The sequence below is a fragment of the Saccostrea echinata genome, unplaced genomic scaffold, assembly GCF_033153115.1.
Source record: "Saccostrea echinata isolate AGI-Se365-2 ecotype Australia unplaced genomic scaffold, CSIRO_AGI_Sech_v1 ptg000040l, whole genome shotgun sequence".
Classification (NCBI taxonomy): domain Eukaryota; kingdom Metazoa; phylum Mollusca; class Bivalvia; order Ostreida; family Ostreidae; genus Saccostrea; species Saccostrea echinata.
Genome location: NW_026889789.1, coordinates 5,120,671 through 5,264,849, shown reverse-complemented (window position 1 = coordinate 5,264,849; position 144,179 = coordinate 5,120,671). Strand labels below are relative to the sequence as shown.

General features: G+C 32.7%; 2 long non-coding RNA genes and 1 other non-coding gene across 4 annotated transcripts; 2 read left to right on the top strand and 1 right to left on the bottom strand.

The window, feature by feature from the left end:
• Positions 1-73,013: 73,013 nt before the first annotated feature.
• LOC133200574 (uncharacterized) lies at positions 73,014-117,106 on the top strand. The gene is made up of 3 exons (XR_009722960.1): positions 73,014-73,214; positions 111,747-111,811; positions 117,072-117,106. It is a non-coding gene; the product is annotated as an uncharacterized LOC133200574 (long non-coding RNA).
• On the bottom strand, positions 74,299-74,372 carry Trnat-ugu (transfer RNA threonine (anticodon UGU)). Its single transcript has one exon. It is a non-coding gene; the product is annotated as a tRNA-Thr (tRNA).
• LOC133200572 (uncharacterized) lies at positions 117,106-127,613 on the top strand. 2 transcript variants are annotated; one of them, XR_009722959.1, is made up of 5 exons: positions 117,106-117,136; positions 118,804-118,874; positions 120,535-120,592; positions 126,668-126,730; positions 127,355-127,613. It is a non-coding gene; the product is annotated as an uncharacterized LOC133200572 (long non-coding RNA). The 2 variants fall into 2 exon arrangements; XR_009722958.1 differs by lacking the exon at positions 117,106-117,136 and having other exon boundaries at positions 118,726-118,874.
• The last annotated feature ends 16,566 nt before the right edge of the window (positions 127,614-144,179 follow it).

Below are 144,179 nucleotides of genomic sequence, written 5' to 3'. Positions count from 1 at the left end.
AAAAATGACATAATTTTCTGGCTAGCCTATGCATTAAGACGTCATGAAATGCGTCATTTTCCTCGTATCCTGAAAATTTCTACAAAAGAGCCAATTTTTAAAAAGCTATTTTTCGATATTTAATATAGGACGTTACCTCTGATCTTAAATATGTAACTATTAAATGATAGAACTATTTCTGAGGATTACAAAACCTGTTTCATTTTTTAGATCAGAGGAGGCGCTCATATTATTTCTCTTCTTTCTTTTTTAAACTAAAACTTGCATCACTTTATTGCATCTCTTTCGCTGTTTTGAAATATGTTAGATTCCACCGGAAATAAAACGTCAACTTCCGGTCTATTGCTCGGCAACAGTAAACGACTGAAGTATAAACTTTCAGGACTGATAGTCAGTCATCAGTTTATTTGAATCGTGACAAAATCTTGTATCGCCGTAACTTCCGGCTGTGACAGGAAGTGATGCAAAAAAAAAAGAATGGTTAATGGTTAGCACGTTGGATTTTCAGGCTCACGACCAGGGTTAAATCTCCAGAGTGTCTGAATTTCTTTTATCACTTTTTCAGCTCGAGTTTTCTTTTTTTCAGAATCGGACGGAAGACCTCTCATTGCTCGCAATGAGTTTCTAGTTATTATTCTTTTTTTTGACCAAAATTTTGTGCACGCGATTTCTCGAAAACTATTCAGTAGTTTTCAATGAAACTTTCACAAAAAATGAGTCATCATATGAACTTTGTTCATCACAAGGAAAATTTGGAAAATTCGCTTCCGGTTCCAAATTATTGGCAAATTCCTGATTTTTAAAAAGAATTTTGTCCGCGGCATATCTAGAGAACGACTAAAGGTATGGACTGGAGACTTATTAGAGATTATAGAACATGTCTTCTAGATTACCAGAATTGCCTTTTCGTGCGTCGTCACTACTTCCGGTCGCTACCGGAAGCGAATTTAAAAAGTCGAATTTTTCAACTTTTTTGTTTTTCAGTATATTTTGATGATATTAGTAGGGTTAATAGAGACTCTGTTCAGAATGCATAATATATAATTTGTTTGAAAATTGATAATAAATATTATAATTATTATTAATATTTTTAGACAAATATTATGCACGCAATATCTCGAGAACTATTCAGACGTTTTTCGTCAAACTTTCAGGGATAATGCGCTTTAAAAACCCGTTATTACATTTGAAAGAATTTTGGAAAAGTTCCTTCTGGTTCCAAGTTATGGGCAATTTCCTGAATTTAAAATGAAATGGTGTCCGCAAATTTTCTCAAGAGTGGCTGAAGAGAGGAACTGGAGACTTGTCAAAGATAAAAGAGCATGAGTTGTAGATTTGTGAAACGATTTTTTTTATGAGTTGTCAGTTCTTCCGGTCGTCACCGGAAGTGATCAAAGAAATCGAAAATTTCAACTTTCCTTTTTTAAATCATATCTTGCATCGCATTATTGCAACTCTTTCGCAGTTTCGAAATATGTTGGTCCCACCGGAAACAAAAACGACAACTTCCGGTTATAAGAGAAAAACTACATAATTCGGGTATTTTACTTTCCCTTAAATATCTTTTATAGATAAAGTACTTGAAATGATTTTTAGATATGTTATTCAGACTACAAATGTCTAGATAACCTCAAATATCTTTGGAAAATTCACTTCTGGTCGCGTGTTTTTCTGCCCTCAAAATGAGAAAATATCTGAGCGAGATCTTAGACACGGTAAGAGATTAACACACCAAACTTATAGGAGTAATAGAGCTTGAAGAATAGGCAAATCCATTTGGGCTAAACTGTCAGCCGTCACTTCCGGTCGTCACAGGAAGTGATCAAAGAAATCAAAAATTTTAACTTTTCTTTTTTAAATTAAAACTTGCATAACCTTATTGCATCTCTTTCGCTGTTTTGAAATATGTTACACTCCACTGGAAACAAAAATGTCAACTTCCGGTTTTAGAAGATAAAATACGTTATTTCGATATTTAACTTTTTCATAAATATCGCTTATAGAAAAAAGTATTGAAATGTTTTTAATACATGTTGTAGATACTGCAAATGTCTAGAGATACGTCAGAGATTATTTTTTACAAACTTCACTTCCTGTCGCGTGTTTTCCTGACCTCAAAATTAGAATTTGTTCTCACAATTGCTCGGCAACGATAAACGACTGAATTCTGAAACTTTCAGGACTGATAGTCCGTCATGAGTTTATTTGCATCGTTGATGCAAAAAGTGAATGGTTAATGGTTAGCACGTTGGATTTTCACGCTGAGGACAAGGTTTGAATCTCCAGAGTGTCTGAATTTCTTTTATCATTTTTTTTCAGCTTGAAGTTTTGTTTTTATTTTCAGAATTGGACGGAAGACCTCTCATTGCTCGCAATGAGTTTCTAGTTATTATTATTATTGTTTTTTTTCTTACCGATTTTGTGCACGCTATTTCTCGAAAACGGCTCAATGGATTTCCGTGAAACTTTCAGGACTTATGTATCATCACTTGAACCTTATGCGTTTTTTTCTGTTTTGATGACGTCACTTCCGGTCCGGAGATGTTGTCGATTTAATGATTTTTGAAGGGTCGGGTTGTCCGAAAATTTTCTCATGAATGGCTCTAGATAGAATCATGAAACTTTCAGGTATGATAGACCTATGTTTGCAGATATGCATAAGGTATTTCATTTTTACCGGAAATGCTGCACGTCGGCGCTCGCTATGGTCCAAAAAAGGCATATCGAAAATTTTAAAATTTTCAATGCTTTTTCTACAATAGCTTTTTACCTGTAAAAAATTGTTGAAACATGTAGAACAAAATTTGTGCAAAACTACAAGATCTTTCATCCAATATCAACAAAAAGGGGCTGGCCCCTAAAATAAGGGATCTAGAGGGGCTGAAAGTTATTTCTCAGTATATCAAAACAAGCGAAAATTTGTGATACATTATTGAAGCAAAGTTGTTCAAAATAACAAGTGGCAGCTGGTGGGATCATCAAAAGTCGTCTAATAACGTCACTTCCGGTAAAACAGGAAGTAGTCAGAAAATGCATATTTTTGAAGTTTTGGACGCGTAATTGTGTGTTTTGAGTCATCGGAAGCGTCCAAACTCATTTTTGGTCGATCGACGTCACTTCCGGTCAAACCGGAAGTAGTCACAAAAGGCTTATTTTTGTAGGTATTGGCAGAAAATTGAATGGTTAAAGTCATTGGAGACGTCCGACTTTATTTTTTTTTTGTCGATCGACGTCACTTCTGGTCTAACCGGAAGTAGAAACCAGCGACCTCTTTTTACAAATATCTCCTTGTAATTGAATGATAAAAGTTCCTGAAGACGTCTCACATCATTATAAGTCGAATGCTCTTCACAACTGTTCTTTTTTTACATACTAATTTGTATTTCTGTCCTATATTTTATTCGCTGAATTGGACGGAAGACCTGCTTGTTCCTGAAGCAACGAGCTTTGCTCTAGATTTTACAGCTATTATAGATAGTTGAAGATGACACCCTGTTCCTTTAAAGAAGCCACTGGAGGAAATATATCTTGATCAGAACCATTATTAAAGTTTAATCTTGTTTTACCATGTTCCAGATCAGTTATCTGTCTAATAACCACGCACCGGTAATCCCCAGAACTGAATCTGAAGGAATGGAGGATTGTATGTGTTATGTATTTTTTTGGATGATATAGACAGTTAATATATGCATGTGCCCAAATCACAGGCAAAACTTGGGACTTGTTTGGACTTTTTTAAAATTGTTTTTGAGCCTCATGTTTGTATAAACTAAATATTAAAGGATCTAATATAGTGACTTGAAAATTCTTTTTGTATTTTTGAGCTATTAGGAAATGGGACTTGCAAGAATAAGTAGCCACTAAAATTCTATTTTTGGTTCTTAAGATTTTCCAAGTTAAAATTGGGGACTTTGAAGAACATTCTGATTTTATTTATTTTCTAAAGGAGTAGTTGTCAAAAGTTGAAACATTATTCATGCACTTTAAAGAAACCTCCTCCTTAAAAAGAAAATTGAAGATTTTACAAAAGGGTCAAATTATATTTTTTTCATTTAATTTATTTAAAAAAAAAACAGGGGGGGGGGTTAGGCTGAACTCTAAGGATGTTTTTAATGAATGTGATCAAATTAATTTTTGTTGAATCATTTTTAGTCTAAATAAACATTGACTTTAGTTCAATCTGATGTGAAAGGTTGAATGATATAAGCAGAGGGGGAAAATAAAATAGATTTTTCATGGGATTTCTCCTATAATTGCTTTCAGTAGTGTATTTATGGAACTACTGAAGGAGACATTTTTAAAGGGGCATTAACCATAGCTGTACTTAATGGGCTTTTCTGTTAAAAAAATTGTGTTGTTGTTTTCATCATCTTAAACACTTCTGCATTTTCATCTTTAAATTTACTGAAAATACCATTGGACCATTCTTGACATCAAATATCCTTCAGTAAAGGGGCATATTTCAAGTTCGTTCAAATAAATGGCCGAGCTCCTTCCCAAGAGGAGATAATCAGGGAAAGCCAAAAGTAGGGGGGGGGGGTCATTTATATTTGCATAAATCTGAAGTAAAAGATGATGTGAAAGCTTCCTGATATATCAAATAATGGCCATTAGGTTTAGGGTGAAACCACAACAGGGAATCAAAGTATACAGGCAAAAATAAAAACAGCGAAGCCAGGATCTGTTTATTCAAGGAATTCTCGGGTATTGCAGATGCCATTGTGTACTAAGATGAGGCTAAAATGGAGACTAAATGAGAATACATGTACATGTACACATTTTCAGATATTCTTTTCAAGAACAGCAAGACCCAACTAAATCATATCAATTAATTTGCAAAGATTCCCAAATTATTTGGATTTTAGTTTTTTCCCTCAGATTGTCAACCTCTAGGTATGGATGGGGCTAAAATTTTACATAGTGCAGGGGAAGAAAATTTTTAGGGAATATCAAGGTCATTTTAATCATTATTGATGTTGATGCATCATTATTTAGTGTTGACTAAAGGTTGTTCATGATACATGTTTCAAATACATGTATTTCAAGAACAGTTCATAACAGATAAATTTTTTAACTTTGACCTCAATTAATTAACTGACCTTGCCATTGGGGTCAAGGTCAACAGTAGAGCATGGCTTTATCTTCTTGAATTGTCTAACAGTATACACTGTGCATCAATGTATGAAATATTTTGAGCAAGGTTCAACATATCAAGAACCAAGTAGATTTAGCTAAGAAATTATTAGACATAGAATATATAATACAGAATAATTTGACCTTGGGGTCAAAGGTAAAAGTGAGGAGAAGGTCATAGTATTGCATGACTCATTTTCTGTTACAACTGCACCCATGTGGAATAAGGATATCTTGTTTCTGAAAGGACAAATTACTTCTAGTAATCTGAATTGTTACAGGAAATCATCTAAAAATGCCCAAATTTGCATGTTTTTGAATCTCCATGGCAACAATGTTTTTGAAAGTCTACCCAATTTTATTTTTTAATTTTTTTGTAAACTCAAACAGTTACAAAATTTCATTATAGAGTTTATAAGCAGTTGTACGGATTTTTGTCAAATGCCTTTTGAAAATGTCTTAAATTCAGCTATTTTTTCAATGCTAAACTTGTCGCTTTTTCCCATTGCCATAGCAACGTAACGAAAGAACTTAATCCAATTTAATCAGGCAAAGTAGAACTATCATTAAGTCCTCTTTATAAAATGGGTAGTTTTAAACCATCTTTTGAGAATATTTGCGTGAAAAATACATTTAATTATGTCAGTATTTGCCCGTTTTGAATGTGAAAAATTGTTCTGGTAACTAAAGAAATGTTTCTCCTTGGATACGACTCAGTGAGTATGGTTGAAATCATTAATTTTGTATTTTTCTTGTTTTTTGTGACAGAAAGAATCCAAACACACTATTTTTTTTTTAAAAATTAGATTTTTGACTTTCCATAGAAAGCTCAATGCTTACTGACATGCTCTCTTAAAACATGATACACAAGTTCCTATTAACAGCACAAAATAGCTGCCTATATAAAACAAGCGTTTAGAAGAAAATTGCGAAAAACCCGTAAAAATTGAAAAGGCTGTAATTCCGTCAAAAATCAATGAAGCGGAACGAAATGCAAACTTGATCTGTAACTCTTTAAGATACACTCACATACCAAAAATCAGCTCAATATCTGCAAGCGTTTAGGAAAGAAATGCGGAAAACCAAGTGGGACAGACTGACAGACAGAGAGAGAGAGAGACAGACAGACAGACGGACAGACTCAGAGGAAACCTATAGTCCCCTCCGGTTTCACCGGTAGGGGACTAATAATCCATCACAAACACCACAAGCAAATCAAAGTGCATGGTAAAACTAGTACCACTGCTGTAATTCGGACAGAGTGCTTCACTGCTTGTAACTTCGGGGAGTTGGGAAAATGCCATCTAGAAATTTTCCAAAGAGACCTAGTCGAGGCAAATATGACAGGAAAATAAGTGAATTTGAAGTGTGTATTTGGTTAAAGTCAATGTGGGTTACTTGGGTGGTTTTAGAAAGCAAGCCCCCCCCCCCCCCCAAATTATAAACTTTTTAAAAAAAAAATGTCATTTTGGCATCTAAAATTTTCAATTTTATCAAAATTATCACGCACTTAAAAGTATTATTTCCTGTTTTGCAACATGAACAGGTTCATGAACTTCCAAAAATAAAATGATTTTTTGAAACAAATATACATTCCAAAAAATCTTTCTTTAAGAGAAATCTAAATTACAGACAGGTACATTTAATGAATTCATTATTGAAATACTAACACAAATGGCCTATTGGCTCACCAGTGCATTTTGTGCTCAATTTAATACATAAATATATTTTATTAAGGTTATAGAATATATAACTATTATGGGTTATTCATTACCCAAGTAGAGGGGAGGGTTTAGAGGCAAACACTTATGTGCGGGTATTACTGTTATCTGAAATCTAGTTTTAGTATACATTAGAAAAAATAAAACAATTAACTCTGCCTATACATGCACGTTCATGTACTTAAATCAGAAAAAAAACCTGTGAACATAAGATTTATTATGTAGTTTATAATTTATATATAAAGTGTGTAAATTTGAAGTATATTTGATTAATGTCTTAATTGGCCCATGAAAATAAATGTCTTAATTTTACTTTATATATAAAGGTTGACTGTGCGCAGCTATACCCGTGAAGTATATCTGTGACTTAAACTTTTATCAAAACGCAATAATTATTACTTTTGAACTATAACATCACGAAGTTCACCCTATCAAGCCATTTTAACATTTTAAAATATAAAATTGTTATTTACAGACAATTTTCATTCCAGATAATATTGAGCGCAGACTTGATCAAACTTTATATTTTCACCAAAGATGTACCCATCCACGACTATTTAAGGGCAGAAAAAAATGCTTGTTCAAAGCTGTGCTCTATGTTTCCTATAGGAAAAACATACAGAAAAATGCACATTTTTGTCATTGTTTGATTTGATTGCAAATGTAAATAAATAAGAAACATGCAACATAAACTCTTTTACAAAATAAAACAACAATTTAACATATCTTAATCACTTTTTAAAATGTTGATTTGTCGGGGCCAAAATTGACTCTTATCATATATAGTCCTTCTACGCCTTGACATCTGTTTTCTACATTGCCTTAATGTTATAAATTTATTGAGTGTTTGATAGATAAGCAGTGACCATTATGTAAATGCATCTACATGTATAATCATCCATGTGATGAGTTATTTGGGGTGCAAAGAACAGTGAATATTCCGTCCTGTTCTTAACCTACATTAGGTTAAAGGGTGTATCTCGTTACCATGGTCACGGTGTACCTAAGTATGACTTTAATTACATTCGAACCTTCCATATCATCCCCCATCCCCCCCCCTTCAATTTTTTAAGTTACCTGTTACCTGGTATGGATTTGATTCTTTGAAAATATGAAATTTAATACATGATTATGAGAAGCAGTAAAAAACACATTCATGACATAACCAGGCTTAATATTTCATGATTCAATATCGTTACTCTGTTGTATAACAACCTTGTTGATGAAGTCCCACGGTGCCTTTATAGCAGTATTCCACTATGGCTGTTTTCTTAAAATTAGGAACACAGAGATATTGACTATTCCCAAATTTGTCGACACCACATCCCAGTCTGGAAGCTGCTTTATTCCGTTCCGCTAGGTTTACTGGACAGGATTCACGACATATCCAAAGCCATGGTAGTCCATTCTTGGGAGTGAATAAAATAAACGATATATAGGTTACAAACATGTATATATTCTGGACCAGTAGTTGCGATGGACATATCTTTTATTTTTTTGATCATACTCAGAATATAAAATGAATCATTTGCATGCATATTGGTGGCAGTATAATTAGATACGTGTACAAATGCAAGTTTAATGAAAGAAACTTGAAATGGAATTGTTTACAAGGGATGTGATTTGAAGTGCCTAAAGCTCTTCGAGCATATTTTTAGCCATAAAAATAACACCTTTTCATATTGAATAAAACTATAAACACAAATCTAAAAAAAAAATATTTTAGTGATTAATAGAATTTGTTTTTATAAAGCTCTTCGAACATATCATTGAGCCATATGAATAACTTCTTTTTTTATTATTATTTTGAATAAAAATAAGGACAAATCAAAAACAAACAAACAAAACAAAACAAAACAAAACGAACAAACAAAAATAAAACAAAACAAAACATTATCTTAGTAATTACTAGAATTTGATTTTTTTAAATTTTATTTTTAATTTTTATTTATTTATTTATTTATTTATTTATTTATTTATTTATTTATTTATTTTATCTACTTAAAATTCGAAATTTATTTTCTTTTTAATGTCTTTACTGGATATCTGCCATAGTCATTCAGTGAAGGGATTGCAATTTAATTTAAATGGCAAAGTATAAAAGTAAATATGAGCCTTGCCAAAGATGCCATATTGCGAAGGTGTGCGGATCAGTAGACAGTTTTATTATAGGTTGTATATTTGTCGCAGACATAGACGTAAACATAAATTATATGACCGAATTTTCGTGAGTAAAGATACCGTTTTACAAAGGATCGTATCAACACCAATAAATGTAGACAGCACGTAAACTCTCTTTAAACGTACGATAGGAACTCTTCATAAAAGTGAATTCATGCATGCGAATGATATAAGATCATGACTCGTCTACAAGATGAAGAAAAAAGCACGTCGTGATTATTTGACAGAAAATACTTCATTTAGATAAAACACGTTAACTTATGTGCCTATATTCACATCTTTTTACATTCGTATTTATATTTACTGTGATTATAAAGCCTTCTCAAATTAAGACTAAACGTAATTGCCAATTGCTGGCGGAAGGGTGGTGGTAGAAGGACGGAATTCTTTTAATTTCTATTTTGCAGTATTCAAAATTTCTTTTCAGATTGCTCAGTATTGTTAACTCTTCTTCGCTGATTGAATTTTTATAAATTCTATGTTCAAGGACAGTTTTTAAAGCCTCTCCCCCAAAAGATATTCATTAATGAAGTAATTATAATGTCCTTTTCCAAGGACGAATATCCATTTGTATAACACTGACGTTAAAACTATTCCATATTCAAAAAAAAGGATCATAGTATAATTATTCTAAAATATCAAAAGAACAAAATATATATGTGATCTAAATAGAAGGTTTTATCATTATACACAAAATCTACTACCTGTTAGAGCCCTTCAGTCCGTGTTTGCAGTTAGGGACACATTGTGATCATCGTTACTCCACCTGGTTTTATTATTTGAATGCCTACATAATATGTATTTTTTATCCACTGTGTAAATAATTTAAAGGGCATACTAAGACAATAAATGCTCCGAAGAGTGCAGATTTAAATATACCCACAAGATCCACGTTTGTTTCAAGATGTCTTAATAAAGGTAAAGGATTTAAATCTAACTCCTAAATGAGACATATTATCATAGCTAAATAAAGACAAAAACTTACAGTCATACAAATTGTCATTTGACATTAAACCAGTAATTTTTATGGTCTGGCTAAAGTATATAAAAGCCAGACAAATAAACCATAGATGCAAAATTTCTTGATCAATATATATTAGTGTTGCAAGTCCAGATAATCTTACATGTACAATTAGACCCATAGTTGCGGGACCAACATGTGAAACTCACAGGATAAGTAATCTATTGGATATACAGTTATTAACCGTAGATTTTCTTAGAACAATGCCCGAGAAAATCAAACCTGATTCCATTTAGTTTCATTTTACGTCACCAACCTTTATTCTAACATTCCGCATGATCTAGGACTGGACCCCATAGAACATTAGATAGACAGATTTCCTCTGCCATCTTTTGAATGACAAACAAAGATACACAGCGGGATCCAGTAAATATTCCACCAAGTTTATTTCCTTACAACTCTCTAAAATATTAACAGCAGTGAAGGAGAAACGTCAAAAGTTTTTCATCTATCCAGATATGAAAACGTAAAAAATGCAACTTTTAGAAAATTTTAAATCACAAAATTGTACCTAATCAATGATATCAAAACGTACGACTTTTCAAGACAATATACCACCATTCCCCACGATAGATTAAAGTCCAATCATTTTGACATTGACATTTGCTTTTTCAATAAAAATGGAACTCGTAAATATACTCATCTTGTCATTGCAAATTATTTTGTTAAAAAAAAACACATTCTGATTGAATACACAGATACTCTGAAGTTGATATTATAGAGATGCTAATTGACAATATCTGTGTAGTTTTTGGAAATCATGTCATCCAACAATCTGACAATCTGTTGGAATTCCCATGGGTACCAATTGCGCCTCCTTATTAGCAGACCAATTTTTGTATTCATATGAAAGAAAATTTAATTCAAAAACTTGTACATGTATGTTAAGAAGAAAACACTTGCTGTGGCCTTTAGCCCGACATTTAGATATATCGACGACGTATAATCAATTAACAATAGTTACTTCCATTCATACGTCGACTCGAAATATCCCAGTGAGCTTGAAATAAAAGAAACCACAGAGTATGAAATATGTTTCATATCTGGATATTTTACTTGAAAAAGACTTTAATGGTAACCTTACAACGAAACTTTATGATAAACGTGATTACTTCATTTTTTTCAATCATCAACTTCCCTTAGCAATATACCCTTTTCAACTGCATATGGTGTTTTTGTCTCCGACATGATTCGATACGCAAGAGCATGCTCTACATATGAACAATTTCTTAAAGAACGCAAGCTATTGACAAACAAGTTGATCAAACAAGCATATCATCAGTCATTTTTGATTCTCAGACTCATCATTTCACAAATTTTATGGTCAATATGGTGACTTTGTCAGTAAATACAACCTGTCATTAAGTTTTTCATACTAATCGTTAGGACATTATTTACACACTGAATTGTCGACGGATTTTTCCGTTTTTCCCGATCATGACAAGGAGCACACGGCAGGTGTGACCGGTCGGCAGGGGATGCTCACTCCTCCATGGCATCTGATCCCGCCTCTGATGTTTTTAGATGTCCGTGTTTGCTCTGCTTCCGATTTGTATCGTTTAAATGGACTTTGAGCTTGAATAGTCTTCGTTATCTTCATATTGCATATATAATATGTAAAAATATTTTTTAATTTGAATAATTTTTTTTCCTTAGAATTCAATCAAAAAGCTAAAAAAAAAAACAAAACTTTGATAAGATAGCGTTTTAACATATCTATTTAAGCCGATATGAAAACAATTACTAGTAACTGAGATTTTCATCGCTAATGTTATTATTTAATTTTTAAAAGTGCTTTGTACTGTTTATACAATTTCATTAGCAATTCAATTCCATATTTCTTAAATGATATTCATTAAATCACCATTGATCGAGTACTGTGACTAGTTATAATGTGTATCTTAGCCCTTTAATTACTGTTTATCTATTAAATAACTAGTATATTATTAAACAGACATTGTAAATTAAGTGATAGTTCAGACTTGGTTCTGATTATGGTGACAATGCAAAATAAAGTTATATGACATCTGGTCTAAAAACTCTCAATTCCTCTGATATCCCAGACATCTTGTTTTTTTTTTTTTTTTTTTTTTTTTTTTTTTTTTTTTTAGTTGTTTATTTAATGATTGGATGTAGATTTACGTCCAATTTGAGATTTTTTCACTCATATAGAGACGTCAACGTATGCCCGTAAATGGCCTCAAATAAAGAGATTACAACAACATTGAAGTCACCTGCGTGGCGCAGTGGTAAGAGCGTCTGCTCTAGAGTCGCGGAGTAAGGAGTTGTTCCTTACGTCACGGGTTCGAATCCCACTGTGGGACGTGGAGATCGGTCCTTCGGATGAGACCGTATAAACCGAGGTCCCGTGTCGCAGTAGGTGCTTGCACGAAAAAGGTCCCTCACTGCTCAAAAGCCCTAAGTGCCGAGCATAGGTTAAAATTTGCAGCTCTCCACCGGCAAGTGGTGGAGTCTCCATATGAGTGAAAAATTCTCGAGAGAGACGCTAAACAACAAAAAAATCAATCAATCAATCACAGCATTGTACATGTACTAAGAAAGGGTGTTTCCACTTATGCTGAATACCCTGGCTCCTTTTTCGGATCCCCCTAACATCATCTTATTAATTCAAAACATTTTTTACACTTATTCCACATTTAGTTGTCAGTGTGGTAAACTTCTTGCGAAAACTTACACCCAAAACTATGCTATAGTTTTGTTAAAATTAATTAAATATGTTCACTTTGTTCAAATTATTAATACAAGTAATTGCTTTTCAAAAAGCTAAATCAATCAATATCTATGGAACTTATATGTATAAGCAAGAGAAGTGCTAAACGTTTCCGTCATCAAGGAGCGACGTAGTTGCGATGTTTGATTAATATTACACAATATGTACAATTGACTTTCTCAAATGTCATAACCAAATAGACTAACGAATGTCTAAGGCATGCCACTGTTTGGTAATTTATTAGTTAGCCCATGGGCTGACTAGTTACGTTGGGAGGAAACTGCAAGTATGCTTGTGTAGATCGGAATTCTGGGAAAAAAAATAGGGAATTCTGGGAAAAATAGACGAAATTCATATTCTCTTACCAGAGGGCACGCTTCTTCATGCACACTCTCTGGTCAGTGAAAGATTGATGAGACGGAGTCTATTTTTAGACTGGTGTGTTCTCCGTCGTTCCCGACGACGAAGTGAATTGTAAACATTTTTAACTAGGAAAGTTGTCTTGAAGTGTTTGAGACAAAAATGCTTCAATGCTGTTCTACGCTGCAAAGTAAATGGCCTGTACACTTTATAGCTAGAGCTAAACAAAATACTAATAATCCCCCACTCCCAAACGAAATTCACTTGCGATGATGGTCTCACCATTGATTATGAGTTTAAAATACATCTTCTTGTACAGTTTTAAAATCGTCTACAGTATAAATATTCAATCGATTTCATTACCTTTCTCGTTTCTTCTATAGTAACGTGTTTTTTTAATATATTCGATCAGTGCTTATTATCTATTCAAGATATATTACTAAAGTCAGGTACTCTTCACACAATTGCTCCGAAGAAAATAGTACCATTCATGATCAGTAGATAAAACATTACAACAAATATTAAGAATAATCATGTATATTTAATACGTTAAAGAAAACAAAATTAACGTTAAAAGATTTTAAGAAAATCACTTTTTCCCCAGAAAAGCAAATTAAAAGGTTTTCATATTCCTACGCTCGCTGCCTCCTCAGTCTTTTTCACGAAAATATATAGGTCACACTTCGATTGATAATGATAAATCTTTTCACCAATTATATTACTGTCAGGATTATTGTTTGTTAATTGCCGTGTATTTTCTTTTGAGTTAGAATGTTAATCATTAACTGTGTGTTTTTTCTCTCTTTTTTTAAATAACAGAATGGTTATTATGGTTAAACACTTCTCGGCAAAGCAACGTGATTTTCCGAGCTCGGAAAGATCTTCGCACGTGTGTAGACCTAGGCTATTTGGTCTTGCAAGAACAGGTGTGTGCACCGTTCCCTAGTGACGCTTAGATCAGTAGACTGGGTATCAGTACTTGCTACGGACATAAAGAAGTTTAGAACTATACACCAGTTTCATAACAAGTGCAGGTTTTTTACTCAAGGTGAAGCCGTAGACTGGGCTAGAGGGGCTGAGTTATGGTCATCGATCTAACACGAAAATGTACTATTTTTGTAAATAAAAACATTTCTAGAAACAAAAATGAAGTTTATCTTCAAAACGTCTGTATATTCAAAATCAGTATATGGTGGAGGAATATTCAGTGATTCTCCATAGCCGCAACCGATCTCGCGCTTTCCTTTGCGTTTAACAACGGCCGTCAATGCATCACTGGAGTTCATTGATTACTCTAAAAGGTGACAGGTTGGACTATCTTTAACATCTGCCTATACTTTGAGTGATAGTACTTTAATAGCACAAAATTAAAAAATAAATTAAAATCTATCCTTGATAGATCTACAGTTTTGCTATTTATGAAAATGGGCTATCTTTGATAATCCATAACGGCTTGGACTTGTTTTGAATTTTTTTTTTTACAGAAGATTCTATCATTGGAAAGTTAGATGGTACACATGTAGCACAGGCCCATAGTACGCGGGAATTTTTTGGGAGTCCCCCCCCCCTTTCACTTTGAAAACGTTGCTATAGGCCTGTAACATGCTATTTGGATTAAATATTCCTGAAAATTAGTGAGGCGTTAACTACATTTTTAAAATTATACGATTAATTATATTTAGTTTATGTTCAATGTGAAATAAAAACTATTTTTATGCATGTGCAACTTTGTTATAAAGTCACTACATGCATGTAACGTTATATATGTACATGCAGTTTGTTTCCTACTATGTGCATATTTTATTCAACAAAAGATGTTGAAACTCAGTAGCCTAAATATTACGTCATTTTAGGATATTTACATGTATGTATATGGCACTTTTATAGTTGACTTTCTACAGCTTGAGTATCTCTGACGCTTTGTCAGTAAATACTTGTTTTTTTTTATTAGAAATCATCTGAACACAATGAAAATTCGAATAAATTAAAAGTCGAATATCTTGGATATGGGGTAACCCATATCTATTCTTGTTATGAAATGAAAACCAGTATAGATCATGATGTCTTCTTCATTTTGCCGATTCTTTACTTAGAAACTTACGGGAGTGAAGCCTATTCATCTACGAATACTGATCTACACTCTTGTCATTATATCAAAAGGAAAACCTTGTTCATCATAAAGCATGGAATGATATACTACTGGATGACTTTCTAAGCTTTTTAAAAAGCTAACCTTGTAACGTATATCATTTTGTAATATTGAAAACAAAGGTGGAAAGCAGACTTAATCAAGAAGGGATGTCCCATTTATAAGGTGGAGGGAGTTCGTTTATCATTGGACTAGTCCACTTATGAGATAACCAGGAAACAAAAAGTAAGAATAATTAACTAATCCATTGCTATAGTGCTGCCTGTCCATATACAATGTGCTTTTAAGAAATGAGGTAAATTTTGCAGTTACTAAACATATGAAGCTTAAAAATCAGGTTAAAAGAACAATCTTTATTTCCATAGAAGTTATCACACTCATTCAATAGGACAATCCAATAAAAAGGCGCGAAGATAATTTACTTGTGACATTAGGTGCGAAATGATTGTCACCCCTTTCGTAGAACACAGATTGACTTATCCAGTAGTTTAGAAGCGCAGAAAACATGTTACACGGACATGTCCGTATATGATTGATTGATTGTATATTGTTTTACATCCCATTCGAGAATTTTTCACTCATATAGAGACGTCACCATATACCGCGGAAGGGCTTCAAATTTTGACCTTTACTCGGCACTCAGGGCCATTGAGCAGTGAGGGATCTTTATTGTGCCAACGCCTGCCGTGACACGGGGCCTCGGTTTTTAAGGTCTCATCCGAAGGACCCGCAACTTTCACTTCAAAGTGCCGAGCGCATGGCGAAGGAACAGTTGCTGCCTATTTTTTATCGACTTAGGTCTGTCGCGGCCGAGATTCGAACTCACGACCTTCCGATCACGGAGCGAGCGTCATGTCCGTATAAAGAATCGCAAAAAATAAACAGGTGTCTGCAAAAAATGTTAAGGAAGTAAACACATTATTATTTTGTATCAGTTATATGATTCTTTCTTCCGCAAATTGCATTTCTTAAAATGCAGGTAACAAATTCCGATGTAAATCAGCGTGCACAAAATCTAGTTGACTATGTATGATCGCTTAGTTTCGGATCATGGAAAAATTGATCCTTATACTGCCTATATAATCATATTGGTAGGTTCTGTTATAATCCTAAAAGTCACAAAATTAAATTATTAAATTTTAGCAGATTTGCTAAAAGCCGATTTGAATATTAAAAAAGGTAATTCCCTAGTCATTCATACGGAGAAAAAAAAGACCCCTCTTACAAAGTACGGCAATGTTCTACATTATTACTGAATTTTGATTCTTGTTATTTCAGAGAGTTGCGATTAATACTTAGTTTGAAGAATTGTTAAATAAATCTTAAAGGGTTATTTTCAAAACTTTATTTTTTTCACAGTTTACGGGGGTCCACCTTTTGTACAATAGGTGTAATCATTATGCTGTGCGGTTAATTTAAATACAATGAAAATACATGTACTTCGCGAAAGGTATACGAAAGGATAGTTGTAGACTGACAATTGTTTAAAAGACAGAATGTAATTTTCTGGAAGATAGTTAAATTGATATAAGAAATCAAAGTCATTTATTTATTCATTTTTTCTCTGTGTTTAGGAATGATCATAATTCTTTTGATTGTCAGATTTTTGATGATACTATTCTGTCTAACTATCTGTGAGTTGTGTTTCGTTATTTTTCTTTGTGGATAAACTCCCTAGTGTATCGCAAGTAGCAAATAAATATCTGACAATCTTTAGATTTATATTAACCTTTAATTCTTCTTTAAAGCGCGCGCCTCGCGCGTATTTTGGAACACTATAGTTTTAGTATTGCTTATTTTGTATGTATGCGAATATAGAGCTGCTTTACGTTCCATGGAACGCGTGTGTACTTTGAAGTAAAAATAAAGGGTTGTCATCTATTATTTTTTAAATATTATGCTAGGATGAATTAGTGAAGGCAAAGAGAAGTCAACAACTAGGAAGACAGACAAATGAATATCAAAGAGGAAACAGTCATTATGATTTCAAGTTCAAATGAATAATCAAATTGATTTAAAAAAAAAAAATAATAATAATAATCTATTCAACAATTCCCAAGATTTGCGAGCCCAGGACATCTATTCACAAAATATCTTACGATCAGTCGTAGTCGTAAGATTGTCGTAAGTTTTTTCTTAAGATTTTGGTTATTCACAAAAAATCGTACGTTTGACGTTACGTCAAAAACAGTCGTAAGTTTACGTCTAGTCTTAAGTTGACGTAAGTCTATAAATTCTATAGATGGTATCAACTCTAAAAATAAAAATAGCCACCACGTTATCTTTATCGTAAAAAAAAATAATCAAAACGGAGCAGGAAAAAATATTTCGGGTCGGCACAAATCTGTTTGAATCACTGACCGACGACGAAATGGTACCGTTTACCAAGAGAGGAAGTCAAAAGGGAGTGTCACCCCCCGTAAAGATATATTGACAATGCAAAAAATAAAGAAAGAAAGAAAGAAAGAAAAGAAAAAGAAAACAAAATGCCTGCAAAAAATTGACATGAATAAAAATTTATAAAATTTTTTAAGGGGAATGGGAGGGGGATTATATTCTCTTTTCAACAAAATAATTTTTTGAAACTAAAGTTGAGAGAGTAATTTGCCAAAACTAAATTTTACAAAAGTAGGGGTTAATCGTTGGCGTTCAATGAAAAAGACAATTCTCTAAAAAAAAAAAAAGGGGGGGGAGGCTGGTACTACGCATTAACGCAACCTGTCCTGGGACCAATTTTCATGAATTCCAGTGTGAAAAAGGGGTATGATATTCATATTTTTATTGTTTTACTTAAAAAGAAGTTTATCAACCCGTCACTATGTTTTTCAAGAATATTTTTATTAAAAAAAATATAGGATGCTGGCAAATATTCGCTACTAGGAAAACAATGTGCTTATTTTTAAACGTCAAGAAAAAAAAAACTTTTGTACCATAGGATAAACTTTGCCGCGACAAGCTTTATATAGTCAATATCGTTTGTAAAATTATTTCAATTTTGTTTCAAATTGAACCAAAAATTTTTTTTTATTCGAACTACATTAATTTTAATCACAGGTATTTTCTTTCGTTTCTCAGCAAATTTGAACAATATACATTAGAATTTTATTTTCATTTTTGTTTTATTCAACTTTTTATTTTATTATCCTTTCAATAATTTCTGGTGGTTAACTGACTTTGAATACAGTTATCTTAATTATTTTTTCAATCGGCTGCACCCTCTGTGCCTATCAAATTTTTCGTCCCGGGTGGATACAATCAAGTTTGACGCCGGTCTCCCCGGCTACCTCAGATCGTCCAGATTCAAGTATTCTACATTTGTGTCATGGTGCGGTACTTTTTCTTTTGATGTTAGCCATACTTTAAGGTAAGGTTTGCGACACCCTCGAAATTTTATTTTTTTAAAATTGTATATATGTCATACATCAATTTGTTTGGGAAGAATAGTTTCATCAATTAACATGATTTTAAAAGATATTGCCCGTCCCGTTTTTTGAGTAAAAGACGCCAAATTTGAGGTATTTGACGCTTTACATGTTTAATTATTTTCAATGAAAAAAATTGATTTATTTTATATATTATCATATTAAAATAATCAAAATGGCATGATTTAATATATTTTATGCTTAATTTATCTTAAATTTATATTTCTGTTATTTAAAATGTAAAAATTTGGGTAAAAAAAGAGTTTTTTTTTCAATTTTCCATAATAAAGTGAAACCGTTGCCATGGCAACAAACAAGTAAAATCACCACTATCCATATCTACCGATTCCACGAAAATCCAAGAAATTGTTAACTGGATCATTTTCATTACAATGAACTAAAAAAATATGTATGTCCCCAATACCGTTTCCATGGAAACAGAGGCTATATAACGGGTTTTGTACATAAAATCAGACTTTTTCTGCATTTTAAAGTAAACATTGATACGATTTGAGAAAGTGTACTCATCATACTAGATTTTATATGAAATTTTTTTTTGGCAGAAAATTGACCACAATAACACCCCTTCTATGCTACTAAATAATCAGTTCATGGAAAGACTCTTGGTATACATATCCTACTTAAAGCACCTTTACAATATTATTGATGAAATAGTCAATGGAATTATGTTTCAACACCTTTTAGAAATACATGTATTTATAACATACTTGAAGTGTATACATGTAAATGTATTTGTTCATCATGGTTTCTTAGTATGCTGCTGTTGGAAAACAAGTTTAAGTACAAACCAATAAAAGCTTTTTGACCTCATGTTGATTTAATCATTCCAAAAGATTTTATCTACATGTATTAATTTCTAAACATCCTTAGCTAATGTCTACTCATCTATGACTGGTGAGGCTTTACATCCTATCATCTGAGTGAAATGTTGCACTCATTGTATCTAGGTAGCTGCTATCTTAACAGCAGTAACATATATCTACATATCAATCATTTTATAAGTTTGTTCATTTGTTTGTTTAACACTTTTTCACTCATATTGAGACGCCACCACTTGCCAGTGGAGGACTGCAAATTTAGACAGTACTCGACACTTATGGCCTTTAATCAGTGAGGGATCTTTTCCGTGTCAGCAAATACTGCAATACGGGACTTTGGTTTATATGGTCTCATCCGAAGGACCAGTCTCCAAGTCCCGCAGTGGGATTCGAACCTGCAATGCAAGGATCAACTCCTTCCTCTGTGATTCTAGAGCAGACCCACTAACCTCTGCACCATGAGGGCGACTTTGATCAGTCTCAGATTCTGGATAAATGCAGCTGTATGTAATAAAACAGTAACATTGGATTTCAAGTTACAAATTCATATTTTAATGAGTTTTCAATGCAAGTACTTCCAATATTAGTCAAATTGTAAAATTCTGCAAAGTTATTACACTGTCATGAATACTGGATAAGAACAGGAGAATAATAACAATGCCATAATGACACAGATACATATTCTGTCCATTATCTATGGATATTTTGCTACAACAATTTACATGAAATTTTACAAACACTTTTTGAATGCTACATAGAAACTTGTTAAGCAGACATATGCCACCTTCAACTAATACATCTGATGCACACATTCATTTTACTGAATACAACTTACAAGTTCAAAGACGGAGAAGCAATGTACTGTAATCATCTCAGACTTATTTTTTTTAATATAAGGAAAACACTAGATAGAATGTTGTTGTGGAATCATTGTTTCCATGGATAACATTTATTGGGTAACTAGTCTCCTCCAAATCCTGGGCCACTGGTATTGGCATATCTGGTTCCGCTGTCCTCGACCAACTTTCTTGAACATTCATGAGCTGGAATATAATGGTCTTTACTATGATAGATGGCACAGATCTTCTAAGCAAGAATTGAGGTACTTTTTTGTGAATCTTTTCCAATTAATGATCCATTATCTGAAATTGTGTGTTCATTTTCATATATTGAAAGGAATGATAAAAAAGATGAAATGAATTAATTTCCAACATACTCACTTTATAACTAATAATGGCACAACTGTTATAAAAATAAATGTATACATTTCTACAGATTGAATTAGATGAATGCAATCATATAAGCTTGATGAGTGAATTTTCTAAAACACACCCTTAGATTATTCATAAATAGTCATGCATAATCCGGATTTCTTTTTATTTAAAAAATTAGATACTAATAAAAATTGAACTTCATTCACAGAAAGTATTCCCAAGCCCTCACTAAAACCATTCAATCTAAATCAAAACTATCCATATGGCCGTAGGAACCGATGGGGGCTGGGAGGGGGGGGGCATGCCCCTGCCCCCAATAATTTTGCCGATATATAGAATACTATAGAAAACATAGCTACTGTATGCTTGTGCCCCCTTAATAATAACGTCCGATGACCTTTTGGGGTTTCGTTGTACCCCCCCCCACACCCCCCAAGCTTGGTGAGGAAAAAATAAATATAAACTGTACTTTAGAAAGCTCACTGTATTATGTCATAATTCCAACCTGTGTTTTGACTAAAAGAGTTAGAGCATTTTAATATTTGTTTACTGCATTCAAGATTGATATTTTTTTTTATGGATTTGGGCTCTGGACTTTTTTTTTTTTCAATGAGAACTAATTTTCAGTGAAAAAAAAACGTGTCAATCAATAATTCAAACAATTTCATTAAAAAAATGATGAAAATGCTTTCCTTTTCTATTAAAAAATTGAGAGAGAGAGAGATTTAAAAAAAAAAAGTGGGATGCATTTTGGGATTTTAGTCACATGCACCTAATCCGAGATTCGCTGCACATGTTACAATATACATGTAAACTGATAAAAGCAGGGTTTAGAGTCAGAGGAATCTCGGATTAACATGCACCCTGATCTGTTCATTCATAACTGTTTATGTCCGTTTAGGTCATTGACAACTTTCCGTAATTCGTAGTTGTAATACGCGATTATGAACCTCGAATACTTATTTTAAAATTAACAGTTAAATAATTACCTGTCTGATGCAACTATATCAAACTGTCAAATGCTCCGTGACTTCTCTTCCCTGTTCGGAGTGCATACTGCATGCACCATGCAGAGTGTAACAGGATGCTCCCACATCTATTCTTTCTTTCGTTCGTGATGTCATTTAACATGTTTAAATGAAGCGGTGAAGTGCATGATTTACAATCCATCTGATTCTTTGCTCCTGCTGACTCGAATAACCGTGCAACTTGCGCAGTTCAGAAAATAAACTTACTAGTCCTCTTTTATTGCGTCATCAATTGTGCATCACGCTAAAGTCTTACATTTGTCCGCTAAATTCTTCTGAGATTCCTGCACTTTAAATTGTTATACGATTTTCTACTTGACAGACGAAATTCATTAGCGCTTGAATGCTTAGTATCGCTGGTTTAAATTTCGCTGGTTTCAAACGCTTAAGTGATTCATAAGAGTTATCTCCCTGTGATCGCAAACCTTACCTTAAATCAGATAGAAAACCTTTGGCTGAATTCCAGCGTACTATAACTTCTAGGGGGCGGAGCTTAGCCGTACAATAACTTCCAATATACTGTACAATAACTTCCAAAGGAACTCAATACTTTTGAATTTTTTTTCCTTCAATTTCTGTAAGTATATATATATACAACCTATCCAGAGAAAAAATGAGAAACCTCACAAAATTCACCCCCCCCCCCCTCCTTTCGATCTGAAAATACATACGTGAAAACCATTTTCATGAGGATTACATGTAAACTCATTAGTTAACTAATTTAAACAAATATCTTAAAAATACACAGACTTTCCTGAAATACATGTATTCAAATTAAAACAGATAACTGAAATCTAACAAATATTGAAAATGCGCAGTTCGATGATTCCCTTAAAAGCAACTGTTTTCTGAGTTCTTTGAGTTACATGCAAACTGATACATGTTCGTATATACTTGTATCTGGACTATTTCACACTACATTCCATAATTTTGATACCTGTGGCTACAGTACTTGACTCGGATTTCCTCGGGACATGCAAGCGTATCCCTAGTAACAGTAATGTAGCGGGTCATAGTGCGGGCGGATCCAGGTTTCCAGTATTGTGCCTGTATTTGTTATGGTTTTTGAAATACTCATACTGCTTAAATTAATCCATCAAATACAATTTCACGCTTGTTTAACATTGCTTGATTTTTCAATGCAACCATCTCATTCGTACTTTCTGCTTTGTTTGAACACCGGGCCTGTTCACTTACGATAGACCTAGGCCTATGACGTAATGTCGCGTGCAGTTTGGTGCTGAAGGAGTGACTATGCAAATGACCATGACACAAGCCATTTACAGACATTTTCGTCGCTATAAGGATCTCCAGCATCCTTTTAATATCAACTTCAGAGTACTTATGTGTAGAATGAGAGTGATTTTTAACGAAGATGATCAATCACATGGTGTGAACAATTCCGAGTTCGTTTTTATTGAAAAAGCAGTTGTCTATACCAACAAGCTTAGTTTTTAATTAATAGTGAGGGAAAGGTGTATAAAGTATAGAAAAGCCGTACGTGTTGATGTTATAAACTTGGCTAATTTTAAGTTTTCTACAGTTCTTTAGAGTTTTTGATTCACTCATATGATTTACACCACTTCTAAAATGTGCTGTAGCACAATACGCCTGAAGGTTCTCCTTAACAGCAGATAATAATTTTATAACAAGTAAGGATAGGGGCTTGGTAGAGCATTTGCTGGACCCGGCAATGTATCTTTCTTTGTAAGGGTTTTCATGGAGTTTAGGAATCCAGTATAGGTAGGGTAGATCGAACTCACCTTAGTTGAATAGAATGTTAAAATTTGAAACACTTAAATGTGATTTTGAAGAATTTTATCCTTGGCAAGTGAACTGCGAGTATTTGTAGAATATCCAGATTTGGAATTAAAACCAAGTTTTCCTGTAATAATGAGCCTTACAAACAAAAGCGATATTGTTACTTTCGCAACATCATACATGCTTTTCCCTCGAGACACAACATCTGCCTGTTCTCTCAAGTCGAGAAAATTTAATTAAAAAAAAAAAAAAAAAAAAAAAAAAAAAACATGGTATTTTCTGTTAAGTCGAGTTCATCACTCGGTCTTTTCCACCAAGTCAAGGAAAACCGAGGTTTTATCTTGTAGGGAAGAGGGCGAGTGATTTCCGATTGTTACAGAATGCATTTATATTTCAGTTTGTGTGTTTAAAGTCATTATAATTAATACATCTGAAGTTAACAAAGCCATACTTCTCAAATTCATGACATACGTGTAACAACTTTTTTTTAAATAGGCCAAAGGTCAAGGTCAGGGGGACTGTATCACTGATATTTTTCAACATGTGATATGAAAAGCAGTGTCCTACCAAATTGTACAACTTTACATAAAAAAGTCCTAGAATACGTGATATTGACACCAAGGTTTTATTTTAAAAAGTAGGTTCAAAGTCAACTACAAAGATCCCGAGATCAGTGCTCCTGGTATTTTACAGAAGCCATTCTTCAAAGCAATATATGAGCCAAATATCAAATTCCTACCATCTGACAGACAGAATCGGAATGACAGAAAGACAGAAGCTGGTCAAAATAATTTCTTAGTGATGTTCTGTTCTCCATTCAACACAAAAATACGTCAAAAATGTGTTCGTTAATACGGATAACTGGTTAATCGGTCGGAACGCCTTGCGGTCAACGGCTTGGCAATTCTGTATTCAATTGCCATCTCAACTATATATACCTGCTTATGAAATAATAGGTCCCTTTACAGCGACATGACTTTACTTAAGCAAAGTAATATATACTTAATTGAAATTAAATCAAGCTTGATACAAAGCTATGGGACGGCAAATTAAATTAATTTTCAGTTTCTCATGGCGTGTATGCGAACATGCCAAGAATGAAAATAACTTTTTCTAGACGTTGGCCAATCTAAATTAGGAAATTAAGTAATTGTAAAGTCTGTACGCTAGCATCACCCCCCCCCCCCCAAAGAAAAATGCTGGTATAAAGAAATCAATAAGGGATCAGCTATCACACTTAGGTGTGGCACTTTCAAAAAAGTTAAAAGTTCCCTTTCTTTAAGCGGACTCAAAGGTCTAAGAAAGAATAATTTCGAACGCGATATACAAATTAGAAAAAGAAAAGTAAAGCTAAAATACTATAAATTAGTTTGAATCGACATTTAGATATATCGACGACGCACTATCAATCAACAATATTCATTTTCATTCCTACATTTACTCGATAACTATTGAACTCAACATAAAAGACACCATAGAGTTTCACACATCTGTTTCAAATTTATGTATTTTAGATATTTTACTAGAAAGTCTACGGACTTTTCCGTTCATCCGATCATGACAAGAGCACACGGCGGGTATGAAGGGTCGACAGGGGAAACACACTCCTTTATAATACCTCATCCAGCTCTGTTTTCAGAGGTCCTTGTTTGCTCTGCTCACTGTTTGTAAAATGTTTGATTGGACTTTGAGAATGATAACTGTCGTTATCTCCATATTTCTTCTGATTAAATTTATATTTCTGTGATTACCATGCAAATAAAATGTCAGAATAGCTAAAAAAAAATTTAATTCAGCAAAGTAGCAAGGGAAAATTATCATAATGTAAAATCACATTTTTTTAGGCATTTAAGCATTTTAAGGCATTTTAGTTCCTTTAGAGAAGTACAAACTAACGCACTCAATCACTAACACACCACTCGAAAGCTCATCACTATAACCCCTTTAACCTCCTTGCAAGTGGATAGCATCACAAACTTCATCCAAAGGAGCCTTATGAACCTGTTGGAATTTTATTCTGTCATAGGCCCCTTAAATTTAATGAAAGGCCCAATATTTCTCCAATAGACACTTCTGACACATTTTATTCCAGCAACTTCCGAAATGATCTCAGATTAAGATCACGACACACCTCTGCATGTAGGTCTTAAGCAATTTTTGTGTAAGATGTGGAGTTCTTTCTCAATTCCATTAGAGAAGTAGGTATCAGAAACAAATAAGTCTTCTTTCCTGTCAATGACCATGAACCTATTTTATTGATCTTGCTGGATTGGATTAAGATAATTACACACCTCAGGTCATAAGCAATATTTATGCTGAATATGAGATTTCAGTGCCTCACATGGATTCAGCTAAAACCGATCACAAAAACAATAAATACTCAATTATTTATTTAGGAAGGACTTTACTCTCTTTTTCTACCAGTTTTGGGGTTAGCTTCGATCTATCATAATTTATTCAATTTGAGACAAGTCGCGACGGACTACATGTGCTTTCCTAACTATGCACTTAACAGCTTCAATCTATCATAACCTGTTAAGGAATAAAATGTCTCTGAGATTCGACGTTTATTATTTACCTTTTGAGTAGACCAACGTTTTCTTCATATTCACAATAATTAATTCATAAGTTTATTCAATTATTAGGTAATTGACTGTTTTGTACATTCGGTGTCTTTGCGTAGGCCACACATTACACTTCCTGGCCTCTTCCTTTAAAAGGAATACCTATACGTTCGAATAAACTTCAATTTAACGTAGGTCGCGGGTACATCTTAGGAAAGAGAGTCTGGACAAACCAGAGAGAATCAAATTTCTTAATCTGCCAAGTTCGAAACCTACTTTGACGCAGCCTTATCAACAATAAGTATCCATGTTCACAACTGGGAGTCCTAAATGGGCTTTGAGTCGATCTTCTGAAAAATTATACAACCTATTACTTCTATTTGAAGCTTCTAAGTATCCTGCATATTTAGATAAAGCCTTGGAATTCCGAAAGTAGGTCATCATGACTTACATTTCTTTCATTTAAAACACTCTGAAAACCAAACATGCATCAACTGACAACGTCTGATGATTCGTAGCCCCTTATTATCTTAAATATTCAGATATAGCCATGAGATTTTAAAAGTAGGTCAAAGGGACATATTTTTTCGTAAACTTACTCCGAGACCCCCACAGTCACCGACAGAGTCTGAGGACTCAAAATACATCAACTGACAAAGTTTGATGATTCAAAGCCAATTAGTATCTCAAATATTTAAGTATATTCGGTAACATTTCAAAAGTAGGTCGTGGTACCTAGTACCAAAGATGCATCAAATGACAAAGTCTGATGATTCTAAGTCAATTAGTACTTGAAATATCAAAATATCAGCGTAAAATTCCAAAAGAAGGTCACGTGTCCTATTTTCAGTTGACGACTCCGAGGACCCAAGATGCATCAACTGACAAGGTTTGATGAATCTAAGCCAATTAGTAACTGAAACATCTAAATATAGCCATAAAATTTTAAAAGTAAGTCATGGTAACTTACTTTCAGTGTCATACTTTGAGGACTGAAGATGCATCAACTGACAAAATTTGATAATTCTAAGCCAATAAATTCTTGAAAATTTATATATAGCCATAAATTTCAAAATGAAGTTAAGGTAACACCTACTTTTCAGTTGACATACTTCGAGAACCCAAGATTCATCAACTGCCAAATAAACAAATACACTATCTGAAATAATGACCTTAAAGGTTTGGAAAAAGATTAGCCAAAAAATTCAAAAAGTAGGTCATGGTGACCTACGTTTTAGTTCATGTACTCTGAGGTCCCAAGATACATGAACAGACGCATTGTAGCCACTATTAGTTGTCATGGAAGTGCTCATAATCTGCTTTTTCTATAAGTCCAGGACACTTCAACATCTATAGCATGAAAATTTAATTGAGTGAAAAGAGGTTTTGTGTCTTTGTGGTCCCGGAAATGTGCTCCAATAAGAATGAAGAAAGAAAAACTGAGTAAGCAAGGGGCCGGTAACATACTATGTTTGATTTTACGTAATCCCTAAATATATAAAAACAATGTAGTGATTACATAAAATTAAACATATTACCGGCCCCTGTGAGTTTAGGTCCCTGAAGTATATCCTATATTTCTTTAATAAGGAAGGGTCTGAAGTTCCTCTCTGTTTCCAAACCATATTAAATAATATATTATTGCATCAAAATTCAAAATTACATTAAAAAAACGGGATGGGTATTTTTTTCATGTTAGTAACCAAAACGTTGGATGGGGGAGGGGGAGAGGAATAGAGGGGCATTGCTGAAAATTGTCTTTAACTCTTTAGTTGAATGTGGATTTGATATCCTCAGAATCTTCCGGGAAATGTTTCACGTCTTCAGAACCCTTTTTTCTTTTTCTTTTTTTTTTAAAGAAAAACCCGTGTTTAAAAGGAGTTGATACCCAGTCTTTTGTAACATAAATTGGACATTCATTTACTTTGAGTAGAGTTTATCCTTGAATAAAATTACTTGCCTTACTCCAGCCTGTATAATCTGAGAATTCACCACACCCAGCAAAATGTAACTTTCTTACATTCCACCAGTTCATCATAAACTTCAACTTTTAAAAGACGGCTCCGGAGAGAGTGTGGCAAATTTTGTTTCTTAGATGTGATAGGGCTAGTCAGACATAGTTTCCGGATACATGTACTTCTGATTGTACTTTCATTTTCATATCTCCCCAGCGTTTTAATAAAATTTCTAGCGGTGGCTTTTGAGGACTATTTTCAATAGCGCATTCTGCCATTTTGTGCTAGTTTCTGGCAAATTATTACCATACTGGTCCCATTTTCTTTTTCTTGTGCAGTAGAAGTAGAGTAAACTTTTTTAACTTCTTTATTACACATACATGTGATCCTGGCTTCTTCATTTAATTTGTAAAGGATTAGATAATCAGAGAATTTGTTGGAGTTATCTAAGTGATTAAATCTTTTTATGCAGTTTAAAATAGACTTCTTCTAAACTCTCTGGGTACTATCTGGAAAATGAAGCAATTACACGACAACACAAAACCTTGAATTTCTTGTGAGCTTTAATAGAAGTTGTAGCTATTAATAATCGAATTTAAATTCAGACCTCCACACCTTATTTCTCATCAATCAAAGCCAGAACAGAAAAGATCTGATACCTTTCCACATAAAAAAGAAAGAAAGAAAGATAAGACGGTCTTCCCAAGTACTAATCGTGTCTTACATTAGTCCAATACATGGTTTATTATCACCAACCATCCTCCCCTCCAATAATATTTTCATGCTTGTCATTGCAATTTCAAAATAAGCATGTACAATGACTACTTATAATAAATAATCCCCAGAATAGGCATTTATCTCCATTTTGTCTCAGACACATAACATCGTTTTCAAAAACGTGAAAGAGGTTCCATAAAAAAGAAAAAAAAAAAAAAGAAACGAAACCTATTATGTGTGGGATGACAAAAAATCGATGGGACAAACAACTCCCTTACTAAATAAACACCAAAAGACTATTCTCGGGACAAAAAAGACCCCCGCCCTCCCTGCAATATTACGTCTGCATCTGTTTGAGTCCAGTTTGGTTCACGCTCTCGATCATGTTCTCTGCTCAGGGTACATGACTGCATCTTTTCAATTGCTATATATTTGGGGCTGTAATATCAGTGCAGGCTTGTGCAAAGCAATTCCATTTAATGATATTTTTAGGGGACACACCGTCTTATATTAGCTGTAATCTATTGTAAAGTATGTGTACTAGAAAAAAATGATGAGGTGGCACATGCATCGCTTTTTTTTCTAGTGAAACACTGGTGTCTCTCTTTATAGCGCATCGTCAAAAAAAAATGGCCAGACCGTGGCTTGAGCCGATGAACTTGTATATTTAGATAATTATTTTTTAGTTAATAGGTGACACATTAAACTTACACTTGTATGCATATACCACAATATAAAGGAGTTCATGTCTGTATACTGGCAAATTAAGGGGGATCCTCTGTCCATTTCATCATGGTTTACACAGAGAACAAGTTTCCTGCAACTCAGTGTCGGCATCGCTGTCTGTGTTTGATGTCAATTTCTTAATTCAAAGTCGCGGTAGAAATGTCGGAATTTGAATAGCTACCCGATCTTACTTCCATACTGTGTACAACCATGGTAACAGAAATTTAAGGGAAATTATTCCAATGCAAGCATTGTAATTTATTTCTATTTAAAATCTTTTTATCTTTTTATTTACATGTTCAAACACACTAAAACTTCATTTTTTTTTTGTATTTGAAGACACAGTTATTGTTCCATTTCTATGCAATTTGTGCAGGAAACAAAACATCTATCGCCACGAAAATGTTACATTTTTACCTATGATTCTCAAGGGTAAGAAAGCTTTCAATATTTTTCTTTTTTTTTTGACAGTCTTTCGTATGGTAAACATTAAGAATAAAAAGCTTGCTACGTTATCTTTTGAGACGCTTTCAATAAATGCACTTTGTTTTCAAAGTAAAATACTTGCATAGGCAAAATAAATGACAGATAAAAGAAAATTTACTATAGATGTATTTCTTTCATTCATTTTTAATAAATTCTAAGATTTGGGAAAATGATGTCGGTAATGTTGAATTGTTTGATGTATTATTCCTTCTAAATTTCTCAGGTAGCACACAAAATTCGACAGGGATTTACGATACAATAGGTGCGCACTATCGGGGCGTTAGGCCAAAAAGTAAAGATAAACTCTTTCTCAAAGCTGTGGAAAATTCCATTTATTTTATGTTAATGGCTTAAAATATGTCGTGTATTTTTTTCTTCTTTACAAATAATTAGGGATGTCAAAATATTTATTTTCTTTAGTCGAAAGTTCGATTGCATTATTCGAACGATAGACTTTTTTAAGAATCTAAAATTTTATTTCAAACTTCACTGGTACATGACACATTTAACCCTAAATCCCCTTTTTGACTGACGCCACGTGCGTCAGGCAGTATAAGGATTAATATTTTCAAGATCCGAAACTAAGCGATCATTCTTAATGAACTAGATTTTCTGGAAGCTGATTTACACTGGAATTTGTTACCTGCATTTAAACAAATACAGTTTGCTGAAGAAATAATCGTATTACTGATGCAAAATAATGATGTGTTTAATTCCTTCACTTTTTTGGCATGCACATGTTTATTCTTTGCGATTCTTTGTACGGGCATGTCCGTGTAACATTTTTTCTGCGTTTCTAAACTACTGAATCAGTCCATTTGCCTTCTGTAAAAGGGGTGACACAATCATTTCGCGCCAAATGTCACATGTAAATTATCTTCGCGCCTTTTTCTTGGATTGTTCTATTGAATGGGTGTGGTAACTTCTATGGAAATAAATAACGTTTATTCTTTTCATAGCATGCCCGCTGATTCTTAAGCTTCAGATTTTTTATTAACAGTAAATTTTATCTCATTTTTAAAAGAACACATTGTATACGGGCAGGCAACACTTTAAAGCAATGGATTTGCTGATTATTCTTACAATTTATCCCATAAGTGAACTAGTCCAATCATAAGCAAACTCCCTCAACCTAGTAAATGCATGGGACATCCCTTCTTGATTCAGTCTGTTTCCCACCTTTACTTTCAATATTACATTTATCAATAAAAAGCTTAGAAAGTCAGCCAGTAGCATATAATTTCATGCTTTGTGATGAACAAGGATAGTGATAATAGTTGGTCAGTACCCATAGAAGAATGGGCTTAACTCCCGTAAAGTTCTAAGCAAAGAATCAGCAAAATAGAGAAGACATCATGATCTCTACTAGTTTTCATTTCATATAAAAGCACGTTATTATAATTATGAGAAAGGTCCTGAAATCGATTGAAAAGAAAAACTAAACAATTTTAAAACTGCACATAGAAGATGTATTTTTAAACTCATTTATAATACATATATATGGTAAGACCATCAGCGCGTGAGTTTCGTCCGGGGGGGGGGGGGGTTGAGGGGGGGGGGGGGAGGTGTTATTAGTACATGTATCTTGTTTTGCTCTAGCTATAAAGTAGACAGTCCATTTACTTTGAGTTCTAGAGCAGCATTGAAACATTTTTGTCTCAAACACTTCAAGAAAAGGCAGTTAAAACTGTTCATAATTTACTTCGACGTCGAGAACGACGGAAAACAGACCAGTCTATAAAAAGAGGCCGTCTCATCAATCTATCACTGACCAGAGAAGTGCGGCCTCTAGTAAGAGAGTACATGTAATATGAATTTCTTTAGAATCATCTAACTATTTTCCCCAAAATTATAATCTACGCTATCGCACTTAAAGTTAGAGTTTCATCCCAATGTAACTTGTCAGCCCCTTGGCTAACTAATAAATGATTGAATAGTGGCATGTCTTTGATATTCGTTAATCTGCAGTATTTGGTTATGAGATTTGAGAAAGTCAATTGTACATTTTGTGTAATGAAGTATCGCAACTATGTCGATCCTTGATGACGGAAACGTTTAGCACCTCTCTTGCTTATAAGTTCCATAGATATTGATTGATTAGTCAGGCAAGCTTTTTGAAAAGCTATTACTTGTCTTAACTAATGTTACACACAGATGTTCACATAGACCTAAAATGTGGATAGCGTGTTTATATTTACTAAATATAGACCGCTAATTTCTCCGAAATGTATGATTTCCCCGTCAATCATGTTCATTCATCGGTCTGTAAAGTCAGTTTTTAGGAAGCATTAAAAAATGACAGTACAATATATTTTTTAAAGCTTATTAAAATGGGGGGGGGGGGGGGGGGGCACACACGGTAAATCTGTGATAATGTTAAATATTTGAATATACTTTTTGTACCAACTATCAAAATGTTTTTATAATATATAAAAGAATACTAATTTTATAATAATTATCGTAGTGTCCAAACATGTCACTGCTATAGCCTAATGGGTACATGGTATGAGATCAAGTCCAATTAATAATTTTACAAAGAAAGCGCAGTATAGCGAGATAATTTTATTACAAATTAAGAGAACACATTAATTGACAAATAATTCTCGCGGAAGTAAAGCATTTCTAATTACCGTACTTTCTACACGTAAAGTCAGCAGTTTTTAATGAGGAATATTATCGACTGTGTCTGAGGAAAGACGGTTTCTCATTTTAGGATGAGAATTCCATCTCTTTATCACTCTTTTATTGAAATTTATTTATTCGAATGTCGTTTCGTTATTCGATCGTCGGTCCATTCGACTGATAGTCGAATAGTCGACTATTCGATGACATCCCTACAAATAATTCATTATTTTAATTAACTTGTGCCACATAAAAAAAAAAATCAGTTTGTTTTTAATTGCGCTCATACACGAGTACATCGTACATGTAAAACATCAAATGACATCATGGTGCATTTAGGTTTTTTTTTTTTTTTTTTTTTTTTTTTTTTTTTTTTTTTACGCGTAAAGGTTCCATTATTCAAGAACAAATGTCTCTGTAACAGTCGCACACACCTTGAAATGACCATAATAGAAAAAAATGAAGCGAAAATTTCGAGATTATATAATATTTTATAAAATAATAAGGCAGACAGAAGATAGCACAAAATCAGGCAGTTAAGCATAATTTTATTGACTTCCTGCAAGGATATGCAATATCCACTTTGTTTAAGTTAATGTTTTAACATCGCACAGAAAAAAAAAACTTGAGTAGAAAAAAATGTTTAGTTTTTCTCTAGTTTCAAACTTTAAACTTGACCTTAACTTTTGAACAATTGGTGCTAGGGCTTTCATACTTCACATTTCTAATTTCTGTGACAAGACCTTCCTTTGGATAACAACAATTTTGACCTTTTGACCTTGACCTTGGAGTTTGACCTACATTTGAAAAACTTTAACCTTCGCCATATCTTTTGAACGGTTGGTGCTAGGGCTTTCCTACTTCACATATTTAATTCTTGTGACAAGACCTTCCCTTGGATACCAACAACTTTGACCCTTTGACCTTGACCTTGGAGTTTGACCTACTTTTGAAAAACTTAAATTTTTTTCCATATCTAATCAAAGGTTGCTGCTAGGGCTTTCATATTTCACAGGTATTTTTTCTCGAGATAAGACCTTACTTTGGGTATCAACATTTTTAATTTGCATTTAAAAATTTTGGTTAGGTTTCATTCGAAAGTGTGGAATATTTATATGTCTGACAGGAAAGTAAGATTTAGCAGCACCTTTTATCGCCCAGAGAAGTTTTAACAGAATTATTTTTACAAACAGGAATAAATTATCTGCGATGTAGAGTTGAACTTTACACTTTTCATTAGGGAGATTTTTATTCTATTTATAGAGGTCACATGATGACGTAGTTTGTTTGTTTGTTTGACCTCCCATTCGAAAATTTTCACTCATATTGAGATACCACCAGTTGTCGTTGGTGGGCTGCAAATTTAGACTTATACTCAGCACTCAAGTCATTGAGCAGTGAGGGATTTTTTCATGCCACCATCTGCTGGGACACGAGACCTCTGTTGATACGGTTTCATCCGACGTACCGGTCTCAACCTCACACAGTGGGATTCCAACCCGCGACGTAAGGATCAACTCCTTACTCCGCGACTCTAGATCGAACGCTCTAACCACTGCGCCACGCGGGCGACTGATGCCATTGGAGTGCTTCTATCAGCCCAAGACTCAATTCAATCTACACAATGGATGATAATTATAGTAAATGTTTTATTCGTGGCTTTCCGGATTTATCAATGTCAATCTACTATAAAAAGTGTGAATTTGCCGAATAATGATCTGGGTGCTGTCTTAACATACCGGCATTATCTTGTCGTGACTACTTAATGCCATGGCAATCTATAGAAATCAATTTTATGTTTGTTTATCTAATTGCAATAATCGTTCATTAGAAGAAAGAAAAATCTTATCATTAATTTAATTTTGAACAAATTTTCAAAAGGAACACCCTGCAGACATCATACTGACTGATTAATCACTCTTTTTTAAGGTCAGGCATCCCTCCCCCTTAATTTTTAATTAATTTTAATTAGTACAAACATAATGAACATAACACAAAGATGGAAATTTATTACACCAAAAAGTGTAAGCAAGGTTTTCATTTTTTGTGAAATGTTATGCTTCAGTTAACATTGTAGTTATTTATCAATAAAGCAATTTAAATGCCTCATTTTTATCTAAGCAACATGCATGTATTAGTATATCAAAAACATCATAAACAACTTTGAAAAGTAAAATAATAATTTTCTTTGATGGTGTGTTAGCAATTTTGTTTCGTGTTTACATGTAAATACATGCCTGTATCAAAATTCATTTCTTAAATTTTGTTTAATCTATCAGTCACTGACAGACTTTTTCTTCTTAAATTCGTCTGAATTGACTTACATTATATAAGGATTACAACCTATTATCTGAACAAAGGTTCAGGTGATTCCTGTATTTCTCTTCAAAAGACAATATGATAGTAAACAGATGAGTTATTCAATTTATGTAGTTTTTATTGATTGTATGTCATAGTACTAGTTGAAATACAATGAAAATAATAATAAAAAAAATATAGATTTCTAACATGCACTAGTTTCCAGTTATTGACTTTGTACGAAGATTTGATCCTAAAAAGGATATGTTGTTTAAAGCCGCTGGTTGAGGGAAACAAATCCGTTAAAGCGTCAACAATACAGCTATTGTACTGGGGTCTCGTCTATAACCGTTTTGTAAAACATTTTCATTTTTAAGCTTTATTGACTACCGTTTTGTGCTAAATGTAAAGCTATTGAGGTGATCTGTTGTTGACGTCATATATGCGGAGAAGCACACTTGAAAATCACAAAACAGTCGTAGCCAATGAGAATTGGGCAATTGCTCAACAAATCAATCGCGGGCAACAGAGCGAAGACATTACAGTTAACAGATCAAGAGCGAAAAATATTCAGTACGTCTTTAGATTAAAAGTTAGAATTTGAATTGTTTATATATGAGAAAAAATGAAGGATTATAACAAATACCAAATAACACAACATATCTCCAATAACACTACATTTCATCGATGATTGGGCGATACAGGGAATATTTTGAGAAAAAGTCCTGAGGCATTTAAACATACAAGTAAAGATAAAATACTGATTGAATGACAGTTGTGTGACACATTCATATTGTAAGGAATACAGTGAAACATGCCCATAACAAACTGCTAGGGACGGACGGTTTTGCTTCGTTTTAAACGAAATTCGTTCTATCCGTTAAGTTCACAGTATATTCTAAAGCAAACGTGAATGAAATCACTTAAGGAATCACTGTCTAGTTAGTAGAGTATACCACGGCATCAACGATAGTTGGAAATGTGGGATAATTTGCATTCCACCCTTATGCATAAATTATCCCACGTATCCAACTATCGTTGACGTCCCTGGCATATTCTACTAACTAGACAGTGATTTCTTATATTTCCATTGCATTATGAAATAAAACTGTATAATTAGATTTTAAAAATGTAGACTAATAGATTTAAATTACACGAGGTCCCCCATGTTAATTTAATAGTCCCCCGCCCAGTGACGTCAAACACAAAGACAACCGCACGAGATTTACATGCATATTAGGCCTTGTAGTAACCGCTAATGATAAAACGCCGCTTAATGATAGGAATATCATTAAGCGTTGCAATGCAACGCTTAATGTCATAAATTGTTTCATTTATAGTTGACATTCTCAACCGCTTAATGATATAATTTGTTCATTAAGCGGCGATTTAGTATTAGCGGTTAAGAATGTCATTTATTAATGCAATAATTAATGGCATTTAGCGTTGCAATGCAACGCTTAATGATTTTTCTATCATTAAGCGGTGTTTTATCATTAGCGGTTGCTACAAGGCCTACTTAGCGTCAGACGCTAAGACACACGCACGAGATTTACATGCATATTAGGCCTCCTTAGCTCCTAGCTTATCGCTTGGCGAAATTTGCATTCCGGTAGAATAATCAAAGAATCAAGTCAACTAACTTTCAAAGAGTTATCACAGAGAAAATAAATAGGAAAGGAAATATTTCGCTGTAAGCTTCAAATCATTATAAGCGTGTTTGCTATAACCGTGTTTTACTGAATTTAAATTCGTTGAGGCCAATTTCCTTGACTTTTTTTTATAATTAATATTTTGGGACATGATTTTATCTATTCAATCGCATGGTAACTAAAAGGAAAGTTAACTCTATAAACTTTGTATATGTTTTTAATGAGCACTTTATACACACATACACACATCCACATGCATTTGTTTTTATCACAAAAAACGCATTAATTTTGTACTCTCTTACTTGCATGTTATTAACCTTAATTATTAAAACGTTTGAATAAAATAGAATCCGAAGTTTATCAACTCTTTGAAGATGTAGATTCATGGATGAAGGGTACCTGGGAACTCTACGAATCTAGAGCCAACACATAACTTAATGATTCCTCAGTACCACCTATCTCAAAGCAGAATGCATCTAAGTTTCCAACTGGTTTAAAGCAAAGCTACATGTACATGTTTAATACATTACATATTACATAACAAAAAGTATTTCATTTATACTGTGCATTTACAAGTTATTTTTTATTTTTAGTCGAGTTTTTAGAAATAAATATATCTTTATGATAATTGTTTCCATTTAGTATACGATATATTGCATACTACTTTGGTAATGGGAGATTGGTGTGGATACAGAAAAGTTACGAATACCAGCATATCTGGTACAAATACTGGTACAAATTTATTTAAGTCAGATAATTTTTTTTACGATGTCCAAGGACATTTTGGGAGATATAATTTAGAAAAATTACAGGTACAGATAATTGCTTTCTCTTCTATTGAAATCTATCGTGTTCAAAACTTCGAAATGCTAAGTAATACATATCAATTCTATATATATCATAAAATCAACAACTTTACACAACACCATATACAATTACAGTTATAACTTCATATCATATATTGTGGTATTTCTAAAATTTCCAATATTTCTTTAATTCATATGCGTTGATTTCATGACAGTCTTCTATTCGATGCAGAGGACAGATTTGATCTTCATTTTCTTTCAATTCTTTATTCGTATCTTCTAAAAAATATCCTTGTATTTCCATTGCAAATGGCTTCTCTTTGTCTACCTGACATCTCAAGCCTCGAACATACATTAGTTTCTTGTGAAACGTTCCTATAATATCATCAAGTAGTTTCTCTACGGTACTTTGAACCTGGATTGTTTTATCCTCATTCAATGATTGTCCTGATAGAGCATGGTAAACCTGGAGCTGGATTGAGTCTGCTGTGACAGAGATGATGACATTGTATTGTTCAAAGGCAAAGAAAGCGGCGTTTTTATAGAGATACGATATTCCATGGCTTTTGATAACACTCCAACCTTCTTCTTGCATTAATGCAACTACTAGACGGAAAAAGAAGAAAAAAGGCAAAACATCGAATTGATACACAAGGACTGAGGACCTGCTCTCTGACCTTAGGAATTTGTTCTGGATTTCTTCATCTACTCTTTTTCGATTCATACATGGAACGTAATGATATTCTTTCCCAATTGCCATCAAGCCGAGCCTTTGCATGAAATTGAGGACTGTTTTTTTATGATGAAGTACTGTAGTGCTCTTTGATTCTTTCCAGATATCCTCCAGAAGTCGGTCTCTTAAGCTCCCAGTTTCATAATATTCATCCCAGTTGTCTGAAGTTGTAGCAATACCTTTTAAGTGTAGCTTATCGGTGATTATATTTTTGAATGCATCAATAAACCACTGGACATCAATAACCACGATATCGTTTAGTTCATCCTCATCAAAATGTAGAACTTCACCAGAATCGTGATAAAATCTCAGCATATCCTCTTTTCTAATAGTTTCTTCATCATTTTCTGTAGCATTTATATTGATATCCCATATTGAGAGAATTTTTTCTTCTTTCTTCTGACTTAGATGAATTCCAGTTATGGCCCATTCTTTTGGAATCTTTTCTTCCCATCTTGAATAGGAAACAATCTTGGTAATGCGATCTGCTAAATCATCAATAGGGACAGGAAACTGGGTAAAATAAAAGTTATCCTCTCTAATGTATTGTGACAGATAAGGAGACCTTTTAGGAAGCTGCTTCTGAAGGTGATCCATAAAGTCATTTTTATCCTGTATATAAAAAATATGCAATACTAGGTTTTTTTTTTTTTTTTTTTTTTTTTTTTTTTTGTTTGTTTGTTTGTTTGTTTGTTTTTTTTTTTTTGCATAAAAACATATGTTTTCCATTGAAACATGTGTGTGTACATGGATTTTCATTAACAATTAAGAATGTTTCTAATGATGCATTCTAATTGACTGAATACTGACGCTTGACCCTACCTTTTCTAGACAATATACTGACGCAATGTTGTCCTTAGGTGACAATATTTGAAGAAATATTATCATAACCAGAGTTCACGAGACAGAAACGAACACCTCAAATTTCAACGGTAATATGTCACTGACTTTGTTTTTGTTTGTTTTTTACTTTTTTTTTTTTTTTTTTTTTTTTTTTTTTTTTTTTTTTTTGAATTACAAAAACGTAAATCTTTTAAAAATTCAGGCTTAATAGAGAATAGAGGTACGCAAGTGTAATTGTTTGGCTTTTTTTTTAATTCACGTTCTCTGTGAAAAATTATATCCGATGAAAATTGCTAAAAAAATTCGTACATATATGCTTGCAAAATCTGCAGAATTACAAACTCTGAGCAACTTTTCCGGGACATTCGAATTCTAACCTTGATACAAGGATTTCGTAGTTTATAATGTAAATGTATTTAATTTGGCGTTTACTTGCTTAAAATTGATTAATGTACTTCATATGAAATCATGCATATATACACAAGACAATTAGCTTTATACTTGATTAAATGGAAGCTGATTTTTGCGGAGGTGCGAAATATAATACACAGACAAATGTATACGTTTACAGTGGTCTTCTTATCTATTTCACATTTTACAAATGCAATTGTCTTAATTCACCTTATATTCTTCAATCTTTTTTTCCCAATGGGTGGCTACAATCAGAACTATAGGCGTTTGATCTTCCTTCCCGGCACCACAGTATGTGTGTATGGATTTTAACCAAAATACAAAGTAATCTAAAATAATTTCAGAGGTATGGTAGATATAGATTGACACAATGGATGATTATAAATAAAGTCATTTTACTTTCACTTTATTTGAACTCACATTTCTTTATAAAGAAATGAAAACTGAAAAAATATCTAAATTGTCAACAAAATTCTTATTCAGTACACACACACACACACACACACATATATATATATATATATATATATATATATATATATATATATATATATATATATATATATAACCGAATCCGCACCGTTGGCGCCCGAGCTTTAGAGAATGATCCTCACTTAGCGGCATGCGATATTTAGCGGCATAAAATCGTATGCCGCTAAGTGCGTGCGTGTTTTTTAAATTGCTCTATCTCTCTTAATAGGACAGGTAAGGCAATGAAACTTTCTCTGTTATAATAACTAATCTTTTGTAGATGAAATAAGTGCCAGAAAATTATTGAATACTCAGTAAATAATTTATTTTGATCGATTTTGTGAAGGTACCCTATTTTGTAGTATATATAATTTTCGTCATAATTCTCATTTTGAGGCATACTGCGTTTTTTTGGCGTTTTCTCTCTTAAGTGTGATGTATATCATTCTGAAATTTTGATCATAGCCGTATAGGAATGAAATGCATCATATGTGATTGTTTCATAGGCAAGCATTCTTGAAATCGAATGCAATAATCGTTTATGTAAAATCTTATGCTCAGTTTTGCAGTTCAGCGCATTATATATCCTATAGGATACTACGCATGTCTGACCTAAAAACGGTATCAAAAGAAAATGGCGAATGGAATGTTTTGGTTTGCTTCGATTCTGAGACAAAATGAAAACGAATATGTTCCGCTGATTGAAGCAATATCTCATAGCAGATGATTTGAACGTTATTGATTAGAGGAGTTTTCAGGGGCCACTGAGGATGTGATATTTAAAAACATATGTGGTATTTGAAATATTTTTGTTTTCTTTCGATAAGCAGTAATTCAACCAGTGGATTATCATGATACTATATCTTCAAATATTTGAAGAAAGCATGTTTCTTAAGTCTTGTCGAATTTCTGTGTAGTTCCTGTTTATCTCACGGAACATCGGTTTCTGAATACATGTGTTTTGCAGCTAAGACATTTTTCCCAGCCGTCGTTGTTTTTTAGCGGAGATGTAAAAAAAATTAACGAATATCTTCATACTAGCTGGATTTCTTAAATCGACGAATGATTTTAAAATGTGTCGTAAACTTTATTATGAAAAAACAACGTAACAAATGAGTACCATTATATTTATTCATTCGTACTTTAAAGAAAAATATTCAGTGTTCTCACACATGACCATGTAGCATTTTATGAGTTACCAAGGAGAAAATGGCATAAAAATGCAAGGATTTCAAACAGGAATATTTTTAATCCCTGTTGAGGTACGTGGGATTTATTTTTTTTTAATTTGAATTCAATTAGTTTTGAAAACAAATAACAATGATTTTTATTGATTATGTATCTATATAAATAAATATGAATTCGAAAATTGCAAAAAATAAATGACCAATAAAATCCAGTTAACCAAAAGTCAAGGAACTTAATGAGTTAACTTACATCACTATATTAATCATTATCAAACATGCATTTCTGAAAATTTCCATTTAAAATGCTGAAAATTACTCCATTTTTTCTTTAATCTTATGATGTTAAACAAAAATCTTGAGAAATTGATATTTTATGTAACATTATGGTAACATTAATTTTTGTTATTGTTTTCTGTTTTTGTTTTGATAATTATTAAAATTATTTCATTTTGAAGCCAAAAATTAATTTTTTATCTGTTTCATGAAAAAATTGTTGTTGTAAATTAATATCTATTGATTTTAGATTATAAAATAAAAATTGTTTTACTTGCAAATAATTGGTCTAATTTAATTATTCATCTGCATATGTATCAGGTAGAAAGGCTTTTAAGAGACTTTACAATTATATTTTTCCTGATCAAGAGCATGTTCACTTACAAAAAAAAAGATAAAGCGTTTATAAATACTGTAATCGGGATAGACTTCTAAGGCTGTCAAATAAGCCTTTAAACAACGTAAGTTTTTAAAAATTAAAATTCATTTAGAATGGATTGAACAAAAAAAATGTAGATCTTATGTACCCATGTTTTTTACAACTCACTTTAACTACTATAGTTCTTTATAGGCTTCTTACTCAAAATATAGTCTAATCCACTCTCGGCTGTTTACAATTCAAGCTTTGAACTTGCTGACCTTTTCAGAGTTACCCCCTCTTTGACCAGAAATATCAATCAATAAAAAGTTCTTATTATAAATAAAAAAATTCAATAAAAGTTTTGATACAAAAAATGATATGCCATTGACAACACATCAGTAATATCGGAGAGAGAGAGAGAGAGAGAGAGAGAGAGAGAGAGAGAGAGAGAGAGTTTCTTTTGTTTTCTCCACAGTTCTCCGAAATCGTTCTTTTGGATAGGGATATTTTTGTTTTGTTTTTTTTTTCTATTTTTATTTTTCTAGATTATTTCTTTTTTAAAGCTTTTTGAAGATATAAAAAAAAAATATCAAAGAAATAATTAACATCGAAAATAGGGGAGGGATAAATTTGAAAATATTCAGAAATTAAATTTAAATTTTTGGGACAAAGGAAATGATTGTTTTTGTATTTAAAAAAACATTTATATACATTTGATAGCAAATAAATTGCCTGTTTATAAATCCTTAATCGTATCATAAAAAAATCTTTTTATGTGTCTTAAGGGGTATAGTATTTTAAATACATGTTAGAGGCATGAAACATCTGGAAAATTTCAACAAGTTCAGTTACACGCCCTAGAATCTCATCCTTTTTTTGTAGGTGAACATGCACTTGAGAAAAAAAAAATGTGTAAAATATTTCAAAGATAGGTATATAATTAAAATTAAATGTGCTCATCAGAATAGAATCACGTGTAATTTTGATTAAGATTGAATCAACCTATCGTCGTGAAGTGCATATGCCTGAATGTTATATAATCTCATTTAATTGTGGATGTACTGTGTTTTTTAATCATATGAGAGTGAAATTATTAATTCAATTTTATTGCCCAAGACGATCAACAGTAAAAATATATTTATACACATATATATTTAGTTTATATTTTCATTATACTTTTAGATTCATCAAAGTATTGAGAATAAAACCTACATAATACATAAATCACTTTTAAGAATGCATGCAGACATGTGCCTGAACTCATCATTATTAGCTAGCTAGAATACTTTCAGAATTTACATCCCAAATTTCTTTTGAAATAATAGGTTCTATCAGGTTAGATTTTCAATTTGCTTTTAGACTCAACAATGATTTTTTTTAAGTAATTGGGGAATTTTATAGTCTGAATAAATTCTGGGGTTGATAAAAAATGATAATGATTTATAATACATTTTTTTCTGAAAAGACATTTATATTTCTCGCATAATAATTGCCATTGTATGGAACATTTAAAAAATTATTCGTTAAAAAATTCGCAGACCATTTTTAAAATACTTTTATACTGTAGAATATCAGCAGAATGTAAATATTTCACATACAAAGATCCAGATAGCTTAAAGCAAAGCGACCATGATTTACTCGTGGTATATCTAGGTTCAAGTCCTGGTCTGGATTAATGTTTAAAGATTTACATCTGCTTATAAATGTACCTGCAAAAATAATAAATGAAAAATACATTAACTCCATAGCTTTGGCTATTTTAAAATTTATTTCTGATACTTGATAATTGTCGTTCGGTACCTATTCATTCATGAGTACACAGAATAACGAAATGATACTGGCAGACGCGTCGCCCAGTATAAAAAGGCGTCACTTTTGAATCTATAAGGGACACAGATTCAAGGAGTTCATTCGGTGCCCCTCGGATAATCCTCAGGGATATTAAACATATGTCATATGTACAGTCTTCAGATTCCCTGTTTTGGTATAAAACCAATAGTTCATACAAAAAATTGAAAGAATGTAAAGTCTCTATTAGAGATATATTCGAAGACTCCTTTTCCGATCCCATGTCTTCTATTTCAAAATGTTCTGCGAAAAACTGTAAAACCTGTGACATTTTGATAACTAACACTTCTTTCACCAGTAATCTTACTGGACAGAGCTTCTGTACCAAAACTTGGGAAAATCTGAACTGCAAATCTTTTAATGTTGTCTACGGAATAGAATGTAATCTTTGTGGACTTGTTTATGTTGGTGAAACCAAGGGATCACTCAATAAAAGAACATCAGGTCATAGATTTCAGATAAATAATGGGGGTCAGCAACTTTTATACAAACATTTTAATTTACCTGATCATTCTATTTTGTCAATGAAAGTTAGAATTCTGGAAAAGATTTACCACCACACAAACAGTCCATCACTGAGTACACCTTTCCGTAGACAACGAGAGGAATTTTGGATAAGAAAGCTAGGGACAGCCTTTCCCTAATGTGATGACAATGTCGATAGTGTTGGAAATCTTTCCAGTCCACAGTGTAACAAAGTAAATGTGATGGGACTTTTTAACCATACACAGAGACGTAAGCTTAGTCATGGGCATCGGTCTTACAATAAACCTTTAATACACGATGTCTCTTTTTGATTCATTACTACCTTACGTAAATCAACAGTTAGGTCTACATCATATTCGCACCAAACTTTACTCTGTCCCTTTGAAACTTTTAAATAGTCTTCTTGAAAAGGTCAAGGAAAGTCCATTTTTTGATTCCTCGACACCAGAATATAGGCTCGGATCTGAAATTATGGATATTGCCGATCATAGGCTTTTTATACCCCCGCGTTTTACTGAAGAAAATGCAGCTAAAACAATCCGTTTTTTCCTTAAACTTCAATATGCCAACAAAGGAATTGACGCGGTTAATATAAGTAATATTCTTAATCACAAAAGGGTCCAGTCTTGTATTACACCATATTTCAAGTTAAAGACTCCACCTTGTATTTCCTACAAATATACATCGACTATTGCTTCCAAACTTTTTAATTACAATAAAACTTTACAGGGCCTGGATATCGAATATCTGAAGCATAATCCTCCATCGTGTTCATGTTCTTCTTCGCCCTATAACTATAGTCCTGCTGGACACGTTATTACTGGTGACGTAAACATAGTTAATAATGAGGACCTTAGATCACTAATTTTAATAGGTCCTAAATTTAGGGAACCCAGATCCTTCAACTGGCATCGGAATTTCATAAATATTATGGATTCTGTAGAGGACTACGCCAGGCGATGGACCAGACATGAAAAAGAAGACCTTGACACTTTGTCAGAGTGGATTAAATGTATCAGATGTATGTTAAAATCGCGCATTAAAAGATTGAGAGGCAATATGAAAACCATCTATCCTTCTGTATTCAATAATCCAGAAGTGAAAAAAGAATTAGATAAATTACATGATCAGTACGTACTGGTCCTTGCTGACTAAGCAGGTAACAACATTGTCTTTGTTTGTAAGGCTCATTATATTAAATGTATTTTAGAGGAACTTGGATTTAATTCTACAAGTGGTAATCCAACTTATACTCATAGTTCCCTTTCTAAGGAAGAAATTCTTCAAAATCATATGTCAGTTTTGAATATTTTTAATATTCCAAACAACCAAAATGAATTTGAATTGCCATATTTATATTGGATTCCGAAACTTCATAAAAATCCTTACAAAGATACATAGCGGGTTCCAGTAAATGTTCAACCAAGCCTCTATCTTTACTCCTCACTAAGATATTAACAGTGGTGAAGGAGAAACTTCAAGAGTACTGTGCAACAATATATTCGAGAAGTGGTGTAAATCAGATGAGGATACTTAAAAATTCCAAGGAACTTTTGGAAAATTTGAAATTACAAGATTTTACCAAAATCAACAGCTTAGAAACTTACGACTTTTCAACTTTGTACACAACCATTCCCCACGATAAATTAAAGTCCAGGCTTTTTGATATCATTGACAGCTGCTTTTTCAATAAAAATGGAACTCGTAAATATACTTACCTTGTCATTGGTCATTTGCAAAATTATTTTGTTAAAAAACATTCTGATTGTTCACACAAGTACTATGAAGTTGACATTAAAAAGATGCTTGAGTTTCTGATTGACAATATCTATGTGGTTTTTGGAGACCAGGTCTTCCAACAATCTATTGGAATTCCCATGGCTACCAATTGCGCCCCGTTATTAGCAGACCTTTTTTGTATTCATATGAAGCAGAATTTGTCCAAAATCTTGTACGTGAAAAGAAGAAAACACTTGCTGTGGCCTTCAACTCGACATTTAGATATATCGATGACGTATTGTCAATTAACAATGGCTATTTCCATTCTTATGTCGATACGATATATCCTTGTGAACTTGAGATAAAAGATACCACAGAGTCTGACACATCTGTTTCATATTTGGATATTTTACTTGAAAAAGACGTTAATGGTAATCTAACAACCAAGCTTTATGATAAACGTGATGACTAACTTTTCAATCATCAACTTCCCTTACTTATGCAGCAATATACCTTCATCACCTGCATACGGGGTATATATCTATCAGTTGATTCGATACGCAAGAGCATGCTCTACGTATGTACAATTTCTAAAACAAGGTATATTATTGACAAATAAGTTGATGAAACAAGAATATCAGCTGTCTCGTTTAAAGTCATCATTTCGTAAGTTCTATGGTCGATACAATGACCTTGTCAGCAAATACAATTTATCATTGAGTCAAATGCTGACTGATGTTTTTCACACTAATTGTTAGGCCATTATTTACACTCTGAATTGTCGACGGATTTTTCCGTTATTTCCCGATCATGACAAGGAGCACACGGCGGGTGTGCCGGTCGGCAGGGGATGCTCATTCCTCCATGGCACCTGATCCCACCTCTGATGTTTTGAGGTCCGTGTTTGCTCTGCTCCTATTTTGTATTGATAAATGGACTTTTGAGCTTGAATACTGTTCGTTATCTCCATATATTTCATTATAACACTTAATCAAAATTGATAGTGTGTCTCAATTTGCAATAGTTTTAGATAGAGAAATGCTTTTTGATTTACTTCAAAAAACTTAAAATCAACCAATGGCTTTTATTTGCTTTGAGCAAAAATAATTAGTGTACACTCGGTCTTCAGTTGAATATTTTTTTTTAATATTCAAAATAAAAGGGTTATGTATTTAAATGAAGAAAACTATACCTTTTTAATTAACATCCTTTTTTTTTTAATTTCTGTCAGAAATATACAGTTCAGTTAACAGTGTTTAGCATAATAATGTCAAATATCTTTCTCTTTGACAATGAGATATTTGTATAATTGCATCACTCAGTCAATTCAATTAGAAAGTACAATCACTATTCCCCATATTTCAATCCAGTTTATCAGTGATCGTATGCACAAGAAAATTCGGTTGATATAATCAAAGTCCAATTTAATTTATGATTTTTCGCTTCCTTCCGAATATGAAAAAAAGAATTTAACGGAATATTTTAAGCCCACATTCTCAGAATTGCCATAATGATGAAGATGACACAAAACATTCAATAATGACAGCAAACCATCAAAATACACTGATATCATCAAACATCATAGATCAAGTTGTATATAAGTAAATAGCTGTTTTCCTTGATAAACCCTGTACACCCTGTAGGTATAAAATCCTGCCAAATCACATTTAAAATGAAATGAAAATAATGAATAGAAATTTTAAATTTTATGACTTCTCATTACATGTATTCATGACATTGAATAATCAATTTCCTATATTCCCTCGCAAATTTACACATTAAAAAATCCTTAATTGATCTTTTTACACAAAATTAATTATTTTTCATGCAAAAGGATTTTTAAGTTTAGCATCACTCAATCCATTGATTTAGAAAATACACTCACTTTATTTCTATTTCAAACCCCTTTACTGGTGATCATGTGCCTGAGGAAATATGGGTAAAAAAAAGTCCAACTTGATTGATCATTTTTAGCTTTCTTTTAAATTTGATGACAATATTATAGATTTTTCATGCATACTTATTTAATATTAACACGATGATGAAGATGGCACTAAATATTCAATACTGACTGAACATCATTAAAATGTATCACCAAATATCATATCTCAAATTGAGATTAAAAGTAAATAGCTGTCTTTTCGCTTGATAAAGCCTGTACATCTTGTACCTTCCAAATAACCGCCAAATCACACTGATTGCTAAGAAATGAAAATGATGAACATAAAATAATGAAGAACCTGATTTTATGAGAGTGGCTTAACAATTTCTTTTCTTCTGTCACAAAAATGCACAAATAAATTATAAATTTCTTAATTGGTCTTTATACACAAAATCAATCATTTTTATGCAAATGGATTTTTAAGTTTAAGTAAAAGACTTCTCTCTTGTCACTTTTTGTTATTATTTGCCAAATCACTTTAACTGAATGCTAAGAAATGAAAAAATGATGAATATAAAATAATGAAAAACATTATTTCTCCCTGTACATGAGAGTGCATCATCACTCTCTGGTATTATCTCTCACAAATTTACAAATAAAAAATAACCTAATTGGTCTTTATACACAAAATTAATCATTTTCATGCAAATAGATTTTTAAGTTTAACATCACACTCTCAATTGATTTAGAAAATACATTCATTTATTTCAAATTTCAAACAACCTTACATGTACTATATATATATATATATATACAAGGAATAGTTTAGTGGGGGAATAAAACTAAGTCTAACTTGATAGATCATTTTTAGCTTCCTTCAGAATTTCAAAAGAATTTCATGAAATTTTTCAAGCACACTTACTTGGTATTGACACAATGATGTAGATGACACTAAATACTCAATAATGACTGCACATCATCAAAATCTATCAGCCAACATCATATCTTCAAATTGCGAATAAAAGTAAATAGATGTCTTTTCCCTTGAAGAAGCCTGTGCATCTTGTAGCTTCCAGATCACAGTCACATCACTTTAAAGTGAATGCTTAGAAATGAAACTGATGAATATTAAATAATGAAGAACATGATTTCTCCCCGTTAATGACAGTGCATCATCAAATTCTATCATTTCCATGCAAATGGATCTTCAACTTTTGCACCACTCTTTCAATTGATTTAGAAAATGCACTCACTTCTATCCCATTTCAATCCAGTTTACTTGTGCAAATGTTCACAAGAAAATATGGATGAAAAAACTAAGTCCAACTTGAATGACCACTATTATCTTTCTTCAGAAATTTCAAAAGAATTTCAAGAAATTTTAATGCACACTTACTTGGCATTGACACAATGATGTAGATGACACCAAATAATCAATAATAACTGCACATCATCAAAATATATAAACCAAATATCATATGTCACATTGCGATAACAAGTAAATAGCTGTCTTTTCCCTTGATTAGGCCTGTACATCTTGTAAATTCAAAATCACTGCCATATCACATTTAAACTGACTGCTTTAAAATGCAAAAAATGAATATAAAATAATAAATGACCAGATTTCTCCCTATGCAGGAGAGTGCATCATCACTATCTGGCATTATCTCTCACAAATTTAGATATCAAAAATCCCCTAATTGGTCTTTATACCCAAATTCAATCATTTGCAGGCAAATAGGTTTTTAGGTCTTGCATTACTTAATCAATTAATTAAAAAAATTCATTCACTTATTTTCAATCTAATAACCTAACATGTGTTCTTATGCACAAGGAATAGTTTAGGGGGGAAAAACTAAGTCCAACTTGATAGATCAATTTTTATCTTCCTTCGGAATTTCAGAACAATTTCAAGAAATTATTCATGCACACTTACTTGGTATTGACACAATGATGTAGATGACTCTAAATATTCAATAATGACTGCACATCATCAAAATATATCATCCAACATCATATCTCAAATTGTGAAAAAAAGTAAATAGATGTCTTCCTTTAAAGAAGCCTGTGCATATTGTAGCTTACAGATCACAGTCACATAACTTTAAAATGAATGCTAAGAAATGAAAATAATGAATATAAAATAATGAAGAACATGATTTCTCCCTGTTCATGAGTGTGTATCATCAATTTCTATCATTTGCATGCAAATGGATCTTTAACTTTTGCACCACTCTTTCAACTGATTTAGAAAATACACTCACTTTCATCCTATTTCAATCCAATTTACTTGTGCACATGTGCACAAGGAAATATGGGGGGGGGGGGGGACTAAGTCCAACTTGCATTATCATTATTAGCTTTCTTCAGAATTTCAAAAGAATCTCATGACATTTTTCATGCATACTTACTTGGTATTGACACAATGATGTAGATAACACTAAATATTCAATAATGACTGCACATCATCAAAATATATCATCTGATATAATATGTCACATTGTGATAACAAGTAAAAAGCTGTCTTTTCCCTTGATAAAGCCTGTGCATCTTGTAAATTCAAAATTACTCCCAAATCACATTTATTCTGAATGCTTCAAATTTAAAAAATATATATTAATAATAAAATACAAGACTAATCCCTATTCAGGAGAGTGCATCATCACTCTCTGGTATTATCTCTCACAAATTTACATATCAAAAATTCCCTAATTGGTTTTTATGCACAAAAATAATCATTTTCATGCAAATAGGTTTTTAAGTTTTGCAATACTTAATCAATTGATTTAGAAAAAACATTCATTTATTTCCAATTTCAAACAACCTTCCATGTACTCATGTGCACAAAGAAGAGTTTGGGGGGAAAAACTAGGTCTAACTTGATAGATCATTTTTATCTTCCTTCAGAATTTCAAAATAAATTTATGAAATTTTTCATGAACACTTACTTGGTATTGACACAATGGTGTAGATGACTCTAAATACTCAATATTGACTACACATCAACAAAATATATCTTCCTTTATAATATTCACATTGCGATTAAAAGTAAATAGCTGTCTTTTCCCTTGATAAAGCCTGTACATCTTGTAAATTCAAAATTACTCCCAAATCACATTTAAACTGATTGCTTAGAAATTAAAAACACGAATATAAAATAATAAAATACAAGATTTCTCCCAATTCAGTAGTGCATCATCACTCTCTGGTATTATCTCTCGCAAATTTACATATCAAAAATCCCCTAATTGGTTTTTATACACAAAAATAATCATTTTCATGCAAATAGGTTTTTGAGTTTTGCATCACTTAATCAATTGATTTAGAAAATGCATTCACTTATTTACAATTTCAAGCAACCTTACATGTACTCATATACACAAGGAATAGTTTGGGGGAGGGGGGGGAACTAAGTCTAACTTGATAGATCATTTTTATTTTCCTTCAAAATTTCAAAGTAAATTCATAAAATTATTCATGAACACTCACTTGGTATTGACACAATGATGTAGATAACTCTAAATACTCAATATTTACTGCACAACATCAAAATATATCTTCCAATATAATATGTCACATTGCGATTAAAAGTAAATATCTATCTTTTCCCTTAATTCCCTAATTGGTTTTTATACACAAAAATAATCATTTTCATGTAAATAGGTTTTTAAGTTTTGCATCACTTAATCAACTGATTTAGAAAATACATTCACTTACTTACAATTTCAAGCAACCTTACATGTACTCATATGTACAAGGAATAGTTTGGAGGGAAAAAACTAAGTCTGATTTGAAAGATCATTTTTTATCTTCCTTCAGAATTTCAAAGTAAATTCATGAATTTTTTTTATGCACACATATTGGAAATGACACAATGATGTAGATGACACTAAATACTCAATAATGGCTGCACATCATCAAAAAATACAATCCAACATCATATCTCACATTGTAATTAAGAGTAAATAGCTGTCTTTTCCCTTGATAAAGCCTGTGCATCTTGTAGCTTCCAAATCACTTTAAACTGAATGCTTGGAAATGAAAATGATGAATATAAAATAATGAAGAACATGATTTCTCCCTGTTCACGAGAGTGTATCATCAATTTCTATCATTTGCATGCAAATGGATCTATAACTTTTGCACCACTTTATCAGCTGATTTAGAAAATACACTCACTTTCATCCTATTTCAATTCAATTTACTTGTGCACATGTGCACATGAAAATATGGGGGGAAAAGCTAAGACCAACTTGATAGATCATTATTAGCTTTCTACAGAATTTCAAAAGAATTTCAAGAACTTTTTCATGCACACTTACTTGGTATTGACACAATGTTGTAGATAGCACTAAATGTTCAATACTGACTGCACATCAACAAAATATATCACCCAATATCATATATCACATTGCTATATCAAGTAAATATCTGTCTTTTCCCTTGATTAGGCCTGTACATCTTGTAAATTCAAAATCACTGCCATATCACATTTAAACTGACTGCTAAAAATGCAAAAAATGATTATAAAATAAAAAAGTACAAGATTTCTCCCTATGCAGGAGAGTGCATCATCACTTTCTGGTATTATCTCTCACAAATTTACATATCAAAAATTCCCTAATTGGTCTTTATACACAAAATTAATCATTTTCATGCAAAAGGTTTTTGAATTTTGCATCACTTAATCAATTGATTTAGAAAATGCATTCACTTATTTCCAATTTCAAACAATCTTACAAACATGTGCTAATGTGCACAAGGAATAGTTTAGTGGTAAAAACTAAGTCTAACTTGATAGATCATTTTTATCTTCCTTCAGAAATTCAAGACAATTTCATGAATTTTTTCATGCACACTTACTTGGTATTGACACAATGATGTAGATGACACTAAATACTCAATAATGACTGCACATCATCAAAATATACAATCCAACATCATATCTCAAATTGCATGTAAGAGTAAATAGCTGACTTTTCCCTTGATAAAGACTGCGCATCTTGTAGCTTCCAAATCACTGCCAAATCACTTTATACTGATTGCTTAGAAATAAAAATGATGCATATAAAATAATGAAGAACATGATTACTCCCTGTTCATGACACTGCATCATCAATTTCTATCATTTTCATGCAAATGGATCTATAACTTTTGCACCACTTTATCAACTAATTTAGAAAATACACTCACTTTTATCCTATTTCAATTCAATTTACTTGTGCACAAGTGCACATGAAAATATGAGTGAAAAAACTAAGACCAACTTGATAGATCATTATTAGCTTTCTTCAGACTTTCAAAAGAATTTCAAGAACTTTTTCATGCACACTTACTTGGTATTGACACAATGATGTAGATAACACTAAATGTTCAATAATGACTGCACATCAACAAAACATATCACCCAGTATCATATATCACATTGTTATATCAAGTAAATAGCTGTCTTCCCTTGATTAGGCCTGTACATCTTGTAAATTCAAAATCACTGCCATATCACAACAATTCACTACTGGCCTAAATAATTACTGATAGTGCCACTTTTTACTGATAATTTCTGATATTTACTGATATTATACTGTTGGTACTGAGAATTTCTGATATTTGCTGATATTTTTACTGTTGTTACTGATAATTACTGTTGGTTCTGATAATTACTGATATTTACTGTCGTTTTTACTGTGGGTTCTGATAATTACTGATATTTGCTGAGAGTTACTGTTGGTACTGAGAACTGCTGATAATTACTGAGATTATTTTCTTAGTTCATGAGATGCAAAAAGAAACGGGGGTGGATGGATTAAATAAATTTTACAAATTATTTTAATTTAATACTTTATTTTTTATAACTTATTTTAAGCCCCCCCCCCCCCCCCCGCACACCACACATTTCATTCTGTTTCTTAGTTCTTAAGGACTTACTTGTACTATTCCAATCGATGAAGTAGGCCTAAAACAGCTGTAAAAAGGACGTAATAAATCAGTTTCAATAAAACCAATTTAAAAAAAGAAACTGGACTCTTATTTAATATATAATACAATAATGGTGCGGTGATGTTGGACATGGAGATCGTCCTTCGGATGGGAATGTATAAACCGCAGTCTTCTGTCACAGTAGGTGCTGCTGGCACAAAAAAGATTCCTCAGGGATCAAATAGTGCAGTCACGAGAAAGATCTCTCTCTCTCTCTCTCTCTCTCTCTCTCTCTCTCTCTGTCTCTCTCTCTCTACTCATTGTTTATAAGTGCAGAGTACAGATCGAAATTTGCATAAGAAAGATTTCTCATTATGTAGGTAAAAAATGCCGCCGAGTACATGTCAAAAGTGGAACACGGAAGATCCTACCACTGGTTTATGGACATACAAATTACATGTAAGTGCAGCGTACAGGTCAGAACTCGCAGCTTTTAACAGGCAAATAATGGCGTCAGAATATGAGTGAAAAGTTATCTAAAGAACACATGAAAAAAAGCGTTGATTTTCAATGCGATACAACGTACTATAGTTATTTGTTTCAGAAAATTCTTGATCCGCCGCACCCAAGTATTATAAGAGATTGGATCAAAGTAAGTCAAGATCGATACACCACCAGTCCGTTCACACATTGTAATGTTTTGAACATTTTCTACAGCATTACAGATTTTCATCGGAAACATCGATGTACAAGTAGTTCAAAACCTTGACACATACAGTATGATAATGTTTCTCGAATACATTGATCATGATTCTAATTTTGTCGTCAGAAATATTTTTAAAAATAGAGATTTTCCATGGACTGTCAGTAAAAACAACCAATGGGGAAAAATAAATGTTAGATACACATAAAACCTCAGCGTAATTATTTCATATATACATAATTCATGTACAATTTTGACTGAACATGTCTAGAGACATATAGTTATTGTCCTTAAAATAAATTAATTAAATTAATTTTCATGCTAATTTTATATGTTTTAATTGCTGGATATCTTAAAACGGGCTAATTGCACGAAGAAACTTAATCAGAAGTTTGTAGCAAATAAGTTTTAAGGGGGGGGGGGCACGCGAGATCTATAATCATCCTAAAAATATATTACAAATAGCGCTTTCTTAATCGGTGATGTGTCTTATTCTGAGTCTCCTCAGTGGAAAACTCTTTCATAATCTATGATTTTTGCAGAAGGGTAGACGTTTACATGTGTAAATGAGGACATACTGTACAAGTAAATTGCACACGGAAGTATAGTTGATTTGTAAACTTAAGGAAAACAACAGATCTGAAATAATTTTATACGAAGTTTAGTGTGTTGTTGGAGTTAATTGAAACAAGCCAAGGTCATTTAACAGAGAATCAGCATGTTTGATATCAGTATCATGGACTATTCAGTGTTAATTTCTAACTTAATTGACAATCTATCCCTCATTAACAGTTTCTGTGACTTATTTTCCTGTTGCACTTAGCTCATTAAATTCATCAGAATATTAAAGTAATATAAGATTTGGTTTACATGAAATAGTTCAAAATCCTGTTCGATTTATTACAAAAATATTTTTATTCATCCCAAATGTTACAAGTATATTTTGTCTGATTACTGTTGAACACAGTGACGGGGTCCTAGGACTTTTATGGGTATTGTACACAAACGGAAGCGCTGTGATGTACACTGTACGGTAGCGAGAAAATAACACAATAGGTGTCCCTGTTGTATGTATATATATATATACATGTATGACACGGCGAGTGAGAGAGAAGGGCACTCGGCGACCGGGACTCGCCGGGTATCACAAACAGCCAGTTACAAAACGACGAAGTGACAGAAAGTGACAGATGGATTCAAAAATTCGTTCATTTGCGTAAAAAGAACAAAGGGAAAACAATTACATGAAAAATAAAGAATTTAAATGTATCCAAATATGATGTTATCAACACATTGCTTGTAAACTGGAACCTTTAAATTAAAATTCTAGGGAAAAAATTACTTCTTTTTTATATTTACAGCGAAGCGTGATGAGTAAAACTATTAATTAAGAATGCCTCTTTTCAGAAGAAATTAATTTAATACATCTAAACAGATAAATGAATGAAAAAAAAATGTTTATCCTTGTAAAAGTCTACTTCGGGATATAGGTGAAATAATTTATTTTTATCTAAACAATGTTCCGGGATGTATTAAAAAAAAATGCAGTATCAAGCTTTATATTTCTGTGGTTCTAATCCTCTTATTTTCCACGAAATTGGGTACATGTTATTGTGCATTCTGCATTTTAAGGCAGAAAAAGGGGGGTATAATAAGCAGATTCTTAAAATGAATATTTATTATCACAGGGTGACGGGAATACATATTTTTGTTTTAAAATACTTATTCATATAATTTAACATTACATCTAAGAAATGTTTTATTATTAAGATATTTACTTAATATCAAGGTATAGACTCAATATAGACGTACATGTAGCTTAAGAATAATGCCGGGACCAGCACAAATCTGTTGCATGTAATGGACTAATTGGAAGGAAATTTAGTATTCTATTTCAAAAACAATTTACATCAGGCACCTAGTGATTAGTGAAAATAAATACTTATCATTTGTATTTATTACTTTTCTAAGATTTGTAAGTAGTCTTGAATATCTTCAAAATGAAAAAAAATAGATCGGGATATTGTCTTTTTCTCTAAATTTACTTCTGTAAGCAAATTTCTTTCAATTGTAATCATTAGATATAAATAACATCCTCTGTTCCTTGTTTGAATTTGAATTAAAAAAAATGTTTAACACGCCCGTGGGAAGCGAGAAAGAGGGAGCGACGTCCAAATAATTTTACTGCAATACTTCCATCAACGATCATTTACGGTCAAGCGTGTGTCTTCTAAAAGCGTTCTGTTCTTTTTCGTGTTTTCGCTTTCTTTTTTTCTTTTTGTATTTAATGGTATTATATTTTATTTCTAAGTAATGCATTTATTTATTTAAATATTTTTGGCTTGTCAGGAAATTCTGAAACTGCTTGCAACAGAACTTCTTTTTAGTGTAACAACTACCGTATTGAAAAATAATGAGGACAAGCTTTAATTTAAAGGACTATTTTTAAATTACAACTATTACTGAAACAGCTAGAGTTGAAAAAGTCCTTGACAAAGTTTTATCTACCAGTTGTTTTTCTTTTTTCTAGAATCATTTTTTTTAAATAAGAACGATTCTTAACGATTTTAAACAGATTTTCTTTCCTCAATCTTCCTTTCAAACATTATCCCTCCCTTTCCAGTCAGTGTTAGGCTTGTTTTTACATCTTCTGGGTTCAGAGAAATAATCTCAGTAATTATCAGCAATTCTCAGTACCAACAGTAACTCTCAGCAAATATCAGTAAATATCAGAACCCACAGTAAAAACGACAGTAAATATCAGTAATTATCAGAACCAACAGTAATTATCAGTAACAACAGTAAAAATATCAGCAAATATCAGAAATTCTCAGTACCAACAGTATATTATCAGTAAATATCAGAAATTATCAGTAAAAAGTGGCACTATCAGTAATTATTTAGGCCAGTTGTGATTTATATCACATTCATATATTCATATCATAAAACAATTTATTTAGAAAATACACTCACTTATTTCCTATTTCAATCCAGTTTACTTGTGCTCATGTACACATGGAAATATGAGTAAAAAAAACTAGGTCCAACTTAATATCTCATTATTAACTTTCTTTATAATTTAAAAAAAAAAATAATGAAATTTTTCATGCACACTTACTTGGTATTGACACAATAATGAAGATGACATAAAACACTCACTTATTCCCTATTTCAAAACAGTTTACTTGTGCTCATGTGCAAAAGGAAATATGGGTAAAAAAAACTAGGTCCAACTTGATAGATCATTATTAGCTTTCTACAGAATTTCAAAAGAATTTCAAGAAATTTTTCATGCACACTTACTTGGTATTGACACAATGTTGTAGATAACACTAAATGTTCAATAATGACTGTACATCAACAAAACATATCACCCAATATCATATATCACATTGCTATATCAAGTAAATATCTGTCTTTTCCCTTGATTAGGCCTGTACATCTTGTAAATTCAAAATCACTGCCATATCAAATTTAAACTGACTGCTAAAAATGCAAAAAATGAATATAAAATAATAAAGTACAAGATTTCTCCCTATGCAGGAGAGTGCATCATCACTTTCTAGTATTATCTCTCACAAATTTACATATCAAAAGTCCCCTAATTGGTCTTCATACACAAAATTAATCATTTTCATGCAAAAAGATTTTTAAGTTTAACATCAATTGATTTAGAAAATACATTCATTTATTTCAAATTTCAAACAACCTTACATGTACTATATATATATATATATATATATATATATATATATATATATATATATATATATATATATATATATATATACAAGGAATAGTTTAGTGGGGGAATAAAACTAAGTCTAACTTGATAGAACATTTTTAGCTTCCTTCAGAATTTCAAAAGAATTTCATGAAATTATTCATACACACTTACTTGGTATTGACACAATGATGTAGATGACACTTAGTGCTCAATAATGACTGCACATCATTAAAATATATCATCCAACATCATATCTCACATTGCAAATAAAAGTAAATGGCTGTCTTTTCCCTTGATAAAGCCTGTGCATCTTGTAGCTTCCAAATCACAGTCACACTTTAAAGTGAATGCTAACAAACGAAAATGATGAACAAATCACTGCCAAATCACATTTAAATTGACTATGAAGAAATGAAATTGCTGAATATAAAATAATGAAGTACATTATTTCTCCCTATTCATGAGAGTTGATCATCAATTTCTTATATTCTCTCACAAATTTACATATAAAAATTTCTTTAATTGGTTTTTATACACAAAATGAATCATCTTCATGCAAATAGATTGTTATGATTTGCATCACTCAAACAATTAATTTAGAAAATACACTCACTTATTTCCTATTTCAAACCAGTTTACTTGTGCTCATGTGCACATGGAAATATGAGTGAAAAAAAACTAAGTCCAACTTCGCATATCATTATTAGCTTTCTTTAGAATTTTAAAACAATTTCATGAAATTTCTCATGCACACTTACTTGGTATTGATACAATGATGAAGATGACACTAAACATTCAATAATGACTGCACATCATGAAAATATATTATCGAATATCATATCTCACATTGCAATTAGAAGTAAATAGCTGTCTTTTCCCTTGATGAAGCTTGTACATCTTGTAAGTTCCAAATCACTGCCAAATCACATTTAAATTGACTTCAGAGAAATGAATATGATGAATATAAAATAAAGTACATGATTTCTCCCTTATCATGAGAGTTGATCATCAATTTCTTATATTCTCTCACAAATTTACATATAAAAAAAATCCTTTAATTGGTTTTGATACACATAATAAATCATTTTCATGCAAATAGATTTTTAATTTTAGTTTTGCATCACTTAATCAACTTATTTAGAAAATACACTCACTTATTTCCTATTTCAAACCAGTTTACTTGTGCTCATGTGCACAAGGAAATATGGGTGAAAAAACTAGGTCCAACTTGATTGATCATTATTAGCTTTCTTCAGAATTTCAAAACAATTTCATGTAATTTATCATGCACACTTACTTGGTATTGACACATTGATGAAGATAACACTAAACATTCAATAATGACTGCACATCATCCAAATATATCATCCAATATCATATCTCACATTGCGATGAGAAGTATATAGCTGTCTTTTCCCTTGATAAAGCCTGTACATCTTGTGAGTTCCAAATCACTGCCAAAGCACATTCAAACTGGCTTCTAAGAATTGAAAATTATGAATATAAAACAATAAAGTACATGATTTCTCCCTATTCCTGAGAGTGGGTCATCAATCTTTTTATAATTATTCTCTCACAAATTTACATATAAAAATTCCTTTTATTGGGTTTTATACACAAAATAAATCATTTTCATGCAAATCGATTTTTAAGTTTTGCATCACTCAATCAATTTATTTAGAAAATACACTCACTTATTTTTCCTATTTCAAACCAGTTTACTTGTGTTCTTGTTCACATGGAAATATGGGTGGAGAAAAACTAAGTCCAACTTGATATATCATTATTAGCCTTCTCCAGAATTTCAAAACAATTTTATGAAATTTTTCATGCACACTTACTTGGTATTGGCACAATAATGAAGATGACACTTAACATTCAATAATGACTGCACATCTTCAAAATATATCATCCAATATCATATCTTAAATTGCGATGGGAAGTATATAGCTGACTTTTCCCTTGATAAAGCCTGTACATCTTGTGAGTTCCAAATCACTGCCAAAGCACATTTAAACTGGCTGCTAAGAATTGAAAATTATGAATATAAAACAATAAAGTACATGATATCTCCCTATTCCTGAGAGTGGGTCATCAATTTCTTATAATTATTCTCTCACAAATTTACATATAAAAATTCATTTAATTGGTTTTTATACACAAAATAAATCATTTTCATGCAAATTGATTTTTAAGTTTTGCATCACTCAATCATGTTATTTAGAAAATATACTTACTTATTTTCCTATTTCAAACCAGTTTACTTGTGCTCATGTGCACATGGAAATATTGGTGGAAAAAAACTAAGTCCAATATGATTGATCATTATTAGCTTTCTTCAGAATTTTAAAACAATTTCATGAAATTTTTCATGCACACTTACATGGTATTGACACAATAATGAAGATGACACTAAACATTCAATAATGACTGCACATCAACCAAATGTATCATCCAATATCATATCTCACATTCGGATGAGAAGGAAATAGCTGTCTTTTCTCTTGATGAAGCCTGTACATCTTGTAAGTTCCAAATCACTGCCAAATAAAATTTAAATTGACTTCTAAAAATGAATATGATGAATATAAAACAATAAAGTACATGATTTTTCCCTATTCATGAGAGTTGATCATCAATTTCATATATTCTCTCATAAGTTTACATATAAAAATTCCTTTATTTTGTATTTATATACAAAATAAATCATTTTCATGCAAATAGATTGTTATGATTTGCATCACTCAAACAATTTATTTGGAAAATACACTCACTTATTTCCAATTTCAAACCAGTTTACTTGTGCACATGTGCACATGAAAATATGAGTGAAAGAAAACTAAGTCTAACTTGGTATATCATTATTAGCTTTCTTTAGAATTTTAAAACAATTTCATGAAATATGTCATGCACAATTACTTGGTATTGATACAATGATGAAGATGACACTCAACATTAAAAAAAAAACTGCTTATCATCAAAATATATCATCGAATATCATATTTCACATTCCGATGAGAAGTAAATAGCTGTCTTTTCCCTTGATGAAGCTTGTACATCTTGTAAGTTCCAAATCACTGCCAAATCACATTTTAATTGACTTCTGAGAAATGAATATGATGAATATAAAATAATAAAGTACATGATTTCTCCCTATTCATAGAGTTGAGAATCAATTTCTTATATTCTCTCACAAATTTACGCATAAAAAATTCCTTTAATTGGTTTTGATACACAAAATAAATCATTTTCATGCCAATACATTTTTAGTTTTGCATCACTCAAACAATTTATTTAGAAAATACACTCGCTTATTTCCAATTTCAAACCAGTTTATTTGTGCTCATGTGCACAAGGAAATATGGGTGAAAAAACTAGGTCCAACTTGATTGAACATTATTAGCTTTCTTCAGAAATTCAAATCAATTTCATGAAATTTCTCATGCACACTTACTTGGTATTGACACAATAATGAAGATGACACTTAACATTCAATAATGACTTCACATTATCAAAATTTATATTCCAATATCATATATCACATTGCAATTAGAAGTAAATAGCTGTATTTCCCTTGATAAAGCCTGTACATCTTGTGAGTTTTTAATCACTGCCAAATCCCATTTTAACTGACTTCTAAGGAATTAAAATGATGAATATAAAATAATAAAGTACATGATTTCTCCCTATTTTTGAGAGAGGATCATCAATTTCATATATTCTCTCATAAATTTATATATAAAAATTCCTTTAATTGGTTTTGATACACAAAATAAATCATTTTCATGCAAATAGATTGTTATGATTTGCATCACTCAAACAATTTATTTAGAAAATACACTCACTTATTTCCAATTTCAAACCGGTTTACTTGTGCACATGTGCACATGAAAATATGAGTGAAAAAAAAAAAAAACTAAGTCCAACTTGGTATATCATTATTAGCTTTCTTTAGAATTTTAAAACAATTTTATGAAATATGTCAAGCACAATTACTTGGTATTGATACAATGATGAAGATAACACTAAACATTCAAAAATGACTGCCCATCATCCAAATGTATCATCCAATATCATATTTCACATTCCGATGAGAAGTAAATAGCTGTCTTTTCCCTTGATGAAGCCTGTACATCTTGTAAGTTCCAAATCACTGCCAAATCAAATTTAAACTGACAGTTTAGAAATGAAAATGATGCATATAAAGTAAAAAAAAAAGTACAAGATTTCTCCCAATTTTTGAGAGAGGATCATCAATTTCTTATATTCTCTCACAAATTTACATATAAAAAATTCCTTTAATTGGTTTTGATACACAAAATAAATCATTTTCATGCAAATAGATTTTTAGTTTTGCATCACTTAATCAACTTATTTTGAAAATACACTCACTTATTCCCTATTTCAAACCAGTTTACTTGTGCTCATGTGCACAAAGAAATATGGGTGAAAAAACTAGGTCCAACTTGATTGATCATTACATGTATTAGCTTTCTTCAGAATTTTAAAACAATTTCATGAAATTTCTCATGCACACTTACTTGGTATTGACACATTGATGAAGATAACACTAAACATTCAATAATGAATGCACATCATCCAAATATATCATCCAATATCATATCTCACATTGCGATGAGAAGTATATAGCTGTCTTTTCCCTTGATAAAGCCTGTACATCTTGTGAGTTCCAAATCACTGCCAAAGCACATTTAAACTGGCTGCTAAGAATTGAAAATTATGAATATAAATCAATAAAGTACATGATTTCTCCCTATTCCTGAGAGTGGGTCATCAATTTCCTATAATTATTCTCTCACAAATTTACATATAAAAATTCCTTTAATTGGTTTTTATACACAAAATAAATCATTTCATGCAAATTGATTTTTAAGTTTTGCATCACTCAATCATGTTATTTAGAAAATATACTTACTTATTTTTCCTATTTCAAACCAGTTTATTTGTGTTCATGTGCACATGGAAATATGGGTGGAAAAAAACTAAGTCCAACTTGATATATCATTATTAGCCTTCTCCAGAATTTCAAAACAATTTTATGAAATTTCTCATGCACACTTACTTGGTATTGACACAATGATGAAGATAACACTAAACATTCAATAATGACTGCACATCTTCAAAATATATCATGCAATATCATATCTCAAATTGCGATTGGAAGTATAAAGCTGTCTTTTCCCTTGATAAAGCCTGTGCATCTTGTGAGTTCCAAATCACTGCCAAATCACTTTTAAACTGGCTGCTAAGAATTGAAAATTATGAATATAAAACAATAAAGTACATGATTTCTCCCTATTCCTGAGAGTGGGTTATCAATTTCTTATAATTATTCTCTCACAAATTTACATATAAAAATTCCTTTAATTTGTTTTTATACACAAAATAAATCATTTTCATGCAAATTGATTTTTAAGTTTTGCATCACTCAATCATGTTACTTAGAAAATACACTGACTTATTTTCCAATTTCAAACCAGTTTACTTGTGTTTATGTGCACATGGAAATATGGGTGGAAAAAAACCCAAGTCCAATATGATTGATCATTATTAGCTTTCTTCAGAATTTCAAAGAAATTTCATGATATTTTTCATGCACACTTACTTGGTATTGACACAATGATGAAGATGACACTAAACATTCAATAATGAATGCACATCATCCAAATATATCATCCAATATCATATCTCACATTGTGATTAGAAGTAAATAGCTGTCTTTTCCTTTGATAAAGCCTGTACATCTTGTGAGTTCCAAATCACATTTAAACTGGCTGCTAAGAATTGAAAATGATGAATATAAAATAATAAAGTACATGATTCTCCCTATTCATGAGAGTGGATCATCAATTTCTTATATTATATTATATATTCGTGGTTTATCTAGGTTGAAGTTCTGGTCTGGATTATGATCCAAGAATTTACATCTGCTTTAAATTAACCTGCCAAAATTAACAAATCATTTTTCAAAAAAAAAGTTCACCTTAATGTCAAAGCTTTGGCTATTTTGAAAATTGTAAAATTTAATTCTTATAACACTAAATTAGAATTGATAACATGCAACGATTAACGATATTTTCAATTAGATAAATATTCAAACTATTTTTTTTCTTACTTTAAATATTTTACATCTAGCAATGGTTATTATTCGCTTTGAAAAAAGGCATTAAGTGTACACTCAGTGTATCAAATGAAAAATGTATTTGATAAGTTAATAAGATGGCACATTCAAAAAATTAAACAGAAAAAATTGTAAGTCAAACCAACCAAACGATCTTCTTTTAATCCAATTAAATATTTATATTGTATATACAGAAAATAAAGTAATTGTCCCCCTGTTATGAAGTAGATTCCTTCCTTTGTTTTCCTACAAAGTTCAAAACCTCATACTTAGTGCTAGAAAAAATAAATAGCTGACATTTCCCTTTGATAAAGCCTGTATATCTTGTGGATTTCAAAACACTGCCAAATAGCAGGAAAACTGACTGCTCAGAATTAAAATTATGAATATGAAGTAATAAAGGCCCTCATTTTTCCCTATTGATGAGAGTGGATCATCAATATCTCATATTTTGTCACAAATTTACACATAAAATTCTCCCTAATTGCCCTTTATAGACAATTTAAATTATTTTCATGGTAATATTTTTTTTTAGATTTGCATCAATCAATATATATATAGAAAATACACTCACTCATTCCCTCTTTCAAACTAATTAGCTTGTACTCACGTGCAGCAGAGAATTGGGGTGAAAAAACTAAGTCCAATTTGATTTATCTTTTTCAGGTTCCTTCAGAATTTTTTAAAGGATATCAAGAAATTTTCTGCACCTTTTCTTTGCATTGGGAAATGATGAAGATGACACTAAACATTCAATAATGACTGCACATTATCAAAATATATCATCCAGCATCATATGTCACATTGCGATTAGATGTAAATAGCTGCTTTTTCCCAAGATAAAGCTTGTACATGTACATCCTGTGGATTGGAAATCACTGCCAATTAGCAGGAAAACTGACTGTTAAGAAATGAAAAGGATGAATATAAAGTAATAAAGTCCTTCATTTTTCCCTATTGATGAGAGTGGATCATACATTTCTCATATTTCTTGAAAATTTAAATATAAAATGTTCCTTAATTGGCCTTTATAGATTAAACAAAAAAAAAAAATCATGGAAAAAATTGTTTTTAGATTTGCATCACTCAATCAATATATATATAAAATACACTCCCTCATTCTCTTTTTCAAACAAATTAGCTTGTACTTATCTGCATAAAGGAATTCGGGTAAAAAAAAACTAAGTCCAACTTGATTTATCATCTTCATATTCCTTCAGAATGCCGTAAGGATTTCAAGAAATCTTTTATGCACCCTTTCTTCACATTGGAAAAATGATAAAGATGACACTAAACATTCAATAATGGCTGCACATTATCAAAATATATCATCCAGCATCATATGTCACATTGCCATTAGAAATAAATAGCTGTCTTTTCCCTTTGATAAAGCCTGTACATCTTGTGGATTTCAAATCACTGCCAAATAGCAGGAAAACTGACTGCTAAGAAATGAAAATGATGAATATAGTTTAATAAAGTCCCTCATATTTCCCTATTGATGAGAGAGGATTATCATTTTCTCATATTTTGTCACAAAATTACACATAAAATTTTCCCTTATTGTCTTTTATAGACAAAATACATTATTTTCATGGAAATAATTTTTTTAGATATGCCTCACTCAATCAATACATTTAGAAAATACACTCACTCATTCCCTATTTTGAACCAATTAGCCTGTACTCATGAGCGCAGTTGAAATCGGTTAAAAAAATAAGGCTAATTTGAATAATCATCTTCAGGTTCCTTTTTTTTTTAAGGATTTTATGTAATCTTTCATGCACCCTTTCTTGGCATTGAAAAGAAATGATGAAGATTGCACTAAACATTCAATAATGACTGCATATTATCAAAATATATAATCCAACATCATATGTCACATTGCGAATAGAAATAAATAGCTGCCTTTTCCCTAGATAAAGCCAGTTCATCCTGTTGATTGCAAATCACTCCCAAATAGCATGAAAACTGACTGATAAGAGAAATGAAAATAATCAAGTCCTTCATTTTTCTCTATTGATGAGTGTGGATGATCAATTTTTCATATTTTGTCACAAATTTACATGTAAAATTTTCCCTAATTGGTCTTTATATCTAAAATGAAAATAAAAATCATGGAAATATTTTTTTGTTGATTTGCATCAATCAGTCAATATTTATAGAAAATACACTCACTCATTCCCTATTTCAAAACAGTTAGCCTGTCCTCATGTGCATAAGGGAATTCGTGTAAAAAAAAACTAAGTAAAATTTTATTTATCATTTACATATTCCTTCAGAATTAAATAAGGATTTCCGGAAATCTTTTATGCACCCTTTCTTGACATTGGGAAAATGATGAAGATGACACTTAACATTCAATAATGACTGCACATTATCAAAATATATCATCCAACAGCATATGTCCCACTGCGATTAGAAGTAAATAGCTGTCTTTTCCCTAGATAAAGCCTGTACACCCTCTGGATTGCAAATCACTGCCAAATAAATGAAAACTGACTGCTAAGAATTGAAAATGATGAATATAAAGTAATAAAGGCCCTCATTTTTCCCTATTGATGAGAGTGGATCATCAATTTCTCATATTTTTTTGGGGTCACAAATTTACACTTAAAATTTCTTTAGTAGGCTTTTATAGACATAATAAATATTTTTTACGGAAATATTTTTTTTTAGATTTGCATCACTCAATCAATATATATAGAAATTACACTCACTCATTCCCTCTTTCACATCATATGTCACATTGCGATTAGAAATAAATAGCTGCCTTTTCCCTAGATAAAGCCTGTAGATCTTCTGGATTTCAAATCACTGCCAAAAAGCAGGAAAACTGACTAATTTAAAATGAAAATGATGAATATAAATTAATAAAGTCCCTCATTTTCCCCTATTGATGAGAGTCGATCATCAATTTCTTATATTTTGTCACAAATTTACATATAAAACTTTCCCTAACTGGCCTTTATAGACTAAATTAATTATGAATAATAAATAATAATTAAAAAAAAAAACTTTCCATTTCAAAACAAAAATGCATAAAAGTATAATTTAAATATATTATTAATACCATCATTTTTGTACTTTATTGAAATTAATACAGAAAAAAAAAATGATTACCAAACACTAGGTAGCTCATTTTTGTATTAAAATCTGACTATTTTTTACAGGGTATTATTTTTGTATTTTGGGGAAATTAGATTATTTTCAGTATAACATTTTATATTTTTGTGGACTTAGTTTTTTTGCAAGAGTATTTTTCTGTATCAAAATTGAACTTAGTAATTTTACAGAAAATTACATACAGTTAATCTGTATTATTTGCAAAATATTTAAAACTGGCATGTGATTTTAAGGAACTTCATCCTTTGAAAGGGAGTTATAATTCAAACTTATTTTGATTGTCAGGATTATTAACAATATTTAAAACTGGCATATGATTTTAAAGAACTTCATCTTTAGAAAGGGAGCTATGGGTATAAGTTGGATGATCACTTGCAGATTAATACCCGGTTCCTTCAAAATACAATGCAAATAATGAGCCTTAGAAAAGCAGAGAATGTTTTTACCTGCTTCTGTGCAGGCTACAGTACATTATTTGTCAGATATATATATATAATACTTATAGCAATATGACATATATGTGGACTATACACTTTGAGGATACGAAGAGATAGTTGAATGTATTGTGTCATCTTCATTACTTAAACAATGTCCTGCAGTATGGCATGATGGCCTTTAAGAAATACTACTGGGAATTTGGATAAAAATATTTAAATACGACAGTCACAAAAGGTTGGACTTAAAAGGTTTTCATCCAAATTCCCATGTGAACATGTGCACTTGCAACGTCCTGTCAAGCAGATAATACACGGATGTATTTCCGACATCTATTCATTGAATGAAACAAAACTAAAGTGTACTTGCAGGGAAATATTCTTTAATAAATGTGAGATAAAAAGGAATTTTTTCATGTCATTTTACTACAGAAAATGGGAATTTGATGATCAACTCTTATTATTAAAGTAAATAGTATATCTAGATCACTTTAAGTCTATCATTTTCAAGTTATGATGAGAATGAATGAGCATTGGTATTTTCTAATGATTTGAAATCTACATGCTGTACAGATTTTAGCAAGGCATCTGTTGTCAGCTACTTTACTACTTATCACAATATGATATGTGGTCTAATTAATTTTGATGATACTCTGATATAGTTGGATGTTAAATGTCATATATCAATGTCATTAAAAATGCCATGCAATTGTGCTTCTTTGAATTTTAGAAGTCCTATAATGAATTTAGAGAGAAATTTCTACTCTAAATACCAAAACAGGATGGACTCAAGAATATTTTTTTCATTCGAACTCTCATTTGCACATGAGCACAAGCAAAGCCCTTTCCTACATCAACTGATGGAATAAAACAAAACTAAGGTATATATTCTTATGGAAATCATTATTTTAAAAATAGAGACAAAAGGAGATTTTTTTCATGTTATTTCATGACAGGATATGAAAGGCTCCTAATCCACTTTTATAACTAATTAAATTTTCTGATTTGTAAGGAATCTATCAGCTATTTACTATTAGTTGCATTATGACATATAATGCGGACTTACAAAGTTTGACGATGCAAAGAGACAGTGTTAGTTAAGGGTATTACTTCATTACTTTAATAATTTTCTGTTATCCTGCAAAATAGAATTTAAGAAATCCTTTTATGATTTATGAGAAATCTATAAATACAAAATCAGGTTGCGTTTGCACTTTTATCACCTAATCTCTCCTGTGCACATGAGCACAGGCAAATTCTTTGAAGCAGACAATCTATGGGGGTATTTCCAACATCTATTGATTTATTGAAACATCACTAAGTAGCATATTTTACAGGTAAATCCATGATTTTAAAAACTTTGAGACTAAAATGGAAATTTTGACAAATAATTTAACGACAAAAAAACTAGAAGCTAATGATCAACTCTTATCACTAAATTATATTCTATGTCTAGCTCATTTAATTTACATCTCTTTATCTTATCTCGTTATATTGAGTTTGTAATGATTTGAAATCCACCTGCTGTGCATGCTTTAGCATATATGACATATAATGTGGGCTTGATTTAAAGAGATAGTTAAATAATAAGTGACATCTTTATTACTTTTTCTTAAGCCCTGCAATAGTGCATATACCTTGAATTTTGGTAGAAATCTACAAATACTATTGAAATTTTGTTCAGACTTTCTCAATTCAAACTTTCATGAGCACAAGAGCACAGTCAGGGTGCTTTGAAGCAGACAATGTGTGAGAGTATTTCTTATACATGTACATTGATTAAATAAAAAAAACTGAGTATATATTTGCATGGGAATCAAAAGCCAAAAAGGGAAATATTGAAGTTCTCAAATAATTTATTTCAGGTGATTCACTCTTATTTCTTTTTCTAAGTCACTTTATATATACCATTTTCAGCTCATTTCAAATATTTTCCAGTGACATTTTCGATTGATTTTGAAATCTGTTTTTTGACAAACTGTACACAGGGGCTGTCAACTTATTACTACATGTGGTATCAGTTTGCATGTGACATATAATATGGAGTTATATGTTTTCCATGATTAGAAAACCAAGATACTTCATAACTTTAAAAAAAAACGGTAATTGTGTCTTTAATCGAGAATTTATATAATTCATATAAAACAATTTTCTTTCAAATCACAATCATGGAAGAGAAAATATATAAATATTAAAAATAACTCTTATCTGCATATGAAATTTTAGAAATATCAGAAATGTACTAACTCGAAGAATAACTCTTCATTGTATTTGTCTGTAAGTATATATGTTTATGCCTCTTAGATCCCTGATATGGAAATAAATGCTTTTCTATTCTATTCACATATTAAGATCTTAAAGAAGGGGGGGGGGGCAAATTTTGCTAGCTAGCTTGTGGTTTTTGCTGGATTTCAGATTTTCTGCACAAGTTGTAAATTGATACAGCAATACCGCATTCCTATGCAGACGACTCTCTTAAAAAGCAGGGCAATGTAGGTCAAAAATCTGTTTTCCCCGACGAAGCGATTGAAACAAAAAAAGTCTGGCATTCGTGTAAACGAGAGGCTCACTGGGGGTCTTGCTGTATCTTAAGATTCCATTTAATTATAATGCATGTATCAGAATTATTTCATTAAAAAAATGTAGAGAACAAATGAATCTTTGAATAAGTAAAATGAAATTGGGTTTCATACAAATAAAAAATTGAATAAATGAATGAATAGATAAAGGAAAAGAAACAAGATGTTGCAGACTTTTTTAATTTGTTTGCTTAATTGTTTTCTTAAGCAAAATCGTATGATCATAAAACTTCCAGGGAGTTCCTGGTGCATGTCAGATAGCCTTCAAGAACGTACATGAACGTTCTTTTGACAAGAAGAAAAAGAAGGTCATTCGATGATACTATACTATAATTAAGCATTGCTAATAGCAATACATAATAATACTTCGTCCAAAATGTGTGGGGCACAGTTCAATGCTCAGTTGGAATGAAAATAATTAAGTTTCAAAATATGAACTATAAAATCATAGCATATTTTGTAGAATGGTGGGGAATTCGTGTACTTTATTATCTATGTTGTTTACCTTTAATTTCATTCTTTGAAATGCAGTGCATCTAGATATATAACAATTAAATTATCCCACTTCTTATTTGGTATAATTATGCTTCAAATGATATACGAAAAGCCCCCCCCCCCCCCAAATACTTCTATACTTACAAAAAGATAAAAAAAGATGAAATTGTTGTTCATGTCTATACTTATAAAAAGATAATAAAAGATGAAATTCATCTTAGGAAATTGTTGTTCATGTCTATAAATGTATGAGACTAAATTTTTTTTCATGCAAAATAAATTGCAAATCAAAGATCATCGATCCTCTGAAACGTACAATCATTTAAAATAAAAATAAACTAAAAATCTATTCCATTATAAGAGTTTGTAAAAGACTAATGACCTTTTCTGTTTATTAATTGCTTGTCAATATTTTTACCCCTCCCCCCCCGATTGTATTTTCTTTGGAGAAATAGACAGTTAATAACTAGCCTTCTATACTTCTCTAAAAGAGAAAATCCACTTTAATATTTTTAAATATATTATGTGTATTAAATAACTTACATTTCGATCTATAGTTTCTACGTTTTTACAGAAACATTTATTACATGTAAGTCAACAAAATACAGGTTTTTATATTTGACAATATACAATAGTTCTGGCTATAGGAGCTGATTTACACCATCGATTTTTTTCATTAAAATGAATATGTAACAAATATTAAGTTTTCCAGGACTGTTTTGAAAATCTTTTGAGGTAATTAATCCTGAACCTTTACAGTATTCAGTATAAAATGGCATAATATACGGTTCATCTAGCTCCTTCGTCTAATGATAACATACATAAAGGAAAGTTAAATAATTACGTGTCATGACTAGTCGTTCCTTTATTATTAGCATTTTTCTGCTACTGTAGATAGCAAATACAAGTATGGTACAGTGCGTAACATGTTTTTTTTGTCATCAATACGATGGAACATTTTTTCTTGCAAATCATATTCACCTCGATCATGACCCCCCCCCCCCACTTCTTTTAAAATTAAATCTTTGTACAAGTAACCGATAGATAAGCACGCTGCCTTATGCAGACGACCTTGATTTAGGAAGTGTGATATTAACCAGGGCAATGCACATACCGGAAATATGTAGGTCAAAAATCTTGCCTCTTCCATTCTAGAGATAAACATGTTTAATTAAAAAAAGAAGTTTGCATCCAGGATCACTTTAAGAAAGAAAAAGTAAGATGTTTTGTGTATGTGAGAGAGAGAGAGAGAGAGAGAGAGAGTTGTACATATGAGACTTTCAAAAACTTCTATTGATCACGGTTACACCTGGATTAGAAATTAATATAACAATTTTTTTTCAAAACATTCTCCACATCGATGAAGTTCAAATAGCATAAAATATGTTATCTTCATAATAAATCAGATTGTAAGAAAAATCATTCTGAATTTCTTTTTTTCATTTATTGATTGATTGATTTATTTATTTTCTTATATATTTATCTATTTACTTTTTTAGTGTAGCGTACTATGTATTGGTCTACTGGAACTATTTAACAAGGAAATAAAATAATTGCAAAGATTGATTTGATAAAATTATGTGTAGACTGAAAAGCTTTTTTAAGTTAATTTGGTTAACTCTAAAAGAAATGAAACAATTAAAATCATAGATTTCCTTTTGTTTTGTAATATACATGTAAAATAATTTAATTTTCCTTAATCTCACGACTTGAACCCAATAAATTTCTTTTTGTCTGAATTTTAGTTCATTTTTCATGTAAATGCAAAGTAGCATGCTTGTCACTAAAATCGAATAATAAGCATTTACTATCAAATTATTTTATTTATCGAGAAATAAATATTAAAAACGAATCGCATACTTTTTGTTCACATGTAGTGTATCTTCGGCTTTCATAAATCTTAATTTATTTATTTTTTGATTCCTTTGTGTTTAACAAAATATTTTATTTAGTGAACTGTTTGTTCATCTAGACATGAATCTTAAAAAAAAAAGAAAAAAGAAAGAAAGAAAAGAAAACGGATCGCACATAAATTTCCTGAAAGCCTTCGACATTTCATAAAAAAGTGTGCTATTCTTTTTTAACATTGAAAATAATCTAGATATCCTATAATAAAATAGAGATATTGATACATGTAAATTTTTCTTTTAAGAATTTTAATCATAAAGAAAAAAAATTAATCGTTTTCTTGTAACCCCCTTGATATTTCCCCCCTTCCCGCGTTATTCAGCAACATACATAAGAATCGGGATCGGAGTTTGAATTTGATACAAATGGCATGAGGGTGGAGCATGATGGAGGACAGTAGTTTCGTCTGAATTGTTCCTGTTTTTTTCCTATCGCTAGTAAAAGAATTCAAGTGTATTATAAATGAATAATGATTTTGTGGTGCCTGATATCGTCTCGGCTGATGTATACATATAAAATATGCCGCCGTCGACCTACACCGAGTATGGCCTTGGGATTTAGATGACTGTCGACTTAGGATGAAGGTAAGCAAAAGCAGATAATGAACAGCCTGGCTTAATTATCACAACAAATTTATATCAACTTCAGATAAACAGATGAATTAGCTGGTCAGTGTATAATAATGGTGAAATATTGACCAGCTTGTTGACCTAACTATGAAACATGATTTTTAAATTAAAAAGCAGCACTGTGACATTATACTAATAATTAAGAGGTTTTAAAATCATTTCTAAAACACAATATTATTTTTGAAATTGGTTAAAAAATAAAGAGGTTATGATTATTTTTCAGTTTTCATTTTTTTTTCAAATTTTGAAACAAAAAGTATTGCCATTTAAAAGAAATCAGACAAAGTATACTGAGTTGCAATTCCTTATTTTGCCAAGTACTTTAAGGTTCATTGATACTCTGATAAGAGAGATAACTCTTAATGACATAAATGTCTATTATTCCTTTATAGATTTGTCAAGTTGAAATGTCTTTTTTTGTTTAATTTTGCCCCGCAAGCTATAATATCATTGTTTGTATTTTACTTATAAAATACATTTCTGTTGGAAAGTCATCTGAATTAAAATAAAATTTTATGTAAGTAAGCAGAGGTTTATGTACCTTAAGACAATGTTATATAAACAAAAAAAAAAATATTTTGAGCTGAAATGAATGTTTGAATATTTGTGAAGGAATAGTAAAGGTTTATAATATTCGATTAGAAATAGGGTATTCAAATATTCAATCACTTGTTTAAACTCTTGTTGATAAAAATTTGATGTTTAAGATTAGAACTTAATTTAATTTTACTTTTATTTTGACTACTCTCGAGATCTAATTACAGTTAGAATCTGAACATAAAAACTAGGGGATACATGTATATGATTAAAAATATAAACAAAGAATGCAAAATAACTATTCTCAAGGTAAATCATTACATAAATGTCAAGAATTATTTCATTTTCACAACATGGAGTTTTATTCAGGGCTGAGAACAACAAATTTGTTATCAATCAATGATCATTAAATTTCCGTATGTTTTCTGTCAAGGGTTTTACTAAATCTTGCAAGTGACTTGTGTATACATGGTATACGTGTAACAGGAAAGGAGAAAATGTATGGCTGGACCAGGAATTGAACCCGGAACCCCTACATCACAAGTCAGGTGCTCTACCGACTGAGCTACCCAGGCCAATATCCACTGCCCAAACCATTACATTCCTCCCTCCTTAAATTGTCTTCGCCCTCGAAAACACAACCAAGTTCTTATTTGCCCCTGGCGGGACTTTCACCTGCAAGTCTAGGGGTGGTCAACGGCACCAAATCTTTAACAGGAAAGGAGAAAATGTATGGCTGGACCGGGAATCAAACCCGGGACCCCTGCATCACTAGTCAGGTGCTCTACCAACTGAGCTACCTAGGCAGATATACACGGCCCAAACCATTACACATTTATGTTTTCTCTTATTAAAACTAAATAATCCTGAAATCAACTTATTTACTTTGATTATATAAAAGACATTCACTGTATTAGACTGATTACTTAAGTAAGTGTCATTTTTAGTTAGCAGCATGTTTAGTGTTGTGTAACACTGAATAACGTTTGAATCTTTGCTTTTCTACAGCACATGTGCAGGAAGCAATTTCAGTTGGGGGGGGGGGGGGGCACAGCCAAACATTTTCAGTGGGGGGGGGGCACTATCAACTACCAAAATTCCTTGACAAGCAAAAAAAAAAATAGTATTCTATATATCGACAAAATTATTGGGGGGGGGATGCCCCCCCCCCCTCCCGGGTTCTTGCGTCCATGATGTGTCATTTTGTAGCCTGCAGAGCAGAGTGACACTTACATGTAGGGATCACTTTACCCGGTGTCTGACTGTCTGTCTAGCTGTCTGTCCTCACGTCTGTTACACCTTATATCTCAAGAACTGTAAGAGGTATGGGTTTCATATTTTGCACATGTACAGCTTGGCACTATGGCTTTTGCATTTTACCATGGTTACCAACCTCTTGACCTTTGACCTACTTTTTGAAATATTTTACTGTGTCGATATACAACTTATTTTAATTTCAATTTCATTAATATTCATTTTAGCTTTGAGGGGTTGAAGATTTGTATTTCGATTTGATTATTGGATTCCATCACTGACAGTCTTACTATGCATGTAGCAAATAAATAGCTGACAATTCTTACATTTATTTACATCTTTAATGAAGCTAAAAGCAGGCGACACATGTGTTCTGTGAAACACTCTAGTTTTTACTAATCAAACTGTGAAGACTTCATTGTAATTTCCATTGAAAGAAGTTTATAAATTGTACCATGCTAAAATGGTTTCCTGAATGACTCCGACAATGAGTACAGAAATTAAAACTTTTTTCCCACCACATTATGGCAATTTTCTAACCTTGCATCAGAGAGAGGTCTATCCAGTAAATAATGTGAGATCATTTAAGCACCATGAAAAATATTGTCATGCCGTCTGTAAAAAGTTTCCATCAGCTTGTTTCTCAAATGTTTTACTGACAGAAATTTATTAAATTTATTATTTATTATCATGATTATATGTAGCATATATTTTTCATCTCACCTGAGCTCAAATGAGCTTTTCTGATAACATTTTGTCTGTAGTCTGTTTGTCCATCTAGCTGTCTGCTTGTCCCTCTGTCTGTAAACTTCTCAAATTTTCAACTTTTTCTCCAAACCCACTGGGCCACAAAGCTTCCTTGAATGAAGGAATTCAAATTTGCTCAAATGAGGGTCACACCCTCAATCAAGGGGAGATGATAAATAAATTCATGTAGTGAAAATTTGATGGCATATTTTAAAAAAATTTTCCACTCAAGATCTAGAACCTCTGGGCCAAAAAAGTTTAAGCTCATAGGACACTTTCTTTACATAGTGTAGATTCAAGTTTGCTCAAATAAGGACCCCTGGGGGTAGGGTGTGTGCCACAATGGGGGATCAAATTTTTTAAAAATGAATATGATCTTAAATTCACTGTCAAGGAATTTTTGTTACATCACACAAAGCTTTGTGTCCAATATTTCAGACTAAAGATATCACTCTAAAAATTGTTGCAAATTGAAGATTAGTATCAGGACCAAGTCACCTAGGAAGGCCGAGATAGTTGCACTTGAAACAATTAAAATACAATTAAAATTTAATTCATTAGTATTGAGTGATGTAACGGAGACACTTCAAATTTAATTCAAATTAATTTATTACAACTGCGTTATATCTTACTTGTGACACTCATTTTTGTTCCTTTGTATACAAAATTTCTGTCCATTGTTCTCATTTACACTCAAATCTAAAGACTAATGCATAAAAAGATCACCTTCTGTTTCAGACGTAACAGGACACAAACTTCAGCACACAGAAATGAAAATTTTCTCCAGAATTAAAATTAATTGAACAAATTTTTTATTAAAGGATTTGCACTTACATTCTGGCATTTTTTGCTCAAGTTTGCATAATCATATGGCAAAGGAAGAAAATTATATGCCTCATTTCAACATATAGAGATGTAACACTGGACACTGAAGCCTTCTGGCAAACTTTTTTTTTAAATTTACTTCACTGTTAAGTTTTTACTTTGAATCAGATCACAGGAAACTTTAAGAAAATTTTAACTTAATAAATAAGTAAACAATTGAACAAATTTTCAGTTCTATTTAAATAATATACATTGTATTGTATATGCCCCTTTCTACACAAACGTCATTTTATCTTCTGTCAAGAGATCAATCTTGATTTTATCGGAGTTAAAGAGTCACAGAAGAGATCCGTGGCCATTCTATGACCTGAAAAGAAAAGAAAAAATGGTGAAAAGGTAGTTTGACAAGGATATTAAGATCTATACTCATACTTTGATAGTGATGTAACATTGATCTCATGATATTTTCACAAATTTAACTTGGACACAAAAACTGGTGTCCTATGTTACATCTTGTAATGAAGTTTAAGCATGGCAGAACAATGTATAAAACACACTATTTCACTCAAGTTTATTGTGCGTTTTGCACTTCTTAAAACAACAATTAGGTATTTTTGTCAGAAGCAAATCAACAAAAAAAATTTGCACATTCATAAATAGTGATGTAACGATGAAACTTAATAATCTCGTCAAAGTTACATCTTTTATAAATTTTCAGATATTTTCTAAAATTTTCTAAAATAGAGTTTATAATGGTTATAACTTGATACAATTAAATTAAGCTCAATCAGTTGAAATTTAATCACATGTAAATGAACATTTTTAAATTAAAAGATTTAGGTCATACTTGATTGGGGGGCGTGATGTAACTGTGGACACAATCAGTCCAACCATAGTGTGAAAATAAATAAGCATAATTCTTAGATTAGTGTAGCATAGTTCAATATTTACGGTTTATTACAAAATTAATTCTTATTTCTTTGCAAACACGCAAATCTGGCATTTATATTTTTCAAAATACATCCTTAAATTGCTGAAAAAGATGAGGTCCCAAAAAATGAGAGACGTAACATGTAAATGACCTACCTACTACTCGCGTCTCCTGTCATCATTTTCTTGGAACTGATCCAACACGTGCACGGGTCTCACCAAAAATGAAAGTAGAGACCAGAAAATGTCATACAAACAGGATGTCGTCCTCTGGTCACCCGAGTATTTGATGTATGACACGTGTATACAGACGTAACATTTTGAAACGAAAATACATATAAAATTATGATGATTATTTTTGAAATAATACTTTCAAAATTTGAACACAGCCATAGTTCGTAAATCTTTTACGACACTCTAATTGCTATAAATAGAACATATCGATCGAAGTTTCCTTCTGTTGTATCTGAAAGCGGCTGTGCGCGAGACGTAACAAAATTGACACGAAATGTTACATCCCCAAGCATAAAATTTAACCATTGTTTAATTTAAAAGTATTCAATATTTTTTTTAACAAACCCAGTAAATTTAATAAAAAATTTGTGTATAATAGACGAATCAAGAAAATTAGGTGGAATGATTTTATTTACTGCTGCTATTCCTTCATTTCTTCGGACCATATGAAAAAATGTCACAGAGATTGTCCACAGAATTGCATCAAAAACAATCATTACAAGTTTGATTATTCGCTTGACAATCATTAAAACATCATTAGTTATTAAATATGATCATCAGAAAATTAGTAAATAAGTTTATTCATCAAAGTTGTGAAACAAAAAGAAATAAATGGCAATTTAGATAGACGTAACGAAAATTCCTTGACAGCGAATTTAGGATCATATAAAGGGGTAAATTTTAAAAATCTTCTTAAGAAAAGCTGAGTCATGTTTAGTCATGTTGATATGGAAGCATGCTCAAGTTAGGCCATCATTAAAAATATCTTTGTTTCCCCTAACCGACCCTAAAATCTCAAGTTGGGTAGGTAGGTAGGTAAATTATTTTCTTTTCTGACCATGCTGACAGCAGTTTTGAAAAAAAATACATTATAAAAAATTTAATAATAGAGAAGTTAAGCAGATGACCGTGTACGTTGACATGTACGTGAAGCTAGGGAAATCCCCTAATTTACTGCGATTTACGTCATCGGATTTGCATACCGCGTAATTCTACAAGTTGTACACAACGTGTAGATTCATAAGTACATGGAGGTAAGAACGTGTACCTTCTTAAACTCAAATTATGGTATATATTTTTCAGGCGATGTTTGTTGTGCTATTGAGAGTTTTTTACTTACAACTTTGTATCTTTTTGAATCAAAGTCATAGAATTATTTGATAAAAATGGATTGTAAAATGACTTGTTGAAATGACTTTTACAGGTACCAGTACACGTACAGTTTGTTAAACAGAACACGATGTTAGTTACGCGTACTTGTAAAAACATTTCTGGGTTTACATGTTCACGTAGATGCACACGGTCAAATGCTTAACCTCTCTTTAATAACTTTATAAATAAGAAAGAACAAAAGAAACCAATTTTTAAACTGAATATCATACAAATGAAGCAACATGTATGGTAAATTAATTCAGAAATATTATTCATTTGAACTTGTGAAATATCTCAGGCCAGCGTATATTTATTGAAATAGAATATTTACAAAAAGACAAGATTCGCAAATACTCAACCATAGGACACCCGAGAGTATTTTCAAACCTACTATCATCTTTGAGTTCTTACACAGACAAAGTCACAAGGGCCTCGCTTGGCGCAGTGATTCTAGTATTTCGTTTTGGAGTCACGACGTAATTCAGGAGCTTATTCTAAGTCACAAGTCCCGACATGAGACGTGGAATGAGACCCTAAAAATGTAGGTCCAGTGTTGCAGTATACATGTAGATGTTGGCATGAATAATACCCCTTACCAGTGGTGCCGCGGATCCAGAAATTTCATAACGGGGGGGGGGGGGGGGGCAGTAGAAGGCAGGGGGTTTGGGGGCTGCATTGAAGCCTCCAGTGGGTCTAGGGCAAAGCCCTGGTGGGGATCCGACAAATTCTTACAAATAAGAGATGTTTTCCCCTTGATTTTAGCATAATGGACATATATGTTCTACATACAGAAAATTCAAACGGGGGGCGGGGGCTGGATCCGCCTTTGCTTACTGATGCTTAATGATCAATGGCCATAAGTTCCGAGTAAAAGTCTAAATAAGGAGTCCTACACCAGGCAGGTGTTCAAATATTGTAGGCCTAACAATTTTTAAAGGTATTTTAAAGCAAAGAAATGATCTATTTTCAAGGGCCTAACTTAAGAAAAATACCATGAACGTCTCAGGAAGCCGTACATTAAGCCAATTTTAAAGATTTCAACACTGTCTGGAAAGAGTGTGGTTTGGTTGAATTAAATAAAGTTTCATATATCTTATGTTATAGTCACAAAGTTTTCCCAATAAATAATAGGAATGAAGACACGACATCTGAATTATATTTATCAAGATGAAATGATTATACAAAGACATTTACAACTCCTGTGATCCTTTATAGTAAAAATGGGATCATACATGAAATGTTTATTAGATCAAAATGAAATGAAATGCACTGAAATTTATTGATATGCATAAACAAGGTGGGCCCCTGCTCATGGGGCAGGCTTTGCCATGCTTACTATGTATGTTAATTTTAGAATACACATTTGTAAATACCATCTTAACACTCCTTAGTCATGATATATTTAATTCACAAAATGTTTCAAGATTGTAGGATTCTAATAAGTTAAAGATATACAAGTTTGATACTTCACCATTGTTTTACAACATGATCTAACCCTCTGTGGTCACATGTGGGTGAGAGTAAAACAAAAGCCGCCGTTCTGATACAATGGATTTTGATGAAACTGTATTTTATAAACATGATAAAGTTGATAAACAATAAAAAAAAAAAAATACTTGAATAATCCTATTTAAAAAAAACTTTTCAGTCGGCATGATTTAAGTGGGTAGGTTGCATTAGGGGAAACAAAGGTATTTTTTATTTTGGCCTTTCTAGTGTAGTTTCCAATTTTTTCAAATCATGACTCCTGGGGACAGGGTTGGGCCACAATCCAGATCAAAGTTTTACAACGAAATATTAGGAAAAAATCTTCCTACGAACAGAAAAGCCATATTTAGACATTGATATGGAAGCATCCTCAAGTAGTTTAAATTCAAGTTTGTTCAAATCATGATCCCCAGGGGAAGGAAGGGCCACAATAAATCTTTAGGCCAACAATAAAAAAATGATTTGTTTGATGTACTCTGACTGGTCAACGCGTCGAAATCGCCCATACCCAATTTTTTTTTCAGCACATTTTTTAGCTCACCAGAGCCGAAGTCTCAAGTGAGCTTTTCTGATCAAAGGACAAGATATGGTAACGGCTGAATCTGGCCCCTTATTTGATGTAAAAATCAGAACACAGTTAAAATTGTGATAGTTTGTAGTTAAGAACTTAAAATGATGCTTGTTTTAAAACCAGCACTAATTTTGATTCAAAGCTTACACGGAGGCCACAAGAGGGTGCAGAAGTAGGACATTTTTCTGAATTTCCTCAATTCTGGTGGAATTTCATCAAATTTGAGATACTTTTCACTTCAGGAAACATAGAGCACAAGCTTGCCGATCTGAGATTTTTATACATAAGATACATCTGATACTAGTGTCTGAAATATATAAATTTCATAGATAGGCAAGCTTGTGCTCTATGTTTTCTGAAACAAAATGTGCTGTAAAATCGATGAAAATTTGCAGAAAAATGGGAAAATTCGGAAATTGACATATTTTCTGACCTTCCTATGACCTCTGTGTATCCCATAACTTAGAACCAAGACTCATTCTGTGACAGGGGTGACATCAGGTTTTTATTAGCTCACCTGAGCCGAAGACTCAAGTGAGCATTTCTGATCACATTTTGTCCATCGTCCGTCTGTCCTTCTAGCTGTCTGTCTGTCCGTCTGTAAACTTTTCACATTTTCGACTTCTTCTCAAGAACCACGGGGCCAATTTCAACCAAACTTGCCAAAAAGCATCCTTGGGTAAAGGGGATTCAATTTGTTCTAATGAAAGGCCACTCCCCCTTTTAAGGGGAGGTAATTAAGAATTAGTGAAAATTTGGTGGTATCTTTTAAAAATCTTCTTCTCAAGAACCACTGGGCTGTAAAAGTTGAAACTTATGTGAGACCTTCATTACATAGTGTAGATTCAAATTTGTTCAAATCATGACCCCATGGGGTAGGGTGGGGCCACAATGGGGGATCAAAGTTTTACATAGGAATATATAGGAATAAATCTTTAAAAATCTTCTCCTCAAGAACAACTAAGCCATGATTAGTCATATTGATATGGAATCATCCTGAGGTAGTGTAGATTCAAGTTTGTTCAAATCCTGACCCCCAGGGGTGGGTGGGGCCACAATGGGGGATCAAAGTTTTACATAGGAATATATAGAAAGAAATCTTTAAAAATCTTCTTCTCAAAAACAACAAAGCACAATTAGTCATATTGATATGAAATCATCCTCAGGTAGTGCAGATTCAAGTTTGTTCAAATCATGACCCCCTGGGGGAAGGGTGGGGCCACAATAGGGAATCAAAGTTTTACATAGGAATATACAGAAAAAAATCTTTAAAAATCTTCTTCTCAAGAACAACAAAGCCACAATTAGTCATATTGATATGGAATCATCCTCAGGTAGTGTAGATTCAGGTTTGTACAAATCATGACCCCCAAGGGTAGGGTGGGGCCACAATGGGGGATCAAAGTTTTACATAGAAATATATAGAAAAAAATCTTGAAAAATCTTCTTAAGAACTACAAAGTCACAATTAGTCATATTGATGTGGATTCATCCTCAGGTAGTGCAGATTCAAGTATGTATCAAATCATGACCCCTGGGGGTAGGCTGGGGCCACAATGGGCAATCAAAGTTTAACATATTAGGAATATACAGAAAAAAAAACTTGAAAAATCTTCTTCTCAAGATCAGCAAAGCCTTGTTAAGTCATATTTATATGAAAGCATTCTAAGATAGTGTAGGTTTTACTTTGTTCGAATCATGACCCTCAGGGTTAGGGTGGGGCCTCAATGGGGGATCAAAGTTTTACATAGGAATATATTGGGAAAAACTTTAAAAATCTTCTTCTAAAGAACAGCAAAACCATGTTTTGTCATATTGATATGGAATCATCCTCAGGTAGTGTAGATTCAAGTTTGTTCAAACATGACCCCTGGGGGTAGGGTGGGGCCACAATGGGGGATCAAAGTTTTACATAGGAATATATAGGGGAAAAAACTTGAAAAATCTTCTTCTAAAGAACAGCAAAGCCTTGTTAAGTCATATTGATATGGAAGCATCCTCAGGTAGTGTAGATTCAGGTTTGTTCAAATCATAACCCCCAGGGGTAGGATGGGACCACAATAGGGGATCATAGTTTTACATAGGAATATATAGGGAAAAAACTTAAAAAATCTTCTTGAAACAGCAAAGCCATGTTTTGTCATATTGATATGGAAGCATCTTCAGGTAGTGTAGATTCAAGTTTGTTCAAATGATTGGGGGGGGGGGGGGGAGGGTAGGGAGGGTCCACAATGGGGGATCAAATTTTTAACAAGGGAATATATAGGAAAAAAATCTTTAAAAATCTTCTGCTCAAGAACAGCAAAGCCATTTGTTAAATATTAATATGGAAGCATCCTCAGGTAGTTCAAAATCAAGCCCCCCCCCCCCCCCTTTAAATTTTTCAATACTGAAGTGATTTGTGCATTTTCCTAGCCAATGTGCTCAGGTGAGCGATGTGGCCCATGGGCCTCTTGTTGATAAACTATTGCATCATTCTAAAAGACACGCCAAACCAGGGGCCAAAAAGGGGTCTTAGCCTATCTTGTCCTTTGTCTGTTGTCTGTCGTTGTTGTCTTTGTTGTTGTGGTCATTGTTGTCATAAACTATTTACATTTTCACATTCTCAAGAACCACTGGGCCAATTTCAACCAAACTTGCCACAAAGTATTGTTGGGTGAAGGGGATTCAAGTTGTTCAAATGAAGGGCCACACCTTCTTCCAAGGGGAAATAATAAAGATTTCATGAAAAATTAATGGCATCATTTAAAAATCTTCTTTTCAAGAACCACTGTGCTTGAAAATATGAAACTTATGTGAAATCATTGAGAGGAAGTATAGATTCCAATTTGTTCAAATCATGACCCCTGGGGGTAGGGTGGGGCCACAATGGGGGATCAAAGTTTTACATAGGAGTTCATTGGGAAAACCTTTGAAAATCCTCTTATCAAGAACAGCAAAGCCATGATTGGTCATATTTATGTGGAAGCATCTTCAGGTAGTGTAGATTCAAGTTTGTTCACAGGGATTTTTCTACACCCAATTAAGGTCCGAATATCGGCCCTTTCCCCTATAAAAAATTACCCGATTTTTTCCCAATTTCAGTTGCTTTTTTTCCAAAATAAAACCATTGTTTTTAGCTCACCTGAGCCAAAGGCTCAAGTGAGCTTTTCTGATTGAAATTTGTCCGTTGTCTATTGTCGTTGTCGTAGTTGTCGTTGTCATAAACTTTTCGTATTTTCATCTTCTTCTCAAGAACCACTGAGCCAATTTCAACCAAACTTGGTACAAAGTATCCTTGGGTAAAGGGGATTCAAGTTTGTTCAAAAGAAGGGCCTCGTCTTCTTCCAAGGGGAGATAATTATGAATTCATGAAAAATTAATGGCATCATTTAAAAATCTTCTTCTCAAAAACCACTGTGCTTGAAAATGTGAAACTTATATGGAAGCATCCTCTGGTAGTGTAGATTCAAATTTGTTCAAATCATGACCCCCGGGGGTAGGGTTGGGCCACAATGGGGGATCAAAGTTTTACATAGGAATACATAGGAAAAATCTTTAAAATTATTCTTCTCAAGAACAGCAAAGCCATGATGGGTCATATTTATATGGAAGCATCCTCAGGTAGTGTAGATTCAAGTTTGTTCAAATCATGATCCCCAGTGGTAGGGTTGGTGGGGCCACAATGGGTGATCAAAGTTTTACTTAGGAATATATAGGGAACATACAAACAAATAAACGTAGGAAAAATCTTTGAAAATCTTCTTCTCAAGAACAGAAAAGAGTCATATTTAAATGGAAGCATCATCAGGTAATGTAGATTCAAATTTGTACAAATCATGACCCCCCCCCCCCCCCCTTTAAGCCAGTTTTATATTTAAGCTTTTCAACACTGAACTGATTTCTGCTTTTTCCTAGCCAGAGTGCTCAGGTGAGCAATGTGGCCCCTGGGCCTCTTGTTGTTAGATTGAATTTTTTATATACGACTTATCGAAAATGGAACGCTTTTGTTCTCAGTCATCCAGACTCTTAAAATAATAGCGAGGAAGAGCAGATTGTTATACCCCCCGCAAACGAAGTTTGGGGGGGGGGTATATTGGAATCATTATGTCCGTCTGTCTGATCGTCCATCTGTCTGTAGATGGGATTTTGTCCGGAGCATTTCTTGGAAACTGTTGCAAGGATTTGTCTGAAAATTTGGACACTTATTATTCGCCATATAAAGGTGTGCACCTGGTATTTTCATCAAGGTTGGATAATTTTTTTGCATTTTACAGGTTTTTTTTTCATTTTTGGGAGTTGATTTTATCAACTATCTATGCACTTCCCCAGAACAAACAGTGTTTCGACCTAATCACTCCTGCGAGAGAAAAAAATCATCAATGGAAAATCATCGCCACTGACAAGAAATAGTAAATCAAAATGATCAAGAATTTGATGAAATACATGATCTGTTCTTTAATTATCAAGAGAAATATATATATATTTTAATTTCAATACATTGAAAATATTTGATGCTATGACTAGCTCTAAATAACAGTATTTTTAGTTGTAAATTTTCCCACACTCGTCCACAGTGCGAAAGGTTTCAATAATGTGCTTCAGCCTCTGATATGCGTGATATAAAGACGTGATCAGTAATGTAAAAAGACCTTTGCTGGTTGCGCTGATTGGCTGACAAAAACTCTCACTGATGTAAATTTTTAAAAATATCTCCAGGAAACCAAAACAGAACCACAGAGGAACAGGGAGCTGCTAACAGATATCGTTACCTTGAGTCTTGAGTTCATATTGCATTGGCAAAATATATCTCAATGAATAATTTGTCTCTTTCATTCGATAGCGGACAATATTGATTATCAGTTTAACACAATTTGTCGACAAACAAAATTGCATTTATTCATTTAACGTGTGAAGTTTTATTTTATTATTATCAGCCAGGAAAGTACTAGTTTGTAAAACTAGCTTCTCAATAACAACAGGATTAATAACCAGATAAACTTCTAAATGCATCTTGGTATACAGAGAACTGTACCTAATTGATACAGACATTGATGTAAACGCAACATCTAGCTGTTATGTTTACGAACATGTATGATCGTGACTGATTATCACAGCGGGTATTATATTATAATTATGTGCTTTCGAATTTCTAATATGTGTTAAGTTCTATAGCCACAGATAAGAGCAAAAGTGACATACTGGACAAAATTAACATCTGATTTAGCAGCCATTTACTTTGTGCCCGGAATTATAATTATTGATAGTATACACAGGCCGGATTGATTTTTATATGTGTTATATATAAGGCATGCTAATTACATTTGCAGGAATGTTGTGCATGTAATTGTCTCAATAATAAGTTCACTGGGAAAAGAACAGGATTCGGAGTGGAATCTTATTCAGATTCTAACATAGAATAATAAAAAAAAGATACAATTAAAAATGGATTATGCTTAGCAATAAGCACAGGTCTAGAGCTGTGGACGGACCCCCCCTTTTTTTTACGGCACCTCATTGGTTCTTCGACGATCTTTACATATATAATATTCTTCTATGAAATATTCACAAAGTATTACAGTTGGAAAATCTAAATAAATATAATAAAATTAGCCCTTTATCTAAATTCACACTCTCTGATACTATAAAAGAGAACACTTCTGGAGAACACAAATTTTGTAAAAGAAACCCCAAAAAATTTAAATTATCAATATTAATACAGGTGACTCTCGATGGCTCGATCTCCGATCTCTCGAAGTTCTCGATCTCTCGAAGTGAACCTCCGGTCCCGTTTTTTGTTTCCTCTATATAACTAAGCAAATTTACTTCTGATCTCTTGAACTTCCCATCTCTCGAAGTTCTCTATCTCTTGAACCAAGATCTGGGTCCCGTTACTCACAATTCATTGTTTTTTTAACTCTCTATCTCTCGAAGTTTTGATTGCGCCTGTGTACACGCCATTCAATCGTAAAATTAATGCAGCTTGGACTTACCTGGATAACAGTGAACGTCTGAGGCCGGCATGGAGGTGTTAATTGGGTATTTACATAGATGAAACTAGTCGCCCGCGTGGCGCATTGGTTAGAGCGTCTGCTCTAGAGTCACGGAGTAAGGAGTTGATCCTTACGTCGCGGGTTCGAATCCCACTGTGGGACGTGCTTCACAATTTATTTTGACTTGATAGCAAGACAATATTTTTTAGAAAATAATTTAAGAGATGTATCAATAATTTTCCATAGATTATGAAGTTTTATCAGAGTCTACATACTCCCAGTATGACAAACATTGCACAAGATATCCTATTTCAAGAATTGAAAGCCTATTTAATACGAGAAATCTGGAGAAAGACCCGATCAAGCCCGGGAGTTAGCCACACCGACGATTGCTATTCAAGTTTCATGTAATCATGAAATGAGAACAAATAAATATTGAAACTTAAAGAGATCATTTTATATATTCAAAATAGGATCATTGTTGTTGAAATCAAGTGAATTACCTGTAAAATACGAACGAAAAGTCGGAAAACGTGCAATGACATTATCAACATATACTTCCGGTATTTATAATAGTAGAACAATGATGAATTGAAAATTTTGGATTTCATTCACTCTCTGTCTCTCGAACCCCTCGATCTCTCGAACTTTTCTTGCAGTCCCTTGAACTTCGAGAGATCGAGAGTCACCTGTATATGAAACATGAATACAAATTTAATTACCGTAAGTTTGGGGTATATGTCGATGGGGTATATAGGTCGAAAGGCTCATTTTCAGCCGTAATTTTTAAAAAATCCTTAGATAGGACGATTTGGAAGATAGGACGAGGCTTTGTTTATCGACTTTCTACAGATTCTTACGTAGAAACTACGTATCAGAACATGTAAAGGTCTTTAACTTAACCCGTGATATTAATATATGAAGAAAATAAACTGGTATTTTTATGAGCACAGCATTTTGATAGTGTTTTACACAAACATAGTTAAAACTTCCTTGAATTGTGATATAACGCATTTTCTCCAACTTCCCTGTTCAACGCCGTCGTTGTTTGACTCCGTCGTTAAACACATAAATACGGTAGTATACAACAGCTATAATTAGGGAAATACCCGAAATCAGACAATAATCATTTCCATTTTAGAACATCGTGGACACATTCTTTTATTCCGACATTATTTACCGGGGTACAATATTAAGTGCGATGACCGCCATTTTTATATTTCTTGTCCAGGGATTTGCTAAAACACGCAAATGACTATTACATGTAACAGTGAGCAATTGAAATTAATCATATTAACATGCTATAATTTTGCTTAAGATATTGTTGTAAAAAAATTAATTTAATTGAGAGTATATTCGCAATTTAACAGTCATCAGGAATTTCACAGTTTTGTTTGTTCAATGATGCATAGCACTAAAACCCCTGTAACGGCACGTGGATCTGTTAATCATGCCCCGCAGGTGTTTAAACCAACAGGTGTTAACACCTTTGTGTACACAGTGTATATCCCTCTATCTGACAGACAATTAAAATTCTATTAGAAACCAATCTTTGTATAATTCGGTCTACCCCTTGGAATATAAAACAAAATAGTTATGACTAGCGGTATATTTGGTAAATAATTTTAGGAATTTACCGGCAACAGTTTATTTCACACATTTTACATTTAAATAAATATCACAAGACAATGAAAAAATATTTAGATATACTATTTCAATTAATCGTTACAAATAAATGGTAAAAAAAAAATTCAATTGCGATTGTGAAAACTCCTCCGTATTTTAAACTTTGATACGGTTGCGGTTTTATTTTTAGTAAACGATTGCGACTTCCAACTTCACAAGATGGACACAGCATGTTGTAAATATACTTTGAGACATTATTGATGATATAATAAGTTTTTTTTGTACATCGACGGATATTTAATGAAACTTATTTTGTAAGAAATCAATGGAATAAATATTTAATTGTTTGTTTTTTTTCTCGGTAAAGTAATTTTAAAAAATACGAAAATGGCACAGATTTGCTTTAAAATTGACGTAAATTTTACTGATTTTGGGGCATTTTTCGTAAACTTGGGCCTTTGATAGGTCGATTCGTTAAATAGGACGACCCCAGCGGTTCTGAGAAAAAAAGTATCGTCCTATCTTCCAAAACTTACGGTATATCCTCATCATATGACATCAAAGAAGTTCAATATATCCCTGTCAAGAAACAAAAAATTCAGGTTATTATTTTGGATTTTTCTGAATACAAATACCTGTATCTATGTGGAACAGTTTGCTTCTCATGCTCTTTCTCTTTTACTCAAAAGAATATTAACTTTATCAATGCTCCTTAATCTAGATATTAAAACCATCATTTACATTTCTTACCATTCTATTAACCCCTTGGCTATATTTTATTGTATGCATATGAAATTTGGGGCTATTTTAACAGATTTACTTTTTAAAAAGCATTCCTGGCCGTACAACAAAGAAGGTGTAATACAAAAAGAGGGTGTAATACAAATTATTCCGCGATAAACTAAAAATTTGAAAATCAGTACTTGATGTACATAAATACGCAACTAATTTTGCCGTTCTCTCTTACTTGGGTACATTTCCCCCACACTTTGACATTGTAAGATCAATGATAAGCAATGATATGATGTTTTTCACAACAGGTATATTGTGAATCAAAGTTACTATTTGAGAAGAGTCTTTATTCCTGATTAATGAATATCCGTTATTTTTGTGATATTTTTCAGAATAAAAATTATCACTCTTGATTTATGACACATGCATAAAAATTTGATCATATCCTCATCATATGACAACAAAGAAGTTTAGTATCCCGTTGTCCAGAAACAACTGCATTTTCCCCACTGGAATTGCAGTTCATTTTATTTCTAAATTCTGCGCATGCCTTAATTAAATGTGATTTTCAGCCATAATGACACTTTCTTGCTGTTTGATTCTCGCACACTAAATCTGAAGCATTAATGTTACATAATTTGAAAAGTTGCGTACAAGGTTTCAAATTAAATTTTAGACAGTCATTAAAATCAACTCCCATCAGTACTTTCAGTACTTTGATTATTATGTGGTTTTGTCCGGATCTGTTCCCAGAGACTATTGCATAGATTTGTATGAAAATTCGTACACTTATTATTTACCATATGAAGATGTGCACCTGGTATTTTCAACATTATTTGATAATTTTTCTGCATTTCACAGGTGTTTTTTTTTTTTTTCATTTTTATTGACTTAGTCATTTCGGGTTCATGTCTAAGGTTTGAGACATAGCTTTGAGACACAGCTTAAAACTACTCATTAGAACTAAAAAAAAATCACAAAGTGTTAAAAACAACAGTTTTTACATTACACAGCAGATAGTGTAAATCCATTTGTCCCTTGGAGTGGACATGCATCCAGTTAAGAACCCTCTCTACACTGCACACTATAAAGTTCTGATTCTATGATATTTTTCTGCTGTTAGAGTGATCTGCCTTTAGATCTAAATTCCAATAAATTGAAATTTACAGTATATTACTCAATTTGCTCAATTATGTAATTTTATGTATATTACTCAATTTGTAATCAATTCTGAAGTATTCATAACATTTTAGTAGCCAAGATGAATTAGTTGAACACTTTATTTGCATGTATTTTCTCCACGGAAGTAAACAACAGGAATTTCTGTTCATTGATACTTGAATGTCCTTAAACATTTTTCCTGGAGGTAAATGCCATGTACCATATATTGAAAATTAAATAGATAAGCTCAATAATTACAATTGCATTCAGTATAATTTTCTAAATGTCCAAAAAAATTAACATTTTGCACTGGTGTATAGAGGGTCCTTAAAGATTAATTAATGAGTTCAGTGTGGGAAGCTGTTAGGGCTCTCTGATCAAGCAGGTCTTATCTATATCTCCTGTGAATAGGGCAGAAAGAAATAAAGATCTCTGTTGTCTAAGTCTCCTAATTGTAATTTATGTCTGTCAAAATACATAGTTACTGGAACCAGCCTTTTATTTTTAAAATGAGTTTGATATAAAGGTATTAAGATCAATTTGATTTTATATAATTAATTATGATATTTTTTTTTCAACAATCAATTTGCAGAGTGTCATGCATGTCTCACAAAGATGACAGATAGTTGCAAGCTATTTTTTCAATGTAATAAAAAACACTGTAATTATTAGTATTGATGTTTTATTAGGGTGCACCTTAGTTTCATTCATTAAAAAAATATAATGAGTAATTAAAATTTCACTCTAAATGTTTAGGCAAATTGTGAACACCTCTCACATCTAGAAAACATTAGTGATTCGGTACCTTCTCTGAAAAATCCAGCGGGGGGTATTTGTCCCTTTTGGACAGTTTAGTTTTGTGCATTTACAAGACATACAAAAACACATGGATCATGTCTAACGTTAAACTTGTGTGTAAATACATCGTAAGAGAGTGTAAGATGCATGTAAAATGGCGAAACATAGCTTTATTTGTAAATCCAAGTACCAGTAGTTCTACAACAAGCATCCTTTATTCCACGAAAATCAAACTTTCTACACTTGGCATACGCAACTAATATTGCAGGGTAATTGCAGCAATATGATTAGGGTAATTTAGAAAGCTTTAATAATGAGACAGAAAAAAATGATATATTGTTATAAATCATGTCAGATTATTCCATCTTCAATGGCTATTATGAGCAGGATTTTCTCTTATGTCTACCATTATGGCAAAAAAAAAAAAAAAAATGGAAATATAGGACGGTCACAATGACAACTTTCAAAGATTGAAAAAAGTTAAAATGTAGAACTGTTGTTATTTTGTAGTAAATATTTTGAATAAATGATCTTACATTTACTTATATATTTTATTTTAACCTTCAATTAAGGTTAATTTCAATCTGATTGATTTTTCCCAATTTGACACAAATGTCAATGATTTTTCCTAATAGTAAAGGTCCAGGCCCCATTTAAAAAATGTAGAAAAATCACTGGTTCAAATTATGACCCCAGGGGGTAGGGTAGAGTCACAATTTTGGATCCAAGTTTTACACAGGAATACATTATAAGGAAAAATCTTGTAAAATCTTCTCAAGAATAACAAAGCCCTGATTGGTCATATTTATATGGAAGCATCCTCAGATAGTGTAGATTCAAGTTTGTTCAAATCATAACCCCCGGAGTAGGGTGGGGCTGTAATTGGTGATTAAAGTTTTACATAGGAATCCGTAGGAAAAATCTTTAAAAATCTTCTTCTCAAGAACAGCAAAGCCATGATTAGTCATTTTTATTTGGAAGCATCTTCAGGTAGTGTAGATTCAAGTTTGTTCAAATCATGACCCCTTGGGGTAGGTTTAAGATCTTCTTCTCAAGAACAGCAAAGCCATGATTGGTCATATTTATATGGAAGCATCCTCAGGTAGTGTAGATTCAAGTTTGTTCAAAACATGACTCCTGGGGTAGGGTGGGGCTATAATGGGTGATCAAAATATTACATAGGAATACGTAGTCGCCCGAGTGGTGCAGTGGTTAGAGCGTATGCTCTAGAGTCACGGAGTAAGGAGTTGATTCTTGCGTCGTGGGTTTGAATCCCACTGTGGGACATAGAGACCGGTCCTTCGGATGAGACCGTATAAACTGAGGTCCTGTGTTGCAGTAGGTGTTGGCATGAAAAAGATCCCTCACTGCTCAATGGCTGTAAGTGCAGGGTATAGGACAAAATTTGCAGCTCTCCACCGGCAAGTGGTGGCATCTCCATATGAGTGAAAAACTCAAGAGAGGGACTTATAACAACATACAAACAAACATAGGAAAAATCTTTAAAAATCTCCTTCTCAAGAACAGCAAAGCCAGGATTAGTCATTTTGATACAGAAGCATCCTCAGGTTGTGTAAATTCAATTTTGTTCAAATCATGACCCAGGGGTAGGAGAGGGGAGGGGGGGGGGCATAATAGGCGATCAAAATTTTACATAGGAATACATCAGAAATTTTTTTTTATCAAACTTCATATGCTGATAGATATTGATGAGAGCTATGCAACTGCATCAACATTTTTTGACCTTGACCTCACTTTTTTTAACTTAGTGTTTAGCTCACTTTTTAAGATACCATTCAAGATAGTGTAATCAAACTTCATATGTTGATACATACTGATGTAAGCTATTCAACTGCATCTTCTGAGCCAAAGGCTCAAAGAGCTAATGCTATGGCCATTTGTGTGGTGTGCGTAAACTTTTTAGAATATGGGCCATAACTCAAGAACCCCTTGGCCAATTATTGTCAAATTTGTCACAGGGTATCCTTAGCCCAAGGGCTCCGGTTTATACTAAAACTAGGGTTGTGACCCTTAAACAAGGGGAGATAATTAGGAAAATAATAACAAAAGTACTAGTTGCTAAAAAATCTTCTTCTCAAGAACCACTGGGCAGATTATCACCACAACTTATACAAAATGATGAGGATATGTTGTAGATTAAAATTTGCACGGGGATTTACCCTGGAACTAAGGGCTTGGTCTCAAGGTCACTTCAAATTTGACCAAAAATTACATTTTATTAAAATGTTGATATTCTGCTTACTATAAGGACTAGAATCATCAAATCTCGTCAGTTGATGCATCTAAGGACCTCTTATCATGTTGACTCAAAAGTAGGTCATGGTGACCTACTTTTGAAATTTTGAGGCCATTCTTTTTCAAAAGGATTTAGAGGCATATTTTGAACAATTTAAGGTCTTTAATCATCAAACTTTGTCAGTTGATGTATCTTTTGATCTTGGAGTACGTAGATAAAAAAGTAGGTCACCTTGACCTACTTTTTGAATTTTATGGCTAATCTTTTCCAAAACAATTAAGGTCATTAATTCGAATACTGAGAGGTTTAGAACCATTAAATCTTGTAAGATGATGCATCTTGGGACCCTAAAACATATTTATTAAAAAGTAGGTCCGGTGACCTACTTTTTGAACTTTGCAGGCATTTGATTTCAAAGTGTTTTAGAAGCATAATTTGGACATTTTAAGGCCTATGATCAGAAAACTTTGTAAGTAAATACATCTTGGGTCCTCAAAAATTGTCAACTGAAAAGTAGGTCATCATGACCTACTTTTCAATTTATATGACTATAATTAAATATTTCAGGTACTAATTGGCTAAGAATCATCAAACTTTGTCAGTTGATGCATCTTGGGTCTTCGGAGTAGGTCGACTGAAAAGTAGGTCACCGTGATCTACTTTTTGAAAATTTATGGCTTTAATTAAATATTTCGGGTACTAATTGGTTTAGAATCATCAAACTTTGTCAGTTGATGCATCTTGGGTCCACAGAGTTTGTCAACTGAAAAGGAGGTCACTGTGACCTATTTTGAATTTTATGGCTTTATTTAAATATATTAGGTATTAATTGGCTTAGAATTATCAAACTTTGTCAGTTGATGCATCTTGGGTCCTCAAAGTATGTCATCTGAAAAGTAGGACACTGTGACCTACTTTTGAAATTTTATGGTTATAATTTTAAAGATATTTTAGGTATTAATTGGCTTAGAATCATCAAACTTAGTTGATGCATCTTTGGTCCTTAGATAATGACAAGTTATAAGTAGGTCACTAAGACCAACTCTCAGGTACTAATTGGCTTAGAATCATCTTGGGTTCTCAGAGTGTTTCATCTAAAATGTAGGTCATGATGACCTACCTTTGGAATTGCAAGGGTTTATTAGATCACCTGAGTCACTCAGGTGACCTATTCTATCTGTTTTCATCCGTCGTGCGTCGTCTGTCGGTCGTAAACTTTTGAACATTTTCAGCTTCTTCTCTTGAACCACTGAACCAATATCAACCAATTTTGGCATATAGCAGCAATGGGTGAAGGGGTACAAAAATTGTGAATTTCATGGTCTCTGCCCCCCTGGGGCCTGAGGGATGGGGTAAAACCATCAAAATTAGTGCTATCTTTAAAAATCTTTACTCCTGGACATCAAGCAGTCAAACTGTTGGCATGATTGTAATAAGCATTGCACCCTCTACCAAAACTATGAAATTTATGGCCCCAGGGTCAAGGGTTAGGGTTGGGCTATATACGAGGGGCATTTCAAAAGTTCTGGCAACTGGTGTGCAGTAAATTAATGAGCATCATTATCATAAATTTAATTATATCAATCCCTCAAAATAGACTCCGTTGACCTGGACACACTTTTTCAGTCTTGAAATCCACGTGGAAAATGCTGCCCTATAGTCCTCTTTCGGTATACGCTTCATACACTGGAATATGGCACTTCCGACTGCATGACAACTTTGAAATCGCCGTCCTCGGAGGGCTTCTTTGATAACGGCATTCAACCAAAAATCGCATGGAGCTAGGTCAGGACTGTAGGGTGGATGTGGTAAAACAGCAATACCATTTTCCTTTAAATATTTGGTTACTACCTCAGGGTTCTCCACAACGGGTTTTACCATGGCGGCCCACCATAGTTAAATTTATGTGCGCCATGGTTAAGCGAGCTGCGCCATGGTCAAAATCGGCGGTCGCCATGATTAAAATTTTATTGCATTTCAGTATTGACATCTACTTTTTGATGACTTGAGTAGTTAATTGTGTTTATACTACGACAGCCATGCACCTCCATGCCTCGATAGAAAGCGGACTGTGCTAAACAAACACGGTAGTTGATCGGCCACAATGCTGTGAAGCGTGACAATGGAGAGTCAATCAGCTGATGATCAATATCTTGAGAGTTAATTAACCTATACACATGTAATTTCGGGGAGTTCCAATATGTTCACTATAAAGATTTACAAAAAGAGACATAACGAGCAATAACAACATGATAATTGACAAGCATTCAAGTTTCTGAGCCCAGAAAAAGTTAACCGTTGAAGAATTTCCTATTCTTTGTATTTAATCAATTCCTCATGCCCTGTTTTTCAGTATCTACTATTTTATCTTTTTTTGATAAAATGAACGCAATTGCCAATCGCCGTCTTAGTTTTAGAGTTACCTCCCGTTTTTATGAAACATCGCTTGGCGCTATTTTTAGCACTGGGGCACATGGAGAAGTAAACAATAGAGGAAACTCGGTGAAAATGCAATACAGTTTAGAAAAAAAAGCAGAACAGAGAAAGCAATATTACAGTTATGTCAAATTTATGCCCCTGGTTATATTAAGTTACTTTTACCATGTATGCCATCAGTATTAGTTTTCATAGACCATGCAGTTAAAAAAGGTAAGGCTATGAAAGGATGTCGGTGTTTGTTCGTCTGTTCGTTTGTGTGTGTGTTAACTTTTTTTTTCAAATTACTACCCATTCATCAGTTTTAGTAATATTTAAATAAAATGTTTCATACAAAAGGCAACATCGATTCTGTATATCAGTTTTTGAATAATGTTGCCATGGCTACTCTATCAAAATATATATTTTTTTAAATTCCTTCAAAATGTTCGTACAGTTTTTGGCCAATTTTGGCACATTTGTAAAGTAAGATAAATAATCCTTTTTTTTTATTTTAATTTTTTTAGCTTAAAAATTATTGGTTATTTCAACTTTATGTGTTGCAGTTGTTAATTTTTGTGAAATCAATCATTGATTAATGAAGGTTAGGAAGTCTAACACGCATTCGTGTTTTCGGTCACATTTCGCCTTCGCGCAGCTTCCTCCATGGTTAAATTTTGAAATGTGGAGAACCCTGTACCTCTGATCTATGGGCAGGTGCGTTGTCATGGAGGAGCTTTATTCCTCTAGTACTGGTTGTTGGTCGGGTCGTTTTATAGTGCTCTACAACCTGAGACAAGACATTCTCTGCATAAAATTGACCAGTAACACTGCTGTGTTCTGGAACCGGAACTTGAGCAACAGGGCCTTTAGAATAAAAAAATAACGCATACATTACTCTCCGGACAGACCGGTTTCTGCGTGCAATTTGAGGCCTTGTATCATTTTCACCAATCCAAACTTTATTATTGTATCCATGTTTCATCACCAGTTACAATCTCATTTATTCGCCTTTGGTCACAATCTTCATAAATTGTTAAAAACTGTGAAGCCATTTCTACCCGGATGCGCTTTTGCTCTTCCGAGAGAAGATGCGGCACCCATGGAGCACAGACTTTCCTAAGCTTTAAGTTTTCCTTTAAAATAAGAAAAACTGCTGACGAATTAATGTTAGTTAAGTCTGCTATTTCCTCAACTGTATATCTAGCATCATCAGCTATCATATTTTGAACAGCGACAATTTCTTTTTCGCCATATGCACAAACTGGACGCCCCGAACGGGGGTCATCTTCAATTGATTTTCTACCCTCTTTTAATTGAACTACCCATCTTGCTACTGCTCGATATGAAAGAGCATGCTCTCTATATACTACATCTAATTCGGCTTTTATTTCTGTTGCCGTAAAGCCAAGCAATGAGCAAATTTTGCAATGCGCTCTTTGCTCAACCAAAAAATTGTTCTTCTTATCAGTCATTTTTACGCCCAGTATACAGAGTATACCTAATTATGACGTCATTTTATCAGACCTATACGTCATTTTGAATGTAAAATGACATCATTACTAATGCATATTTGCCTAAGCTTTACAGTGGTTTCGGAGTCATTTAATCCGTAACGTAGTTAAAATTTTATATACCAGTTGCCAGAACATTTGAAATGCCCCTCGTAGATCATATAGTGAAAGTGCATTATTTCTTTGAAAATCTTCTCTATTCCTGGGTATTATTGAAACAAATTGAATACATAGTTATGATAAGCAAGGGTGACTCTACCAAAATTGCGAAATTCATGGCCCCAGGGTCAGAGACTCTGGTACTATGGTGGGGCTATATAGATCATATAGTGAAAGTGCATTATTTCTTCTTCTCTACTCCTGGGTATTATTGACAAAAAAATAAATACATAGTTATGATAAGCAAAGGTGCCTCTTCCAAAATTGTGAATTTCATGGCCCCTGGATCAGGGGTTCTGGAATTAGGGCGGGGCTCTATCTATTATATAGTGAAAATGCATCAATTCTTTAAAAACTTCTTCTCTGCCCCTGGGTATTATTTAAACATACTAAGTACATTGTTATGATAAGCAAGGATGCCTCTTCCAAAATTTTGAATTTCATGGCCCCAGGGTCAAGGGTTCTGGTGAAAAGAGAGGGGGGGGGGGGCTCTATGGCTCTATTGATTATATAGTGAAAAAGAAAAATTTCTTTGAAAATATTCTTTTCTACTTCTGGATAAAAAGCAAAGAAGCTAAGTGTATAGTTATGATGAGCAAGAGTGCTTCTTCCAGAGTAGTAAATTGCATGACCCTTGGGTCAGATGTGCTGGTGTAAGGGTGGGGCTCTTGATAATGCATGAATTCTATTAAATAATCCTGTCTGCTCCTTAGTGTCAAGCAGATAAACAAAGTGATTACTTATGATGTGCAAACCTCTGGTCCCAGGGTGAGAGGCTCTGGTGTTTCTCGGTGTGGAGGGGGGGGGGGGGGTCTATTGATAATATAGTGAATCTGTAGTAAAAATGCATTATTTCTTTGAAAATCTTCTCTGCTCCAGGGCATATCGGAGGCAGAGGAAAAGTTTTAATAAGGAAGGGTATTTTTACCAGATTTTTGAACATCTAGACCATTTAGTCAAGTGTTCTGGTCCTGGCCAAAGATCTATTAATTTGTATTCTACTGAGAGGATTTATTCCCCTTTGCCATTTACTTTTGATAATTAATCACTGTAAATAATGTACTTGAAAGGTAAATAGAATAAGAGAATTATGCAAGAATTTTCTTGTATAATACAAAAAGTACTTCCATAGTTTTAATGATCAGGTAGTCTTGTAAGTAAAAGATAAATAAAAATGAGACAAAAATAACTTGTCTCATTAAAGACCAAGAGAGGCCAATGTAAAGATTTACTTAGGGGCTTCAAATAGAAGTGATAGGTTGTACAGTTTATCAGAAGAGCAATTCAAGGCCCTTGGGCCTCTTGTTGTCCTTGACCTTTCCTTTGACCTTGATCTCACTTTTCTTAAATTAGTGTTTAGCTCACTTTTAATGAAATCATTCAAGATATTTTTATCAAACTTCATATGCTGATACATACTGATGAGAGCCTTGAGCGCTATTCAACTGCATCAATATTTTTTTACCTTGACCTCACTTTTCTTAAGTTAGTGTCTAACTTCATGTGCTGATACATACCTTGACTTCACTTTTCTCAATTTGTGTTTAATTCAGTTTTAAAGAAACCATGCGTAATATTATAATCAATCTTCTTTTGCTAATACATACTCATCAGTCAGGGGTGAGACTGAAATCCGTCATTTCTGAAAAATGATGGATAATCGTCATATTTACTAACTACGTATTTTCGTCATTTTTGTCAATATGACTTACTATCGTCATATTTTCTTTTTCAACTTAATTCTTCTATCCTGGTTACATAAAAGCGAAATTTGAATTCACCGCTGAAAGAAGAGTGTTTACGCAAGTTTCATTTCATCCGGGTCACTAATTACTGCCGACCACGTGCGTTGGAACATCACATGGAAGGTGAAAGTTATTATTTAGCGGTAAAATGTCGAATTTTGGTAGAACTAATTCGCCATTTTTACATGGCTTTTAAACCTATAAAAACATATAGTACACCATCTGGAAGAATACGTACTTGTAGAGAAAAGTCTCGACAAAAAGTTAAAGCCATAAAAAAGTAGTGCGCCCGTAAAACAAGCGAGACATTTCAGTGTGCCCAAACCCTCCATTTTGAAAAAAGACGGCATATCGTCATTTTCGTCTTCTTTCCTATGTAATGCAAATAAATTGACAAATAACTCTTCCACTCTTATTTTTGCTTGGGAATTTTGTACTGTCGACATAACCAGTATTGTAGTCAACTGTATTAGAGAAATGAAGTTTGTTTACGATGTTTTTTGTCCTTTTTTCGGTTGGTGGATCTAACATTTTTCAAAGAGAGGTAACTCAGTATTCTAGAAACACTCTAAATTTTTATGACTGTTTTACATCATTTTCTTAAAAATGATGAGTTTAAGTCATAATAAAAATTTTATTTTATGACTAAAAATCGTCATTTTAAAAATGACGGATTTCAGTATCACCCCTGACTGCTCATGTTACCTTTTCATCTATATCCAACTTTTTAGATTTAAATTTCAATTTTAAAGAAACTATTCAAGATATTCTCATCAAATTTCATACATTAATACAAATTTTCATGCTGCATTACTAATATAGCCTCGGCGGGGCATTCATGTCCTATGGACATATTTCTAGTTTCTCATTATTTTAGAATAGAATTGGCACAGAAATACATGTAGGGATGTTACAAAAGTTGTAATTCATTCTATAAGTCAGTAGTTCCACATTATTTGTTATGATTTTATATATCAAATAAGAATAAACATATTTATATTACAACTAGAATAATTTTATCTTTTTAAACTACAGGGTTCAGTAACAATTGCAATGTTTTTCCGCAATAAAAATCATGTAATTAAAAATGTTTAAACATCATACTTATGTGCAGAAAATATTGTAAGAAACTCATTAGTTTTACTTAATGCATGTATATGTATCGTCTTTCTTAGGCCAATTTTGGAACATTTATTTTATTATTTATTTTTTTATTCATGGATTTGTTTATTTATTTGTTTTTTGGCACCTGACATTAGAATGCAGTTGAATATTTTCAATGCAAGGAAAAGATCAGAGGCATTCCGAATAAATCATTCATCTTGCATTCACCGTTCGTTCACCATTCACTTTGTGCTCGCGTTTGCACTCTGTTCACGTTCTGCATTTGCTCATCGTATACCAACCGTTCACCAAGTTTCGTTCAGCGTTCACGTATCGTTCATTCACTGGTCGCTCTGTGTTCATTCAGCATTCATTCACCATTTGTTCAGCGTTCACTCACCATTAAAGTGGGAAAGTAGAAGTTTCAGGGACTGTACTAATTGGCTGAGAATCATCAAACTTTGTCAGTTGATACATCTTGGGTCCTCGAAGTACAACAACTGAAAAGTAGATCACCGTGACCTACTTTCCAGTTGTTGTACCGTGACCATGACCTACTTTTGAAATTTTATGGTACTATTTAAATATTTTCAGGTACTATTTGGCTAAGAATCATCAAACTTTGTCAATTGATGCATCTTGGGTCCTTGGAGTAGGTCTGCTGAAAAGTAGGTCACCATGACCAACTTTTGAAATTTTATGGCTATATTAAATAATTCAGGTCCTAATTGGCTAAGAATCATCAAACTTTGTCAATTGATGCATCTAAGGTCCTCATTAGAATGCCAACCAAAAAGAAGGTCATGGTGAAACTTTATGGATATATCTAAGTATATCTGGTACTTATTGGCTTAGAATCATCAAACTTTGTCAATTGATGCATCTTGGGTCATGGGAGAACATCAACTAAAAGTTGGTCACCCTGACCTACTTTTGAAATTTTATGGCTATATTTATAAAACTCAAGAACTCATTGGATTTGAATCATCAAATTTTGTCAATTGATGCATCTTGGATCCTTGGAGAACGCCAACCAGAAAGTAGGTCACTGTAAACTACTTATGAAATTTTGTGGCTATATTTAAATACCTCAGGTCCTTATTGGCTAAGAATCATTAAGCTTTGTCAGTTGATGTATTTTGGGACCTCAGAGTGTGTCAACTAAAAAGTAGGTCACAGTGACCTACTTTTGGAATTGCAAGGCAACATCTAAGTATTTCAAATAATAAGAGTCTTAAAATCATTAAACTTTGTCAGTTGAGGCATTTTTGGGACAAGGAGTATGTGTACCAAAAAGTTTGGAATCTCATAATCTCATGGCTTTATCTGAAGATTTAAGATAATAAGGGGCTTCGAATCATCACACTTCATCAGTTGATTCATCTTGGGTTCTCAGAATGTTTTAACCAAAATGTAGGTCATGACGACCTACTTTTGGAATTTCAAGGCTTTTTCTTAATATACAGGATACTTAGATGCATCAAATAGAAGTGATAGGTTGTACAATTTATCAGAAGAGCGATTCAAGGCCCTTGGGCTTCTTGTTTCAAGTAAATTATATCATTAAATTAATTTAGTGTTATGTTTACAAAATTACCAAAATCTGCAAATAATTGGAATTATAAATTTTTGAAAGAAATACGGTAAAATATAACATCAAAAAATATTTGAATAACAATATAATAGAAGTTGCAAATACATGTATTGCAGTCTTCGTGAAAAAAAAAATCATCACAGGACATTCGGACAGACAATTTAAAACGTTTCATGGGATTAAACAAATTTTCACCAGTTCAAAACTTTTATCATATAATGATTATAAGGATGTTAATTTATATCATATGGATTAATTAACAAATAACACACTTTTTCTTCCCTGGTACCGCCTCATCGAAATATTTTAGACCCATCATGGTGGAAGTATGTTTTAAAATAATCACGATTAACTTTAATGGTTTTTATTAAAGTGTTTTGGTATTAGTTAAAGCGTCTATAAGATCAAATAGAAAATATAAATTTTAAAACCCAACCAAATCAAACCTCGGACAAACGGACTGATTTTACCAGTTAGTGCATTGAACCAATTAGATTTTACCTGTTTTGTCTGACGGGCTGGTGCTTTTGAGACTGGTATTTGAATATTGACTTTGGTATTCTGCTCAGCTCCAAAATATGCATTAACATTTTTTCCAGCATATATCATTACTTGAAAAACAAATATTATAAGCTTGGCAAAAAATTTAAAGTCTTAAATGCATCAAGTGTAACACTTTGTTTTTTATTCTTTGCTAGGCAAATGAAATGAAAAAAGTAAAGGAATGGTGCCTCTTCCAAAATTGTGATTTTCAAGGCCCCTAGGTCAGGGGTTCTGGTGTTAAGGCGGGGCTCTAATGATTAGATAGTGAAAATGCATTGATTATTTGAAATTATCTCCTCCTCTCTCCTGGATATTTATAAACCAATGAACTATGTACATACGATGTAGTTGTGATGAGGAAGGGTACTTCTTCCAAAATTGTGATTTTCAAGGCCCTGGATCAGGGGTTCTGGTGTTTAACATGGCGGGGCTCTAATGATTATATAGTGAAAATACATTAGTTCTTTGAAAATCTTCTCCTTTGCTCCTGGGTATTAAGCCAATAAACTATGTACATAGTTATGATGAGGAAGGGTGCCTGTTCCAAAATTGTGATTTTCAAGGCCCCTGGGTCAGGGGTTAATTCTGGTGTAAGGATGGGGCTCCATTGATTATACAGTGAAAATGCGTTAATTCTTTGAAAATCTTCTCCTCTGGTCCATGGTATTTTGCCAATGATCTAATTACATAGTTATGATGAGCAAGGGTACTTCTTTAAGCATAAATTCCTGGGTCAGGTGTTCTGGTGTTAGGCGGGGCTCTAATGATTTATACATTGTATAGTGAAAATGCATTATTTCTTTGAAAATCTTCTCCTCTCCTCCTTGGTATTAAACCAATAAATCATGTACATAGTTATGATAAGGAAGGATGCCTCTTCCAAAATGATGAATTTCATGGCCTCTGGGTCAGGGTTATCATGGGGGGGGGAGAGAGAGAGAAAGTTCAAATGATCATGAAAATGAATTTATGCCTTGTAATCTGCTCTTTGGTATAAATCAACCATTTGTGATGAGCAAAGGTGCCTTTTCCAAAATTGTGAAATATGTGGCCCCAGGGTCAGTGGTTCCTGTGGGGTGGGGTACTACTGATTATATTGTGGAAATGCATTTTTGAGGTGCATCGCTATCAGCGATGTAGCCTCATTGCTGACGACCCCCAATTCTTTCTTTCAATTATTGCGGAGACAAAGGACTCCACAATATTGATTCTAAATATGCCATTGAAAATAGTGCAAATGTTTATTGACGAGTTGGTGATATTCATTGTCTATTTTTAAATATCAAAAACATAAAATCTCACATATATTTGTTGTTTGTACTTTGAAAGCAACAAAGATAACAAAAAAAAGAAACAAAAACAAAATCAAAATGAAAGAAAACAACAACAAACAAACGTGCGCTACGCGAAGTAAGATCTCTTGGCATCACAACAACTCGTACTATAAATTATTAGGGCTTGTAAGGCGACATTGCTTGTACGAATATCTGAGAAAAATATATATAAAATAATTTTATTAGGTCACCTGAGTAAACTCAGGTGACCTATTGCTATCCGTTTTTGTCCGTCGTCGTACGTCGGTCTTAAACTTTTGAACATTTTTAGCTTCTTCTCTGGAACCGCTCAACCAATTTCAACCAAATTTTGTATATAGCATCTATGGGTGAAGGGGAACAAAAATTGTGAATTTCATGGTCCCTGCCCCCCTGGGGCCTGAGGGGTGGGGCTAAAACCACCAAAAATAATGCAATCTTCAAAAATCTTCTTCTTTACTCCTGGACATCAAGCAGACAAACTGTTGGCATCATTGTAATAAGCATGGAGCCCTCTAGCAAAATTGTGAAATTCATGGCCCCAGGGTCAGGGGTTCTGGCCCCAGGGTGGGGCTATATAGATCATGTAGTGAAAGTGCATTATTTCTTTGAAAATCTTCTTCTCTGCTCCTGGGTATTAAATAAAGTTACTAAGTACATAGTTATGATGAGCAGGAGTGCCTCTTCCAAAATTGTGAAATTCATGGCCCCAGGGTCAGGGGTTCTGGTGTTAGGGTGGGGCTCTATTGATTATATAGTGAAAATGCATTATTTCTTTGAAAATCTTCTTCTTTGCTCCTGGGTATTAAATAAAGGAACTAAGTACGTAGTTATGATGAGCAAGAGTGCCTCTTTCAAAATTGTGAAATTCATGGCCCCAGGGTCAGGGGTTCTGGTGTTAGGGCGGGGCTCTATAGATTATATAGTGAAAAAGCATTAATTCTTTGAAAATCTTCTTCTTTGCTCCTGGGTATTAAATAAAGTAACTAAGTACATAGTTATGATGAGCAAAAGTGCCTTTTCAAAAATTGTGAATTTCATGGCCCCAGGGTCAGGGGTTCTGGTGTTAGGGCGGGGCTCTATTGATTATATAGTGAAAATGCATTAATTCTTTGAAAATCTTCTTCTCTGATTCTGGATATTAGATAAAGTAACTAAGTACATAGTTATGATGAGCAAGAGTACCTCTTCCAAAATTGTGAATTTCATGGCCCCTGGGTCAGGGGTTCTGGTGTTAGGGCGGGGCTCTATCGACTATATGGTGAAAATGCATTAATTCTTTGAAAATCTTCTACTCTGCTCCTGGGCATTAAGGTGATAAACTAAGTACATAGTTATGATGAGGAGGTGGGCCTCTTCCAGAATTTTGAAAGCCATTGCCCCTGGGACAGGGGTTCTGGTGTTAGGGCGGGGCTCTATTGATTATATAGTGAAAATGCTTTAATTCTTTGAAAATCTTCTTCTCTGCTCCTGGGTATTATTTAAACAAACTAAGTACATGGTTATTATGCATAAGGATGCCTTTTCAAAAATTGTGAATTTCATGGCCCCAGGGTCAGGGGTTCTGGTGTTGGGGCGGGGCTCTATTGATTATATAGTGAAAATGCATTGATTCTTTGAAAATCTTCTTCTCTGCTACTGGAGATTATTTAAACAAACTAAGTGCATGGTTATGATGCATAAGGATGCCTTTTCAAAAATTGTGAATTTCATGGCCCCAGGGTCAGGGGTTGTGGTGTTAGGGCGGGGCTCTATAGATTATATAGTGAAAATGCATTGATTCTTTGAAAATCTTCTTCTCTGCTACTGGAGATTATATAAACAAACTAAGTGCATGATTATGATAGACAAGGATGCCTCTTCCAAAATTTTTAAATATATGGCCTCTGTTTTTTGGGTTCTTGGGGGGGGGGGGGGGGGGCTCTATTGATTACATAGTGAAAAAGCATTAATTCTATTAATCATTAATTAATCCTGTCTGCTCCTTAGTGTTGAGCTGATAAATAAATTGCTTAGCTATGATGAAAATGGGAGCTTTGAACAGAATTTTTAAATCTTGTGGTCCTAAGGTCAGGGGTTCTGGCATAACGAGGGGGGGGGGGGGCTTTTGATAATATAGTGGAAAAGTGTTAATTCTTTGAAGTCCATAGTTATGATGATGAGGGTAACTCTTCCAAATTTGTAAATTTCTTGACCCTTGGTCTTGGGTTCTGGTGTTAGGGTAAGGCTTTGTTGAATCTGTAGTGAAAATGCATTGTACCTGTGAAATTCTTCTCTGCTTCTGGGCATATTGGAAGCAAACTGAGTAAAAGTTTAAATGATATGAGTAAGCATATTTCTACCAGATTTTTAAACATCTGGACCATTGGTCTAAGCATTCTGGTCCTGGGCAGGGCTCTATTAATTTGTATTCTACTGAGAGAAGTTATTCCCCTTTTCCATTCACCTTTGATAATTAATTACTGTAAATATGTATTTGAAAGGTTAATAGAATAAGATAATTATGAAAGAATGTTTATCGTATAATTAAAAAAAGTACTTTCTCAATTTTGATAAACAGGTAGACCTGTAAGTAATAGATAAATAAAAATGAGACAAAAATAACTTATCTTATTAAAAGTTCTTCAAAGACCATAAGAGAGGTCAATGCTAGAGGTCTTAATATGGGTTTATAAATAGTACAGAAGCACTAATAGTTTGTTAATAGTCTGCATAGAGTTAAGTGGGGGACAGATTAGAACTTAATTTATGAGTTGATACTGAATACTAGACTAATTATTTTGTTGATCCTGATCTTCCTACTTCTCTTGCTTTAGGGCAACAAAGCTTCAACTATCAGTGTATTTAACTTCTAAATTGTTGTATTATACTCAGGTGACCGTTAAGGCTCTTGGGCCTCTTGTTTTATAAAAAATCACTAGCAATAGGAACAAGATGGTTGTTTTTATAGAAATAGAAGGGATATTATTATTTTTTCACTCGATGAAACGAATAGTAAGATGTCCAACTGAAAAAAAATTTGCAACAAGCGCCACCTTTCGGGAAAAACATTCCACGAAGGTGACATGAAATGGTGAAATGATCGGTTTTTGGTGAAATGTCGGTTGAATATGATTAAATGACTGATAAAAACTGCAATAACTGTGGATTTCAATTTATAGGATTACTAATACCTTATAAACATAGATGTTTTGAGTTCAATTCTTACCGCCACGGTTTTATAACCAATTTTATCGAAAATATATCGGAGGAAATTGGCCGCCATAAGTGATGGGTTTCGTAGTATACGGTATACCACACCCGATTGTTTTTTGTTTTGTTTTTAGTCCCGTATTATTTATATGAACATTTCATGTATTGCACTATGGTTTACGTATTATGCCATTTTTGATTGAGAAAACTAGTCTAAGACAAAGTATTGATATTTAAAAAAGCTCACAAAATGAAAGAAACTAAAAAAAAATTCAGGTATTAAATTATATAGAATTATCCAATAATCATCCCTTTCTAAATTCTCATTCATTATTTCACCTTTCTACTCTGATAATAATGAAAGAATAAAAGAAAACAACATTTTTCAACCTCAAAGAATTAGGATATTTTTATTTTTATTTTTATTCCTGATTTTCTCTCAACATGTTTGTTGAATTTTTCTGAGAATTTTTTTTGAGTTTTCTGTCTTCAATGTGATGCGTCTCTCAGGCCTTCAGGCCTTTGATTTTCTTTGTTCCTCTGATCTGCCTCTGGGTATTAAGAAATCAAAGTAAGCATGCTAAGTGTATTATTAAGTTATGATTAGCAATGATGCCTCTTTCAAAATTGGGATTTTCATGGCCTCTGGTATAAAACACAAACCAAATACAATTGTTGGAAAGTTGTTGCATGGTTTATAGTCATTTATAGGGGAAATAGCAGTTGTTCAACTTAGTCATTTTTATGTATAATGTAGCTTTACATCGTTTCTCAGGATAACCACTGTAACAGTTTTCAAAATCAGAAGGTCTTGTTTGTTTTGCATATGAGGTTATAAACTTTCATTATGGATGTGCATGGTGCTCTGATTTTGAATTTAGATCATTTTTGGAAAATGAGCGGTTGTTGAACTTCATCATTTTTGATACCAAATATTGCTGGTTTTGGTATGTCAAATGTCTGGATAATCCCATCAACAGTTTTCAAAGTAAGGAGTTTGTTGTGCAGAGAAATTGTACATATTTATATAAGAGATATGTTTAGTACATTGATTTTGATTTTTGGTCAGTGACTGGGAAAATACCAGGTGTTTGTGCAAAGTATTGCTTATGGGGTATGCAAATCAGTTGTACATTTGGAAGAGAGTCGATAAGTGTTTGGACTCTGTTTTGGATCATTTATGACAAAAATACTAGTTGTTGGTATTCTTGATTTGTCAACTCTTGCATAAAGGGTTCATTTTATTTGTCCAGATAGCTCCTACATATCTAAACCTAAGGACATTTTTCCTGAATGTTTTTACATCATTGATATTAATGGCACCTTGGTTTGGTATTTGGTCATTTATGAAAAAGATACAAACTGTTGAACATGTCAATTTGATGCAAAATATTACTTTTAGGGTACAACATTTCTGCAGATAATACCTTCTTCAGTTTTCTGCTAAAAGAAATCCCATGAAAGGGAATATAGGTTTCGAATTGTTCAAGTCTAATAAACATACAATAGAGATGCACATTGCACTTGGAGTTCGATTTTTGGTCATTGATAAGAAAGTACCAGTTGATTAATTTAGCCATTTAATGTCTTATATTTAGCCATTTAATGTCTTATATTACTAACAAGTGCACTTCAAGTTGATTTTTCCAGATAACTCCTTCAACAGTTTTAAAGATATCATTATACGCCCGTCTTTAGACGGGACGTATTATGTTATGGCGTTCATGTCCGTCCCTCTGTCCGTCTGTCCGTCCGTCCGTCTGTTAGCTTTTATCGTGTCCGGCTCATAACTTTAATACTATTAGGCCTAGGATTATCAAATTTTGTCAGATGATACTTCTTGGGTAGAAGGTGTGTCGCACATTGAAAGTAGGTTGCTCTGACTTTTGATTAAGATGCTATGGCCAAATATGGAAAAATCCTGTCCGGCTCATAACTAGAAAACTATAAGACTTAGAATCATCAAACTTGGTCAATTTATGCATCTTAGGTAGAAGGTGTGTCGCGACCTATTTCAAGGTCACTGTGACCTTTAATTTAAGTGAAATTTAAAAAAAAAAAAAATTTTATTAGATTACACAATCCCAAAAAATGCAAGAGTGTTGCAGTATCCTTATTAAAAAAATGTTAAATCAAGAAAATACTTATTTTTTTCATAATATACTTTACAACAATCTATAGCAAATGTAATGTTAGAAGGAAAAATTCCACCTCTCCAATGGGTGTAATTATCAAGCACTGGTCAAGAAGAATTTGATAACAGAAAATTTCATGTCAAATTAGAGAGAAATTAATGAGTTTAGTGTGAGGAGCTAACTGGTAGAGCATCTCTGATCAAGCAGGTGTTATCTATATCTCTTGGGAACTGGGCAAAAAGAATCAGCTGTGTTGGATTAAACAGTTGGCTAGCCAAACTTTTAAAATGAATTTGGTGAAAAGTTAAGTAATTAAAACTTATTTGATATTGTATAACAAATTATAATTTGAATAATATAATTAATATAATTATTATATAATATAATTAAAACTAATTATACTCGGGATTGCAGCTTAAAACCAGTCTGACATTAAATCTAAAAAAAAATCAAGTATTTAAAAAAAAAAAGTTTTTAATTATGGTAGATAGTCCCTACAAATCTAAGAGTAAATTGCAGGAACCTTATTAAGGATGTTGCATCAAGATTACACAAGTTTTTTGTTTCTTTTTATAAATCTTTGTAACAAATTTAAAAAAAAAATCTTTGTTTTCAAATTTAATTTCAGAATGACATAAATATGCATTTTTATTGCACTACAAAGCATATAGTGTGTATAGATTTATTCATCCTTTGGGATTAATGAGTGGACATGCATCCATGCAGTTAAAGATTAATTAATGAGTTCAGTGTAGGGAGGCTAGCTGTCTCAATCATTTCTGTTAGATGATCTCTGATCAAGCAGCTGTTATCTGTATCATTTGGGAATTAGACAGAAGAACTGCTGGTCAGTTTATAGCATATGTCATTTGATGGCCAGCCTTTTATTTTAATATGAATTTGATATAGATTAAGTTGTTAAGACTAAATTAATATTGTTTAATATGATATTTTATGCCCCCGGATCGAAAGATCCCGGGGGTATATTGTTTTTGTTCTGTCTGTCTGTTTGTCTGTTTATCTGTTTGTCTGTTTGTCCGTTTGTCTGTTTGTCTTTTTGTCTGTCTGTTGTCAACTTTAACATTGCCCATAACTTTTGATTGGTTGGAGCTATAACTTTCATATTTCACATGTGTATTCCTTGTGACAAGACCTTTTTTTGGGTACCATCATATTTGACCTTTTGACCTTGACCTTGGAGTTTTACCCACTTTTGCAAAATTTTATGAGACTTTAACCTTGGCCATAACTTCTGAACAGTTGGTGCTTGGGGTTTCAAACTTCACATGTGTATTCTTTGTGACAAGGCCTTCCTTTGGATACCAACAAATTTGACCTTTTGACCTTGACCTTGGAGTTTGACCTACTTTTGCAAAACTTTAACCTTGGCCATAACTTTTGAACAGTTGGTGCTTGGGGTTTCAAACTTCACATGTGTATCCCTTGTGATAAGACCTTCCTTTGGATATCAACCACTTTGACCCTTTGACCTTGACCTAGGACTTTGACCTACTTTTGAAAAACTTTAACCTGGGCCATAACTTTTGAATGGTTGATGCTAGGGCTTTCATACTTCACATATGTAATCCTTGTGACAAGACCTTCTTTGGATACCAACCACTTTGACCCTTTGACCTTGACCTAGGACTTTGACCTACTTTTGAAAAACTTTAACCTTGGCCATAACTTTTGAATGGTTGGTGCTAGGGCTTTCATACTTCACATATGTAATCCTTGTGAAAAGATCTTCCTTTGGATACCGACCACTTTGACCCTTTGACCTTGACCTAGGACTTTGACCTACTTTTGTAAAACTTTAACCTTGGCCATAACTTTTGAATGGTTGGTGCTAGGGCTTTCATACTTCACATATTTAATCCTTGTGACAAGATCTTCCTTTGGATACCAACCACTTTGACCTTGACCTTGACGTTTGACTTTTATCTAGAAAACTTTAACCTTCGCCATAACTTTTGAACAGTTGTATCTAGGTCTTTCAAATTTCACAGGTGTATTCCTCGAGACAAGACCTTTCTTAGGGTATCAACATTTTTTTTATCTTTTAGCCTGGATTTTGACTTGCATTTGAAGAAACTTTAACCTTCGCCATAAGCTGCCATACGGGGGCATCAGTGTTTCACAAACACATCTTGTTATTTAATATTTTGAAAATATCAACTAATTCAGAGCATCATGTCTCACAAATCTGAAAGCTGGGGGGGGGGGGGGGTGCAGATGGACATTTGTCAAGCTCTAACACAACCAGTTGAGGATCTATATAAATGTAATATTTGTTATAATTAATGCCTACACCACAGGAGATGTATAAACAATTATTAAAAGGAATGGAAAAATTATTGAAATCCTTGCATCAAGGTTGACATGATTTTCTTGCACTCTAAACTGTTTATGACAATTGAACAATATTTGACTGGCGTATCATGCTGTGGCGGGGCACTTTATTTTTTTTATTTTTTTTTATTTTGCAGATCAAAGAAATGTTCATCAGAGATGAATATGATGCTTCGACTTTGATTTTTGATCATCTATAAAGGTACCAGTTGTTAAAATTATCACATCATTATTATGCAAAATATTGCATACTGGGTTCATCATTTATTTGGATAACTTCTCCAACAGTTTTTACAATGAGAAGTTTTTGGTTTGTAGTTCAATAGAACATACATTAAGTATTTGTGTAGTACTTGGCTTTAGATTCCTGGTCATCTATGGTTAAAATAGCAGTTATTAAACTTCGGTCATTTTTATGCAAAATATGAGAGAGTACAAGATTTGTTTGGATACATCTTGCTAAATTGTTGAAAATAAGAAATTAACATTTTGCAGGTAAATTGTACATTACATATATTAAGGGTCCACTGAATAATTTTGAATTCTGATGTTTGATGGGGGAAAATAGCAGAGGTTGAACATGTTCTATCTTCCAGAGTACTCCTGCAATTGGGGATCATTTATCTATCCCTGAAAAATGAACTTGGTACCTAAATTTTGAGTTTTGATCATTTAGGAGAGGTATATTAGCAGATGAACTGGGTGAATTTTATGCAAAGTATTGATTACAGTTCTCATCATTTATCCAGTTCTCCTCTCTTGTAGTATTCAGGATAAAGATTTTTTTTTGCAGGTTAATTGCACATACAATGATAAACAAGATAGTTGAGTTTTGATTTCAGATCATTTATAGGGAAAATAGCAGTTGTTGAACTTAGTCATTTGTATGTATAATGTAGCTTTTACATCGTTTTTAGCTCACCTGAGCTCAAAATTCAAGTGAGCTTTTCTGATCACATTTTGTATGTAGCCCGTCTGTCCATCCGTCCCTCTGTCTGTAAACTTTCACATTTTCGACTTCTTCTCTAGAACCACGGGGCCAATTTCAACCTAACTTGCTACAAAGCATCCTTGGGTGAAGGGTTTAAAGTTTGTCCAAATGAAAGGCCATGCCCTCTTTCAAGAGGAGATAATTAAGAATTAGTGAAAAATAAATAGCACCTTTTAAAAATCTTCTTCTCAAGAACCACAGGGCCAGGAAAGATAAAACTCATGTGGAAACATCCTCAGGTAGTGAAGATTCAAGTTTGTTCAAATCATGACCCCCAGGGTAGGGCGGGACCACAACAATGAAGGATCCAAGTTTCACATATATATATATAGGAAAAATCTTAAAAAATCTTCTTCTCTAGAACAGCAAAGCCATAATGAGTCATATTTATATGGAAGCATCCTCAGGTAGTGTAGATTCAAATTTGTTCAAATCATGACCCCCGGGGGTAGGATGGGGCCACAATGGAGGATCAAAGTTACATAGAAATATATAGGAAAAATCTTTAAAAATCTTCTCAAGAACAAAGCCCTTATTGGTCATATTTATATGGAAGCATCCTTAGGCAGTGAAGTTTCAAGTTTGTTCACATCATGACCCCTCGGAGTGGGGTGGGTCCACAATGGAGGATTTAAGTTTTACATAGAAATATATAGGAAAAATTTTAAAAATCTTCTCAGAAACAACAAAGCCCTGATTGGTCATATTTATGTGGAAGCATCCTTAGGGTGTAGATTTTATTTTGTTCAAAAAATGAACCCCGGGGGAAGGGTGGGGCCCACAATGGAGGGTCAAAGTCTTACATAGAAATATATAGGAAAATATCTTCTGAAGAAGAACTGCAAAGCTATGATTATTCATTGTGATATGGAATCATCCTCAGGTAGTGTAGATTCAAGTTTGTTAAAATGATAACCCCCCGGGGATAGGGTTGGGCCACAATGGGGGATCGAAAATTTTACATAGAACATATAGGAGAATATCTTCTTCTCAAGAGCAGAAAATCATGTTTAGCATTTTGATATGGAAGCATCCTCAGGTAGTGTAGATTCAATTCTGTTCAAATGATGACCCCCTGGGGGAGGGTGGAGCCACAGTGGGGGATTGAAAGTTACATAAGAACATATAGAAAAAAGAAATGCTTCTCAAGAACAGAAAAGCTATGTTTAGTCATATTGATATGGAAGCATCCTCAGGTAGTGTAGATTTAAGTTTGTTCAAATGATGACCCATGGGATAGGGAGGAGCCACGATGGGAGATCAAATTTTTACAAAGGAATATATGGGAAAATAAAAAAAAAAATCTCAAGTACAACAAAGCCATTTGTTATATTGACATGGAAGCATGTAGTTTGATACTTGGTACTTGGATTTAGACTTTGATCAATTATGGTTCAAATAGCAGTTATTGAACTTCAGTCATTTTTGTGCTGCAGAATATAAGAGAGTACAACATTTGTTTGGATACATCTTGCTACATGTAAATTGTTGAAAATAAGAAATTTGAGATTTTCAGCTTCTTTGAATCTTTATTAAGCCTTAATAAAGACTAAGAAAAACAAACTATTATCACAAAAACATGACACCTTGTTGCCACTTATGCTATAAATAAACTATTAAGAATTTATCTCTAAGTAAGTGGTTACCATGGGTACATTTGGAATACATTTTAGATGCTGAAAAATGCTGAAAAACGCTAAATATTCACTAATGATAGATGTTACATGATCAAACTCAATCAACAACCAAAGAAAAACAATAAAAATATTTGACCTTAAGTAATTAGGTATTGGCAATATTATTCTAAAAATAACCTTTATGGTTGCCATGGTAACACAGTGTAACCATGCAAAATCTGTTGCTAAGATTGGGTTAATGCTACTATCTTGAGGGAAAACAATAAATTTCATGACTGGCACATATACATCCTTAGGACCTTGCAACACCGACAACATAAGAAAAATTGGGATTAATTGTTACTTTGCAGTGTAACCATGGAAACAACGTACCAGTTGTTTAAAGTGATATTTTTTTTGCTGCTTTAGGAATTTACTTACCTTTTAATCAAGAAACATATTATTTGACTCACCTTGAATAGTATTTATATCTGGTAGAACTAAAGTTGAGTATCATATATTGATAAAGTTTGTTGAAAAATACAACACTGTTGCTATGGTTACCAAGAAGAGAAAATGCTCGATTTTGTTAATTTTATATCAACATTAAATCCCATGTGCCAGCTTTTTGCATCCAGTTAGAGATTGGGTGGTAGTCGAAATTGAAAGTCAAGTTAGTTGTTCATATATATCAATCATAAAAGTTTTGGGAATCTACATACAAGGGTACGTATCCAAGGAAACAGAATATTTTTCAGATTTTTATGCATATTTTCTTTGGCTAATTTCCATAGCAACGCTCTATTTAAAGAATTGAATTTGAATTTTTTGAAATGTGAAAATTAGGGTCACACCAACGCCTTAAAAAATTGATCATCAGTTATATAGAAATACGCTTTTTAAAAAGATAGGATAAGATTAAAACACTAAGAGAGTAAATTTAAAATCCCTTTGTGGTATTAAAACCATGGCAACCATTGCCAACCTATAAGAAATATCATATTTCGTCCTTGGTATATGTGACAAGGATCTCTTGTCTATTATATGCTTGCATTTCAACCTATAATTGTTTTTATTCTTAAGTGTATGACTTTATAAAATTAAATGAACAAAATTATTACTTTTGAATACTTTGTTTCCATAGTAACGTATGTAATAGTTGACTTACCAAACATGTTTATCATGCATTTAAGACATCAGTCCTTCAACTTTCAGAAACAGTCATTGCCACTTGTTTGCTTTGCTGCAAACGTTAACTGTGGGACTCTGAACATGTTGAAAAATGCCATTTTTCAAACTTTAGGACATGTTGCTATGGTAACCATGACACATAGCAACCAATTTTTGCCTGATTTGAGTTTACATTATCAAAGATTTTTATCATAGAGAGTTTGGAGAAATTCTGAGACTATGCGTGCCACAGCTCCTATATAAAAGTTAAAGTCATTACAGAGAATGGCTCTTAATATTTTGCAGGTAATTTGTACATTACATGTATTAAGGATGTGCTGAGTACTTCAATTCTGAATTTTGATGTGTGATGGGGGAAAATAGCAGTGGTTGAACATGTTCATTTTTCCAGACTACTCCTACAATTGGGGATCAATTATCTATCCCTGAAAAACGAACTTGGTACCTAAATTTTGAGTTTTGATCATTTAGGAGAGGGATATTAGCAGATGAACTGTGTGAATTTTATGCAAAGTATTGATTACAGTGTGCTCATCATTTATCCAGTTCTCTTCTCTTATAGTGTTCAGGATAAGATGGGTTTTTTTTTTACAGATCAGTTGTACATACACTAATGATGTACAAGATAGTTGAGTTTTGATTTCAGATCATTTATAGGGAAAATAGCAGTTGTTGAACTTAGTCATTTGTATGTATAATGTAGCTTTTACATCGTTTTTCAGGATAAGCAGTCTAATAGTTTTCAAAATCAGAAGATGTTTTTTGTTTTGCAGATGAGGTTATTAACTTTCATTAAAGATGTGCATGGTGCTCTGATTTTGAATTGAGATCATTTTTGGGAAATGAACGGTTGTTGAACTTCATCAGTTTCGGTGCCAAATATTGCTTATTTTGGCATATCATATGTCTGGATAATCCCATCAACCGTTTTCAAAGTAAGGAGTTTGTTGTGCAGAGAAATTGTACATATTTATATAAGAGATATGTTTAGTGTTTAGTACATTGATTTTGATTTTTGATTAGTGACTGGGAAAATACCAGATGTTTGTGCAAAATATTTCTTATAGGGTATTGCATCCTACAGTTTTTGGGATAGGATTTTTTTATTGTGCAGATCAGTTGTACATTTGGAAGAGAGTTGATAAGTGTTTGGACTTTGTTTTGGATCATTTATGACAAATATACTAGTTGTTGGTATTCTTGATTTTTATGTCAACTCTTGCATAAAGGGTTCATTTTATTTGTCCAGGAAGTTCCTACATATCTAAACCTAAGGACTTTTTTCCTGAATGTTTTTACATCATTGATATTCATGGCACCTTGGTTTGGTTTTTGGTCATTTATGAAAAAGATACAAACTGTTGAACTTGTCAATTTGATGTAAAATATTACTTTAAGGGTACAACATTTCTGCAGACAATACCTTCTTCAGTTTTCTGCTAAAAGAAATCCATGAAAGGGGATATAGGTTTCTAATTGATCAAGTCTAATTTACATACAGCAGAGATGCCAATATACCTGGAGTTTGATTTTTGGTCATTGATTGGAAAATACCAGTTGATAAATTTAGCCATTGAATGTGTTATATGCTTACAAGTGTACATGATTTTTTCCAGACAACGCCTTCAACAGTTTTAAAGATATCATTTATTTTTATTTTGCAGATCAAAGAAACGTACATCGGAAAAGAATACGATGCTTCGACTTTGATTTTTGATCATCTTTAAAGGTACCAGTTGTTAAAATTAGTCACGTCATTTTTATGCAAAATATTGCATACTGGGTTCATCATTTGTTCAGATAACTTCTGCAACAGTTTTTACAATAAGAAGTTTTTGGTTTGCAGATCAAAAGTACATACATTAAGTATTTGCGTAGTACTTGGATTTAGACTACTGATCATTTATGCTTCAAATAGCAGTTATTGAACTTCAGTCATTTTTGTGCTGCAGAATATAAGAGAGTACAAGATTTGTTTGGATACATCTTGCTAAATTGTTGAAAATAAGAAATTAATATTTTGCAGGTAAATTGTACATTACGTGTATTAAGGATCTACTGAATACTTTAATTTTGAATTTTAATGTGTGATGGGGGAAAATAGCAGTGGTTGAACATGTTCATTTTTCCAGAGTACTCCTACAACTGTGGATCAATTATCTATCCTTGAAAAATGAACTTGGTACCTAAATTCTGACTTTTGATCATTTAGGAGAGGGATATTAGCAGATGAACTGGGTGAATTTTATGCAAAGAATTGATTACAGTGCTCATCATTTATCCAGTTCTCTTCTCTTACTGTGTTCAGGATGAGATGGTTTTTTTTTTTTTACAGATCAGTTGTACATACACTAATGATGTACAAGATAGTTGAGTTTTGATTTCAGATCATTTATAGGGAAAATAGCAGTTGTTGAACTTAGTCATTTGTATGTATAATGTAGCTTTTACATCGTTTTTTAGGATAAGCACTCTAACAGTTTTCAAAATCAGAAGATGTTTGTTTTGCAGATGAGGTTATAAACTTTCATTAAAGATGTGCATGGTGCTCTGATTTTGAATTGAGATCATTTTTGGGAAATGAACGGTTGTTGAACTTCATCAGTTTCGGTGCCAAATATTGCTCATTTTGGCATATCATATATCTGGATAATCCCATCAACAGTTTTGAAAGTAAGGAGTTTGTTGTGCAGAGAAGTTGTACATATTTATGTAAGAGATATGTTTAGTACATTGATTTTGATTTTTGATTAGTGACTGGGAAAATACCAGATGTTTGTGCAAAATATTTCTTATAGGGTATTGCATCCTACAGTTTTTAGGATAGGACTTTTTTAATGTGCAAATCAGTTGTACATTTGGAAGAGAGTTGATAAGTGTTTGGACTTTGTTTTGGATCACTTATGACAAATATACTAGTTGTTGGTATTTTTGATTTTTATGTCAACTCTTGCATAAAGGGTTAATTTTATTTGTCCAGAAAGCTCCTACATATCTAAACCTAAGGACTTTTTTCCTGAATGTTTTTACATCATTGATATTCATGGCACCTTGGTTTGGTTTTTGGTCATTTATGAAAAAGATACAAACTGTTGAACATGTCAATTTGATGCAAAATATTACTTTAAGGGTACAACATTTCTGTAGACAATACCTTCTTCAGTTTTCTGCTAAAAGAAATCCCATGAAAGGGATAATGGGTTTCTAATTGATCAAGTCTAATTTACATACAGCAGAGATGCCAATATGCTTGGAGTTTGATTTTTGATCATTGATACTAAAATACCATGTGATAAATTTAGCCATTTAATGTGTTATATTGCTTACAAGTGTACATGATTTTTCTAGACAACTCCTTCAACAGTTTTAAAGATATCATTTATTTTTATTTTGCAGATCAAAGAAACGTACATCGGAAATGAATATGATGCTTCGACTTTGATTTTTGATCATCTATAAAGGTACCAGTTGTTAAAATTAGTCACATCATTTTTCTGCAAACTATTGCATACGGGGTTCAACATTTGTTCGGATAACTTCTGCAACAGTTTTTACAATAAGAAGTTTTTGGTTTGCAGATCAAAAGTACATACATTAAGTATTTGCGTAGTACTTGGATTTAGACTACTGATCATTTATGCTTCAAATAGCAGTTATTGAACTTCAGTCATTTTTGTGCTGCAGAATATAAGATAGTACAAGATTTGATTGGATACATCTTGCTAAATTGTTGAAAATAAGAAATTAATATTTTGCAGGTAAATTGTACATTACATGTATTAGGGATCTACTGGTTACTTTAATTTTGAATTTTGATGTGTGATGGGGGAAAATAGCAGTGGTTGAACATGTTCATTTTTCCAGAGTACTCCTACAATTGGGGATCAATTATCTATCCCCTGAAAAGTGAACTTGGTACCTAAATTTTGACTTTTGATCTTTTAGGAGAGGGATATTAACAGATGAACTGTGTGAATTTTATGCAAAGTATTGATTACAGTGCTCATCATTTATCCAGTTCTCTTCTCTTATAGTGTTCAGGATAAGAGGTTTTTTTGATACAGATCAATTGTACATACACTAATGATGTACAAGATAGTTGAGTTTTGATTTCAGATCATTTATAGGGAAAATAGCAGTTGTTGAACTTAGTCATTTGTATGTATAATGTAGCTTTTACATCGTTTTTTAGGATAAGCACTCTAACAGTTTTCAAAATCAGAAGATGTTTGTTTTGCAGATGAGGTTATAAACTTTCATTAAAGATGTGCATGGTGCTCTGATTTTGAATTGAGATCATTTTTGGGAAATGAACGGTTGTTGAACTTCATCAGTTTCGGTGCCAAATATTGCTCATTTTGGCATATCATATATCTGGATAATCCCATCAACAGTTTTGAAAGTAAGGAGTTTGTTGTGCAGAGAAGTTGTACATATTTATGTAAGAGATATGTTTAGTACATTGATTTTGATTTTTGATTAGTGACTGGGAAAATACCAGATGTTTGTGCAAAATATTTCTTATAGGGTATTGCATCCTACAGTTTTTAGGATAGGACTTTTTTAATGTGCAAATCAGTTGTACATTTGGAAGAGAGTTGATAAGTGTTTGGACTTTGTTTTGGATCACTTATGACAAATATACTAGTTGTTGGTATTTTTGATTTTTATGTCAACTCTTGCATAAAGGGTTAATTTTATTTGTCCAGAAAGCTCCTACATATCTAAACCTAAGGACTTTTTTCCTGAATGTTTTTACATCATTGATATTCATGGCCCCTTGGTTTTTGGTCATTTATGAAAAAGATACAAACTGTTGAACATGTCAATTTGATGCAATATATTACTTTAAGGGTACAACATTTCTGTAGACAATACCTTCTTCAGTTTTCTGCTAAAAGAAATCCCATGAAAGGGATAATGGGTTTCTAATTGATCAAGTCTAATTTACATACAGCAGAGATGCCAATATGCTTGGAGTTTGATTTTTGGTCATTGATAAGAAAATACCATGTGATAAATTTAGCCATTTAATGTGTTATATTGCTTACAAGTGTACATGATTTTTCTAGACAACTCCTTCAACAGTTTTAAAGATATCATTTATTTTTATTTTGCAGATCAAAGAAACGTACATCGGAAATGAATATGATGCTTCGACTTTGATTTTTGATCATCTATAAAGGTACCAGTTGTTAAAATTAGTCACATCATTTTTCTGCAAACTATTGCATACGGGGTTCAACATTTGTTCGGATAACTTCTGCAACAGTTTTTACAATAAGAAGTTTTTGGTTTGCAGATCAAAAGTACATACATTAAGTATTTGCGTAGTACTTGGATTTAGACTACTGATCATTTATGCTTCAAATAGCAGTTATTGAACTTCAGTCATTTTTGTGCTGCAGAATATAAGATAGTACAAGATTTGATTGGATACATCTTGCTAAATTGTTGAAAATAAGAAATTAATATTTTGCAGGTAAATTGTACATTACATGTATTAGAGATCTACTGGTTACTTTAATTTTGAATTTTGATGTGTGATGGGGGAAAATAGCAGTGGTTGAACATGTTCATTTTTCCAGAGTACTCCTACAATTGGGGATCAATTATCTATCCCGTGAAAAGTGAACTTGGTACCTAAATTTTGACTTTTGATCATTTAGGAGAGGGATATTAACAGATGAACTGGGTGAATTTTATGCAAAGTATTGATTACAGTGCTCATCATTTATCCAGTTCTCTTCTCTTATAGTGTTCAGGATAAGAGGTTTTTTTTTTACAGATCAATTGTACATACACTAATGATGTACAAGATAGTTGAGTTTTGATTTCAGATCATTTATAGGGAAAATAGCAGTTGTTGAACTTAGTCATTTGTATGTATAATGTAGCTTTTACATCGTTTTTTAGGATAAGCACTCTAACAGTTTTCAAAATCAGAAGATGTTTGTTTTGCAGATGAGGTTATAAACTTTCATTAAAGATGTGCATGGTGCTCTGATTTTGAATTGAGATCATTTTTGGGAAATGAACGGTTGTTGAACTTCATCAGTTTGTGCAAAATATTTCTTATAGGGTATTGCATCCTAGAGTTTTTGGGATAGGATTTTTTTTATGTGCAAATCAGTTGTACATTTGGAAGAGAGTTGATAAGTGTTTGAACTTTGTTTTGGATCATTTATGACAAGAATATTAGTTGTTGGTATTCTATTTTTTATGCCAACTATTGCATACAGGGTTCTCTTTATTAGCTCTTCTTAGCCAAAGGTTCAAAGAGTTAATGCTATAGCCATTTGTTCAGTGTGCATAAACTTTTTAGAATATGGGCCATAACTCAAGAACCCCTTGGTCAATTATTGTGAAATTTGTCACAGGGTATCCTTGGCCCAAGGGCTCCCTAGTATACTAAAACTAGGGTTGTGACCCTTAAGCAAGGGGAGATAATTAGGAAAATAGAAACGAAAGTACTGGTTGCTAAGAAATCTTCTTCTCAAGAACCACTGGGCAGATTATCACCACAACTTATACAAAAGGATGAGGATATGTTGTAGATTAAAAATTGTTCAATGCATCACCCTGGGGCAAAGGGCGTGGTCTCAAGGTCACTTCAAAGTTGACCAAAAATTACATTTTATTAAAATGTTGATATTTTTGCTTACTATAAGGACTAGGATCATCAAATCTTGTCAGTTGATGCATCTAAGGACCTCATATCATGTTGACTTAAAAGTAAGTCACAGTTGCCTACTTTTTAAATTTTGCGGCCATTCTTTATCAAAATGATTAAGAGGTATATTTTGAACAATTTAATGCCTATGATCGTCAAACTTTGTCAGTTGATGTATATTGGTTCATCGAAGTACGTCAACTAAAAAGTAGGTCACCTTGACCTACTTTTTGAAATTTATGGCTAATCTTTTACAGAACAATTCAGGTCAATAATTTGATTACTGAGAGGCTCAGAATCATGAAATCTTGCAAGATGATGCATCTTGGGGCCATAAAACATATGTATTAAAACGTAGGTCACGGTGACCTACTTTTTGAACTTTGCAGGTATGCGATTTCAAAGCGGTTTAGAGGCATAATTTGGACATTTTTACGCCTATGATCATAAAACTTTGTAAGTTGATGTATCTTGGGTCATCGCAGTAGGTCGACTGAAAAGTAGGTCACCGTGATCTACTTTTCAATTTATATGACTATAATTAAATATTTTCAGGTGCTAATTGGCTTAGAATCATCAAACTTTGTCAGTTGATGCATCTTAGATCTTTGGAGTAGGTCAACTGAAAAGTAGGTCACCATGACCTACCTTTGAAAATTTATGGCTTTAATTAAATATTTCGGGTACTAATTGACTTAGAATCATCAAACTTTGTCAGTTGATGCATCTTGGGTCTTCGGAGTAAGTCGACTGAAAAGTAGGTCACCATGACCTACTTTTGAAAATTTATGGCTTTAATAATATATTTCAGAAACCAATTTGCTTAGAATAATCAAACTTTGTCAGTTGATGCATATTGGGTTCTTGGAGTAGGACAACTGAAAAGTAGGTCACCCTGACCTACTTTTGAAATTTTATGGCTGTATTTAATATTTTTGGTGTACTATACGGATTTGAATCATCAAATAGAAGTGATACCGTAGGTTGTACAGTTTATTAGTAGAGCGATTCAAGGCCCTTGGGCCTCCTGTTTGTCTAGATAGCTCCTACATATCTAAACCTAAGAACTTTTTCCTGAATGTTTTTATATCAGTGATATGCACATCCCCCCATGGCACCTTGGTTTGGTTTTAGGTCACATATGTAAAAGATACAAACTGTTGAACATGTCAAATTGATGCAAAATATTTTTAGGGTCCAACAATTCTGCAGATAATTTCTCTTTCAATTTTCTGCTAAAAGAAATCCCATGAAAGGGAATATAGGTTTCTAATTGTTCAAGTCTAATGAACATACAATAGAGATGAACATGGTACTTTGATTTTGATTTTGGTCATTGACAAAAAACTACCAGTTGATAAATTTGACCATTTTTTTTTTTTTTTTTTAAATTAATTAATTTATTTATTTATTTTTTTGTATACAAGTGTACATGATTTTTCTAAATAAGTCCTTCAACAGTTTTAAAGATATCATTTTTTTAAAAAAATAAAAAAAAACATACATCAGATATTAATATGACGCTTCAACTTCAATTTTTGATCATCTGTAAAGGTACTGGTTTTTAAAATCAGTCATTTTGATGCAAAATATTGCATACTGGGTTCATTGTTTACTCGGATAACTTCTCCAATAGTTTTCATAATAAGAAGTTTTGGTTTGGAGATCAATTTGTTCGTACATTTAGTATTTGCTTAGTACTTGGATTAAGACTTCTAATCATTATGGTTCAGATAGCAATTATTGAACTTCAGTCATTTTTGTGAAAAATAAAAGAGAATACAACATTGGTTTGGGTACATCCTGCTTGTACATATACATTCTTTTTTCCAGAGTACTCCTACAATTGTTGATCAATTATCTATCTGTCATAAATTAACATGGTACCTAAATTCTAGATTTTTGATTATTTAGGAGAGAAAAATAGGAATTTTTTATTGTGCAAATCAGTTGTACATTTGGAAGAAAAGTGTTTGGATATAGCTTTTGATCTTCTATGACAAAAATACGAGTTGTTGGTATTCTTGATTTTTATGCCACCTCTTGTATATAGGGTTCAATTTTTTGTTCTGACAGCCCAACACTTCTTAATCTAAGAACTTATTTTCCCAGATATTTTTACATGATACATGTGCATGGCACCTTGGTTTGATTTTTGGTCATTTGTGAAAAAGATACAAGCTGTTGAACGTAGTCAACTTGATGCAAAATATTACTTTTAGGGTACAACATTTCTGCAGATTTGTCCTTTTTCTGTTTACTGCTAAAAGAAATCTATGAAAGGGATAATATGTTTTTATTGTTAAAGTCTAATGAACATACATTAAAGTCAAATGAGCTTACATAAGATATGAACATTGTACTTGGATTTTGATTTTTGATCATTGATATCATAAGAAAATACCTGTTGATAAATATATCCATTTGATGTGTTATATTGCTTACATTTGTACTTCTGAGCAGAAGGCTCAGAGAGCTAATGCTATATCCATTTGTGCGGTGTGCGTAAACTTTCTAGAATATGGGCCATAACTCAAGAACCCCTTTGCCAATTATTGTCAAATTTGTCACAGGTATCCTTGACCGAAAGACTCCCGTTTTTATTAAATCTAGGGTTGTGACCCTTAAACAAAGAGAGATAATTTGGTTAATAAAACCAAATGTACTGGGTGCTAAAAATCTTCTCAAAAAACCACTGGGCAGATTATCACCAAACTTACACATTAGGTTGAGGATATGCTGTAGATTAAAATTTGCAAGGGGAATCGCCCTGGGGCAAAGGCGTGGTCTCATGGTCACTTCAAAGTTGACCAAAAATTACAATTTATTAAAATGTTAATAATTTGCTTACTGCAAGGTCTACGATGATTAATCTTTATAAGTTGTTGCATCTTGGGTCATCGGAGTACGTCAACTAAAAGAAGGTCACCTTGACCTACTTTTTGAATTTTATGGGTAATCTTTTAAAAACATTGAATTTCATTAATTCGAATGCTGAGAGGTTTAGAATCATTTAATCTTGTAAGATGATGCAGCTTGGCGCCATGAAACAAATTTATGAAAAAGTAGGTCACCTTGACCTACTTTTGAACTTTGCAGGCATTCGATTTCAAAGCGTTTTAGAGGCATATTTTGGACATTTCAAGGCCTATGATCATAAAACTTTGTAAGTTGATTCATCTTTGGTCCTCAAAAAACGTCAACTGAAAAGTAGGTCATCATGACCTACTTTAGAAAATTTTTTGTTATATTTAAATATTTTGAGTACTATTTGGTTTGGAATCATCAAACTTTTTCAGTTGATGCATCTTGGGTCTTTGGAGTAAGTTAACTGAAAAGAAGGTCACCGTGATCTACTTTTGAAATTGTATGGCTTTATCTAAATTTCAGGTACTATTTGGTTTTGAATCATCAAACTTTGTCAGTTGATGCATCATCGGTCCGCAGAGTTAGTCGACTAAAAAGTAGGTCGCTGTGACCTATTTTTGAAATTTTATGGCTTTATTTAAATATATCAGGTACTAATTGATTTAGAATAATCAAATTTTGTAAGTGGGTGCATCTTTTGTCCTTGGAGTATGTCAAATATGTAGATCACTCAGACCTACTCTTGGAATTTTAAGGCTATATTTGAATAATTTCGTGTACTTATTTACTTAGAGTCATCAAAAATTGTTGGTTAATGTATCTTGGATGTTAGGAGTACGTCGACTAAGAAGTAGGTCACTGTGACTTGATTAAATATTTTTTTCAGGTACTAATTGGCTTAGAATCATCAATCTTTGCCAGTTGATGCATCTTGGGTCCTCAAAGTATGTCAACTAAAAAGTAGGTCACTGTGACCTACTGTTGAAATTTTATGGTTATAATTAAATATTGTTAGGTATCAATGGGCTTAGAATCAAAAAACTTTGTCAGTTGATGCATCTTGGGTCCTCAAAGTATGTCAACTGAAAAGTAGGTCACTGGGACCTACTGTTGAAATTTTATGGTTATAATTAAATATTGTTAGGTATCAATTGGCTTAGAATCAAAAAACTTTGTCAGTTGATGCGTCTTGGGTCCTCAAAGTATGTCAACTGAAAAGTAGGTCACTGTGACGTACTGTTGAAATTTATGGTTATAATTAAATATTTTTAGGTATCAATTGGCTTAGAGTCATCAAACTTTGTCAGTTGTTGCATCTTGAGTCCTCAGAGTATGTCAACTGAAAAGTAGGTCATTTTGACCTACTTTTGAAATTTTATGGCTTTATATAAATATTTCAGGTACAGTTTGGCTTAGAATCATCAATTTTAGATAGTTGCTGCATCTGGGGTCCTCAGAAAATGACAAATGATAAATAGGTCACCATGACCTATCTCAGGTGCTAATTGACTTAGAATCATATTGGGTTCTCAGAGTGTTTTATATAAAATGACCTACTTTTTGAATTTAAGGGCTTTATCTAAATATATAGGATACATAGAGGCTTCAAATAGAAGTGATAGGTTGTACAATTTATCACTAGCGCATTTCAAGGCCCTTGGGCCTATTGTTCTAGATAACTGCTTCAACAGTTTTATGATATTTTTTTTAATATTGCAGATTCAGTATATGATATACATCAGAGAGAAGCATGATGCTTGATTTTGACTGTCTATTTGAAAGGTACCAATTGATCTTATTCATTTCTAATTCAAATATTGCTTGTAAGTTTCATCATTTGTTTAGATAGCTTTCATATTTTATGAAATTGGGAACTTATTTTTTCAAATAATTATGTGTACGTCAGTGATTTTTATTGCACTTTGATTTAGGTTTTTGGTCATTTAGAAAAATACAAGCTGTTGAACGTTGTCAATTTGATGCATAATATTGCATTTAGGGTAATTTCTCCTTCGGTTTTTCTCTTTGAAGAGTTTTCCATTAAAGGGGATTTAAGTTTTCATTTTTTTTAATTGAAATCACTATACAATGGAGATGAACGTGGAACTTGGATTTTGGTTTTTCATCATTTAAAAAAGAGATCGCATTTTTTAAATTTAGTTGGTAAACTTTTTAAGAACTCATTTTTATGCAAAATATTGCATTTTTTGATAACTTCTGCAACAGTTTTCAAGATAATACGTTTTTGTCATGCAGATCAACTGTACATACATCAAAGATGTTCATTGAAATATGATTTTAATACATCATTTAATGGGGGCAATCACAGTTGTTAAATTGAGTCATTTTTATCGGAATGTTTGATATATCTTTTTTCAGTTTTTTTTTTTAAATCATCTTTTGCAGTTTGATTTTGGCTTGGATTACCAAAGAACCTGACAAAAAAATGGGGACATTTCATGCGACCAGGATAAGATGCTGCTTGCAATCGGCATTGCTGATCATTCACAGACAAGAGCATCAGGAGTTCAAGCTAAAACAATAATTGCCTCTAAATACCGCATGGGGAAGAACTAGACACCAAATTGTTGTTATTTGTCGTAAAGCTGTGAATATTGACTTGATTACTCATTATACAATACAAAATAAAGTTCTTATTGTTCAGAAAAAAAAAATATCTTATTTGGAGTTATATTTCTAGATAACTCTCTTTGAAAAAAAAATGCTTATGAATACTTTAAAGGGAAGGACCTAGAGAAATTTTACTTTAAGAAAGCTTTGAAAATGGACCAAATTGCTCATCACATTAAGCTTCTTTGAATAGTGGCTATATCTGTAGAATCCCTATTTGTCAAATTTGTTACAGAGTATCCTTGGCCAAAGGACTTTCATTTGTACCTAAAATTTGGATATAATCCTTTAACAAAGGGAGATAATTAGGAAAATAAAAGTGGATGCAAACATATTCTTTCAAGAACCACTGGGCAGAATATCACCGAACTTACACAGGGTGAGGAGGTGTTGTAGATAAATATTTGTACAAGATATCACCCTGACAAAGTCACGGCCTCAAGGTAACTTAAAATGTGACCTTAATTAATATTTTGTGAAAACTTTAATATTTTGGCCATATTATGACTAGGATAATCAAATCTTGTAAGTTGATGCATTGTATATACTCGTGTCATTCTGACTCAAACGTAAGTCATGATGATGTAATTTTTTAATTGAGAAGGTATTTATTTTCAAATTGATTTTATACATACCTTATACAAGACTATGATCATCAAAACTTGTCAGTATATGCATCATGGGGGCGATAAAGAGTGTCAACCAAAAGTTATGTCACCGTTACCTACTTTGTTAACTTTATGGCTAATCATTTTAAAACGATCTAGTTTATTATTTCTGATACTGAGAGGTTTAGAGTCATCAACCCTTTTAGGTTGGTGCATCATGGGACCTTGAAACTTTTTTTTGAAAATGTCAGGCAGTCTGACTTTCTTCTTGCATTTCCTGACATTCGCTTTCATTTTGTATAAATTTCGTATTTTTGACAATGTGAAGGCTAGGACAATCCATTATTGTCAGTTGATAAATGCGAAGGCCATGAAGTGTATCAACCAAAGAAATGGGCACAATGACCAACATTTAGTATATCATGGTTATATTAAAAGTTCATTGTTTTTGGTTAACAAGCTTTGAAGACCAAAGGTGTGTCAACTGCCAAATTCTGATGATTCTAAGCCTTTTATTATTTGAAATATTAAGATATGACCAAAAAATATTGAAAATAATTATTACAGTTACTTACTTTTTTTGTAGCACAATCTGAAGACCCAATATAGGTCAAACAACAAAGTTTGATGATTCTAAGACTCGTATTATATGAAAATTATACATACATGTACTGACTTGATTCTCCAAAAGTAGAATTGAAGTTAAGGGGGCGCATAAAGTAGGCTGGGGGTCTGGGGACCGCCCTGAGGCCTCCAATGGGTCCAGGGCGAAGCCCTGGTAGGGGCCCAGGGAGCGAAGCCCCAAGAAGCTTCTGGGTTCTAGAGATTTTGTAGGGTATAAATGAAGTCTACCGAGGAGACATTTTTGCATTTTCTCGATGAAACTATTATTTATGCTTTGACAATTTTAAGGGGGGGGGGGGGGGGAATTAATTCATTGTGTGTTTTATTAATTGGATTATATTTCATTAAGTTGACAGAACCTATGACGGTCTGTAAGTACAATTTTAGGTATAGATTGGGGTAAAATAATCTGAAATGCAAATGGTTAGGTTATAGTTTAAAAAGATCAAAGATCATCGGATGCCATAATAGAGGAATTTCACATTCTGAAGAGTTGTCTCCCCTTGTCGACGTAACGCTTATTTTTCTCACTTTCGTCCTTTGTAAGTTAGCCTGTAAATATTTCCAAACTTCAAACGCTATCGGGCAATTTTGATCCTTTCATGTATTTCCTATGGGGCAACATGAAAAAAAACATTTCAAACATAAATTTCATTTCTAAGAGTTTGTAACGGTGTAGCCTTACGCAGACTGACCCCAGATTGACTCGCAAAGGGAAATAACTTTAGTAAATGTGAAAGTCGTCCCGGGGGGGGGGGGGGTCTGCATTCCCATTCCCTTGATACTAAAACAATCTGAATCAGATAGCTATAAATAAATTTGGAAACCTCAAAGCCGTCTTTGTATTATGACAGATTAAATGGAACACTCTCCCCAAGTTTCCCCGCCCATTCCCTGTCCCTGAAATGACAAAAGATCATGTAACTTAAAAATGGTTAACAAACTTTTCCATTTGACTATACATAATTTTGTTTCTTGTGTTATTATGTCTTTAATGGTATTCAAAAGTGCATCAATAATAAGTTTGCTTGACATTCCATTCATGAATTTGATTGATTGATTGATTGATTGTATGTTGTATTACGTCCCATTCGAGAATTTTTCACTCATATAGAGACATCACCATATACCGGTGAAGGGTTTCAAATTTTGACCTTTACTCGGCACTCAGGGCCATTGAGCAGTGAGGGATCTTTATCATGCCAACGCCTACCTTGACACTGGACCTCAGTTTTTAAGGTCTCATCCGAAGGACCCGCAACTTTCACTTCAAACTGCGCATGGCGAAGGAACAGTTGCTACCCATTTTTAGCTCACCTCAACGAAGTTGGGGGAGCTTATGTAATACCCTCGGCTTCGGCGTTCCAGGTTAAGGTTTTTGGAGCAGTTTTCTTTTCAAGTACTCCTATGGCCTATATTAGTCAGAGATGCATGGAGGATGCTTCTAGTGTGTTTTATTGTACAAGTTAAGGTTTCAGATGCTGCAATTTCAGCTAAAGAATGACCAGGTTAATGTTTTTGGAGCAGGTTTAAGTTTTTGGAGCAGGTTAAAGTTTTTGGAGCAGGTCTCATTTCCAAGTAACTATAAGCCCTATATTGACCAAACTTGCATGGATGATACATCTAAGGATGCACACTACTGAACTTGCTTCGGATGCTGGATCTGACCTACATTTTCCGGATGAGTGACTAGGTTAAAGTTTTTGGAGTAGATCTCATTTCCAAGTAACTATAAGCCCTATATTGACCAAACTTGCATGGATGGTACATCTCAGGATGCACACTACTGGACTTGCTTCGGATGCTGGATCTGACCTATATTTTCCGGATGAGTGACTAGGTTAAAGTTTTTGGAGTAGATCTCATTTCCAAGTAACTATAAGCCCTATATTGACCAAACTTGCATGGATGGTACATCTCAGGATGCACACTACTGGACTTGCTTCGGATGCTGGATCTGAACTATATTTTCCGGATGAGTGACCAGGTTAAAGTTTTTGGAGCAGATCTCATTTCCAAGTAACTATAAGCCCTATATTGACCAAACTTGCAATGATGATACATCTAAGGATGCACACTACTGGACTTGCTTCGGATGCTGGATTTGACTTATATTTTCCGGATGAGTGACCAGGTTAAAGTTTTTGGAGCAGATCTCATTTCCAAGTAACTATAAGGCCTATCTGAACCAAACTTGCATGGATGATGCATCAAGGGACGAACAATCTCAAACTTGCTTGGGACGCTGGATTTAACTTACATTTTTTGGATGAGTGACTAGTTTTAAGCTTTCAGATAAGTCTATTCCCAAGTAACTGCAAGCCCTATCAGACCAAAATTGCCTAAATGTTGGATCTAGAGATGCACACTCCTAGACTATGAGTTTAGTGTGGGACTTTGCCTTACTTAAAGACAACATTCGTTGAGGTGAGCTCTGTAATCTCTGATTGCATATGTTTTATCGACTTGGGTCAGTCGCGGCCGAGATTCTAACTCACGATCTCCCGATCACGGAGCGAGCGCTCTACCGACTGAGCTACCGTGAACGTTTTTCATGATTTTGGATCAACCCACTCTTTTAGAATGAGGAATGAAAATTATTCAGATCGAGAGATGCACTATTAAACTATTTGTATATATTCACATTTTTTTTAAATGTCAAAACCAAGTACTGGTTTGCGTACATGAACAAACTGGGGTGGGGAATGGGAAGGGGAAACGGGGGGGGGGGATATTAACCCCACTTCTGACTTGTCATCATTATTTATAATTACTCTTCTCACAACATACATGTACATGTACATGTTTATTAGTCAACAGATATAGACTTTTGGTCATATGTCTAGTTCTCCCTTGAATCAGGAATGTTGATATAAACATTTTAAGATTGATTAAGGTCTTGCATCTTAAAATTGTGGTTGAATTAGCTATACTAGTTTAGCTTTATTTTGATACTCAAAACACCTTGATTAGCTATTTATATAAATTTATCATACTATTTTCTGAAATGTGCAGTTCTCTTTTCAACGTGGATAAAAAGTCATACTATGGTGACATGGAATACATTTTCAGCTTTGAACTATTCTGAAAACAATGCATGAAAATGCATGAAAAAACACTGCTTTTCAAATATTATAGCTCTTTTTTTAGGACTTGTGATCTAACATAAGTTTTCGGTTCACTTTAGCTTTTCTGATCACATTTTGTCTGTCGTCCGTCTGTCCGTCTGTAGACTTTTTCACATTTTTTATTTCTTCTCTAAAACCACAGGGCTAATTTCAACCAACCTTGCCATAAAGCATCCTTTGAGTAAAGGGGATTCAAGTTTGTTCAAATGAAGGGCCACACCCTCTTTCAAGGAGAAATAATTAAGAATTGGTGAAAAATTGGTGGTATCAGAACCACTGGGCCAAAAACGTTAAAACTTATATGTAACGTTCTTTACATAATGTAAATATAAATTTGTTCAAATCAAGAACCCCTGGGGTAGGGTGGGGCAACACTAGGGGATCCAAAGTTTTACGTAGAAATATGCAGGGAAAAAATTTCATAAATCTTCTTCTCAAGAACAGCAAGGGCATTATTAGTCATATTGATAAGGAAAAATCCTCAGATAGTGTAGATTCAAGTTTTTTTCAAATCATGATCCCCAGAGGTAGGGTGGGGCCATAATAAGGGATCAAAGTTTTACATAGAAATAAAGGGCAAAAAAATCTTCAAAATTCTTCTTAAGAACAAGACCATAATTAGTCATATTAATATGAAAACTTCTCAAGTAGTGTAGATTCAAGTTTGTACAAATCATGACCCCATGGTAGGGTGGGGCCACTTTGTGGGATCAAAGCTTTACATAGGATTATATATAAAGGCAAAAATCTTCTTATTGACAAGAACAGCAAAGTCATGATTAGTCATATTAATATGAAAGCATCCTCAGGTAGTGTATATAGATTAAATTTTGTTGACATCTTGAATCCCCCCCCAGGGGGGGGGGGGTTAGGTGAGGCAATTGAGGGGTATTTTCTCTCTTTCAGACATCTACGTGGGCCAAAAAATTAAATGGAATAATATTAGAATTTTTTTTGTTATGCCCCGCCATGAATAGGGTCGGGGCATATAGGGTTTGTCATGTCCGTCTTCCGTCCTTCCGTCTGTCCTTTCGTCGTGCTTTGCATTTAGCTCAGTTTAAAGCTCAGTGTCAAAGACACTATTCAAGATATTTTGACAAACTTCATATTCTGATACATATTGATGAAAGCTATCAACTGCATCAGCATGTTTGGAATTTGACTTTTCCTTTGACCTTGACCTCACTATTCTTAAATTAGTGTTTCGATCAGTTTTAAATAAATCATTCAAGACATTTTTATCAAACTTAATATGCTGGTATGTATTAGTGAGAGCTATTCTACTGCATAAAAAAATTTGACCTTGCACTTTCCTGTGACCTTGGCCTCACTTTTCTTTAATTTTCATATTGCTTACATTTAAAAAACAATTTTAAGATATTTTTATGTAAGCTTATGCACTTATACATTAGTTGATGAGAATTTTTCATCTATATCCAATATTTTAGATCTCAATCTCAATTTCAAAGAAACAATTCAAGATATTTTCATCAAATTTCATACACTAATATAATTTTTTTGTGTTGCATTCCTAATAACACTCGGTGGGGCATTCATGTCCTATGGACATATTTCTAGATTAATTGATCAACCTCTTTAGGATTTTATACTGTGTAATTCATATTGCAGCTAGAATGACATCTCTCCCAGATATGTGAAAAAAAAGTGTACAATCATGGCTTTGATGAAAATCTTATTACAAAAAGACACAGCCAGAATTTTTTTTATGATTTGTTACAAATGTCACATGAAACACCTATTAGAATAAAAATTCAAAAACATTGTTGCACATTTACTGGACACCACCAACCATCTCCCAAAAGATGATTAGGCTACTGTGTAAAATGTAAGAGGAGTTCAGGGAACCAGAGGCTTTTTGCATAAAAAAAAATCATTTTTTGACCCCCAGAGTGAAAATGAAAATTCTGAAACTTTATTGCACATCTACAGGACACCACCAACCATCTCCCAGAAGATGATTAGGCTACTGTGTAAAATGTAAGAGGAGTTTGAAGAAGAAAAAAGTGTGAAAGATGGACGGACGGACATGAGTAACAACAATATACCCGAACTTTCTTTAGAAAGGGAGGGTATAAAAAAGTGCCTTAAATTATGTTAAAACATCTAAATACAATTCAAAATATGTGTATAAATAAGGAGATATAACACCTTATATGTTGATAAGCCAATAAAATATAAGACAATATACAAGTTATAAAATAACAAGTGCAGAGACCTTTACGCTTTCGTAGAAAACTGTACGCTTTACAAGAAAAGTATTGTTGATAAGAAAACGGTGCATTTTGAAATTGAAAAAGTATCAAAAATTGTTGGCCTTGCTTAAAATTATACAAATTAAACATCGTCTTTATTGTAGTCTCTCTACGGAAAAAAATATCAGGATGTCTTCATATAAAAAGAATATATATAATAAATGGAGTTAAAGGATAATTAGTTTTCTTTCACTTTTTCCTATGAGTAAAGGCAAAAGCTAAGACAACACTTGGAATTACTGATTTTCATTATATAATCAGAAAAGTGCGAGAATTTAGAAGTATATATATATATATATTTATTTCAAGCGAAACCAAGAACTTAGCAGCATATCGTTTGTACGGGCACTTAGCTGCATCATCGGCTTTTTAAATTAAATTAATAACTTAATAATCTAAAACAACTATAATGTTTTTTTAAAAAAAACATGTAAACAAGTAGTTTATCGGCGAAAAACAATACTTTTTTTATGAAAAGCATTACTATAACGGCGAAGTAAAAAATAATTGTTTCTAAAGACATTAACAAAAATGAATGGTAGTGTTTAGTTAGAAAATAAGTGAGTTAACCTTCATCCTTTTAATAAAAAAAAATGATGTAGATAAGAGACCGGTGCATTTATAACACTGAAAAAGTATAAAAAATTCTTTACCTTTCTTGAAATTATATAATTTAAACTTCGTCTTTATTGTCGTCTCTTTGCGGAAAAATACGACAAGATGTCATAAATAAAAATAATATGTTACATAATAAATGGAAGAAAGAGATAATTAATTTCTTTTTCTCACTTTTTTACTACTAAAAGTAAAATCTCAGACAACACTCACGAATGATTGATCCTCATTATAATCAGAAACGTGCGAGAAATTAGATGTATATATATTTACTTAACCGAAACCTAGCACTTAGCGGCATTTCGTCTGTATAAGCACTTGGCGTTAACATCGCCTTTTTCAATAAAATTAATAACTCAACGTAATAATCAAAACCAACTATAATTTTAAAAAAGGCATGTAAACAAGTTGTATATCAGCGAACAACAATACTTTTTTTATGAATTGCATTACTATAACGACGAAGTAAAAAAGATTTTTTTCTACAGAAATTAAAAAAAAAAATGAATGGAAGAGTTTAATTCGAAAATAAATAAGGAAACCTTCACACTTTCCCAAAAAAAAATAATAATAATAATAATAATAATGTTGATGATAGAACGGTGCATTTATAATATTAAAAGAGCATCAAAAATGATTGGCCTTGCTAAATTGATACAATTAAAACTTCGACTTTATTGTCGTCTCCCTACGGAGAAAATGTCAAGAAGTCTTCAAATTAAAAGAATATATTACATAATAAGTTGAGTTGAAGAATAACTGATTTTTTTCTCACTTTTTTTTAATAAGTAAAGGTAAAAGCTAAGACAATACTCACGAATGATTGATCCTCATTATAATCCGAAAAATGAGAGAATATAGAAGTATATATTTTTATTTAACCGAAACCAAGCACTTAGCGGCATATCTTCTGCACAGGCACTCGGTGGCAATATCACCTTTTACAATTAAATTAATAACTCAACTTAATAATCAAAATCAACTATAATTTAAAAAAGGCATGTAAACAAGTTGTATATCAGCGAAGAACAATACTTTTCTTATGAATAGCATCACTATTACGGCGATGTAATAAATAATTGTTTCTTTAAAAAAAAGAAAGCAGAAAATGAATTGAAGAGTTTAGTTAAAAAATAAATGAGTAAATCTGTACGATTTCAAGGAAAATAGTTGATAAGAAAACAGTGCATATATAAAATTGAAAAAGTATTATAAATTGCTGGCCTTCCTTAAAATTATACAAATTAAACAACGTCTTTATTGTCGTCTCTCTATAGAGAAAATGTCAAGATGTCTTCAAATTAAAAGGTTATGTTAAATAATAAGTTGAGTCGAAGGATGATTGATTTTTTCACTTTATTCAGTAATTAAAGTTGAAAGGTAAGACAACACTCACGAATGATTGATTCTCATTTAATATGAAAAGTTCGAAAATCTAGAAGATAATTTTTTTTTAATTTAACCGAAACCAAGCACTTAGCGGCATATCGTCTGTAAAGGCACTTGGCGGCAACATCGCCTTTTTTTAATGAAATTAATAACTCAACTTAATAATCAAAAACAACTATACTGTTTTAAAAGAGGCATGTAAACAAGTGGTATATCTGCGTAGAAGAGTACTTTTTTATGAATAGGATCACTTTAACGGCAATATAATAAATAATTGTTTCTACATGTAAAAAAAAATAACAAAAAAAGAATTGAAGCGTTTAGTTAGAAAATAAATGAGTAAATCTGTAGGATTTTCAAGTAAAAAAAATTTAATAAGAAAACGGTGCATTTATACAATTGAAAAAAATCATAAATTGCTGGCTTTGCTTAAAATTATACAAATTAAACAAGGTCTTCTCTCTACAGAGAAAATGTCAAGATGTCTTCAAATAAAAAGAATATGTTACATAATAAATTGAGTTGAAGGTTAATTGATTTTTTCACATAATTCAGTAATTAAAGGTGAAAGCTAAAACAACACTCACGAATGATAGATTCTCTTTATAATCCGAAAAGTTCGAGAATTTAGAAGTATATATTTTTATTTAACCGAAACAAAACACTTAACGGCATATCGGCTGTATAGGCACTTGGCGGCAACATCGCCTTTTACAATGAAATTAATAACTCAACTTAATAATCAAGAACAACTATACTGTTTTAAAAGAGGCATGAAAACAAGTGGTATATCAGCGCAGAACAGTACTTTTTTATGAATAGCATCACTTTTACGGCGATGTAATAAATAATTGTTTCTAAAGAAAAATTAAGAAAAAAAGAATTGAAGAGTTTAGTTAGAAAATAAATGAGTAATTCTGTAGGATTTTCAAGGAAAATAATATTGATAAGAAAACGGTGCATTTATAAAATTGAAAAGTATCATAAATTGCAGGCCTTGCTTAAAATCATACAAATTAAAAAAAAAAACGTCCTTATTGCCGTTTCTCTACTGAGAAAATGTCAAGATGTCTTCAAATAAAAAGAATATGTTACATAATAGGATGAGTTGAAGGACTTGATCACTTGATTCAGTATTTAAAGGTGAAAGCTAAGACAACACTCACGATGATTGATTTTCATTATAATCCGAAAAGTGCGAGAATTTAGAAGTATATATTTTTATTTCACCGAAACCAAGCACTTAACGGCATATCGTCTGTATAGGCACTTGGCGGCAACATCGGCTTTTCAATTAAATTTATAACTTGATAATCAAAACCAACTATAATGTTTAGAAATATCCATGTAAACAAGTTGTATATCAGCCAAGAACAATACTTTTTTTATGAATAGCATCACTATAACGGCGATGTTATAAATAATTGAAAAAAATTAACAAAATATGAATGGAAGAGTTTAGTTAGAAAATAAATGAGTAATTCTGTAGGATTTTCAAGGAAAATAATGCTGATAAGAAAACGGTGCATTTATAAAATTGAAAAGTATCATAAATTGCTGGCCTTGCTTAAAATCAAACGATGAGTTGAAGGATAACTGAGTTCATCACTTGATTCAGTATTTCAAGGTGAAATCTAAGACAACACTCACGATGATTGATTTTCATTATCATCCGAATAGTGCGAGAATTTAGAAGTATATATTTTTATTTCACCGAAACCAAGCACTTAACGGCATATCGTCTGTATAGGCACTTGGCGGCAACATCGGCTTTTCAATTAAATTTATAATTTGATAATCAAAACCAACTATAATGTTTTGAAAAATCCATGTAAACAAGTTGTATATCAGCCAAGAACAATACTTTTTTTAATGAATAGCATCACTGTAACGGCGATATTATAAATAATTGAAAAAAAATTAACAAAATATGAATGGAAGAGTTTAGTTAGAAAATTAATGAGTAATTCTGTAGGATTTTCAAGGAAAATAATGCTGATAAGAAAACGGTGCATTTATAAAATTGAAAAGTACCATAAATTGCTGGCCTTGCTTAAAATCATACCAATTAAACGACGTCTTTATTGTCGTCCCTCTACGGAGAAAATGTCAATATGTCTTCATATAAAAAAGAATATGTTACATAATAAGATGAGTTGAAGGATAATTGATTTTTTTCATATAATTTAGTAAGTAAATGTAAAAGGTAAGACAACTTTCAAGAATGATTGATTTTCATTATAATCCGAAAAGTGCGAGAATTTAGAAGTATATATTTTTATTTCACCGAAACCAAGCACTTAGCGGCATATCGTCTGTATCGGCACTTGGCGGCAACATCAGCTTTTCAATTAAATTTATAATTTGATTATCAAAACCAACTATAATGTTTTGAAAAATCCATGTAAACCACAGGCACTTGGGGTCTGTAACCCCCCCCCCCTTTCCATTTTTTTTCTTTTTAAATATGGGGTCAAGTCACCTTTTTCCTATTTTTGTATTCTAATATGCACTATATGTTATCAGTAATGTAACTTTTTTGTCTCTATATCTTTTTTTTAAATATACCGTTTTCGACTGATACATAAAGAGAGAGAAGGCTTGCAACTCTTTTCTCGTCGTCTGCCTCACCTCGCTTAAACTTCGCCTGATTATTTATCTAAAGCATAAGAACACATGGAATATGCATACATCAATAAATTTGTTACACATTCTTCTTCCTTTTCATATTTCCATTTAATTTTTATGTGCCCCCGATTTGTAAATATTTCGATTAAATCAACCGCATCTAGGGTAAATTTTGTTGATGTGCACTAGCTGGGACGGAAGTGCAATAACGATAACTCTAATTTTACAAATGTTCTGTATTAAATAAAAATTCCAAGCTTTGAAATAAAAATATTGAGAAATTTGGTTGTCTAAGTCGTATGTTGAATGTTAATCTTCATCCATTAGAATCTGCTAGTTAGAGTTATCTTATACACAAAACTTACCGTTACATATATTATGAAGAGAAAATTCGGGATATTTTTCCCTCTTTCATTTAATGTTCCGAATGACATTACACTTAATGATGACGCCCGAAAATACCGGACACTTCCGTCCCAGCTAGTGCACATCAACAAAATTTACCCTAGATGCGGTTGATTTAATCGAAATATTTACAAATCGGGGGCACATAAAAATTAAATGGAAATATGAAAAGGAAGAAGAATGTGTAACAAATTTATTGATGTATGCATATTCCATGTGTTCTTATGCTTTAGATAAATAATCAGGCGAAGTTTAAGCGAGGTGAGGCAGACGACGAGAAAAGAGTTGCAAGCCTTCTCTCTTTTTATGTATCAGTCGAAAACGGTATATTTAAAAACAGCATATAGAGACAAAAGAGTTACATTACTGATAACATATAGTGCATATTAGAATACAAAAATAGGAAAAAGGTGACTTGACCCCATATTTAAAAAGAAAGAAATGGAAAAGGGGGGGGGTCCAGACCCCAAGTGCCTGTGATGTAAACAAGTTGTATATCAGCCAAGAACAATACTTTTTTTATGAATAGCATCACCATAACGGCGATCTTATAAATAATTGAAAAAAAAAATTAACAAAATATGAATGGAAGAGTTTAGTTAGAAAATTAATGAGTAATTCTGTAGGATTTTCAAGGAAAATAATGCTGATAAGAAAACGGTGCATTTATAAAATTGAAAAGTATCATAAATTGCTGGCCTTGCTTAAAATTATACAAATTAAACGACGTCTTTATTGTCGTCCCTCTACGGAGAAAAATGTCAATATGTCTTCATATAAAAAAGAATATGTTACATAACAAGATGAGTTGAAGGATAATTGATTTTTTTCATATAATTTAGTAAGTAAATGTAAAAGGTAAGACAACTTTCAAGAATGATTGATTTTCATTATAATCCGAAAAGTGCGAGAATTTAGAAGTATATATTTTTATTTCACCGAAACCAAGCACTTAGCGGCATATCGTCTGTATAGGCACTTGGCGGCAACATCGGCTTTTCAATTAAATTTATAATTTGATTATCAAAACCAACTATAATGTTTTGAAAAATCCATGTAAACAAGTTGTATATCAGCCAAGAACAATACTTTTTTTATGAATAGCATCACCATAACGGCGATGTTATAAATAATTGAAAAAAAAAATTAACAAAATATGAAAGGAAGAGTTTAGTTAGAAAATAAATGAGTAATTCTGTAGGATTTTCAAGGAAAAAAATGCTGATAAGAAAACGGTGCATTTATAAAATTAAAAAGTATCATAAATTGCTGGCCTTGCTTAAAATCAAACGATGAGTTGAAGGATAACTGAGTTCATCACTTGATTCAGTATTTCAAGGTGAAAGCTAAGACAACACTCACGATGATTGATTCTCATTATCATCCGAAAAGTGCGAGAATTTAGAAGTATATATTTTTATTTCACCGAAACCAAGCACTTAACGGCGTATTGTCTGTATAGGCACTTGGCGGCAACATCGGCTTTTCAATTACATTTATAACTTGATAATCAAAACCAACTATAATGTTTTGAAAAATCCATGTAAACAAGTTGTATATCAGCCAAGAACAATACTTTTTTTGATGAATAGCATCACCATAACGGCGATCTTATAAATAATTGAAAAAAAAAATTAACAAAATATGAATGGAAGAGTTTAGTTAGAAAATTAATGAGTAATTCTGTAGGATTTTCAAGGAAAATAATGCTGATAAGAAAACGGTGCATTTATAAAATTGAAAAGTATCATAAATTGCTGGCCTTGCTTAAAATTATACAAATTAAACGACGTCTTTATTGTCGTCCCTCTACGGAGAAAAATGTCAATATGTCTTCATATAAAAAAGAATATGTTACATAACAAGATGAGTTGAAGGATAATTGATTTTTTTCATATAATTTAGTAAGTAAATGTAAAAGGTAAGACAACTTTCAAGAATGATTGATTTTCATTATAATCCGAAAAGTGCGAGAATTTAGAAGTATATATTTTTATTTCACCGAAACCAAGCACTTAGCGGCATATCGTCTGTATAGGCACTTGGCGGCAACATCGGCTTTTCAATTAAATTTATAATTTGATTATCAAAACCAACTATAATGTTTTGAAAAATCCATGTAAACAAGTTGTATATCAGCCAAGAACAATACTTTTTTTATGAATAGCATCACCATAACGGCGATGTTATAAATAATTGAAAAAAAAAATTAACAAAATATGAATGGAAGAGTTTAGTTAGAAAATAAATGAGTAATTCTGTAGGATTTTCAAGGAAAATAATGCTGATAAGAAAACGGTGCATTTATAAAATTGAAAAGTATCATAAATTGCTGGCCTTGCTTAAAATCATACAAATTAAACGACCTCTTTATTGTCGTCCCTCTACGGAGAAAATGTCAATATGTCTTCATATAAAAAAGAATATGTTACATAATAAGATGAGTTGAAGGATAATTGATTTTTAGGTCACCTGAGTCACTCAGGTGACCTATTGCTCTCCGTTCTCGTCCGTCGGCGTGCGTCGTGCGGTGTGCGTCGTGCGTCGTGTGTTAACATTTGAACATTTTTAGCTTCTTCTCTGAAACCGCTTAACCAATTTCAACCAAATTTGGCATATAGCATCTATGGGTGAAGGGGAACAAAAATTTTGAATTCCATGGTCCCTGCCCCCCTGGGGCCTGAGGGGTGGGGCTAAAACCACCAAAAATAATGCAATCTTTAAAAATCTTCTTCTTTACTCCTGGACATCAAGCAGTCAAATTGTTGGCATGATTGTAATAAGCATTGAGTCCTCTACCAAAATTGTGAAATTCATGGCCCCAGGGTCAGGGGTTCTGGTGTTAGGGCGGGGCTCTATTGATTATATAGAGAAAATGCATTATTTCTTTGAAAATCTTCTTCTCTGCTCCTGGGTATTAAATAAATTAACTTAGTACATAGTTATGATGAGCAAGAGTGCCTCTTCTAAAATTGTGAATTTCATGGCCCCAGGGTCAGGGGTTCTGGTGCTAGGTTGGGGCTATATAGATCATATAGTGAAAGTGCATTATTTCTTTGAAAATCTTCTTCTCTGCTCCTGGGTATTAAATAAATTAACTTAGTACATAGTTATGTTGAGCAAGAGTGCCTCTTCCAAAATTGTGAATTTCATGGCCCCAGGGTCAGGGGTTCTGGTGTTAGGGCGGGGCTCTATTGATTATATAGTGAAAAGGCATTAATTCTTTGAAAATCTTCTTCTCTGCTCCTGGGTATTAGATAAACTAACTAAGTATATAGTTATGATGAGCAAGAGTACCTCTTTCAAAATTTTGAATTTCATGGCCCCAGGGTCAGGGGTTCTGGTGTTAGGGAAGGGCTCTATTGATTATATAGTAGAATTGCATTAATTCTTTGAAAATCTTTTTCTCTGCTCCTGCGTATTAATTAAACTAACTAAGAACATAGTTATGGTGAGCATGACTGCCTTTTCAGAAATTGTTTCATGGCCCTTGGATCAGGGATTCTGGTGTTAGGGATGGGCTCAAAATAGTTTTTCTACTACTGGTTATAAAGTAAAGAAACAAGTGTAGAGTTATAATGAGAAAGGGTGCTTCTTCCAGAATCGTGAGTTCGTGGCCAATGGGTCAGATGTTCTGGGTAAGGATGGGGCTTTATTTATATAATAATATGGTGAAAATGCATTTCTTTGAAAATCTTCAATGCTTCTGGGGATGTTCAAGGCAAACTGAGTAAAAGTTTTAATATGCAAGGGTATTTTTACCATAATTTTGAACACCTGGACCATTTAGTCAAGTGTTCTAGTCCTGGCCAGGGCTCTATTAACTTGTATTCTGCTGAGCAAAGTTATTCCCCTTTGCCATTCACCTTTGATAATTAATCAATGTAAATAATGTATTTGAAAGCTTAATAGAATAAGAGAATTATGCAAGATAATTTATTGTATAATGAAAAAGTACTTTCATAGATTTAATGATTTGGAAAGTCAGATAGGCAGATAGATACTAGACCAATTATTTTGTTGATGCTAATCATACTATTTTTCTTGCATTTGGGCAACAAAGCTTCATTTTTCAGTTTATGGATCCTCTAAATTGTTGTATTGTACTCAGGTGACCGTTAAGGCCCTTGGGCCTCTTGTTTTCATATAATTTAGTAAGTAAATGTAAATGGTAAGACAACTTTCAAGAATGATTGATTTTCATTATAATCCGAAAAGTGCGAGAATTTAGAAGTATATATTTTTATTTCACCAAAAGCAAGCACTTAGCGGCATATCGTCTGTATAGGCACTTGGCGGCAACATCGGCTTTTCAATTAAATTTATAACTTGATAATCAAAACCAACTATAATGTTTTGAAAAATCCATGTAAACAAGTTGTATATCAGCCAAGAACAATACTTTTTTTAATGAATAGCATCACCATAACGGCAATGTTATAAATAATTGAAAAAAAAAAATTAACAAAATATGAATGGAAGAGTTTAGTTAGAAAACAAATGAGTAATTCTGTAGGATTTTCAAGGAAAAAAATGCTGATTAGAAAACGGTGCATTTATAAAATTGAAAAGTATCATAAATTGCTGGCCTTGCTTAAAATCAAAAGATGAGTTGAAGGATAACTGAGTTCATCACTTGATTCAGTATTTCAAGGTGAAAGCTAAGACAACACTCACGATGATTGATTCTCATTATCATCCGAAAAGTGCGAGAATTTAGAAGTATATATTTTTATTTCACCGAAACCAAGCACTTAGCGGCATATCGTCTGTATAGGCACTTGGAGGCAACATCGGCTTTTCAATTAAATTTATAACTTGATAATCAAAACCAACTATAATGTTTTGAAAAATCCATGTGAACAAGTTGTATATCAGCCAAGAACAATACTTTTTTTTATGAATAGCATCACTGTAACGGCGATGTTAT